This window comes from Scyliorhinus canicula, chromosome 4 (genome assembly GCF_902713615.1).
Source record: "Scyliorhinus canicula chromosome 4, sScyCan1.1, whole genome shotgun sequence".
Lineage (NCBI taxonomy): Eukaryota > Metazoa > Chordata > Chondrichthyes > Carcharhiniformes > Scyliorhinidae > Scyliorhinus > Scyliorhinus canicula.
In genome coordinates this window covers 210,720,461-210,864,639 of record NC_052149.1, presented here as the reverse complement: position 1 = coordinate 210,864,639, position 144,179 = coordinate 210,720,461, and positions in this window count along the sequence as shown.

Sequence of the window (144,179 nt, the reverse complement as noted above, 5' to 3'; positions counted from 1 at the left end):
CCTGGTGGGCTGGCGATTGAGCATGGCCATGCCCATCCCCTTGAAGATGCTGCTGGGGTATGGAGTTTCCAGAGGGACGGCCTGGGTGGGTTTCCACATGACCAGATTCCCTCTGGACATATACAAGATACAGTCAGCAGTCAGCAATCCCAGCAGCCAGGAGTCTGTAAGTTGCAGCCAGGGGCTTGGTTTCAATGAATTAATGCAGCAATTGGAGTCTCAGTCAAGGCATCACGATCACGAAGGTGACATCCTGAGTCCACACACTTGCCACCAAGTCATTCCCTGCTACTCCATGAGGTCCAGCAAGGCACCCTCCAACAAGCTCGAAGATTTTGGAGAATTTCTTACCTTCTTGCTCCCCCTCAATAGCCATGACACCTGAGTATTGCTTGTAAATAACGTGCACCAAATCACCCCTGCATAACTCTTGGCTGAGAGGTCTGGAGTATCATAGAGCGATGGAGTATCGGGCTTCCAGCCCATTAATTGCATTTAAATCCATGCAATTTCCGATTTCGGATGGCCTCACCGGCACGGGGCCCAGAGTATCAGAATGGGATTGGTGCCCGTTTTCAGCCCGATGCTCAATCCTCCTCCCGATCGGGAATCCTACTACCGACATCGAAAGCGGAGAATCCACCTCAGTACGTCTCTTCTGCTGTTGGTAATGGGCAAATTACATGATCCAGCCATCCCGAGCCTACAGAACTTACCCCAACCAGAGGACACCTGCACCGTGGACTTTGGAGCCCTCCCTGGATAGCTGCCCCTTTCCAGGCAGAGGCCTCACCAGTGATCTCCAATCCTCTGGATCACCAACCGTCTCCTTATGGTGAGGCAGGCAGCGCTGACAGCCTCTGCCACCACCTCCCAGGTGACCAACGTTAAATGTAATTATGCTACTGGACAACATTTGCTAAATAATCCTCAGTGTGCTAAGAATTACACTGACAATCAGTTTAAGATTATCAGTCAGGCTCTCAGTGTGGCGTATATACTGGAACTACATATATTAATACACGGGGCCATGTTCTCTGCAGACAGAAAGAACATGTGCACACATTGTGCCTGTTTCAGCTGAACAAAATAAGTGACAACTATTCGCTGTTCATTCCACAGGGCCATGATTTGACCAGTCACAGTCAAACTCCTGGTTTACATTTCAAACAATGCGTGGCATTGGTTTTATTGTGATTATTCTGCTGAGTGCAAGATGAAAGGCTTTGTCAAAATGTCTTCTTTCAGCAATAAATACAACTCTTCCAAAAAGGACATTTAAAGATGCTGATGATGTGTCTCACCTCACTGGGCAAAATACAAAAAATGCAAGCACGTCCACGGATCCGGCAATTCTCCGTCCGTATTTGCAGGTAAAGCCAGGGCGTAGCGCGGATGTGAGCACCCCAATGGGCGGAGCATTGGTGCTGAATTTTTGGTCTTAAGACTAGACACATGCTCCGGACATAGCCTCAAACCAGAGAATCCAGCCCAAAGTATGTCGTCCAGACTGAATAGCGTGCGATTTGTGTTCCGGTTGGGGGTACTATTCGGGAAACGAGTCAGGACATGCAAATGGCAAGCATTCTGCCAGCATGAATTGAGAGCAATTCCCGTCCCTGCAGAACTCCTAACCGCTGGGGCCAGAGTTAGCGCTAAAGAGCCTGGCAGCTGGAGCATTTTTTAAGCGCTCCACTTACCACACACTCACTGAACCTACCAAGATGGCTAATAGAAGACCTTCCCCCCAAGGTTGGGAATCCGAGGTAGACACACAGCTCCAAGCCAGTGAGGTGCAGAGGGACACACCTTTCCCCAGGGTGGGCTGCACACTCAATCCTGCCCTCCTGAACATCACCTGGGAGGTGGTGGCAGAGGCAGTCACCGCTGCCAGCCTCACCATAAGGAGACAGTTGGTGATCCAGAGAATTGGAGGTCACTGGTGAGGCCTCTGCCTTGAGAGGGGCAGCTATCCAGAGAGGGCTCCAAAGTCCACAGCGCAGGTGTCCCCTGGTTGGGGTAAGTCTGCAGATCCCCTGCTTCCTCTGCAGTGGGGCAACGCTTCTGAAGAGGGCTAAAACCTGGTGGGCCTTTGATTGAGCTTGGCTATACCTATCTCCTTGATACAACAGCTGGCGTATGATGTCTGAGACAGGCCACCCTGATCCTGAGGGAGACGCCCGGGTGCTGGACCTGGCACTAAGTCACCCCCTACTGCCCTGGCCCAAGCAGCTGCCCCCCCCCCACACTATTTTTGACAGTTTGTAGTGTTGGTTTAGCTTCCCGCTCCCCCTCTGCACCTAGGCCCCGCTTGTCAATACTTACACTAATTCGCGCACGCAAAACTTCCACCTAGGAAGGGCAGAGCATCACGAAATGGTGGAGCATCACCGTGTCCAAGCCGCTAATAATATTAAAATCCACGCAAATGATGGTTTTCCATCAGCCCGCCACCGTGGAAACTTTGATTTTTCAATTACGCAATTCAATTACGATTGTGATTCACGCTTCTGGCGTCGCGAAGCAGAGAATCCTGCCCTACATTTAGAAAGCAATTAGATAATTGATTGAAAAATAGAAATATTAAAAGAAAGTGAGCAGGACATTGGCTCATGTGGGGCAGAAGATCATCCCAGAGTTAATGGTGAAATGGTCTGTTTCTGAAATCTTCTACGGCTCATGTGCAACAAGTCTATTTAACAATGTAGCTTCAAAATAATGACTTCTTTTCACAAGCAGCTACTATTCAGGGCACATTTTCAATTGTCTGCTTGTTTGACATTTTTCGTTGCTTTTATCTAGAATAGTCAGTTTTATAAGTTGGAGGCTTGGGCTTGTTTAGAACAGGGTTATAGAGCTGGCTTTTAAAGCAGACCAAGGCAGGCCAGCAGCACAGGTTCAATTCCCATACCAGCCTCCCCAAACAGGCGGCAGAATGTGGTGACTAGGGGCTTTTCACAGTAACTTCATTTGAAACCTACTTGTGACAAAAAGCAATTTTCATTTCATTTCATTAAAGTAAATTTAATTATATTCAAGTCCATGATCTGTGGTACCCATCAATTTTTCAAGGGTTGCCCACCTTATAATTTAGGCCGATGAGGAATGGACTCACTCTGGTGAGCTAATTTGGCACATCAATCCAGGGCGGACAGTTCAGTCACAGGGTGATAGTCACATGGCAGTCCCACGTACTATGGAAAAAGAAAATATCAATTGATTAGGCAGATATGTGGGGGCGGAATTCTCCAAACTCCTGCCGGGTCGGAGAATCGCCGCCGGGGCCTCCGACGCTGGGACACCATTCTCCGATGCGTGGCAAAACGGGCGCCCGGCCGCTCGGAGAATCGCTGGAAACAGTCGCAGCGGCGATTCTCTGGATGTCACGCTGGCGCATTCTAACATGGTTTAAAGCAGCGTCAGCCAGTCGTGCTGGCTGACACTGCGGGAGGAGGTGGGTGACGGCGTGGAGAGGGCCCCGGGGGGTGGGGGTTGGGAGTGGTTGTTGACGGCGTTGGGGGTGGGGAGCCCAGGAGGGGGAGCGGCTAGGCCGTGTCTGCGGGCAGTTTGGGGAGGCTGCCGGGTGGGGGGAGGATGCGGGGGGGCGGGGCGGGCCACACATCTGGGGGCGTTGGGGGAGGGGGCCCACATATCCTGGGGTGGGGGTGGGGGGAGGGGCCCACACGTCTGGGGGTGTTGGGGAGGGCCCACACATCCAGGGGTGGGGGTGGGGGGTGGCCCATACATCCAGGGGTGGGGGGAGGGCCCACACATTCAGGGGTGGGGGGAGGGCCCACACATCTGGGGGTGATGGGGGGGGCCCACACATCCGGGGGTGGGGGTGGCCCACACACCCGGGGGTGGGGTGGGGTGGGGGCCCACACATCCTGGGGTGTTGGGGGGGCACAAATCCAGGGGTGTTGGGGGAGGGGCCCACACATCCGGAGGTGGGGGTGGGGATGGCCCACACATCCGAGGGTGGGGGTGGAGATGGTGCGGTGGGGGCGACAAAGGATGCGGGCGGCTACTGCCCGCCATAGCAGGGCGGATCCAATGGCCAGACTCCATGACGGTGGACACGCGGCTGTCCACCCAACTTGTTCGCTTTGCGGCGCAGGCGGCTCGGCCGTCCTGATGTGTGCCAGACACCCCCCCCCCAACCACCACCAAACTGCCGGCACCCACCAGCATGTATGTCCAGAGCGGCACACATGGGAGCCCACCGGTGCAGGCACTGCCACCAGTCAGTGGCCCTGGCAGAGGGGACGGCTGACAGGTCTCAGAGCCCCGAGGGGGCAGGGGTGAGGTGCGTGCTGGCAACTGGGCCAGGCATGTAGCCCCTGGCACCTGCTTGTGGAAGGGTGTATACCAATGCTGAAACCCTGTCTACTCCCACCCCTACAGATAGTACAATGTTTAGCCATCTTCCAGCGATGTTGGCCGCCAAGGCGGGGGTTGCTGCCCTGCATGAGGCCCAGAGGGAGCTGGAGCACGGGCGCGACAGGGAGGTGGCGGAGCCTGTTGTCGAGCAATGGGCTGCAGTGGGGCACATGCAATCCCCCCAAGCCGCAGGGGCACACGCCCGAGAGGCGCAGGAGGAGCACCACACCGTGCAGGAGCCACAGCAGGAGGATGACGAGGAGGAGGAGGCGGGTGTGCCACGGCCATGGAGGCCTCCAATGCGACAACGTGTGTACCGGCCCCGCATGTCATTCGGGGGCCTTTCGGACAGGGCGTGCAGGAGGAGACTCCGGCTGAGCCGGGAGACCTTCGCCCACATCTGCCACCTGATGGCACATCTGGCACCACGTGGGAACAGGGGTGGACATGCCCTCCCGGTGGCCAGCAAGGTGACGGTTGCCCCCAACGTCTTCACGACGGGGTCATTCCAGTTACCGAGTGGGGCCCTGTCCGGCAACTCCCAGCCATCGGTGCACAGGTGCATCCCGGCCATCACCGACGTACTGTACGATATCGCGGACTATATACAGTTCCCTGTGGACCGCGACCACCAGGATGCCCGCGCATCTGGTTTCGCCGCTGTTGCCCGGATACTCATGGTGCGGGGGCAATCGAAGGAGTTCACATCGCCATGAGGCCCACATCGGAGGAAAGGGTCATGCGTCTGAACAGGAAGGGTACATATTCAATGAACATGCAGGTGGCCAACGTGCAGGTGGTCTGTGACCACAGGATGCCGATCCTGCATATCTGCGCCAGGTACCCTGGCAGTGTGCATGGCTCCTTTATACTGTCCCAATCATCCATCCCCGCCATGTTTGAGGGACACCTCCCCGTTGCTGGGCAATTGGTTATCCGTTGTGATCGTGGCTGATGACGTCTATCCGGAGGCCACAGACTGACGTGAAGTGCCACTACAATGATGCCCATGCAGTGACCAGGTGTGTGGACGAGAGATGCTTTGGGCTGCTGGAGATGCACTTCAGGTGCCTGGACCGCTCTGGGGTCCCTCCAGTACCCGTCGGAGAGGGTCGGCCACATCGTTAAGGGGCCTTACGGTAGCATGGTGGTTAGCATCAATGCTTCACAGCTCCAGGGTCCCAGGTTCAATTCCCGGCTGGGTCACTGTCTGTGTGGAGTCTGCACGTCCTCCCCGTGTGTGCGTGGGTTTCCTCCGGGTGCTCCGGTTTCCTCCCACAGTCCAAAGATGTGCGGGTTAGGTGGATTGGCCATGATAAATTGCCCGTAGTGTAAGGTTAATGGGGGGGATTGTTGGGTTACGGGTATATGGGTTACGTGGGTTTAAGTAGGGTGATCATTGCTCGGCACAACATCGAGGGCCGAAGGGCCTGTTCTGTGCTGTACTGTTCTATTCTATAATCGCCGTGGTCTGCTGCACCAGAAGAGTGGCGATGTGCTAGAGGAGGAGGAGGGGAACGGTCAGGATGAGGGGAACTCATCTCCAGATGAGGGGGATGGCGAGGGGGAAGCAGATGCACGGGACATGGGGATGGATGGCAACAGGAGGCTGCCCAGCACCACCGGCTGGGCCAGAAGGCACGAGTGTCGCTGGGAGCTGCACATTTCGGCGACCATGGTGGGGGTTCAGCAGTGATGGGCATGGGCACAGACAGCAGAGTTCAGCACTACCGACTACCGTCACCTCCCCCAACATCGACCACCCTCATCTCCGCCACCACCGCCCACCCTGATAACGATCAATTACGCAAAGACGAGAGTAGGATGTAATCGAGGCTTTATTAAACTGAGATGTGTGGCCTCCTACAGCAGCTGACGAAATGGCTACGGTACGGGGGGAGCACACATATTTATACTCCGCCTAGTGGGCGGAGCCAGCAGGCAGGGATCTATGCCTGTACCTGTAGTACGGGGGCCTTACCGTAAAGCACCTATATCCACATCCTCTATATACAATACATACATCAGTGGTGACTGCCACATGGTGGTAGGCAGATTTCAGGTCCACTGTCGAGAAGACCTGGTACTATGCAATCTGATTGACCATATCAGATATGCGTGGGAGTGGGTACGCGTCGAGCTGCGTATACCGATTGATGCTCTGGCTGTAGTCAACGACCATCCTGTTTTTCTCCCCAGTTTTGACCACCACCACATGGGCGCTCCAGGGGCTGTTGCTGGCCTCGATGATGCCTTCCTGAAGCAGCCGCTGGACTTCAGACCTGATGAAAGTCCTATCCTGGGTGCTGTACCGTCTGCTCCTGATGGCGACGGGTTTGCAATCCGGGGTTTGGTTTGCAAAAAGGGAAAGTGGGTTGACCTTAAGGGTCGCGAGGCCGCACACAGTAAGGGATGGTTGGGGCCCGACAAATTTCAGGGTTAGGCTCTGGAGGTTGCACTGGAAGTCCAGGCCGAGTAGCAAGGCAGAGCAGAGGTTGGGGAGGATGTAGAGGCGGAGGCCGCTGGGCTCCACGCCCTGGACAGTGAGAGTAGTGATGCAGTACCCACGGAGTGGGACCCGGGGGCCAGGGAGATTCTCTGGTTAGCGGGGTGTACCATGAGGGAGCAGCGCCTTACCGTATCGGGGTGGATGAAGCTCTCAGTGCTCCCAGAGTCCAGCAGGCAGGAGATCTCATGTCCGTTGACCTTCACTTTAGTTGAAGCAGTCGCGAGGTTGTGTGGTCGAGACTGGTCAATCGTGACCGAGGCGCGACGTGGCTAGTCGTCGGCGGTTGCAGGCGATGAGTGGCCTGATGAGGTGCTCGACGGGCAGGGGTCCTGAGTCGGGCAAGATGGCGGCGCCCATGAGCTGGACGTGTCATGGGGGAGGCAAGGTGGCGGTGCCCTGGGGCTGCACGTGTCGTGAGGAAGGCAAGATGGCGGCGCCCGTTGGTCCTGGGAGGAACAAGATGGCGGCACCCACGGACTGCATGTGTTGCGAGTCGAGCAAGGTGGCGGCGTCCACTGGCCGCACGTGGGGGGTGCCGGGACAATAGCGGCGATTGATTAGGCCTGGCACACTGCAGCGAAATGTCCCTTCTTGTCACAGGCCTTGCAGAGGGCGCTGCGCGCTAAGCAGTGCTGTGTTTTGACTGAGCACAGAAGTAGCATTTGGGTCCCCCTGGGTTGGTTGGCTGCCGCGCGGCACAGGCGTGGGGTTGGCTGGGGACTGTCGCTGATGGGGTCCACGATGGGGCGGCTGTCTGTGGAGTCCACGATGCACAGGAGGGGTGGGCCGCGCGGTCGGGGGCATAGGCCTGAATGATGCGTGATGCGACCGTAAGAGAGAGTTTAGTTTTTTGGTCACCGCGAGGGCGAGCGTGGCCCCTTCTCAGAGGCGCTGGCGGATGTAGTCAGACCCTATGCCCGTAACGAATGCGTTTCTCATCAGCAAATTCAAGTGTTCCGTTTGCCGAAAGGACCTGGCAGTCACAGTCTCTAACTAGGGCGAGAAGGGCGCGCCAGAAATCTTCCACAGACTCACCGGGAAGTTGGCGCCGTGTGGAAAGGAGGTGTCTGGCGCAGATTTTGTTAATTCGCTGAGCGTAGCTTTCCTTCCGTAGCGCCATGGCCTCTGTGTAGGTCGGCGCGTCCTGGGCGAGTGGAAAGGCATTGGAGCTCAGCCGTGTGTAAAGGATCTGGAGCTTCTGTGTTTCTGGAATTGTGTCTGGCGCAGACCCAATGTACGCTTCGAAACAGGCTAGCCAATGTTCGAATCCCTGTTTGGTGTTGTCTGCTTGAGGATGCAGCTGCAGGCGATCCGGCTTAATGCAGAGGTCCATCTCTGAAAACTCAGTGTAATAAATTGATGCACTATCAATTACGCAAAGACGAGAGTAGGATGTAATCGAGGCTTTATTACACTGAGATTTGTTGCCTCCAACAGCAGCTGACGAAATGGCTACTGTACGGGGAGCACACATATTTATACTCCTACTGGGCGGAGCCAGCAGGCAGGGATCTAGGCCCGTACCTGTAGTACAGGGGCCTTACCGTAAAGCACCTATAATCAACATTCTCTATATACGATATACATATACATCAATGGTGACTACCACATAACCTCACCTCCCACATCACCACATCACCCGTATGCATACGACCCCCTCCATGACACATTCACGAACGGCACAACGGGATGGGGGCAAACGGTTGATGATGTAAGCGGGTCTGGTACAAGGCATGGAGGATGATGACAACCCGCTGTGCAATGGGCTCCGAGCCATACATCGTTCGACAATGTCTGACTCATGGCCACATCAAGCCCCTCCACCTGGGTGGACCCTGCACGCGGCCCAGAAACGGCATCCCATTTCCCTGGCGTATGGCTGGGGGTGGGTTGGTGTAGGAGAACCGTGGGGGTTGGGGGGAGGGGGGGGGTGCATGTCACATGCACCGGAGCTCAACTTCTATCGCAGCATCTCTCACACACTGGCGCACAGTCACCACCCGCATTGGATAGGGTAGAGAGGCAGCTCACATAGGTGTGGAATGTGTTTAATAACAGACGTCCTGTACATGTGCCCTCGCCTATTTAACTATTCTGTGACCTGCACCCGTGCCAACTTACTCATCAGTGTCTACCTTTCTGGCCTTATGGGCCCTATGAGTACCGATTGCTGCCAGAGTCCCTGCGGGCTGGCCGTCCAGGCGCTGGCCAGGGGGTGTCTGCCAGGTGCTCCGAGTCGGTCACCGCGTGGCCCTGCGACACACAATACATCATCATGGTTAGGCAGGCGGAAGGGGTGTGGGTCGCGGTACAGGGTGAGGGGGGAGTGCTGAGGAGACAGTGCTGAGGGGAAATGGCTGGGGGTAGGGTGCTGAGGGAAGAGGGCTGAGGGGAGAGTGCTGAGGGGAGAGTGCTGGGGGGAGAGTACTGGGGGTAGTGTGCTGAGGGAGAAGGGCTGAAGGAAGAGGGCTGAGGTGAGAATGCTGAGGGGAAATGGCTGGGGGTAGAGTGCTGATGGAAGAGGGCTGAGGGGAGAGTGCTGAAGGGAGAGTGCTGGGGGTAGTGTGCTGAGGGAGAAGGGCTGAAGGAAGAGTGCTGAGGGAAGAGTGCTGAGGGAAGAGTGCTGAGGGGAGAGTGCTGGGGGGAGAGTGCTGGGGGGAGAGTGCTGGGGGTAGTGTGCTGAGGGAGAAGGGCTGAGGGGAGAGTGCTGAGGGGAGAGTGCTGGGGGGAGAGTGCTGGGGGTAGTGTGCTGAGGGAGAAGGGGTGAAGGAAGAGGGCTGAGGGGAGAGTGCTGAGGGGAGAGTGCTGAGGGGAATGGGGCCATGCGGGGGGGGGGGGATCTCACTTGGTGTGGCACGCCCCCAATCTCTCAGAATGGGCAATCCCTCGGTCCTCGGGTGCACCAGTTATGTCCAGTGCCCTCTGCTCGTGCACGGTGGCGGGGGGGGGGGGATGACAGCATTGTTAGGCGGTCCGATGCATGCAGTTGGATCTACGTTGGCATGGGTGCACAGGGCACATGGCCAGCACAGCTTTCATGGGTGGCTGGAGCCATGCGGGTCAGGGCTGTGGTTGTACCTTCTCCCTCGGGAGGAGATGGGTGTTACACATGTGGGGGGGGGGGGGGGGGGTTGGGGGGTTGGTGCCATGGGCACATTGCTGGCTCCTCACCCTGGCTGCCCTCAGTAGGTCGTTGAGCTTTTTGCGACACTGCTCGCCAGTCCTGGGTGTCAACGCGATGGCACTGACGGCCGCGCCCACCTCCCTCCACAGATGCCGGGCCACGTTGGGTGGGACCCTCTGGCAGGGTCCAGGGTACAGATGCCCCCTCCTCTCCTCGAGGGCGTCCAGGAGCGTCTCCAGGTCATGGTCAGTGAACTGTGGCGCTGCTCGGCATGGCGCCATGTTGCTCCATCGACAGCCTGTGCGCTCATATTGCCTTCTGTGCGATACGGCACCGCACCGATTGTGTGGCTCCGATGCTGCTCCGAGGCCGTGCCCCCGCGCTTCCTGCCGCATCCCTGCTGGCACCCTTGTATGGCGCAGAATGGGGTCTCGGAACAGGCGCCGGCTGCGGATTGAAACACTCCCGTTTGACGTCAGCGCTGACACTCTGTCGTGGAAGCTGAGAATCACGCCCGCCTGCCTCATGTGCATCGATTCTATCCAAGTTGTCACTTTCGTGAATAGCTGTTAGAAAATGAAATGAAAGCTGGGGTTTAGTCCCCTGGCGGTTTGATGTGACGTGGTTGAATGCTTGTGATTATCTTTTGATGTTGTGGCGATGAGCATCTGATTGTCTGATGGCCCAGTGGGAATACAATACAGATTTCCTGACAATTTCAAGTGAGTGTACTCATCTGATACTTTGCATCCTTGCAAGGATATGCATGCAGGTTACCTTGCTGTCCAGGAAGGCTTTTCCTGCTCACATTCCAGCAGGTGTTTGCAAGCTTAAGGTTTTCATTCATGAATGCTCGGCCCAAGAGAAGGTCCTCAGCTTATCGTCTGCTGATCCTGAGCTGTTTTCTTGCCAGTTTTTGTCAGCAGTGGTTTGCACTGCCTTCCACTCTCAGGGGCAAGAGAAGGAGGCAGGTTCTAAGACTACCTCAGCTGGAACAGGAATTGAACGCGCACTGTTCCAATGATTCCGAACCCCACCTAGTAATCTAGCCAAGTGCTAGCTAACCAGCTCCACAGAGCATTAGGTGGCAGTCCAAATTTTAGTCCAAGTCCTGATCTAATGCATACCTTGATCACTCACTTATTGATCACCTGTCCTGAACAATATCTCTTTTAATAACATTTTGAAGCAATTAAGGTGACAGTTGACAAATAGGTTAACATCCTTCTTGTGTTGATACCTTTATAACCTACTTTTTAACAGAATATCAACATCCTCACTTATCTCTGCTGTATGAAAAACAACACACATGACAGGATCGGGTGAGGCAGCTGATTATCTTGCTGTAACATTGAGCGGTAAGATGAGGAAAAATGTCATTTTGTGGTAAGTTCCTGATCATGATTCAGTCCTTGAGTGGCAATCCAGAAGGCAGGATGGATGTGAACGCATTGGAGGGAGGGCAGGCGCATGGTTCCAGAGATGAGATGTTCAAAATCATGAGGCGACTGGAGGCGGAGTAGATAGGGAGAAACTGTTCCCGTTCAGAAAAGGATCAAAAACACCAGGGCCCAAACGATTTGTAACAGAAGCAAATGGGATGGGAGCAAAAATGTTGCCACACAGCAATTGGTCTGGAATGCAGTTCCTGGAAGTGTGGTGGAGGCAGGTTCAATCGAGGCAGGGGCAGAGGATAAAGGCAGAGGAATGACATTGAGTCACAATGCTCATTCAGAGCGCTGGTGCAGACCCGATGGGCCGAATGGCCTCTTCAATGTAACAATTCTGTGAGTATGTGAAATCTTTAAATATAACTGGAAGAATTGGGAAAGAACATAATGAGAGTGTGGAACAAAGGGGCATAACCTTAGAATATGAAGGTCAGCAAACCTGATCACAAGCCTCAGCTTCCACTACTGCACTGAGATGTTTGGAGTTTTCTGCTGCAGTGGCAGCTGAGAAAGGGGGCACCGGACAACACAATTGGGCTACAAGTACAATCATGGAATTGAATATCCCTTCCATGAAGGGAAGGAAGGAATCGAAGCTCTTTGTGATGCCCTGTACCATGTTGACGCTGTATTCTTCCATGCAATTGTGACAGTGACAGGAAGCTGTCTGTCAGACCTGCCAATGCACCAAGCATCATGTTGTGCATTGTTGTCTGCATTCTCCTCTAGTTCGCCCCACGTAAATCCTCATTCAATTTCCCTGTTACAGAGCTCACTGCAACCTCGCTAACCTGTGCTGGAAAATTAAGTGCCCTATTCTCCCCTGCCTGCAGCCTACTACGGCCGGTGACTCGCACATGCAGATCCTGAGGCTATATAGCCTCTGTGGTATGTGCAGTGCTTTGCATCTTAGTTAGTGGCTGTGACTCTCAGATCAAGTGACATTTTTTCATCACCGGGGTTTCTCCCTCTCTCTTCCTCCTTGCTGTGCTGTGGCTGGCTGGGGAACAGTTCTTGGATATCAGAAAGCATGACATCAGAAGGGTTTGGGTGAGAGAGAAAGCAAACATGTTCCATGCTTACAATAAATATTTGTGACACACAAGTGGCAGGCAATGGCCGCCTTCAAGAAGAGAGGAACTAACCATCTTCCCTTGACATTCAATGGCATCACCATCACTGAATCCTCACATCCGTTCAGCAGAAACTGAACTGAACTCACATGTCAATACTATGATGACAAGAGAAGAACAGAGTCTGGGGATTCTGGTAGAAAGTAGTTCACCTCCTGACTTCCCAAAGCCTGTCCAACATCTACAAGGCACAAGTTAAGAGTGTAATGGAAAACAGGCCACTTGCCCTGTTGAGTTCAGCTCCAACAACAGTCAAGAAGCTCAACACCATTCAGGAGAAAGCAGCCTGCATTGGCCCCCTAAGTATTCACCTTAAGTATTCACCCCCTCCACCATTGATGCAAAATGGCAGCAATGTGCACCAGCTACAAGATGTGCTGCAGCAACTCACCAAGACGTTTTCAACAGTACCTTTCAAACCCGTGACCTCTATCAGTTAGAAGGACAATGGCAGTAGTTGCATGGGAACACCACAACCTGTACGTTCCCCTCCAAGCCGCGCATAATATGGGTTCTTTATGATGCTGTAGTGCTGGCTCATTGATGAGATCTTGATGCTTGCGTTTTTAGATGTCAACACCTTTACTGGTAGGTTTTATCTATTTATAGTTCCAAGTAAGGTCTTGCATAGTGTTGCTCCCATCATGTAGGCTAACTGCTTACAGAGTGTTCTTCTAAACTGCTCTCTGGCCAGGGGCGGGATTCTCCGAACCCCCCACTGCTCTGCGAATCGCTAGGGGTCGGCGTGAATCCCGCCCCTGCTGTCCTCCGAATTCTCCGCCCCCTCAAAAATCGCCCCAGCGTGAATCGTGCCGCCCGCCTCGGGGAATGGCAGGGACAGGCGCGATGCAATGGGTCCCGGGGCCACCCAAATTCTCCGGGCCGTGATGGGCCAAAGTCCTGCCCGTTTAACGATGGTCCCGCCGGCGTAAATCAAGGTTGGTCCCAACCGCCGGGACCCAACTCCGTGTGCGGCTTCCGGGATCCTCGGGGGGGGGGGGATCTGGCCCCGGGGGGTGCCCACCGAACCGCGGGCGGGCCAGTGCCGTGGGGGCACTCTATTCCTCCGTGTCAGCCTTATTTTGATCCGCAATGGCCGACACGGAGATGAATCCCCCCTGCGCATGCATGGGGATGACACCTGCAGACGCTGGCGCTCCTGCGCATGTGCCAAGTCGCGCAGGCTGGCAGAGGCCCTTCGACGCCGGTTGGCGTGGCGCCAAGCTCCTTCCTGCCAGCCGGCAGGGCGCAAACCACTCCGGTGCCGGCTTAGCCCCCGAAGGTGTGGAGTGGTTCCCGCCAGGGTTTGTGCTGTTTTTTCCCAGCCCGACGATTTGCGCAGAATCTACATAGATTACACTGTGGGTAGTTCCACTCTCCAGTCCCATGCTAACCCATGATCTGCTGAACACCTTACATTATAGTGCATGTAGGCATATAGGACTGAGTCAGCATGGCTCTGTCAAAGGGAGGTCGTGTCTGACAAATCTGTTAGAGTTCTTTGAGGAGGTAACAAGAAAATTAGTCAAAGGAGAACCAGTGGATGTGATTTATTTAGATTTACAGACGGCCTTTGACAAGGTTCCCCATAGGAGACTGTTAAATAAGTTAAAAGCCCATGGTGTGTGTCATAATATACACCAGTATCTCATGGTGCAGACACACACTGGTGGACACACACAGGGACCAATCAACATGTACAAACACCGCAGCCAATCACCAGTTAGAATACACACACTATGAAGGCAGAGGGCACCACGGTTCCTGCTCATTCTGGGTGATGCCTCTGAGTGTAACAAGAACTCATCCAGCCCAGCACAGACTTACAACACGTGCTGAGAGAATTAACTGGTTCGGACAAGGTTTAGGTCTATAGTTTAAGTTAGCATCATTTAGACCCACAGTCATCGTGTGTTAGTTAGAAGTAGTTAATAAAATTGAGTTGAACCTTCATCAGTGTTGGAAGTGTCTGTTCATCTCTCAAGTCTACACTAGCCAACACTTCATGGTACTAGGAGTTTAGGGATGCTCGCACTTCTGAGACCTACCTTTCAGTGATCTGCCTTCCACCAGTCTTGCGCCATCCTACAGAATAGACTCCGTTCGCCCGCCACCGCCTCTCCGCATTGCCGGGAATCTGGGCTCAAACTGGAAACTTTTCGAACAGCGCTTCCAGCGCTCGAAGCCAGGGACCTGGAAGCTGCCTCGGACGCACGGAAGATTGCTCTCTTCCTCTTCACAGCCGGTGACCACGCTCTGCACATTTACAACTCGCTCACCTTCAATGAGGGGGAGGACAAATCAAAGTTCAAGACCATAGTTCTGAAGTTCGACAGCCACTGCGCGGTCGAGGTCAACGAGAGCTTCGCCAGAGACATGTTTCAGCAGCAAATTCAGGGTAAGGACGAGCCTTTCCAGTCCTTCATTACCCACCTCCGCGTCCTTGCGCAGTCCTGCAACTACGGGTCCACCTCTGGCTCCATGCTCCATGACCAGATTGTTTTTGGTGTTCAATCTGAGCCCCTGCGCCAGCAGCTACTAAAAGTAAAGCAGCTTACTCTCTCCATGGGCGATTGAGACCTGTGTACTTCATGAACATGCCTCCACGCGCTACTCCTGCATCCAGGCTTCTGAAACGGCGCGGCAAGCCCCTTACGAGGCAGAATGGGTCTAAATTATTAAATCTTTTCAGGCTCTGGATCTGAACGATGGCGGCCATTTTGCACGCTTTTTGCTGAGTCCCGCGCTTACACGTAGCGAGTGTGCGGATGTCAAGGACCGCTTTGCGCAGGTGCGCACTACGCTGGATCGCCCCGCGCATGCGCGGTTGCGCGATGAATGTTCCGACGCTCCGGCCTGCGGCAACTGCGGCTCCGCCCACTTAAAGGGGCAATTTCCCGCGAAGTCCCGACGCTGCCTGCAGTGTGGCAAACGAGGCCACTATGCTGCAATGTGCAGATCTTCCATGCCTGCTGTTTTTCCAAGGTCCACCCAGCCCCACAGAGACGTCAGGGCTATCCAGCCTGCCATCAATGAACCTACTCTAGACCTTGATTCCAACTGTGCCTGCAATGACCCACAGGTCCCGTTCCAAATCAGTGTCGTTACTACAAACAGGATGTCCCCCAAGCGTGGCACTGAACCTGTCCACGTCCACAGTGTCAGCCAGGATGATGAGTGGAGTGCCACCCTTACGGTCAACCAGAGTTCGTCGCCCACCTCAGAGACTGAACTTATGAACTCTGTACACATGAGGACTCTCTGAAATGTTTTTTTTTCCTATATCCTTTATTGTTGCATTTGTTATCCAGTGATTTGTAAATAGATTTGTTGGTTGTTCCAGTTCATGGTAGTCATCTGCACCAGGCACCTTCTTCTGTAAATAGTCTTGTTCCCTGTATATAGCTTTGTACATATGTCTTCGCACCTCACACGTAGCTAGGTACATTGTCCACACACCCACACTATTTATTATCACATGCCTATATCAACATTGTTTTTATAAAAGGGGGGATGTCATAATATTCACCAGTATATCATGGTGCAGACACACACTGATGGACAGACACAGGGACCAATCAACATGTACAAACACTGCAGCCAATCACCAGTTAGAATACACCCACTATAAAGGCAGAGGGCTCCACGGTTCCCGCTCATTCTGGGTGATGCTTCTGAGTGTAACAAGAACTCATCCAGCCCAGCACAGACTTATAACACGTGCTGAGAGAATCAACTGGTTCGGACAAGGCTTAGGTCTCTAGTTTAAGTTAGCATCATTTAGACCCACAGTCATCATGTGTTAGTTAGTTAGGAGTAGTTAATAAAATTGAGTTGAACCTTCATCAGTGTAGGAAGTGTCTGTTCATCTCTCAAATCTACACTAGCCAACACTTCAGTGTAAGATCCTGGCATGGATAGAGGATTGGCTGACTGGCAGAAGGCAGAGAGTGGGGATGAAGGGGTCTTTTTCAGGATGGCAGCCTCAGGGGTCTGTGGTGGGACCACAACCTTTCACAATTTACGTTAATGATCTGGAAGAAGGAACTGAAGGCACTGTTGAGAAGTTTGCAGATGATACAAAGATCTGCAGAGGGACAGGTAGTATTGAGGAAGCAAGGGGGCTGCAGAAAGATTTGGACAAGTTAGGAGAGTGGGCATTGAAGTGGCAAGTGAAATACAATGTGGAAAAGTGTGAAGTTATGCACTTTGGAAAGAGGAATTTTGGCATATACTATTTTCCAAATGGGGAAACGCTTAGGAAATCAGAAGCGCAAAGGGACTTGGGAGTCCTTGTTCACGGTTCTCTTAAGGTTTATGTGCAGGTTCAGTCGGCAGTTAAGAAGGCAAATGCAATGGTAGCATTCATGTCAAGAGGGCTAGACTCCAAGACCAGGGATGTACTTCTGAGGCTGTATAAGGCTCTGGTCAGACCCCGTTTGGAATATTGTGAGCAGTTTCAGGCCCCGTATCTAAGAAAGGATATGCTGGCCTTGGAAAGGGTCCAGAGGAGGTTCACAGAATGATCCCTGGCATGAAGATCTTGTCGTATGAGGAATGTTTGAGGACTCTGGGTCTGTACTCGTTGGAGTTTTGAAGGATGAGGGGGGATCTTACTGAAACTTACAGGATACTGCGTGGCCTGGATAGAGTGGATGTGGAGAGGAAATGAAAGTGAAATGAAATGAAAATCGCTTATTGTCACAAGTAGGCTTCAAATGAACACGGTCTTACACCTTGACATTCCTTTCACATCTTGGTCTGTCACGTGTGAAGGAATGGTAGTTATACTCAGTGGGCGGGATTCTCCGACCCTCCACCCCAAACTCGCGCTCAGCGCGGGGATGGAGAATTACCCAAAATTGGCCCCCACGCCGGCACGTGATTCTCCGGGGAATCGCTGCCATTTGCGCTCGTGCGATCGACGCGCCGCTGGTTGGGGGCCGTTGGAAAAGGCCCCCTGGCGATTCTCCGCGCTCGTCGGGCCGCGTGCCTGCCGTGTCCCGCTGGCATGATTCTAATATGGTTCCCCCCCTGGATTCGCAGCTGATGGGGTCTTTATGGTGGGGGGGGGGGGGGGGGGGGGGCGTGGAGATCGGACACCGGGGGTTGCCTCGACGATGGGCAGGCCCGCGATTGGGGGGCCACTGATCTGCGGCCCATCGTGATCCAGGAGCAACCTATCTTCCTCTGCGTAGGCCCGCTGTGTGGCTCCGCCATGTCGGCAGCGCCCGCGCGGTTTGTCCAGCAGGGCCCCGCCGGCAGCCAGAGCTGCAGGACGTATGCTGGTGGCCTGCTAGCCCCCTGGAGAATGGGGAATCACCCTGGACATTCGAGGAAAAAGTCCGGAGTGATTCTCGCCTGCTTTCCAGCGGACGTGGGGCCCAAAGGGATAATCCTGCCCAGTGTTTCTGGTGCTTAGGTCAGGTGATAAAGCTTCACTCTGCTAACATGATATTGAAATCTGAAGATAGCTTTTCATCCCTTTCCCTTCTTTTACCTTTTCCGCAGTTCTTGTTTTATAACTGAGGGCTCATCTTTGACAGACAGTAGCTCAATTTACAAAGGCCTTTTTACATAAATTGATATTTGGTTGATTTCCTTTCCAGCATTTTAAGTCAGCATCTTTTTCATCAACCATTGTATCATATTGGTACTTGTGCTTTTCCATTAGTGTGACCATGGCAGCAATCTGGTTCTGGCACATAATCTATCCCATGTCTGAATTGCTAATTCTGCTGTCAATTTCAATGTTTTTACCTCTTCATTTCATTTTTCATTGTCAAGTTTTATTCTGGAGGCTCTGAAAGTTTCTTCAAATCCCTCATTGGGACTTTACAGTTCCAAATTCAATTGTTCTATCTCAGCATTGTAAGCAGTGCACAGCTTAGTTTCTTCCATAAACTTCTTCTTCAAGTTGTTGTTCTCCTGATTCAATTGTTCATTAGATTTGTTCTTATTTTCCAGTTGCTTTTCGCGGATTTTCCGCCGGGCTCCATTGGTAGCGGAGTTTCCGTTGCAGCGAAGAATCCAGCATCCTATGACCACGCTGGGCACCATGGCCGTGATTCTCTGATCCCGTGCGAGAATCACCGGGAATCGCGCCACACCACTCCGACGCCGGGCCACCAATTCTCCGCCGACCGGAGAATCGGCACCAATCGCGTCCACATAGTCACCGCCGTGGCGGTCGGGGGCTGTTAAAAGCGGCCTCCGCGCTGATTGTCCGCACTCGACAGGCCGAGTGCCCGTCGAGTTCTGCCGAGTCCCGCCGGCATGGTTTAGGTATGGTGCCACCTGGCGGGACCTCGGAGTTCTGGCCAGGGAGGCCGTCCTGATGGAGGGGCGGGGGGGATGCGACTCTGGGGGGGGGGGGGGGGGGGGGGGCTCCACTGTGGCCAGGCCAGCGATCCGGGCCTACCGATCGGCGGGCGGGCTAATTCCGGGTGGGAGTGCCTGTTTTCCTCCGCACCGGCCTCCTGTAGGGCTCTGCGATGTTGCCCGGGGCTGCAGCGCGCATGTGCGGACCCGCGACGGCTGTTTAGTGCCGGCTTTCGAGCGCACAGCACTCCCGCGCCGTACTAGCCCCCAAAGAATGGGTGAATGCTTGGGCATGGAGGCCCGTTGATGCCGGCATCACTCGCGCCGGTTTACACGCTGGCGTCAACACTTGGCAGGGTATTTGGAGACTCCCGGCCCTTATTCACTGGGCCCGCGTGGCCAAGTATTGGTGCTGGTCCTGAAAAGCATGTATTTGATGCGGTGACCTCGCAGTGGGCCAAGGAGATAACTGTTTCAGGGAGTTCCCCCATAGTCCATCCGAGGACCACCCTCCCCCCCACAATGCAAGACCTGCCCCATGGGCCACTCTTTTGTCCCACATTAATCCTTACTCTGCTAAGAACCTTACAATATAATGCATGCAGGCACACATCGTCACACACACCATCCTGACTTGGAACTGTGTCATGGTTCCTTCACTGTAGCTGAGTCAAAGCCCTGGAATTCACTTCAGAACAGCACTGAGGAGGTTTCTACATCACATGGACTGTAATGGTCCAAGAAAATGATTCACCACTGCCTTCTCAAGGACACAGTAAGAAGTCTTACACCAGGTTCAAGTCTAACAGGTTTATTTGGAATCATTAGTTTTCGGAGCGTAGCTCCTTCATCAGGTGTTGTAAGACTTCTTACTGTGCCCATTCCAGTTCAACGCCGGCATCTCCACATCAGGGCGTCTCAAGGACATTTAGGGATGGACAATAAATACTGGCCTGGTCACATCTCATGAAAAATTCAAAAACAATCATCTGCAGTTTGCAAATCCTGCTATGAGCTCTCTTGCTGCTGGCTCCATGGTGCAGAGCACCATTTGACCCATCTGGCTCAGGTGTTGTAGGTATCCCTACCATCCAGAAGTTCCCTCTACAAATCCCCAACCACCCATGCCCCCCCCCCCCCCCCCCCCCCCCCCCCCCCGCCCCCGCAATCACCCTGCAGCTCTGCTGCTCCCGCCTTATATCAGCCGACGAGTCCTGCAAGAGGGAGGTCAGAATGTCAGAGATTGTGTTACAGAGCGTTTGAATAGTGTGACTGCCATGGATGCCTAGCTGGAGGCACATGGGAGGTGGATTCATGGCTTACATCAGTGGAAGGTGTGTGAGGCTGAGCGGAGTATGTGAACGTCCAACTTGAGTCCTGAGTGCTCGGAGTGGGTTGCTGGTGGGTGAGTGATGGTGTGGAGAAGAATGAGCAGTGTGTGATGCTGATAGGTTGGTTGGTTCGAAATATCGTATGAAGGCGCATTCACTGACCTTGAGCATCTGTGTGAGGTTATCAAAACTCTTCCTTTTAAGAGGGACAGTCTATCTTTAATACCTGGGCCTGTATTTTGTGCCCGCATTCAGCAGGCCCAGAAGCAGGCGTGAAACATGCTTCCAGCTGCAATTAGCCCCAGAACATGATTTCACATTGGCTAGCCAATTAATGGGAAGCGCTGCTGGCGAGGACAGACGGTGAACAAAAGGGATGCCACTTTTAAGGGAGATGCAGATCTGTAGAAATTAAATCCCAATGATAAAACACTACAAACAGTGTCTGGGCAGCACGTTTGAACCTCAGTCCCCAGACACCTTTTAAAATTTTATTTCAGCCCTAACAAGTTCATCCCACCCTGCATCAGGACTGGCCAGGTAAAATTACATTCAACTGGCCCCCTAATGGGCTTCATTGCCTGGGTGACTGCCAGCGGGCACACTCCCAACTCTCACATGCCTCTGCCCGCTGTCTTCTCGCGCAATTTCACGCAACCTAGAAGTCAGGCTATGGAGACTAGTTGGAACACATGCTCACTTTGCTTGCTGTTACAGCCCCTGTATGCAGCCAGCAAACAGGGTGTGTTGTGTGCACCACACGTTGGGCTGCATCTCTGTACTGAGGAGGTGGCATGACGTTTGTCTGCTGCCTCTCTCAACAGAAACTGCAGTAGACAAATTGCAAATTGAGACCTCCTGCCCCAAAATCAGGAGCAGATGATTTTTTTTTAGCTCGTAATATTTTCATTATGTTTATTATTTGGGTAAGGAACCTTGAAGCAGTTTTAAATGTATAAAAACACCTGCTGGGATTGTGATTTAAGCCGAAGGAAACATTAGCCACAGCACTATGAAAGCCTAAAGTTTAGCTGGAGAACGACTCTCGGTGTGTATAATATGCAATTTCCAGGAACTCTCAGAGACAACTGAGACTACAGACAAATTCTAATACATGTCAAAACATGAACATTATTATTAGGCAAAGTATCTTAAATGTTGGATTCCTTGCAGTCTCTAAATTCCTCATAGCAGGCAAATTAAAACCTGCTGACCCCACTATTAGGTAAAATATGTTGTTGCGTACTTGGAAATGCTTCCTATTTTGTGTGCTGCACTTCCAGTATTATTTTCTCATTGCTTCTAATCCTTGCATAGGTCAAGTGTGTCCTCCTCGAACTTTCCCTTACACAGCAATTTCATCATACATTTTGATGTGGAGATGCCGGCGTTGGACTGGGGTGAGCACAGTAAGAAGTCTTACAACACCAGGTTAAAGTCCAACAGGTTTGTTTCAAACACTAGCTTTCGGAGCAGTGCTCCGAAAGCTAGTGTTTGAAACAAACCTGTTGGACTTTAACCTGGTGTTGTAAGACCTCTTATCATAAATGTTGCAAGTCAAAGTACAAAGATACAGAGGTACGACCAGTAATTTTAGGCTTGTATGCACTGTTATTAATTGTTCCCCACCTCACATTCCTCATCATTAACATATGCATTTTTGGGTGGGGTCTGCATGTCCGTTTCTGCTAAAAAAACGTTGGGTGCGATTTCCTATGGTGTTGTGACCATCCCATTACGCTGGGTGGATAACGTGAGAGTCCAAAAACAGGTTTTGCACAGGGTCCGGAGGCACGTGCAATGCAACTGACCCGCGATGTTAAGTGTTTTCTGCAGAGAAAAAGAGCAAATGAGACCACTTAACTGCCTTTGGTCATAGATTCTACAGTGCAGAAGGAGGCCATTCGGCCCATCAAGTCTGCACCGGCCCTTGGAAAGAGCACCCTACTTAAGCCGATGCCTCCACCCTATCCCCGTAACCCAGTAACACCACCTAACCTTTTGGACACTAAGGGGCAATTTAGCATGGCCAATCCACCTAACCTGCACATCTTTGGACTGTGGGAGGAAACCGGAGCATCCAGAGGAAACCCACGTAGACACGGGGAGAAAGTGCAAATTCCACACAGACAGTCACCCAAGGCCAGAATTGAACCCGGGACCCTTGTGCTGTGAGGCAGCAGTGTATTAAAACCTGCCTGCCTACCATTGGCTGGGGACTAATGACAATCCCACAATCCTATGGGAGTATGAGCTTCCCCAATTAGTGGGGGGGGGGGGGGGGGAGAAATCATTATCAGACTCCCTGCATAAATAGAGCTGGCCAGTTTGGAACCAGCAGAGAGAGAGGAGTGAGCAGCAAGGGAAGCTTCTGCTGCTGTTGTGTATATATTTGTTATTGTTAATAAATCTTATTTCTTTGTATCCTGAAAACACGTGCTGGATTCTTCGTGGCCCTCACAAAACAGTGCTAACCACTGTGCCACCTTGCAGCCAAGATGTGTTCCAAGGGCTATGAATCATAGCTAGATGTTATTAAACATTGCGGTTAGTTTCACAGCTGGGCACTTGAGATCCATTCATGCGTGAAGGGAAATGAATTTAAGCAATTCAGACAGCTGACTGTGTACAAGCTGCTAGTCACACCCTAGTAAAACCAATTTCCATTGATGTGAATGAAAGCCTTGCAGATTAAAGATCTGAGGGGCGTAATCCCACCTGGTGTGATTTTCGCTTTCTGGGAATTTATATGTGCTGCTTTCTCTGTCTGAGCCAGCATGTATTGCACAGGTGAATTCTCAAGCAGTGACTTTTTTCACTGTCTCTGTCTGGAATACTCTCTAGCTTCCAAGCAGGGGTCTTTGTAATCGGCGGGGGTAGGGGGGGGCGGGGGGTGGTCTAGTAATGGGGGTTTTCTAATGAAGATCTCTCTTTTTGCAGGGTTGTCTGGTAGGGGGCTCTTTTGATGGGGGGATCTCTGGTGGGGGATTCTGTAATGGGGGTTGCTGGGGGGATTCTGTGATGGGGTCTCTGGTGGAGGGTTCTGCAATGGAGGTTTCTGGTAACGAGTTCTATAATAGGGGTCTCTGGTGGGACGTTCAGCAATAGAAGTTCCTGGTGAGGGGTTCTGTAATAGGGGTCTCTGTTGGGGTTCTCTGTGAAGGTGGTCTCTGGTGGGGTGTCTATAATGGGGGTTCTGGTGAAGAACTCTCTTCTGGGGGTCTCTGATGGGGGTCTCTGTAATGTGGATTGGCCGAGTCACCACGTACTGTGGAGAGGGGGTGATCCAGCAAATCCTGTGGTTGGGGGGGGGGGGGGACAGAACTGCATTGCAGGGAAGAAGGGGGCCCAGCCGCTGTACCCTCGCTATTGGGTCACCTGCTCAAAATGGTGTCCCAATAGCAGGAATCATGACTGAATCCCTTGCAATCTCCGCCATGCATAAATGTGCATAGCAAGAGATTGTGAATTCCCTCTGGATTCATGCTCCCAGCGCGAATGCAAATCAGCGGCAATTCATCTCCGGCGGAAGAACAATCCCAGACGGAGAATTCAACCCTTAGTCGTTCTTTGGGAGACTTCCGCGCCTTGTACCTTCTAAGTAAAATGGAACTTTCTTGATAATTTGAGAACACCATTTTATTTTACTCCTGGTTGCAACATCTACCTGCCCCATCTGCTTCAATCAGAGAGTGGACTCCATGCTGCAGCCGAAGATGCCTGAACATGGTCGAATATATTTTTGCAGCACTGAAACTATTCTTAAACACAAACTTGTTTTCAATTTATAAATACATTGAAAATTATGAAATTTAATTCACTGGTGGAAAATGTATTCAGGTTGCCCCCGTTGCACTTTAATGGACTTACAAATTCAATAGCTGACTCGTCTTGGGGAATACTCTACAAGTGCACAGTACATATTCTAGCCTATCTCAAATGCCTAACTGCAAGCACTTAAGTGAATTAAATATACGGGATATTAATATAGGTGCATCCAGAAGCTGTTAATTCTGCCTCAGTTTCCTTCTGTTCTTTTTTTATCTTCATCCACAGACCCGAACAGTAAATAAGTGGCAGATATGGATGTAACAAAATGGCTGCTCAGATCATCAAAAGAAAATGTCGTTTGAGATTGAGATTTGTCTTTTCCCAAATGATCTTGGCAGCCAGTTTAATAGTTTGGCAGCCTTATAGAAATGAGCATTAGTAGCAAATTTTTCATGTACCTATGTTTGGGCTAGGGTTTCTGTAGAATCACCCCAGGGAGTGCAATGTTGTTGATTGAGTATTGAAGTCAGATATCTTAGAAATGCAAGATTAACAAACCAAAAAGATATACTGCTTGCATCCGACACCTCGAGTCGTTATCTGTTTACCGTTTGCAATATGTTTTTGCAATTGATTCAAATTCAGCATTAAAAATTAAAACAGCTTCTCTTGCCAGAGCATCAGTTAACACTACTAATTCCAAGTGAATGCTACATTGGTAGTGAGTCCTCTGAACTGTAAAGGTTATTTGTGCGAGGAGCAGATGGTGATTTCTGCTGAGCACAGTTGAGCACTGTTTCATGTAACAACATTATAGGGAAAACGCTTAAATGTAAAGTGTACAAGATTTACGCAGTTTCAGATATATAAAAACAGTGCCGCTAGAGATGGGATCAATGCATTGTGAATACTTCATCCAAAACATTTTATAATGAATCTCAAAAATCTAAGAAAAGATCATCTGAAAGGGAAGAAGGCAGCAACTAATTATATTTTTAAAATATTTGTTTGTATGGATAATACCAGAGTTAAAATGCATCACTCGTGTAAAAACAAATTATTTTAACATATAATATATATGAAATGCATTATTTCCAGTAATCAACTGGAAAGTTATAGCCATTTCATATCCAGTGCATTTGCATTGATTCTCTATAGCAATATAAGGGAATGGTTGCACTGTGTGTATTAGTGGATAAAATCTCAGAGACCTGGACTAATTTTTATGATCCCATACCAAATGCTCAGTTTTGTTATGATCCTGGATGAGGCCTGTAACCTTTTTGTGAAAAAATAGAAACCAAATCCCAAGTATTTTCCAAAAGAATTAATCCACAAGATTCCACTGTTCAAACAAAATAATTCTTACTATACAAGAGTTAATCATAGCAAACACTGCTGTCTTAGCTAACCCCCGATATTCTGAAACTTTAATTATTTTTCACGTCCCTCCTAGAGCTCTGCAGAATCAGAAATTCAATGTTAAAGGTGCTTCTGTGTCTTTTGTTGGTTTCAGAAATGTTGAAAATTCTCAAATTATTCTGCGATTTGACAGTTCCAATCCATCTCCCATCAACCCCACATCAACAATGATCAGGAATCTAGGGCGGGACTCTCTGATCCTGAGGATAAGTGTTGACGCCATCAGAAACGCCGTCGCTTTTCTCAATGGCGTCAACATGGCCTCAGGGTCAGCAATTCTGGCCCCTACAGGGGGCCAGCACAGCACTGGAGCATCCCGGCATCAACTGGGCGCCACGGGGTCCGCGCAAGCGAAGTGGCACCGGCGCCAATGTTTACATGCGCAGTGGCTCCCTTCTCCGCACTGGCCCCGACGCAACATGGTGTTGGGCTAAAGGGGCTGGCGCAGAAGAAAGGAGGCCCCCTGCCCGAGAGGCCGGCCTGCCGATCGGGGGGGGGGGCCCATCGTGGGCCAGGCCACAATGAAGGATCCCCCCCGGGGTCAATCGCCCCCTCCCCCCCCCCCCTACAGGCTACCCCAGGACCCTTACACACCGAGGTCCCGCCGGCTGAGAGCAGATTAGAATGGTGCTGGTGGAACTCGGGTTTTTTGTAACGGCTGAGAATTGCCGGGGGGGGGGGGGGCTGCGTAGAACGGCCCCCGACCGACACCGCGCCGAATACGTGTGGACGGTGCTGGCGGGAATTGGCTTTTTCATGATGGTCGCTCGGCCCATCCTGGGCCGAGAACCACGCCGGCACCAATGGCGGCGATTCTCCGTTTTGCGGAGAATCGCGTCCCGGCTTCGGGGCATTGTGGCGCGATTCGCGCCGGTCATGGCGATTCTCCGGCCCGGCCCTGGACTGAGAGAATCCCCCCCCCCTAGTGTTACAACGGCTGAAGTGAGGAAAATATTTTTCACGTCCTGCTGCCAAGAATAAAAGCAGTAATTTTGAGTGGGGTGAAACGTTTTAAAACATTTTGTTGTTTTGAAGAGCTTTCGGACACCAAATAAATCACTGTGATTTTTCTTTGTTTTTATTCATTCATGGAATGTGAGCATTACTGCTGGGCCAGCATTTATTGCCCATACCTAATTGCCCTTGAATTGAGTGACCATTTCAGAATCAAGCACATTGTTGAGGGTCTGGTATCACATGTAGGCCAGACCAGGTAAGAATGGCAGATTTCCTTCCTTGAAGTACATTAGTGAACCAGATAGGTTTTGGTTTCATGGTCAGCATTAGAATTTTTAATTCCAGGAACTTATTGAAATTAAATTTCACCGTCTGCCATGGTGGGGTTTGAGCCCAGGTCTCCAGATCATTACACTGGGCCTCTAGATTACTCGTCCAGTTACAATACCACTAGGCCACTGCCTTGATTTTTAACATGCATCTAGGCTTAAGCAAATCAACCACCTTTTATGAAACTTGATTTTGATAATAATAACCTTTTATTGTCACAAGTATGAAGTTACTGTGAAAAGCCCATAGTCGACACATTCCATCGCCTGTTCGGGTAAGCTAGTACGGGAATTGAACCTGCACTGCTGACCTTGTTCTGCATCACAAACCAGCTGTCTAACCCATTGAGCTAAACCAGCCCATTGTTGGTTTCACAATATTTCAGTGGAAATTAAAAATTGAATGATCTCTCCAATGGGTGATTGATCTACTCCATCAGACTTGTGCTTGTTGGGAAGTTAAAGATTTTGGGCAATGAATCTAAAGAGAATGTGAATTATAATATATAGAACATACTATGGTGTTTCTTTTTTGGAAATGGGCCTTCTTACAAAATATCTTAGCACTAGCCATTTCTTGTCTTTTTTATTTTAATTGGCTTTGCAAAGTGAGAGGGTATGATGTATAATTCTGAAGCTTCAGGTAGTGGATCTGTCCTGTGTGCAGTCAGTAAAAACCCAGCAATAGGACTGCAGCTTATAGTTATAAGAACTAACATATTATCAAACACTGGAAGGAACATCATGTTCCTTGTGTGATTGGGACAATGGAAATTGTCAGAGCTTAATAATTATTATTAGGTTAGATTGATCTCTTGGAGATGTTTTTACCTTTGGGAATCAGAGAGGAATTTCAGAGTGTTATCTAACTTGTGTCTCCTTCATTGGATTGAAAGAGTTGTCTGGAATTTATTAAAGAATGCACTTTAGGCTCTGGATTAATGGGATAACTGGCATTTTATATCACATAGTTTCTTGCTCATTTCAACCATGTTTATAAAGCCTAGATTTGCACATTTTTAATATTGGACCAAAGTTTCAGAGGTTCAGCAGTTTTTGGTTGTTAATTCTATTTTCAAGCAATTGTTCTGATTCCAGAATTATAGATACTGGTCCATTACTCCATGTTTCTCTCCACCTCCTTTTTTAAATAATAGGGTTATATTAGCTATCTTCCAATCTGTAGGAACTGTTCCAGAGTCTATAGAATCTTGGTGGTCATCTGAGCTAGGACCATGGCTATTCACAATATATATCAATGATTTAGATGAGGGAACTAAATGTAAAATTTCCAAATTTGCAGATGACACAAAGCTGGGTGGGAGGGTGAGCTGTGAGGAGGATGCAGGGATGCTTCAGTGTGATTTGGACAAGTTGAGTGAGTGGGCAAATGCATGGCAGATGCAGTATAATGTGCATAAATGTGAGGTTATCCACTTTGCTAACAAAAATAGGACGGCAGATTATTATCTGAATGGCTATAGATTGAGAGAGGGGAATGTGCAATGAGACCTGGGTGTCCTTGTGCACCATTTGCTGAAAGAAAGCATTCAGATGTGACAGGTGGTGAGAAGGCAAAAATAAGTGAGAGGACTAACATACAGGAGCAGGGATTATGCAGCAATTATACAGGTCCATAGTGAGGCAGCACCTGGAATATTGTATACACTTTTGGTTCCCTTATCTGAGGAAGCATGTCATTGCTATGGAGGTAGTGCATCAAAGGCTTTCCTGACCGATTCCTGGATGACGTGACTGACATATGAGGCAAGATTGAGTCGGTTAGGATGATAGTTGCTGGAGTTTTGAAGTTTTGAAGATTGAGGGGCCTCTTATAGAAACTATATGTTTCTAACAGGACTAGACAGGGTAGATGCAAGAAGGGCATTCCCAATGACAGGCAAGTCCAGGGATCACAGCCTGAGGATATGGAGTAAACCATTTAATGCAGCCATTTTTGCGGCCAAAATATTCAGCGGAGTCAAGTTAAAATGCACTAAACGGTGCATTTAGCAGTGTATTTCTCAGTGACTGCAGCGCCACGAAACATCACAGTTGCCGTTATCTTTGGATTTGGGAGTGGTTCGTCTTCAGAAAAGGTTCCTCGTGGATTGGGGCGCCATTTTGTCCAGCATCCCCAATCTTCACCGACCTTTTTGGACCCCTTCTCTATTGACACCCCCTCACCCCCACCCCGCTACCTGGCAGGGCCCCCCCGGCTTGACCTCTGGCAGTACCAACCTGACACCGAGACAGCCTAGCACTACCAGGATGCCCGGGTGGCACTGTTAAGGTGACAGCTGCCTGGGTGTGAAAGGGAATGCCAGTGCGCCTCCCTTCCCTGTCCCCAACCAGCTGGGGTTCTCCAATGGCCTGGGAGACCCCCCCCCCCCCTCCCCTCCCCAGGTGCCGTTACGACTGGTCCACATTTGTGTGAACCAGCACTAAACGGCACCCTGACAAGGTCTTGCAGACACGGCCAGTGAGTTCTGGGCGTGGGGTGAATTCGGCATCTGGGTATTTACGCCCTCATTTAAATATTCAGACCTGGATCTCGCCTAACGAGGCCAAGATCCAAATCGTGCTGTGTGATGTGAGTCAGGTGACTTGCGCGAGGTTTTGCGCCCGGCACGGAGCATAGTTTGGGGCTCACGCTCAATTCACCAGTTGTGCCAAGATCCACGCCGCACAGTGGGAATGCTGAATCGCATCGTACATGTTTTCAAGAACATATAGATATAGCACTTGGGGCTAAAGGGATTAAAGGATATGGGGGAAAGCAGGTGACTGAGTTGTGTGATCAGCCGTGATCATAATAAAAGCAGAGCAGGCTCAAACAGCCAAATAGTCCACTCCTGCTCCTATTTTCGATGGTTCTATTAGCAATTTCTTCTCTTCTTTCCTGCATTTTCCATGATGCTTTCAGCCTTATGATGCTTGAAGTTCACAAGTTTTATTTGAAGATCATTTTTTGTTGAATTTTTATTTATAAGATTATCATTCAAGTTATCATGTTCAATTGTTCTACTTCCTATGAGCAAAGTAGGCAGCATGGCAGCACAATGGTGAGGACTACGGCCTCACAGCTCCAGGGACCTGGGTTCGATTCCGACCTTGGGTGACTGTGTGGAGTTTGCACATTCTCCACGTGTCTGTGCACGTTTCCTCCGGGTGCTCCAATTTCCTCCCACAGTCCAAAAACGTACAGCTTAAGTAGATTGGCCATTCTAAATTGCCCCTTGTGTCCAAAAGGTTAGATGGGGTTACTGTATGCTTTCAGGGGGTCATTTCGGACTCGATGGGCCGAATGGCCTCCTTCTGCACTGTAGGGATTCTATGAAATTCCATATATCTGCAACCTATGAAACATTCCAGTGTTCTGATTAATTCTCGCTTTTCCTTATCAAATGCCCCTTTCACACATGAAGGTTGATTCTCTACATTAATCAGTTTTTCCTTGGCAGTTTATAATTCCACTGTGCTATCTTCAAACATTCTGTAATTGCGCTCTGCTAATTGTCTCTGAGACTCCTCGTGCTCTTTTGTGAGAACTTCTAATTTCTCTTGCCATTCAAAGTTTTTGATTTTTATCTCTTCATATATCTCTCTGGAAATGTAATGTCTTTCAACATTTTCTTCCAAATGTTCAAACACTTTCTTTGGTTATATAGTCTCCTTCTTGTACCCCTTTGATTTCTCAAAGGGTTCAACAGAAGAGATACAAGACGGGATGAAGAGGTGACACAGAAAGGTTCATAAAGTGAGTTTGCTTTGCTTTTAAAGTCAAGCTAAAATCAATGAAGGTAATTAAGTCTGGGAAAGTACAGTTCTGAGGAAGTTTGGTCCGATAAGGGAAAGATAAAAGGGAGGGAACATATTTAAGGAGATATTGAAATGCGTGCACAGGACAGCTGGCTTATGGATTTCAGCCAACAGAAGGAATAGCTGTTTAACTCTCAACAACCAGAGTGTCTGTGAAGGCAGCCTGTTTTAAAAAGCGAGCTGCTGGTTTTTTCACGACAAAACCCCAAGTGACGTAAATGCATTGTGTGATAACAATTACTGGATTTTTAAAATATATTAAAGACTTTATGGTTTTGTGGAACCGTTTGGGAAAATATAGCTCTGAAGGTCGTTAAGATCGTTTGGAATTGTTTAAATTAGTGATGGGCGGGATTCTCCCCTACACGGTGGGGTGGGCCGTACCAACGCCAAGGAGTTGGCGTGAACCACTCCAGCATCGGGCCGCCCGGAATGTGCGGAATCTTCCACACATTCAGGGGCTAGGCCGGCGGCGGCGGGGTTGGTGCCACGCCAGCCGGCGAAGAAGGGGCTTGGCACTGCGCCAACCGGTGCCGAAGGGCCTCCGCTGGCCGGCGTGAGTTGCCGCATGCACGGGGGCACCAGCGTGTGCTGGCGTCATTCCAGCGTATGCGCAGGGGGGTTCTTCTCCGCGCCGGCCACGGCGGACCGTTAGACTGGCTGGCGCGGAGGGAAAGAGTGTCCCCACGGCACAGGCCCGCCCACGGATCGGTGGGCCTTGATCACGGGTCAGGCCACCGTTGGGGCACCTCCCCCCGGGGCCAGATCCCCCCATGCCCCCCCCCCCCGAAGACTCCGCAGGCCCCCCGCAGAGCCAGGTCCCGCCAGTACGGACCTGGTGTATTTTACGCCGGTGGGACCCACCAAAAACGGGTGGCCACTCGGCCCATTCCGGGTCGGAGAATCGGCGGGGGGGGCTGCTGCCAATGGCCCTCGACCAGTGCAGTGCGATTCCCGCCCCAGCCGAAAAACCGGCGGCAGAGAATCCGGCAGCCGGCGTCGGGACGGTGGGGCAGGATTCATGCCGCCGCCCGGCGATTCTCTGGCCCGGCGGGGGGGGTCGGAGAATCCCACCCACTGTTTATGGCCATTATCTTAGTCAAGCGTATTTAGTTTACTTTAATGTTATTTATTTTGTTTCATAATAAACATTTATTTTATTCAAGTCATCTTAAAGAGTCTGTGAAGTCATTCTCGGGGTTTCAAACCTTTCCTCATACTGTAGCATATTGCAAAATACAGTTGAAGTAAGTTGTTTCAAGTTTCCCTTCTGGAATTTGAAGAACTCATCATTTTGCCATTTCCTTAACACATTCATCCACTCTTTCACATTAATTTGGACTGATCCAAGGCCCAGATGAATCACATAATTGGGGATTTTGGAGTAAAAGATTCCTGAGATCCATGATCACTTTAGGTGCAGATGAAAATACAGAAGTTGAACAAGTTAACACACTGTTATACTTGATAGGCCTGATAGTGGACAAAAATATTGCTTGACAAGGAATCAACAAATCATAATTTAGTTTGAAAAAGCACTAAAATCATTTGACGTTTATTATAATCTAAGATGTAATGAAATACTTAAAAAGGCTACATTAATTAAGCATGCCCATCAGCCAAGAGAACCTCTCAACTTATTAATTAATGATTTGCACAGGATAGCTGACGGCTACGAATACGGAGACCTAAAATCTGAACTTAGCAGGAATAGAATAGTTGTCGAAATAGTGGACAACACATATTCAGGCATGTTGAAAATTGAGGAAGCTCTAAACCTTGAGAAATATATCCATATTGTTAGGCAGTCTGAATTCCATGTGCAGCATAGGTCCAAAGCCTGTCCACCATCTACAAGGCACAAGTCAGGGAGTGTTATGGAATCCTCTCCACTTGCCTGGATGAGTGCAGCTCCAACAACACTCAAGAAGCTCAACAACATCCAGGACATGACAGCCCGCTTGATTGCTCCCCCCTCCACGAACATTCAACTCCTCCACCGATGAGCAGTGGCAGCTATGTGTACCATCTACAAGATCCACTGCATGTTGCCAACTCACCAATGTTTTTAGTCTACACCTTCCAAACCCACTACCATCTAGAAGGGCAAGAGTAGCAGGTACCTGGAAACCCAACCACCTGGAGGTTTCCCTCCAAGTCACTCACCACCCTGACCTGGAAATATATTGCTGTTCCTTCGCCACCACTTACATTGGACAGGGGAGCCAGTGTCATGGGCCCAGCAGACAGAACTATGGCTGGTAACTCCCATGGCACATCTATATGGAGCAGGAAGCAGAAAACGCCCAGTGAAAGACACACTGCAGATGATACTGAGATGCAAGTATGAAAGAACCCGAGAGACCCTGATTGTGGTCCACAATTAGGATTGCTCACTACTAAGATGCAAAGCCCATGTCGAACTTAACCTTCTACAAAAAATCAACGAGGACAACTAACAAGGTCCTGGCTCCAAGTATCGACGAGTTGGAAGCATACTCATGAGGAGACACCTGCCAGCAGCCACAAGCAAACTCCAATAGATTCACCAAGAACAAAAGCATAATGAGGGGAGTGCCCATATTGTCATTAATGCCAACAAGGGTGGCCACAACAGAGTGCAAATGGTGGCACAATGAAAGCTTGGTTCAGACAACAGAAACATTTTATGGTCGTGGATGATCTCCTTGTTTACAATGAGCAGCTGGTCATCCGACTTTCCCTTCAGCCGGATCCCTTCAAGAAATACACCAGGGCTATCTGGGCATCACCACATGCAAGACATGGGCCCAATGCACTGTCTGGTGACCGGAAATTTCCAGGGAGACTGAGGACACCATAGAAAACTATCAGGTGTGTGTACGGCATGAGCAGTATCTCAGCCCCATACAGGGGAGGTGGTGACGTGGTGATATAGTCACTGGACTAGTAATCCAGAGACCAAAAGCACTCTGAGAGCCCAGGTTCAAATCTCGCGCAGATGGTGAGATTTTAATTCAATAAAAATATGGAATTTTAAAAAGTCTAGTGATGACCACGAAACCATTGTCGATTGCCATAAAATCCCATCTGGTTCACTAATGTCCTTTAGGGAAGGAAATCTACCATCCTTACCTGGTCTGGCCCATATGTGACTCCAGACCCACAACAATGTGGTTGACTCTTAACTGCACCACAAGGGCAATTAAGGATGGGCACTAAATGCTGGCACAGCCTGCAATGCTCAAGTCCCATGAATGAATAAAAAAAACGTTCCCTATTAAGCCATGGGAGAGTCATGGGTAACGACCTATTTGTCTTGAACAACAAATCATTCCTTATAGTGGTGGATTAGTTTTCCAAATGGATTGAAGTGAAGCAACTATATACAACTACCACAGAGGCAGTAATTAAGGCACTGAAAGAGACGATCATGAGACATGACATCCAGCATGAGACCGTTACTGATAACGGCCCACAATTTTCAAAGAGTACTTCGTGCATTCGCCACCACACTTAGCTTCCATCACCATACCAGCTCCCCAAGTTACCCACAATCAAATGGGGAAGGCGAAAGAGGGGTCTGCTCGCAGACAAATCCACCCATTGACAATGCGGCCTGGCCCCATCCAAATTCCTGACGCACAGGAAACTTCTCACATAACTTCTAATCCTGCAGAAGAAACTAATAGTGATTTGGTAACTAAGACTACCAGGGCATCCAAGACAATGAACAGTCCTGCAGGCAGAAGTGGATTTCCACCTGCAGCAAAAGATATCACACCGGACACTTGCCACAACTATGTAAGGATAACCAGATCCAGATTAAAGACCCTGAGTGAGAGGGCACGATCATCATGAAGTGTGATGACCAATCTTGGTGGCTGGCACATCAGAGGGTCAAGTATAAGAATCTGGCATATATCAGGTTAACACTAGACTGCATACAGTATTGTCCAGATAGTTCTTGTAGTTATTAAAGATATACAGTTAACCTACTTAAGAGTATGAAGACTGCATTAAGACCTACCCAACAGTATCTGACACCCGACAACAAGTGGCAAGCTAAATGCCTTGGTCAACATGACACAAGAGAATATAAAACATATTATGATGTTTCTTTTTTTGGAGATGGTTTTTTTGCATAACATGTCCTAACCGTAGCCTTTTTTCCCCTTTTGTATTTGAATTGACGAGTGGATATGCACACAGTAGACATCCGGCATAAACCTAACAATAGGACTGCAGTTTATGGCAATAAGGACTGGCATATTATCAAATACTGGAGGGAACACAATGTTGCTTGTGTAATTGGGACAATTGAAATTGTCAGAGAGTAATAATAATAATAATTAGGTTAGATTGATCGCTTGGAGTTTGTTTTTCCTTTGGGAGCCAAGAGAATTTCAGAGCTTTATCTAATGTGTGTCTGTCTTCATCAGATTGGAAGAGTTGTCCAGAGTTCATTAAAGAGGACACTTTGGAAGGCTCAGGCAGAATAGCATTTTCATGTCCCATAGTTTCTTTTTCACTTCAACCATGTCATCTCTGAATCTGATGGATTACCTTGTGAATTTCTGCTGAAACATAGACCAGGATTTTCCGATCCTGTCCAGCACGATTACTGCCACGGGCAGGTCCAAAATTCCAAGCCATGATAAATAATTTTAAAATGGCCATTCTGGAGTTCACAGAATCGCAGAATTATTATAGTGTGAAAGGAGACCATTGTGTCTGCCCTGGCTCTCCGAATCAGCAATTCACACAGTGCCATTCTCCGGCCGTCTCCCCATAACCCTGAACATTCTTTTCGGTAGGAAGTCACTTGTTGGAATTTTGGCCGGGATGCCCCCTTAACTCGGGTAGAAACAGGCTCACTGTCCAGTTAAGAGTAGTGGCTGGACTCTCATAGAACATAGAAAATACAGCACAGAACAGGCCTTTCGGCCCACGATGTTGTGCCGAACTTTTGTCCTAGATTAAGAACAAATCAATCTACACCCCAGCATTCTACCGTAATCCATGTATCTATCCAATAGCCGCTTGAAGGTCACTAATGTTTCCAACTCAACTACTTCCACAGGCAGTGCATTCCATGCCCCCACTACTCTCTGGCAAAAGAACCTACCTCTGACATCCCCTCTATATCTTCCACCATTCACCTTAAATTTATGTCCCCTTGTAATGGTTTGTTCCACTCGAGGAAAAAGTCTCTGACTGTCTACTCTATCTATTCCCCTGATCATCTTATAAACCTCTATCAAGACGCCCCTCACCCTTCTCCGTTCTAATGAGAAAAGGCCTAGCACCATCAACCTTTCCTCGTAAGACCTACTCTCCATTCCAGGCAACATCCTGGTACATCTTCTTTGCACCTTTTCCAAGGCTTCCACATCCTTCCTCAAATGAGGTGACCAGAACTGCACACAGTACTCCAAATGTGGCCTCTCCAAGGTTTTGTACAGCTGCATCCTCACCTCACGGCTCTTAAATTCAATCCCTCTGCTAATGAATGCTAGCACACCATAGGCCTTCTGCACAGCTCTACACACTTATATATATGCGAAGAATTTCAACATTTCTAATTGTTGGGTATGCATTTCAGCCCCTACTAACTCAGGAGAAGGTATTCCCTTCTTAACTATCCCCTTTAATGTTTCAGAAACAGCAGAATGGTACATCTATCAGAGTGTCCCTTGCTCTTTAGTGGTCTGTTCTGGAGCATACTCATGTGAAAAAGGAAGGTACAAGATTTATTTGAAGAAATTTATTAACTTATGGAAATCTGCAGGCTATCGACTAAACACCTTTTCAGGATGGCACCAACTTAAATATAACCCTCATAAAAATTAATATATTAGCCTCCCGACTAATATTAAACAAAATGGATCAATATGCCTCATTAGTAATCACTCTAAAGGGATGAAAATGGGCAATAGTGTTTGTCCTAATTCTTTGGATGTTAACACAGCTTATAAATGTACGCAAAATTTATTACAAAGAATTAAACGGTCCTCAACAATAACAGGCATACATAACATCACAAATAATAAAACATTATCAGATCACTAGTACTTAGAAGATATTTACTTATCCTCTGCTTATAATGGGACTTATTTTATTTGTAATGACAAAGCATATTCCTGGCTCCCAAAACACTGGTCAGGATCTTGCTATTTACGATACATAGTACCTGCCATCCGTCATCTTCCTCATCTCCCTTATGTTTCAGAACCAACCACTCGAAGAAATAAACGTGCCTTAGCATTACGAGATGCAATTTATGCTATCGTTGTTCCTTTCGATTGGGAAGTGGCCAATGAATTGAATAAAATAACAACCATCATACAAAACGTAGCCAATTACACCGTCACTGCCCTGGATAAAATCTCTGACGAAATGAAAGCAATTCGATCTGTGGCTTACAAAATCGAATGGCACTTGACTATGTGCTAGCTGAAAAAGCTGATACAGTAGATATACCATTTTCATCTGATTGGTGCGGACTGTTGCACTTTCATTCCAGATAACTCACAGGAATTTAAAGATCTGGCATCACATGTCGAAAAGGAAATCAAGAAACTTGATCCACCCCCAGATATCTCTATCTGGGAGAATATTTGCGGGTGGCTGGGACACACTGGAATGTCCACAGTAAGAATATGTTTTTTTCCAGTTTACCAGGATTCATCATTTACATAACATACCAGTATATTGTGTGCATTAAACAAGTATTCACTAAATGCAAGGGCCCAACTGTCAGAATGATTTACACTAACCCCACTGCACCACCATTAGATGAAATAGAAATGCAATATTATTGTTGAAATGTTACTGATCAATCCATTATTTACTGTATTATTAACATATTACTAATAGATTAATACTGAATCAGTAGAATCAAATTCGATTCATTAATTAATTGTTATTTTATAATAATGATTCTTTAAGAATTATAATAATTTTTGCTGAAATGCTTGCAATGCAATGCTTGCCCACTCTATTGTTTAAAACTGCAATGACCATACGAATGAGTTCTTCATTGCACTTTTACCTATCCTATCGCCTAATTTACCTATTATAGTGTTTATCTTATTGCGATACATCTCACTTGATCTTTCGATTTATCAAAAGCACGGACTGATAGGAATCGACTATTTCCTGACAGATCTGATAGGTAAAAGGAGGCTATTTAGTGTAAATATTAAGTTTTAATACCCATTTTAAATTAAGGATTTCAGCACACATAACTTTAGGTCATGATAAAACACATAGCTTCAACAGAGGCACAAAAAGCCTGACACATGCATGAACTAATTGGAGATTAAAACAACATTTTTACTAAGCAAGATGATAAAGCTATTGTTCTAATAAACATATTTTCAAGACAGTTTGGCATTAAGAAATGAGCTGTACCAGTAATCTGATCAAGGACGAAGCAGGCGCCATAGCAACATGAAGGCACCATTATTCATAATGTGGATAAAGCAGAGAACCAACAGAAACTAGTCTTGATAATAACACAGAATCGCATTCCATAACATACACAAATATTCAAACATGAAACATTCAGAACTTATGTTGCACATTAAGGATTGACAGCTAACCATCGAATCAAATACATTTGATTCGAACTCAAACTAATTAGGACAACATAGAGGTGTAGATAGATGGCTCAAGACAGATAAGATTTTCTATAAACATGATGGTCCGTACGGCCATCTTTATTCTGGGATCATCCTATACTTTGACCTAACTATTCGCTATCTCTATTTTTCATATTTTCACTTTTCCACTCTAACTCTTGAAGTAAATGCAAGCTGTTTTGCCGTAAACAAGAAACCATTTCTGTATTATTTTGAAAGTGAAATTGTTTATAAGTTACTTCTCTTTAAGTCGTTTTGCTAGCCGGACTTTATTGAGAATAGATTTAAGTTTCTCTCAATTGTAATCAAATAGAGGCAATAAAGATTCTTGTTTGCATCTGAGAAGTTTAACTCAAATTTCTACTGGGTTGTACTGTCACAAGACCTCACTAATTCTGCATGGTAGATCTCATCACCCAGGAAGTGTTAGGAAGTAAAAATCAAGTCAATACCAGGGTAATTACCCAAAAGGCACCCCAATCACACCCCTGACCATCTGACTTCCCTCATGGCTTGATGTATAAACCTCCCCCAACCTAATCAGGCGGCTGCAGCACCGAGAAACACTCCCTATTCAACGGTACTTTACTATTATTTTGGCCCAGGGAGTTCATCTCCAGTAAGGCCGCACTTGAGTCATTTTCTGCTGGCTCACCATCAGGAAAGGCTCCTCTCAGATCGGGTCACATTTTGGAAGGTTGCGCCGATCATTCCCCCCTTTCATCAACCTCCTCCCATTTTTGACTTCTCCTCACCCCAACCTCAGGGAGGTCCTGGGGAACACCATTTCACCCCACCCCTCCAACCTGATAAGGCCTCCCTGCTCCCCCCCCCCCCCCCAACCTGGTCCCTTGGCAGTGCCAACCTGAAACTTGGGCACACTGGAACTGTCAGTATCCCTGCCAGGCTGGGTGCCAGTGGGAGTGCCACAATGCCATTCTGCCCGGTCCCTGACCACCCAGGGTCTCTAATAACCTGGGAGGTACTCCAAGGCGGCATTATGACTAGTCCACGTTTATGGAAACCAGTACTAAACAGCGCCCTGGCGAGGTCTCCCAGGTACGTCCGTTAGGCTCCGGGCACCGGGAGAATCCTGCAAAATATATTTAATTGAGCTTAATGGCTCACTTAAATATGCAGATCGGGATCGTGCCCAGTGAGGGGAGATCCAGATCGCAACAGCTCGATGATCTGGAGAGTGGAAGATTTGGCATGCTGGTTTTGTTTTTGTAGAATTCCCATGCCCACACTTCAATCGGGTCGTATCAGGTCAAAAGGGTAGTTGAGTGATTGAGGGGGTTAATCGAGATAGGTTGATTCAGTCAGGCCATGACCAAAGTCACTGTCACACCACACGTTAAAAATTGAAGAAGATCAGGAATTGCCACTTACTCAGTATTTTCTAGAGCATCGTGGAGGTGTGCAATTCAACAGGTGGAAATCACAGTCACCAAAATCCTTCATATTATCTTTGTATCAATCTTTCATGTCAATTTTCTCTTATTCTGTCTTTGTTTCTGAAATCTAATATGAAATCAGATTAGCAAGGTTGTATTTACAATTACTTATTTTCAATGTAATACCTACTTTACATTTCTAAAACACGCGTTCATTCTTTTTGTTTGGACAGATTTAAGGTATTGAATTTCACTGCAACATAATTAATGGTCTGCAATATAAATAAAATATAAGGGCAGTATTGCTTGAAGGAATGACCTGCTACTTCAGAGGATGTATGAAGATATTTATAAAGACAGCCAGGGAGAGAGCTTGTGATTAAGAGTAATGGAGAGGTCTATTTTACTACAACTGCTGACCTCAGTGTCACTTCAGTAGTGATATTTAAAGAACACACAGAGGGAAATAGGAAAAAATAAATCTAACGCTTGTTCTGAAAGAGCCAGTCAAACTAGAACGGGATCTAAATTGGATGGCCCCCAAAACAGGCACAGGATTGCGATGCACATTCTTTCTGATGCAGGCAGCATGCCAAGTTCATGCTGCCTGTTAATTTGCACGATTGCTGCCTGCAGCTAGGATTAAATATGCGATGTATAGTGGGAGCCTGGAGTTTGGACAAGGGAGCATCACTTAATAAAGTTATGAATATCTGTCGTACTTAAAGCCCACCTGTATCATTTAAAGCAGTCATTTTCAAAGTCGCGGTCGCGACCCGCAGTCGCGGACGGGTGTCTGGAGGGTCGCGGAGCCATGCATTGCGACGTTCCCGATCGTGGGAAGTAGTGCCCAGATCCAGCGAAAAAGACCGCCTTCTCTTCACATCAGCGCGCTGACCCAGAGAGTTTTTTAAAATTATCCTGCCTGAAACGACGGCAGAGAGCAAGTTTATGCTGACGTCATGTGTTTCAGGTGCAAAAGAGATTCCGCCACCTTGCAGTTGCCAGCAATGCTGATGTGAACTCCAGGGCCTCTGATGAACAACCCATGAAGAAGAAGCTGAAATCAGGTAAAAAGCAGCATATAAAGTTGATCACTTGAGGTATGGGTTATTAATTGTGCCACTGCAAATCAGGACTTAAAGTTCATGTATGTTGTACACAATGGAGTAGTGGCAAATTAAAGTTTACCACTCTCAAAACTTCAAAGACTCGCATGGCGTGTTTGAGGACAAACCTCTATTTTTTTCAATGGATGAAGTGAGATCTTAATTCATCAGCTGAAGTAATTATCTTAAATGTAGCATCGAATAACAAAGCAAGTGAGATCATGAGGACTGGGAAGGTTCACCTGTCACATTAAAGGTAAGTGAAAATGTTGGGGCACGAAGGTCGGTCAGCGTAGGGCACGAAGGTCAGTTGGTGTGGGGTGCGAAGGTCGGTCGGTGTAGGGCACGAAAGGTCGGTCGGTGTGGGACACGAAGGTCGGTCGGTGATGGGTGCGAAGGACGGTCGGTGTGGGGCACGAAGGTCGGTCGGTGATGGATGCGAAGGTCGGTCGGTGTGGGGCACGATGGTCAGTCGGTGTGGCGTGCGAAGGTCAGTCGGTGTGGGGCACAAATGTCGGTCAGTGTGGGGTGCGAAGGTCGGACGGTGTGGGGCACGAAGGCCGGTCAGTGTGGGGCACAAAGGTCGGTCAGTGTGGGGCACAAAGGCCGGTCAGTGTGGGGCATGAAGGTCGGTCGGTGTGGGGTGCGAAGGTCAGTCGATGTGGGGTGCGAAGGTCGGTCGGTGTGGGGCACGAAGGCCGGTCAGTGTGGGGCACGAAGGCCGGTCGGTGTGGGGCACGAAGGCCGTTCAGTGTGGGGCACGAAGGCCGTTCAGTGTGGGGCACGAAGGCCGGTCAGTGTGGGGTGCAAAGGTCGGTCGGTGTGGGGCACGAAGGTCGGTCGGTGTGGGGTGCAAAGGTCGGTCGGTGTGGGGCACGAAGGCCGGTCAGTGTGGGGCACGAAGGTCGGTCGGTGTGGGGCACGAAGGCCGGTCAGTGTGGGGCACGAAGGTCGGTCAGTGTGGGGCACGAAGGCCGGTCAGTGTGGGGCACGAAGGTCGGTCGGTGTGGGACACGAAGGTCGGTCGGTGATGGGTGCGAAGGTCGGTCGGTGTGGTGCACGAAGGCCGGTCAGTGTGGGGCACGAAGGCCGGTCAGTGTGGGGCACGAAGGCCGGTCAGTGTGGGGCACGAAGGCCGGTCGGTGTGGGGCACGAAGGCCGGTCAGTGGGGGGCACGAAAGTCGGTCGGTGTGAGGCACGAAGGCCGGTCAGTGTGGGGCACGATGGTCAGTCGGTGTGGCGTGCGAAGGTCAGTCGGTGTGGGGCACAAATGTCGGTCGGTGTGGGGCACAAAGGTCAGTTGGTGTGGGGCACGAAGGCCGATCAGTGTGGGGCACGAAGGTCGGTCGGTGTAGGGCACGAAGGTCGGTCGGTGTGGGGCACGAAGGCCGGTCAGTGTGGGGCGCGAAGGACGGTCGGTGTGGGGCACGAAGGCCGGTCAGTGTTGGGCACGAAGGTCGGTCGGTGTGGGGCACGAAGGTCGGTCAGTGTGGGGCACGAAGGCCGGTCAGTGTGGGGCATGAAGGTCGGTCGGTGTGGGGTGCGAAGGTCAGTCGATGTGGGGTGCGAAGGTCGGTCGGTGTGGGGCACGAAGGCCGGTCAGTGTGGGGCACGAAGGCCGGTCGGTGTGGGGCACGAAGGCCGTTCAGTGTGGGGCACGAAGGTCGGTCGGTGTGGGGCACGAAGGCCGGTCAGTGTGGGGTGCGAAGGTCGGTCGGTGTGGGGCACGAAGGCCGGTCAGTGTGGGGCACAAAGGCCGGTCATTGTGGGGTGCGAAGGTCGGTCGGTGTGGGGCACGAAGGCCGGTCAGTGTGGGGCACAAAGGTTGGTCGGTGTGGGGCACGAAGGCCGTTCAGTGTGGGGCACGAAGGCCGGTCAGTGTGGGGTGCAAAGGTCGGTCGGTGTGGGGCACGAAGGTCGGTCGGTGTGGGGTGCAAAGGTCGGTCGGTGTGGGGCACGAAGGCCGGTCAGTGTGGGGCACGAAGGTCGGTCGGTGTGGGGCACGAAGGCCGGTCAGTGTGGGGTGTGAAGGCCGGTCGGTGTGGGGCACGAAGGTCGGTTGGTGTGGGGTGCGGAGGTTGGTCAGTGTGGAGCATGAAGGTCGGTCGGTGTGGAGTGCGAAGGTCAGTCGATGTGGGGTGCGAAGGTCAGTCGATGTGAGGTGCGAAGGTCGGTCGATATGGGGTGCGAAGGTCGGTCGTTATGGGGTGCGAAGTTCAGTCGATGTGGGGTGCGAAGTTCAGTCGATGTGGGGTGCGAAGGTCGGTTGGTGTGGGGTGCGAACGTCGGTCGGTGTGGTGTGCGAAGGTCGGTCGGTGTGGCTTACGAAGCTCGGCCAGCGTGGGTCAGAAAGGTCGGCTGGCATAGGTCACGAATGACAGCTGGTTGGTAAAAATGGGTCCTGGGCAAAAAAGTTTGAAAAACACTGGTTTAATGGGACATTTTTTTCTGGTTGGAACAGATGCTGAAACTCTTTGTGACAAAGACTTTGAGCTGAAAAAAGTCCCATGGTGAAAGCATCTCCAAGATTCGTTGAGCACCTTGGCGCAGGAGATGGAGAGCAGAAGGGATGTCCCACCAGAAAATAGGGCACCGGTTTGACTGCCAGGAGCCTAGCACCAAGTGCCCTGAATGTCCATGTCACAAAAGGTTCAATGATCTCACATGAGTGGTTCAGTTCAGTGAATGTACTTTCTAATGCTGTAACCCACCAACTGTACCATTAACCTAATAAACTGTTGAATACACAACACCATCCATCTCTAACCTTGCCACAATCTCCACCAACCACAGCTCATACCTTCATTCTTTCATCCCATCTTCACACATTGAGAATACTGCAAGGCTCACACCCACATCATGTAGCTTGCACCACACTACCAGATAATCAATCATGACAGCCACATCACCCAAATACACTGCTTTACCCTCATTGAGAAAATTCCCTCTGGATAATTTGTCACATAACTAAGAGCAGCGGAAGCTACTCTGTGAAATACATGCATGGCTGTTTGTCATTATGCCAGTGGAGGAGACGGTGCTCACCCTCATTGGAGTGGCCATGACTGAGTCCATGACCTGCAATTGGGCGGGAAAGGTGATGGTATTCTTATAGCTAATACTTATTCTCACACCTGACTTCCTCTCAGCCCTGACTTACAAGCTTTGGATGGTGTAAGCATGCACCTCTTTCTTCTCCCACTTCTCCCCTCCACCTCCATTAACTTCCTCTTACTGCAACCCTACCCTTGTGCCTTTCTCCTTTTGGATCCCCAAGAACTGTAACCTGACCAGGCAGTCGAAGAGTAAGAGGTGGATGAATATGATGACCCAAGAAATGCCATCACTCACTCTCACGATTTGTTTCTGATTCTGCTTTAGCCGTGACGGCATCACAGGTTAGTCTCTGTATTTCATGAACATTTATATGGGAGGTGCTCGCTAAATCAGGCATGACCTGCTGAGGTGTTATTCCTGATAATGAAATCTGGAAATAATCTTAATGTGGATTTTAATTACTTCAAGTGACGGCGCTATGATTATTTCCTTTAGCCACTTGTTCCATTGTGTGATTGTCCTTGGCAAGAATGTTGAAACATTTTCTTGGAAACAAATAGTCATAGTAGCTTGTGTGGATGATTGCCTCATGTTTTGTCATTGACTGAGGGCATCAGCTCCTTGTTTCCGTCAATTCCCACCAGTCCATTCCATAATTTATAGAATGTGGTCAGTCAATTGCTCCTTCCTTTGCTGTCGTGATTCCCATTCCAAATTATTGCCTAGATGCTGACAATGTGTTTGCTTTCGAAGATAGGACCGAGGTGGGACCTGCAAGTGGAAAGACACTGGGACCTGAGTGGTGTACAGTCAGAGGGTCACGGTAAACCCAGAGGTCGAAATTGCTCACATGTTCTGCTGCAGAGGATTCAGATAAGCCCTTTTGATGGAGAGGTCCACAAAAGAAGGCTGCTGCATATGTTTAGTGAAATGTTTGATGCATTAGCAGGTCTGTCAGAAAATCTGCTGTCGCTGTCAAGGAGCATGGAGGATTCTGAAACAAACTTGGCACAGGCTTTACATAGAGCAGGGAGCTCATCGTTTCTAGAAAGGAAAAGGTGACTAACACCATTAGCAAACTTGTGACCATAAGAAGCGTCTGATGTTTCATCTCTCATTGCAGTACAAGAAGAAACCACTCAGTTTATGGGTGATGCAGCACAAGCTCAGATTGAAGTCATGCATGGTCAGCCTGTTGCCACGGAAACTCAGATTGCTTTTTTTGGAAACTCAGATTGCTCCCACGTCAGCTCGGATGGTGCCATTATTGCTGCAGCTTCTTGTGTTCAAAGGGGCTCCCAGGCTGTCACAAAAGGCCAGAAATCTATGCTCCGGTGTCTTCATAGGGTTGTTGAGGTACTGTCTGCAGAGTGACACTGGCTTCCTGGAGTATGGGCCTGATGTCGTCTTTCAGTGTGACAGCAGTTGTCATCCCACAACTCCCCCTCTCTCAGCTCCCATCCAATTGTCAGCCAGCCAGCCCAGACTGTGTTGTCAAGAGACCATGGGCTGAAGACGGGTCTTTGAAGGGCAGAGCTGTTTGAGATCATTCTGCGAGGGCATCTGCAGGCTCCCCCACTGAAAATCAGCAAGCCTCCACCAACTAGGCCACAGCCACTGGAGGAGCACAATGTGGGGGCACTGGGTCAGGCAAAGGTACGCAGAAGGAAGTACATAGGGGTGATTAGTTTGTGTGAAATATGGTACTGCTTGAATTGTAAATTTGCCTTGGAGTGGATATTGGTGGGGCTGGAAGATCCCACTGGCGAGAATGGCCAGAAAATCACCCCATGTTCAGTAACAGGCAGAAGGTAAGATGGAGACTGTTGTTGAATGAGGAACTGTGGATGCATTTACTGGTATCACAATCGTCTGGGTCGATCATGGACAATCTGACTGGAAAGGGGCTATTTTCCCATCTTTCTCCACCTCCTGCTTCACAGTAGATAGCTATATAGCTGGTGGCAAGGGCTGTGATCTCATGATGATGAGGTTGTGCAGCATGAGCATTGGCACATACTCTGCTAAGTACTACTGGCAGCTGTGAAACTGACCATAGCCATGAACCTTCATATGTTGGGGTTAGTCCAGACTATGGCAAAGTATTTTGTTGTAAGTATGTTGCATGGGTGTGTACAGGTTGCACACCGGAGTGATGGGCACATTGACCTGTGTGGTACAATGCACATGGTCACATACCAGCTGGATGTTAAGTGGGGGGATTCCATTGTATGGCGATGTGTGTGAACGTTCACTTGCTGTCCCTGCAAAGTGACATGCATGGAGGTATGACACTCTACACCATGGGGAAGCTGGCAATCTTCACAAAGCCATATGCTCTCTCTCTCTGGCTGCTTCTCTCTGGCAAGATGGAATGATATGTATTCATCTCTCTTGGAATACAGAGTCTCAATGGGCTCCTTAAGCAATGGTGGATGGCAAACTGGGAGATGTTGTAGATATTCCCAGCTCCAGCCTGGAAAGACACCAACACAGAAAAGCTCATCATTACATTCACTCGCAATGTTGCCCTTGCCTTGCCCTGATGCTGCACTTGTGGGTGCTGCATGTGAAAAATGAAAATTGCTTATTGTCACGAGTAGGCTTCAATGAAGTTACTGTGAAAAGCCCCTAGTCGCCACATTCCGGCGCCTGTCTGGGGAGGCTGGTACGGGAATCGAACCGTGCTGCTGGCCTCCCTTGGTCTGCTTTCAAAGCCAGCGATTTAGCCGAGTGAGCTAAACCAGATTTACTGAAGTGCAGACTGGAAATTCAGGCCAGAGAATTGCTCCCTAAACACTCTCGCAGTTAAGGCCTCTTCTCAAGTGTCATCCTCCTCCCTCCTTCTCTGCCTTGTTCCAGTAGTTTGTCCTTCTCTATGCTGCCCATGTTCATTCTCGCATGGAAGAGCGGAAAGCGAGGTGCAAGAAAAGTACTGCACCTCTACTTGGGAGCAAATGGCCTTTGCAAAAACAGATAGCAGAATTAAATTGGTAAGTGAGCTGTGCATGATACGAAAATAGGTGTTAAAGCAGGCAGCGAAGAAGAAATAAAGATTTTACTGACGGATGATACAGGAGGTTGTTGTGTAGTCACCCAGGAGTTACACCAGAATTTTTCTGTCTAATATTTCCTGGGTAACTATTCAGTTTAGTACCAGAGAACTGTCCAAATTCTCTAACACCAGCTCAGAGTTGAAGGCATTTTCAGAGGGTCCCAGGGATCACAGGAATTTCCGATCAGAAGGTCAAATTTCCCAGACAATTCCCACCGCGTCAACACGTTGGGACATCCGTGGGGTCCCAATGTGCATCTTGTGGGGTACGTCCGGTTTCCAACAATCTGATAGCCAAAGGACCTGGGCCATTTTTTTTCCTTCTTTCATGGGATGTGCGCATTGCTGATAAGGCCATAATTTGTTGTCAATCCCTCATTGCCTGCTAATGTAATGGTGAGCTGCCTTCTTGAACTGTTACAGATCGTGGTTGTCCCATTTATCTGCTGCCTTTGTCCTTCGAGGCAGTAGAGACCGTGGGTCTGTAAGGTGCTGTTGAAGGCGGCTTGGTGTGTTACTACACTTGTTATATGTTCATAAGATATAGGAGCAGAGTTAGGCCATTCGGTCCATCGAGTCTGCTCCACCATTCTATCATGGCTGATATGTTCCTCATCTGCTATCTACAATGTTACAGACCAAGAGCTGGATTGCAAAATCAGCCAGAGCATCTCCTCCCAAGAACACATGACCTAGAAGTAGGAGTCGGCAATTTAGCCTCCCGAGCCTAACACCCTGAATGTGATCATGGCTGATCCCATCGTGGCCTCAACTCCATTGTCCATCATATTCTCCATAACCCTTCAACCCATTACCAATTAAAGATCTGTCTAATTCCTCCTTAGATTTACTCACTGTCCCTGCATTCACCGCTCATGGGGGTAGTGAATTCCACAGATTCACAACCCTTTGGGAGAAGTAGTTTTTCCTCAAATCTGTATTAAATTTGCTACCTCTTATTCTCAGATTATGACCTCTCTTTTTATAATGCTCCACAAGAGGATGCATCAGCTCCCTGTCTACTTTATCCATCCCTTTTAGCATCTTGTGTACCTCATTTAGATCGTCCCTCATTTTTCTAAACTCTAGAGATTATAGGCCTAAACTATTCAATCTCTCCTCATACAACAACCCCCTCATCTCTGGATTCAATCGAGTGAACTTCCTCTGAACTGCCTCCAATGCCACTACATCTTTTCTCAAATAAGGGGACTAAAACTGTGCACAATACTCCAGATATGGTCTTACCAATGTTTGTATAGTTGCAACAACACTTCCTTACATTTATACTCAATTCTTTTAGCTGTAAATGCCAACATTCCATTTGCTTTCCTTATTATCTGCTGCGTCTGCATGCTCGCTTTCTGTGACTCATGCAGGAGGTCAGGTCCCTCTGCATCGGAGCACCCCATTTCGATGATAAGTTGCCTTTCCATTTTTTCGACCAGAATGCATGACCTCACACTTATCCACATTAAACTCCATCTGCCACATTTTGGCCCACTCTCCTAACCTATCTATACCCATTTGTAAGGTTCTTATTTCCTATTTGCAACTTACTGTCCTACCTATTTTTGTGCCATCTGCAAATTTGGCTATAGAACCTTCTATCCCTTATCCAAGCCGTTAATATAGATTGTAAATAGCTGGGGCACAAGGGCCGGACCCTGTGGCACCCCAGTAGTTACAACTTGCCATCCAGAAAAAAGAACCATTTATCCCAACTCTCTGTCCATGTCCATCAGCGAGTCTTCTAACGAAGCTCATAAATTACACCTAATCCCATGTGATCTCACCTTGTGAATTAACCTTCTGTGCGGTACCTTATCAAACACCTTCTGGAAGTCCAGATACACTAAATCTAAAGGATGCCCATTATCCACTTTGCTTGTTAATTCTTCGAAGAACTGAAGCAAATTAGTCAAACATGATTTGCCCTTTATAAAAACCATGCTGACTATGATGGATTGCGCTTTGGCTTTCCAAATGTCCTGATGTTACACCCTTGATAACTAATTCTAATAATTTTCCAACAACAGATGGAAAACTAACTGGTCTATAATTTCCCACATTCTCACTCCCTCCCTTTTTCAATAAGGATGTTATGTTGGCATTTTCTAATCCACTGGAACCTTTCCCATGTCCATGGAATTTTGGAATATCATAACCAATGGATCCACTACCTCTGCTCCAATTCCTTTAACACTCTAGGGTGTTGGCCATCAGACTCTGGGGACTTGTCTTGCCTCAATCCCAAGAGTTTGTTGAGTACACGGTACACACTTCTGCAACTGTGCATTGATGTTGGAGGTAGTGAATTGTCAAAGTGGTGGATGGGGTGCTAATCAAGCAGACTGCTTTTTCCTGGATGGTGTTGAACATCGTGAGTATTGTTGGAGCTGCACTCATTCAGAAAAGTGGCGAGTGCTCCGTTACATTCCTGACTTCTGCCTTGTAGATGGTGGACAGGCTTTGCAGTGGTCAGGAGGTGAATTACTGGGTGCAGGATTTCTAACCTCTGACCTGCTCTTGTGGCCACAGTATTTGTACGGCCAATCTAATTAAGTTTCTGGTCATTAGTAACCCCTAAGAAATTGATGGTGGGGGATTCAGCAATGATAATGCCACAAGGTGAGATCACTCAAGGATTAATGTTAGATTCTCTCTTGTTGGAGATGATCATTGCCCGGCACTTGTCTGGCACAAATGCGACTTACACTTATCAGCTCAAGCCTGAATGGTATCCAGATCTTTCTGCATATGGACACAGATTGTTTCAGACAGTTACGACATTGAAGGTTACTGCAGCATGGGTCATCATACTGAGCAGTATATATTTACCTGAGTTATTGAACATTATCAAAACAAAGAAAGGGTTTGCAAAGTCAGAACACCTCCCAGATCTTTGGGACACCTTGGGACAAATCGGTAACAACCATTGTTCCATTATTGTAGTCTTGCCTTTGAGTCAGGAGGTTGCGGGTTCAAGTCTCACTCACTCATTCCAGAGACTTGAGCTCAACAATCTGGGCTAACACTTTAGTGCTGCACTGTCTTTCAGGCTAACCTGATACCCCGTCTGCTTTCTTAGCTGGACATGATCAGTCAATGGCATTATTTCGAAGAAGATGAGTTCTCCCAGTTTTTTTGACAATATTTGTCACCGACATCATGAAACTCTCTGTCCCTGTCCATCAGCGAGTCTTCTAACGAAGCTAATAAGTTACCCCTAATCCCTTGTGGTCCCCCCTCCCCCAACCCCCGTCCCCCTTCCCCCTCTCCCTCCCTCCCTCCCCCCTCCCCCTCCCCCCTCCCTCCCCCTCCCCCTGTTATGGAAGTGATTTATTGTCAGCTAAAATTTCTCACAAACAGCAGGCATCACTTCAAAAGTGACGGATTGTTGTGAGGTACCTCAGACCATTATGAGGATATGAAACTTTTAAAATCTAAATGATTGAATAGTCCATGGAGGTACGTCTCCAATTCAATTGTATTGGCATATATAGAATACAATGGGTCAAACACGAACGGTGTGAAACTAAAAAGAAATGCTTGCATTTGTGTAGCGCCTTCTACATTGTCAAAATGTCCCAAAGCACTTCAGGGCCAATTATCTTTGCAATGTAATTACTGCTTCTGTGCCGAAAAAGGCAGCAGGCCAATTTACACACAAACAGCGGAGGAGATAAGTGACCGTGCAGTTAATCTTTACTAATGGTTCTGCTTGAGGGATACAAATTGGACGGGTCACCAGAAGATCTCCTATGCTTGTTTACAAATTGTGCCGGAAGGCCTTTTAAGAGCCCCGGTTTAACATTGAATCTGAAGGGACAATACGCACAGCAGGTTATAATCATCCTACCTGCAGTTATCTTACCGTCTGCTTAGCACTTAGGGTGGAATAATTATTTTGGTGCTCACTGCATGTTTGCCGTAATTATTTTTGGACAGATAATTAATCATAACTGTAATATAGTATCGCAAGGATTGCGTATATGGCTAGTGTGCCACAAGAAAATGAAACCAATGAGTCCAAAGTGAACAGACTAAAATAAACCTTCCAAGAATATTTGAATGCAAGCTTAATATGCCCCTTCTGATAGAAATGGACTTGATCGCTGAGTTATTTATGTTCTCCTAATGTTACAAAGCTCGATAACTATAAACCACAGTTTCCAGTGAGTTGTGCACTACTCAAGGCAGGACAGTTTAGTGCTTTCAGATGAACCTGTCTGTGAAATGTCCTGTGAAATATGCTTGCTCCATAGTTCCTAAATAAGATGAGTTTAGCCAGCACAACATAAATCTGACCACAACTTGGTGCAGAGACCATAAGTGACTGCTGGAGCAGGGTTTTGCCTCTGAGGTCAGGAACTATTTCTGGGACCCAACCCCAAACCTAGAGGGAAAGTAGTCACAGCTCATGGTTTTCTCTGATGTCTACTGCTAATTGGCTGGAGGTCAGGTTTTGCTGTCAATTGGGAGGGTGAGTGCAGAATTGGGGCGGGTCCTGTAAAGTGCAGCGGCAATAATAAATACGACGGCAGCCATTTGTGTGACAGCCATTTTGATTTACCATGGAAATCTGAAGTCAGCAGAGGGAGAAGCCTGGCACCGAGAAGGGACCTGACAGACCTCGAGCTGCTGCACAGAAGGCAAAGCAGGTCGAGGATCACTGAGAGGGCACTGGGGAGAGGGGGGGGGGGAGTAAGGGGGAGTTGGGGGGAAAGTGGGGGGAGGGGTTGAGAGAGTAGGGTGACACCATCGGAGAATTGGGCCAATTGGGGACACGTGTATCGAATTTAAAAAAGTTGATCAATATGATGCCTCTGGCACTTTCTTCCGCAATGCGGGTCGAGCAGCAATCCCAAGCCCAGCTCCCTGGACATGGAGATCCTGGGTGCTTCTTCTGCCCGTACCCCCTGTGATGATATGCACAAAGCAATTCTGTCGATAATATTATACTCAACCTCTGACCAACAGGTGGCAGTGTGAACCCACCATGTGACGCTGTGTCTGGGGAGTTAGGAGTAAGTTGTGATGGAGGATAGACTTATTTTGCAGTAGCTCTATAATAATTAGATTTTGTAGTTTATTATTTTATTTATCCCAGTTATCTTTATCACCCAGTTGTTTCATAATAAATTATTTAAACTAGATTTTCTTATCGGCCAGTCTATAGAATATGACACCCTGCATCCCATCCCCCCCTCGCCACACCACATGCAGGTGATGGATATGAGCGAGCACTCAGCAACCAGGCAGGGGTCAGACTATGGCATAGATTGAGGAGCATCGGCGCTCAGCTCTCAGCAGGTTATCATCACCCCCTGTCCTTGACAGTCGCCCTCTGACAGTGCTGACACAGTCACATCACCCTGGAGTGCAGTTACACAGACCCTGTGAGGGTGGGACAGGGTGGGGGGTGTGAAGGGGAAGGGGGGAATGGAGGGGAGGGGGAAGGCTGATGGATGGTTAATGGGGGGGGTGGAGATGGGGGGAATGACGGACGAGGCCACATCCTATTTGAAGTGGGAGAGGATGAGAGCCGTCCTGGCTTCCTGGGCTTGCTGGACCTTCGTTGCTGCCACCTGTTCCGGATCCACTGACTTGTCGTGAAGGTCATTCCTGGGCTTGTCCTCCAGCCCCTCCTGGTCCGGCGCCACCTCACCCTCCTCTTCGGAGATGGCCACATGTTCCTCCCCCTCCACCTCCCGCGTGTCACCCCTCTGCCATGCCAGGCTGTGGAGGACAAGCAGTCTACAACCAACCAACCAAGCAGACATACTGCAGTTCACCACCAGAGTGGCCGAGGCATCAGAACTGTATCTTGAGGAGTCCGATGTACCGCTCAATGGCAGCCAGGATGGCTGCCTGGTCCTTACTGTATGAGGTTTCCACATCAGTCCCCAGCCTCCATACTGTCATCATTAGCCATGTCCTCAGTGGGTACCCCTTATTCCCCAAGAGTCAAATGACCAACCTGGGATGGTTCTCAAAGAGGCCAAAAATATCCAACTGCCCCAAGATGTAGCTGTTGTGCACACACATGCATGATATTCATGTGGGGGTCCATCACGAGCTGGACGTTCAAGGAGTGGAAACCATGTTTGTTGATGTAGGGCACTCCCAGATAGCCCGGTGAGCGCAAGGCAACATGCGTGCCATCTATTAGCCCCTGGACCTGGGACATCTATTCGATGGCAGAGAAGCTTGCTGCCCAGACATCTTGTTGGACCTGGTCCATGTCAAAGTTTGTACAGTTTGCTATCCGGACAAACCTGTGGACTGTATCTTCTGAGATGCCACACAAGTCCCACTCAAGCTCTGGAATGGTTCTGAGGTGTAGAAGTTCAGCGCTGCAGTGACCTTTCCGACCACCGAAAGCGGGTATTCTCCTCCTCCACGTGATGCCAAGTCTGCAAGGACATGGCACAGGTGCTGCATTGTCCCCTTGTTGAGGCGAACCCTCCTGCAGCACACACTGTTTGTCATCTGTTCAAATGATCAGCGACGCCTGTACACCTTGGGCCATTGCCGGCCTCCCCCTCTGGGTCCCTCCCAGGCCTGATGGGTGGCCGGATCCTCAGCGGGTGGGGTGGGGCCCTGCACATGAGCTGTCATCATGGGTCTGTGTCGATGCTGCCGCCGTCGCCTCCTCCGGCGCCTGGCCTGCCAGCAGCACCACGACGGTTTCTTCTGCAGCATCCAAAATATCATCCATTGCGTGTAATATCTGTAGGGAATTGGGAGAAGGTTGGGAGGTGTCCTCTACCCCCGGATCCTCCATTCCCCCATTGCTCTCCCTGCCGCCACCGTAACAGCCTTCAGCCACACATCCAGAGCCCTCAGAGGTCAGTGGGAGTTCTGGGTGGTCGGTGGGGCAAGCGGGCTGGAGTTGCCCCAGGAACGGAACACACAATGCGGGGGGGGGGGTGACATTGCGGACTGGTGGGCGCTGAGACACCCATCTCCACCTCCACCCCAGGCGAGGTCATGGCCGGCCACCCCGCCTGCTCCGCAACACCCCAACCCCGATTGTGGACCATCCCGACCGAGGCTGGCCCCCCAGCAGTTCTTCCGCCCTCCCCCTGCGAGCACCAGGGCAGTAACCTCAGCAGCCCCTGGGCTCATTGCCCAGGAGCAAAGAGGGCTACTCACCTCCTCGGGTCCCCAGAGCTGCTTTTCCGTCAGCTTCACGTTTTTAAAAAGGAGTACTAATTGGCGCCCGCTTGACCACTTGCCGGGGAGATCATTAGATCACAGGAGGCCGTTAGATTGGGCCTCGCTCCGCTTATTTATATGGAGATTGAGCTTAAGTGGTGATTATTGGTTTCTCACCACTTTACGGCGGGCTCTTAATTTTGCCAACTGGGGCGGGCCGGTTAGATCACAAACAGATCGGCGCCTGGCCTGGTTCTTGATTTTGGCCTCTCCCGTGACTTAACGCCCTTGTTGCACTCTCACAGCGTGGCCATTAACCTGCACCCTATATTTATCCAAAGGGTTTATGATCCTTATTCTATCTTCTCATTAAACAGCAACTAACATTCCTTACCTTGAATTCGCCAATAAAATATTTTATGGACTATTCGTCTTCATGCCATTACCAAAAAAATTTTACCCATCAAATTACATTATTTTAAGCAGATTTCCCCTTCTTCCCTCATCCAATGCCTAACGCTATGAAAAATTGAGCACTGGCCAAGTCCAAACCATTGCATAGTATTGTAATCGACTATCATAGTTCAAGTTATATAGAGGAGTCTTTTGGATGGTTCTTTAATATAAACGGAGACATAAAGCATAACAGTTATATTGTGAATCGTTTCACAGAGAGTTTCTCTGTTAAATTAGGAGCTATAAACCTTGAGGGTTATAGCAAATACAGTGAATGCCAAATGCACCCGCAGTTCTCTGTTTGCAGTCCTGGAGCAGACAAAAAATAATAACCTATTCTGTCATACGCTCTCTACTTACTAATGATTATTTTGCTGCTTCTTCTCGATCTGTAAGTACACTTTCTCTGATCGATTAAATGTATTTCTGAATCGCAATATGCTATACTGCAACAGGCTAACAACTTTTAATAGCAAAGATGCTCTCAGCAATCTATTCCAGAATTAATTGTGCATGACCATTTTGTATGGGGCAGGAGGTTGGTGGGGCGGGGGTGAAGTCAGAGTGGTGAGTGAGTGCCTTTGCTTCCTTTGATATTTTAATGGGACACTACCTTATCGATTCTAGCTGAATAATACAATGCTTTGGCTGCCAGTCAAAAGCTGATATGTTTTTTTTTAACCATTCGGATGGCACGGTGGCTCAGTGGTTAGCACTGCTGCTTCACTGTGTCAGAGATCGGGGTTCGATTCCGACCTCAGGTGACTGTCTATGTAGAGTTTGCACATTCTTCCCATGTTTGCGTGGGTTTCCCCCTGGGTGCATTGGTGTCTTCTCACAATCCAAAAGATGTGCAGGTTAGATGGATTGGCTATTGTAAATCGTCCTTAGGTGGGATTATGGGATAGGGTGGGGGATTAGGCCTCAGGTGGGTTGCCCTCTCTGAGGGTCAGTGCGAACCTGATGGGTCGAATGGCCTCCTTCTGCACGGTAGGGATTCTGTGATTTGTATAATTCCTCATGGGGAACAAACCATAAGTTAGCAATCCTCCTGCAATTAAAGCTTTTTCTTTTGGATTCTCCAGACTGAGTGCTGCTGTGAAAGGACTTGACTATCAAATGGGGCTGAAGTTCAAATCCAGCCACACTGACAAGATAATCATTTCATTTTTATTTTTAACTTTAATAGTTCCGGGTGAAACGGATTTGAAGCAATTACAAAGGAGTTAGGTGAAAATGGGTCGACCAAACAAAACCTGTGCCATAATTTGTCATTTTAAAACATGATGTTACATTTTCAGTCTCATTTGGAAGAGAAAATAATGGAGTGGTAGTTGGAAATATTAATTTATTAATAATAGCTTATTGTTACATGTAGGCTTCAATGAAGTTACTGTGAAAAGCCCCTAGTCGCCACATTCTGGCACCTGTTTGGGGAGGCCGGTAAGGGAATTGAACCTGCGCTGCTGGCATTGCTCTGCCTTACAAGCCAGCTGTTTAGCTCACTGTGCTAAACCAGCCCCTTACACTGATGCAGTAGATCTTTCCTGTGGTGGGTTTCGTATAAATGGCATGTTGGACAATCCGTCCTTTGATCAAGCAAAAACAGATTTTCGAACATGCTATTGTTACTTCCAGTTCACAGAATTATTATTACTTTAGCTTCATAGCATCATTTCTTTAGTTTAAATGAAACCGAGGAAAACAGAATCAGCGGCTGCTTTTGTCATTGCCTCCCCTTTCGTTTCTATCACATTTTATTCAGAAGCTTCAGTCCTGAGCTGCAGGCAGTCGTTCCACTGCTAAATGCAGACACATTGCAGGTCTTTTGGATGTGTCGGTGCTCAGTTCTCATTTCAATGTATCTCTTTACAGTAAAGCAGTTTTCTGTCAACTTTGATGAGCATAAAATGGATTGCGAGATTACCTTCTCACTTTGTAGCCTCCCAGCACCTTGAAGGTGTTGCGCATGTTTGCAATAAAACTCGTCGCCATTTCCCTTTTAGTGCATTTGTCATGGACTTTTCGATACACGAGACATGAGTAAATTACTTTTGTAATTTGTGAATGGCATTCCCTTGGGCCAATCAGCTGAGTATGCTTGGTGAAGGAGCAACAAGGTGAGAATGGGGCAGGGAACTACGGGTTCTCAGGAAAGAAGCTGGCCTTGGTACATAATTATATGGTTTGGGCATATCGAACACCAACCCTAGGTTGCTCCACCGCAGGAAATATCCACGGCAGATAACTAAAAGCTTGTTTAAAGGAATAGCTATAAATGAGCATCAGAAAGAGAGGCAGAGAAATAGGAATGTTATGGTAACATGGAGAGGCAAGATAACGGGGCGATTTCAAAATAAGGGTGAGAATTGTAAATCAAACCAATATTGGTCATCAAGCTCAAGGCTGCTGAGTGAATGGGTCTTGGTGCAACGGAAACGCCATAGACACCCAGGAAAATAGGATAAATCCAAGAACTGTCTTTGTGATAAGTTACTTCAGTAAGTTACTGTTTCTCTTCTGCCTTCACGAACCATCCTCACCTAATGCATCCTCAGCATACTCTCTCTCTAAATCCCCTGAGAAACTACATCAGTCTTGATGCTTGCAATGATAGGACTGAGTGCAGCAGGATGCTTATGGGATGTTGACCTCTTGAACATTGTCTTGTTATGCTCTTGGTATAGCATAAGCGGCTTCCTTGATGCGCACTCTGACAAAGGAAGGTTCAGACGTGGAGATAACTTCAACACGCTTATTGAACTATTTACAATTCTCCTACTCAGGTTCGCCACTACTGTTAATCCTTCGATAGCTACACAGACTGACAAACCAGTTCTGCTACAATCCACGTGGTGGGTGTGATATTGAATCAACCCTGTGTCTGTACTCACTGAGTGCCTCCACTGGAAAGAGGAAGATCATGTGTGCTGTGTCCTTTATATATGGGTTGGTGCAATGCCCCCCTGTGGTAGTGTCGCCTCTGTGTGTACCGTGAACGCCCATTGGTCGTGTCCTATCTTACTGGCCTATTGGTTGAGTGTCTGTGTCATGTCTCTGGTGCTCCCTCTAATGTCTAGCTAGTCTACGTGTACTTACATTAACCCTTGTGTATCTACAATGATGCATATCACCACATCCCCCTTTTTTCGTGTTACATATTTTCTGTACACTTAAAGAAAATTGAACAAAAAAAACAGGTAGATAAGCGATGCTCTGTATAAGTTATGAGAACAGTCATTAAACAATAAGTCCAACTCATATGTATGATTCCAAAACCCATCAATTATCATGGTTGAATGTCTTTCTTATTGTGTTGGTGAGTTGGCGATTTTGACGGTCCTTGTGAACGCAATCAGTGACCCTGTGCATCAGGAACCAAGAAGTGGTCAAATCACTTTGCTGTCTGATTTGGAGTATTTTTTTCTTCCGATGCTTGTGACAGCGATGTTGGATGGCATCTGTCCTGAAAGCCAGGGTGCCTGTTGGTAGTGCAGCACACGTGAATTGGGAAGATGCATCGTCCTGCCATGGTATGTCATTGTGCTGAGCTGAGCAGTAACAGTGTCCCTCACGGGCAGAGTTTTACCATGTCGTACCAGTCGTAGTTCCATTGGTGTAGTGCTTGCTGTCGACGATGTTGTCTTTGGTATGCGTCGTGTCGTTGTCTTTGATATAGTTTTCATAAGTTGTGAAGTTGTGTTGGATGGTTCTGTTGTTGTGTTCGCTGCGCTCAAGGACCACACTCTGTGGATAATACGAGTCCTTCACACAGTTACTCGTGTCAGTGTGCGTTGTGGCATCTGCTGTTTTCTTGAGCGTGCTGTGACTGAGTTTGCGGCGCTCCCTGTCTGGAGTCATGTCCGGCTTACTTGAATCAACTTTGGCTTGTTGATTCTCCCCATCTTGAGTCTGGTCTGTTTCACCTGAGTCAGTGTTCGCTTGTCGATGCTCCCCGTCTGGAGTGATTGCGGGTTCACTGGAGTCAGCTGAGATTTCTTGATGCTCCCTGTCCGGAGTCGTGCAGGTCCACTCGAGTCAGCTGAGGTTTCTTGATGCTCCACGTCAGGAGTCAAAACATTCAGGAATGCATTTGCTTGTGGAGAGACTCGAGCGAATGAGGTTTGAAGTAACATGGTGTCACCGGAGTCACCAGTGGCCTCACTGTGATTGTCGAGTGCCTCTGTTCACACTAGCTGAGGCCTGTCACATTGCACATCTTGTATGGGAAGTGGGATGTCATCGCCACTTGTCTCACATACAGTGGATCGAGACTCAGTAGCTTCTTGTTGTTCACATGAGCTGGGTAGACTGTCAGTCTTGTTCTTGTGGCTCAAACAATGTGGGTGGACTATCATAGTCGCGTTGTTGTTCACTGGAGCGTGGTAGACTGTCATCGTCTACTGCTGGTTGCTCAGAGGAGGTTGCTAGATCCTCATGGTCTTGTTCATGCAAGGACTGCGCTTTGGAGTCTTGCGTTGCTTCTATTGTGGAGGCCGTCCATGTGCTCGCTGTGGAGGCTTGTGTCACTCGAGTCACTTCTTGTACATGCAAGGACTGCGGTGTGGAGTCTTTCATTACTTCTGTCCACTCCTATGTAGAGGCTGAGACCCTTTGTTGTGCGTGGAACACTCTCTGTGTGGAGTCGGGAACCCTTCACGGTGCATGGACCACTCTCTGTGTGGTAGCAGGCTGCTCTCTGTCGGCTTGTACCGCTCTCTGTCTCTCGGTGTCAGGGCACAGCATAATCCTACAAGTATTAGGATTCCCCGACAATCACCAGGCGGGAATGTTCCCTTCTAGTCGGGGAACACTTCAGCAGTCAAGGGCATTCAGCCTCTGATCTCCGGGTAAGCATTCTCCAAGGCGGTCTTCAGGACACGCGACAACGCAGAATTGCCGAGCAAAAACTTATAGCTAAGTTCCGCACGCATGAGTGCGGCCTCAACCGGGACCTGGGATTCATGTCGCTTTACATCCACTCCCCACCATCTGGCCTGGACTTGCAAAATTCCACAAACTGTTCTGGTTTGAGACAATTCACACCTCTTTAACCTGGGGTTACCCCTCTCTCTGGATCTGTAATGAATAAATTCTCGCATTCCAACCATTGCTGACTTTGTCTATATAAATGCTTCTGGACCATACCTCTTCAGTCACCTGAAGAAGGAGCTGCGCTCCGAAAGCTCGTGTTTGAAACAAACCTGTTGGACTTTAACCTGGTGTTGTAAGACTTCTTACTGTGTTCACTCCAGTCCAACGCCGGCATCTCCACATCATTATAATTAGACCTTGTTTCCAAATTCCTCCATGGCCTTGCTCCTCGCTATGTTTGTAAGCTCCAGCCCCACAACCATCCTAGGTATTTGCAATCCTCCTATTTTGACCTTTTGTGCATCCCGTTTACAGCATTGCCTTGGGCTTCCAAAGCTCTAAATTCTGAAATTATGTTCCTAAACATCTTTGCCTCTGCCTCCTCCTTTAAGATGCCTCTTACAACCTGGAATGCGCAGCCAGAAAGGATGGTAAAGCAGATTCAGCAGGGAAATTGAAACTTGAAAAGGAAACGATGCCAGAGCTGGGAGAGCAGGAGTTTGTGCCTAATTGGTTAGCTCTTTTACAGCTCTTTTACAGGGCCAGTGTTGGTACCGTGAGCTGAATGATTTCCTCCTGTGCTGCACGATTGTACTTAGTTTGTGATGCCAACCCAATTCAACTACTATGTTCAATCAGTTTTTAATTTTCTAGGTATTAACGTGGTTTACACTGGTTACCATAGCAAATGTTTTTGAGTCAAGTGATGACCCACGGCACCATGCCAATGAAATTCTGAAGAATGTTTGGGCTGTGAGATAACAAATCTGAGATGTACAAAATTATGAGGTACATCGCCTTTCATCATGCTTTTGGTTATTAAAAACAACTTGGTAGTAGGCAATTAATTAAAAATTGGGCTAAGCCATTGCATAACCATGCCTACAACTGCAAGTTCCTCTGTTTACTGACTGAATAAAATATCTGACCCAAGCCTTTACCAAATGAGAATATTACTTTAGTGCCAAAAGACGTGCTGTTAGATTAATTGGATATTCTGAATTCTCCCTCTGTGTACCCGAACACGCACCGGAAAGTGGCAACTAGGGCCTTTTCACAGTAACTTCATTGTAGTGTTAATGTATTGTGACAATAAGGATTATTATTATGATTATTATGTAAACAAAGTTACATAGGACCACATAGAATATACAACACAGAATGGCATAACCAATTTGGCCCAAGGAATGTACATCAGTGTTTAAGCTTCACTCCAGTCTCCTCCTATCTTTTCACATCTAAATCCAGCATCTTAACTATCTACTCCCTTCTCCATCCAATATTTCTGTAGCTCCCCATTCAATGCATCTTCACAGCAGCTTGCTCTACACACTTTTATGGAGTTTGCACTACATTCCTGGTGATCGTATGGTGAATACGAACATACTTGCGAACTTACGAATTTGGAGCAGGAGTAGGCCACTCGGCCCTTCGAACTTGCCCTGCTATTCATAACATAAGAACATAAGAACATAAGAACTAGGAGCAGGAGTAGGCCATTTGGCCCCTCGAGCCTTCTCCACCATTCAATGAGATCATGGCTGATCTTTTGTGGACTCAGCTTCACTTTCCGGCCTGAACACCATAACCATTAATCCCTTTATTCTTCAAAAAACTATCTATCTTTACCCTTAAAAATGTTTAATGAAGGAGCCTCAACTGCTTCACTGGGCAAGGAATTCCATAGATTCACAACCCTTTGGGTGAAGAAGTTCCTCCTAAACTCAGTCCTAAATCTACTTCCCTTTATTTTGAGGCTATGTCCACTATTTCTGCTTTCACCCGCCAGTGGAAACAACCTGCCCGCATCTATCCTATCTATTCCCTTCATAATTTTAAATGTTTCTATAAGATCCCCCCTCATCCTTCTAAATTCCAACGAGTACAGTCCCAGTCTACTCAACCTCTCCTCATAATCCAACCCCTTCAGCTCTGGAATTAACCTAGTGAATCTCCTCTGCACACCCTCCAGTGCCAGTATGTCCTTTCTCAAGTAAGGAGACCAAAACTGAACACAATACTCCAGCTGTGGCCTCACTAACACCTTATACAATAGCAACATAACCTCCCTAATCTTAAACTCCATCCTTCTAGCAATGAAGGACAAAATTCCATTTGCCTTCTTACTCACCTGTTGCACCTGTAAACCAACTTTCTGTGACTCATGCACTAGCACACCCAGGACTCTCTGAACAGCGGCATGCTTTAATATTTTATCGTTTAAATAATAATCCCGTTTGCTGTTATTCCTACCAAAATGGATAACCTCACATTTGTCAACATTGTATTCCATCTGCCAGACCTTAGCCCATTACCTTAACCTATCCAAATCCCTCTGCAGACTTCCAGTATCCTCTACACTTTTCGCTTTACCACTCATCTTAGTGTCATCTGCAAACTTGGACACATTGCCCTTGGTCCCCAACTCCAAATCATCTATGTAAATTGTGAACAATTGTGGGCCCAACACAGATCCCTGAGGGACACCACTAGCTACTGATTGCCAACCAGAGAAACACCCATTAATCACCACTCTTTGCTTTCTATTAATTAACCAATCCTCTATCCATGCTACTACTTTACCCTTAATGCCATGCATCTTTATCTTATGCAGCAACCTTTTGTGTGGCACCTTGTCAAAGGCTTTCTGGAAATCCAGATATACCACATCCATTGGCTCCCTATTATCTACCGCACTGGTAATGTCCTCAAAAAATTCCACTAAATTAGTTAGGCACGACCTGCCCTTTATGAACCCATGCTGCGTCTGCCCAATGGGACAATTTCCATGCAGATGCCTCGCTATTTCTTCCTTGATGATAGATTCCAGCATCTTCCCTACTACCGAAGTTAAGCTCACTGGCCTATAATTTCCTGCTCTCTGCCTACCTCCTTTTTTAAACAGTGGTGTCACGTTTGCTCAATAAGATCATGGCTGATTGTAACCTCAACTCCACATTCCTGCCTACCGATAACCTTTCAACCCCTTGTTAATCAAGAATATATCGAGCACCACTTCAAAAATATTCAAAGATTCTGCTTCCACTGCCTTTTGAGGAAGAGAGTTCCAGAGACTCATGACCCTCTGAGAGAAAAGATTTCTCCTAATTTCTGTTTTAAATGAACGATCCCTTATTTTGAAACCTTAGCCCGGAGTTCTAGATTCCCTGTCAAGAGGAAACATACTCTTCATATCCACCCTGCCAATACCCCTCAGGACCTTCAATGTTTCGATCAAGTCACCTCTTACTCTTCTAAATTCTAGTGGATACGAATCTCACCTCTCCAAACTTTCCTCATGAGACACCCCACCCATTTCTGGTATTAATCTAGTAAACCTTCCCTGAACTGCTTTTACATCTTCCTTTAAAGACCAATGCTGTACACAATACTCCAGATATGGTCGCACCAATACCTGTACAACTGAAGCATAACCTCCCTACTTTGGTAATCAATTGCAATCACAATAAATGATAACATTCTATTAGCTTTCCTAATCACTTGCTGTACCAGTATACCAGCATTTTCTAATTCGTGCTCTAGGACACCCAGATCCCTCTGCAACTCAGAGCTCTGCAATCTTGTCCGCTTTGGATAATATGCTTCTTTTTATTCTTCCTGCCTAAACTGGCAATTTCACATTTGTCCACATTATATAATAATAATCTTTATTATCACAGGCTTACATTCTGATAAAATAATAATAATCTTTATTGTCACAAGTAGGCTTACATTAACACTGCAATGACGTTACTGTGAAAAGCCCCTAGCCGTCACATTCCGGCACCTGTTTGGATACACAGAGGGAAGATTCAGTCTGTCCAATTGACCTAATGGCGCGTCTTTCGAGACTTGTGGGAGGAAACTGGAGCACCCGGAGGAAACCCACGCAGACACAGTGGAGACTATGCACAGAATGACCCAAGCAGGAACCTGGCGCTGTGAAGCAACAGTGCTAACCACCTTGTTGTCCAATGCGAGATTTGTGAGATTTTTGCCCATTCACTTAACCTACCCATGTCCTTTTGTAACCTCCTTATGTCCTCTTCGCAATCTACTTTCGAACCTATCTTTGTGTCGACAGCAAGTGCAGCAACCAGACCCTTCAGTCCCTTCCACTAAATCATTTATATAAATTGTAACAATAGATGAAAATTACTCTGAAAATCCTCCCAAACACCCGTAGTCTTGAGAATTAGGTACTGGTCCTTGTGCACATTTTATTGAAATATGAGCGTTACATGTGGCTTGAAACCTACTTGACACCTACTATCCAAATGATTATTCCTTTGATTTTTCTCATCAAATATTTCATCTAGTTTTTCTCCAAGTCCAATCCGGCAGGAATTTAAGTAGAAAAGAAATTATTCTCTATTCTGTCGTACTAGTGTTTTTCTAATCCTCTTTATAGCTTGTATTGGGTATTAAGTTATAAAAAGTATTAGGCTAGAACTTGGCCTGCTTTTTTTCCCCCTTGCCGTGCCAAGTCTGCGTGCGCCCAGATGCATGCATGTTTCCTCAGGGTCGTACGCCTGTAGAAAAGAAAGCACAGAAATAAATTACAATCTGAACAAGTCACAAGCCAGCCATTTCTGACTGTGGCTCTCCGATGATTGACACTCAGGTTGAGGTGACTCCACAGAGCAGAAATGATTGCTTGTTGCTGAGCTTCGTCATGGCTGGTGGTAAATTAATGATGAGTAGGATCTGATAATGCAGACGGAGAGTGATTACTGCAGAGACTCCTGAGCGCAGAGAATAATCTAAAAATAAAAGAGCAAAATAGCAGTCTTATCAGCCATTGGCTGCAGCCATTTCTAATTGAACGGTACATGACATTAATTGGATTTTTCACTTCTTTGGGAGTCACTTCTCACTTGCTGCCTAATCACCGATATTTCAGCCAGGCAAACAGTTCGTAACCGCTGTTTGTTGTCATCTCTCAGTGCACATTAGTTTGATGCTATCTGTCTCAGTTTGCCTTAAAGGCAAATATGACATGAATAATAAGAATGTATTTATATTTATGCAAGCGTTTTGTTTTTCTCTATTTCATGAAAATCTATTACTCCAGGCACTGTGAAAAAAACATTTTTATGTTGAGATAGGAGAGGGAAGAGGAAAAGGGAAAGAGGGAAGGGGATGAAGATGGAGAAACCGGAGGGGAGGAGAGGAGGAAGGTGTCAGGAAGATTGGTTAAGGGAGGAATGGAAGGCAGGAGGGAGGGGAGAAAGAGGGAAAGGGAAGGAGGCGGAACGGGAAGGGAAGATGGAAATGGGAGAGCAAAGATCAGGATGTAACCTTAACTGGGAATGTGGAAGCCAAGAACTTTCATTGGTGTCAGAGGGACAATTCCTCCTCCTTCCACCACAGCTAGATTGCATTTGGGGAATAATGTTGAGTTGTCCTTTCCTCCTGAGGTACTGAAGATGCTCTTCCCTTCCCTCGCTGCAGAAGCTGATGCACCTTACAAGGGCTAGAATTACTGCTGTGAGGTTTGGATTTGGATCATGGTTGGATTGGCTTGCCAGTCAGTAATAGTAACATTTCAATGATTGGGTAGTCTATCTGTCGCAAGTGTTTCCGTAAAATTGATGAATAGAGAATTGCAGGAAGAAAAGCAATATACATGCTGCGACATTCAGGACATTGGAGAACAAAGAACAAAGAATAATATAGCACAGGAACATGCCCTTTGATCCCCCAAGCCTGTACCGGTCGTGATACCAACCTTTGCCAAAACCCTCAGCACTTCCTTGTGCCATATCCTTCTATAGCCATCCTACCCATGTGTTTGTCAAGATGTCTTTTGAACGCCGTTAATGTATCTGCTGCCACAACCTCTCCTGGCAATGTGTTCCAGGCACTCACCACCCTCTGTGTAAAAAACCTGCCTTGCACATCTCCTCTAAACTTTGCCCCATGGACCTTAAACCTATTCTCCCTGTTGACTGACCCCTCTACCCAGGGAAAGAGTGCCTGCCCATTAACTCTACCAATCCCCTCATAATGTTATAGACCTCTATCAGGTCACCTTTCTCCATCCGTCTCTCCAATGAAAACATTCCGAGTCTATTCAGCCTCTCCACAGAGCTAACATTATCCAGGCAACATCTTGGTAAACCTCCTCTGCACCCTCTCCAAAGCCTCCACATCCTACTGGTAATGTGGTGAACAGAATTGTGCGCAGTATTCCAATTTCGACCTTAGCAAGGTTCTATATAACTGTAACATGACTTGCCAGTTTTTATACTCGATGCCCCATCCAATGAAGGCAAGCATTCCGTATGCTTTCTTGACTACCTTGTCTACTTGTGTTGCCATCTTCAAAGATCTGTGGACCTGCACGCCGAGATCTCTCTAACTTTCTATATTCCTAAGAGTTTTGCCATTTATGGTATATTTCCCCTCTGTGTTAGGCCTACCAAAATGCATTACCTCACATTTGTCCAGATTAAACTCCATTTGCCATTTCTCTGCCCAAGTCTCCAACCTATCTATGTTCTGCTGTATTCTCTGACAATCCTCAACACTATCTGCTGCTTCACCAACCTTGGTGTCATCCGCAAACTTACTAATCAGACCAACTACTTTTTCCTCCAAATCGTTTATGTACACGACAAACAACAGAGGCCCAAGCACCAATCCCTGTGGTCACAATCTTCCATTCAGAAAAACACCCTTCTACTGCTACCCTTTGCCTTCTGTGACCGAGCCAGTTCTGTATCCATCTTACCACCTCACCTCTGATCCTGTGTGACTTCACCTTTTGTACCAGTCTGCCATGAGGAACCTTATCAAAGGCTTCACTGAAGTCCATGCAAACAACATCCATCGGCCTCCCCTCATCAATCGTTTTTGTCACCTCCTCGAAAAATTCTATCAAGTTAGTGAGGCACGACCTCCCCTTCACAATACCATGCTGTCTATCTCTAATGAGTCCATTTGTTTTCAAGTGGGTATATATCCTGTCCCTGAGAATTCTCTCCAATAATTTACCTACTACCGACGTGAGGTATACCAGCCTATTGTTTCCAGGATTATCCCTGCTACCTTTCTTAAAAGGCGGTACTACATTAGCTATTCTCCAGTCCTCTGGGATCTCACCTGTAGTCAATGAGGATACAAAGCTGTCAGTCAAGGCCCCAGAAGTTTCCTCCCTTGCTTCTCTCATTATTCTGGTAAATCCTATCTGGCTCAGGAAACGTGTCTCCTTTAGCGTCGTTTAAAAGACCCAATACCTCCTCCTTTTTGATGTTAACATGATCCAGACTGTCCACACACCCTACCTAAGAATCATCTTCCACAAAGTCCCATTCTTTGGTGAAAATGCAAAGTAGTCATTTAGCACATTGCCCATTTCCTCTGGCTCAACACATAGATTCCCTCCACTGTCCTTAAGTGGTCCAATCCTTTCTCTGTCCACCCTCTTGCTTTTTACATATGAATAAAAAGCTTTGGGATTCACCTTAATCCTACTTGCCAAGGATTTTTCAGAGCTCCTCCTAGCCCTCCTAATTTCCTGCTTCAGTACCTTCCTACTTTCTTTATACTCCTCAAGGGTTTCGACTGCCTTCTAGACTGTACAAAAGTCTTCTTTTTCTTTTTGACGAGGTTCATACTATCCCTCGTTATGCAAGGCTCCCTAAACTTCCCATACATATCCTTTGTTCTCTCAGGAAAGTGACTTTCCTGAATCCTAATCAACTATCGCTTGAAAGGCTCCCACATGTCTGATGTTGATTTACCGTCCAACAGTAGCACCCAATCCAAATTCTTCAATTCCTGTCCAATGTTATCGTAATTTGCCTTTCTCCAGTTTAGCACCTTAACGCGAGGGTTACACTCATCCCTGTCCAAAACTACCCTAAAACTTACGGAATTATGGTCACTAGTCCCAAAATATTCCCCTTCTGAAACCTCAACGACCTGTCCAGGCTCATTCCCCAATTCCAGATCCAGTACTACACCTTTCCTAATGGGACTATCTACATATTGCATCAAGAAGCCTTCCTGGATACACCTTACAAACTCTGCCCCATCCAAACCACTAGCACTAAGTGATTCACAGTCAATATAGGGGAAATTAAAATCCCCTACCGTGTAGATGTAGAAAATATTGTCAGGAGGTGGGGGATTTAAAGGGAGTGATACTTGGAAAGCAGAGTGGAAAGATACACATTCACAAGCTTCATTCGTGAACATAAAAGGTATTTATTAAGAAGAATTGTACAGCAACCACCTGGCAGTAGCTGCCCTTAAAGGGATAATCACCACATTCCTCCCCTGAAATCCTTTATAAATATTCAATTACTTATTGACTCAGTCCTAAATATTCACTAAATATAATGTAAAAGTTTTGAACAATCATTAGTCGAGTCTTTGAGTGGGTTTTCTGTTTCTTTTAGAGTGGTGTAACTGTTGGCTGAGATAGTCCCACAGGATTGACGTTAACAGGAACTGCAATAACTTCTGGCACAGGTGATTTATCATTACTTGCTTGCACAGAGACACCAGTTATTTTGATAACAGGTTGATCAGGCACTTTGGTGTTTACAGGTTCAAGAACATTTATTTTTGACAACACTGACTGCTGGAGTGTCTCTCTACTACTCAAGTGGTCCATGTGTTTACGAACGATCCATCCCTCCATATCCACTTGATATGAAAGGGGTCTGGTCTTCGAGATCATAACTCCGGCCAGCATTGCAGGGTGCCTGGCTGCAATGCCAAGGTACCCAGGTGCCAGGAGAGTGCCAGGGTGCTACTCTGCCCTGTCCCCAACAACCCAGGGGGTCTACAATCACCGCTCGCCCCCCTCCCCCCCAGGTGCCGTCGCAACTGATCCACATTTGTGTGGACCAGAACTAACGGTGCCCTGGCGAGTTCTCCCAGGCAGAGCCGGTGAGTCCCGGGTGCTGGGTGAATATGGGACGGAATTCTCCAACCCTCCGCAGGGTTGGGGAATCGCCCAGGGCCGGCGTAAATCCCGCTCCCGCCATGGCCAGAATTCTCCGCCACCCGGGAATTGGCAGGAGCGGGAATCACGTCCCGCTGGTCGGCGTGCGCCCCGCGCCGATTCTCCGGCCTGCGATGGGCCGAAGTCCTGCCGCTGACTAGCCAATCCCACCGACGTGGTTTAAACCACCTCTGTGCCGGCGGAATTGGTGGCGCGAGCGGGCCCCCGGGGTCCTGAGGGGGGCGTCAGGCGATCAGACCCCGGGGGGTGCCCCCACGGTGGCCTGGCCCGCGATCGGGGCCCACCGATCGGCCGGCGGGCCAGTGCCGTGGGGGCACTCTTTTTCCACGGCCTCCACCATGGTGGAGGCGGAAGAGACCCCCCTACCGCACATGCGCCGGTGGTGACGTCAGCGGCCGCTGACGCTCCGGCGCATGCGCGGACTCACGCCGGCTGGTGAAGGCCTTTCGGCCAGCCCCGACGCCGGCTGGCATAGTGCCAAAGGCAGTTGGCGCCAGTCGCCAGTGGTTGGTGCCACTCCGCTACGCCGGGACCCCCTGCCCTGCCGGGTAGGGGAGAATTTCGCCCATGGTGTCTGGTTATTTAAATGAGCCAGGCTGAGCGAGTCGGGTGACTCTCGTGAGGTTTCACGCCTGGCGCAGAGCCCGATTTAGGGCTCGCATACAATTTATCTGTTGCGCCCGGATCTGCGCCATTAGGAAGGATGATCACCCCTGTTCGATACTCAGCCAAGTTGAGAGAAGGGGGATGTGTGGTGGGGCGGCTGCGGAAATTTAAAGCCCATAAAAATCAAATAACTCAGCATTCACTCCAGATGTAAATACAAGGCTGATTTGTCTCTTCAGTCTGCACTTAGGCATTAAGTCGGAAGTACACCCCTAAAATATACCCTGAATGTAATGACTTGAATCTCTATTTGTGGAAAGGGACAGGACTGCTTTTCGGGGCCATATAAAAATAATGTGGGATTCTGCTGCATAATAATTCCCCTTCATAATTACAATCCAGATCCTACCGTCTCACCCCATAAGCAGTAACAGCCAACACAGCCCGATGTTGGCAAGCTCAATGGGCTGAGCTGCCTTAAGGTGGGGCATAGAAATCGCGACTACGCTTTCACCACAGCTATTGTTAATCATCCAATGCTCTCCCATCAGTTTTCCACTGGAATTTCAATATCAGTCTCAATCGATGTTGAGCTATCTGTTAACAATCAAATACAATTGCAAGAAAAGGCAGAATAAGCATGAAATTGTGATGCTTCTTTCAAAAAGGCAGAGCATTCTACAGGGGCAATGATATTTCTGGTGGATTGGTGTAGCTCGTTTCCATATGTCACCATCAATTTTGACTATTGCCTCACAGTCACAACTGTGTGAACAGCTCTTCAATCTCCACGGCACACTGATTTTCTATCACTTCTTTTTTTTAAAATTCAGAGTACTCAATTCATTTTTTCCAATTAAGGGACAATTTAGCGTGGCCAATTCACCTACCCTGCACATCTTTGGGTTGTGGAGGCGAAACCCACGCAAACACGGGGAGAATGTGCAAACTCCACACGGACAGTGACCCAGAGCCGGGATCGAACCTGAGACATCAGCGGCGTGAGGCAGCAATGGATTTTCTATCACTTCCTGAGGTATGAAACCTCACTTATCATCAAATCATTCCTGTTTTCAGCTAAAAGGCAGATGTCTGAAAGGTTCGGAATGGCAGAAAAGCCGCTGAAAATGGTACCAATTCGATTGGCGTACTCCAAAGACACACCTTCCATGTTTCTGGATATTGTGGACAGATTTTCCATTAGAAGAGACATCATGGCACGGTGGCACAGTGGCTAACACTGCTCCTCACAGCGCCAGGGACCCGGGTTCAATTCTGACCTTGGGTGACAGTGTGCAATTTGCACGTTTTCCCCATGTATGCGTGGCTTTCCTGTGGGTGCTCCGGTTTGCTCCCACAGTCCAAAGATGTGCTGGATTAGGTGGATTGTCCCTCAGTGTCCAGTAGGTCAGGTGAGGTTACGGCGATAGAGCAAGGAATGGGCCTAGGTACAGGGCTCTTTCGGAGGGTCGGTGCAGACTCGATGGGCTGAATGGCCTCCTTCTGCACCGCAGGGATTCTATGATCTGTACAATATATTTGCCCAAGTGTACGCTGCCGTATTGTATTTAGATCCATTTGATATACTTACCGCCATTTGTGCTTTTTGCAACAGTGTGCCCGGCAAAGTCACACGTTCCGATAAACCAAACCTCTCGTGGACCGTGGGAGGACGATGCATTTAAAAACAGAGTGTATTTCGCTAGCAATAAAGGAAATGCAAAGTATTGAAATCAAATTATCTTGTTTGTGCTGCGGCTTTATATGTTTCCAGCCATTATTGTTCCTTTATCTTAAACTATTAAAGGAGTCATTGAAAAATGGTTCCCACGGGATGTCATTATAGACAAGTTCCACCGCATGTTTTATCTTTTTGAGGAAGATTTGAAAAGGGAAAAAAAGATAAAAAGCCATTCTCAACCTGAACTTCAACAAGATTATTTTAAGCCAGTCACTCTTTTCATTGCTTATTGTATTTCTAAGTGTGTAGATTTTGATAAGCCATTATCAGTTAAGCCATTTGGTCCATCAGGATTGAAGTGAAGAATTTCAGTTTTTCTCCAGTCTGAATTTATAGCTGATTGTTACCATTAAGATTTGTTAATATTTAAGTTGGAAACTCCATCGTCAGGTGTCTGAGTTATGGGTAATGACTGAAGAAACCTGGCTCATCAGCCCAGAAAGGAGGGGCAGAATTTCACATGCTGGAGTTCCCACCCCCAGCGCAAATGCTGGTGGTGAACCTGCCCCAATGCCGAGAGTTGTCACACATCCATTTAAAGCTTGGCAGAGCATTCACTGGCTCACTGCGAGACTTCCGCACCCATCCCACTTCCAAGGTCTGCCAGTCAATAAAAATGGCCGGTAGCTCTCCAGTCCCAGCAGTGCGCCCAGGAGCATTGTCACTGCATCAAGTCCCTGATGGAGCATGATGGGGGGGGGGGGGGGGGGGGGGGGGGTGTAAGTTGGAAAGGGGAGTTTTAACAGGACCAGTTCAAGAGGCCCAAGTGAGGGAGGTGAGAGGAGCTGGGGATAGGGTACATAAAAAGGAGGGGAGGGGGTCTGAGTTGGGCTGGAGTGAAAACCTGGGGGGGCTTTTGAAGATTTTGAGGGACCTCTGATGAGCCCAAGAAGGCTATAAAGGACCCAACCCCTCACTTTCCTGCCAATAACCTTTAGAGTTTCAAACTTGGAGCCGACTGTGGATAAATTTCAGGGGGTTGGATAGAGGCCCTTTCGTGGCTCAATTGACCCAAGGGTGGTGCGGGCCACAAAATGAAACCCGATTGACATTAGGTGGGAACCAGCTGCGGCTGGTGAAGCTTTGATCAGTTGCATAGGAATAAAATTGCAGATTCAAATTCGTAAATTATTATGTTCAGACCGGCGATAGAAAAGACTTCTTCATGCAAAGGCAGTGTGATCATGCAAAATGGCAATAGCAATCTCTGCAAAATTTCATTCCTGTGACGCATTGGGGGAAAAAGATAGTCAACATTTCTAAACAGGAGTGAAAGATTAGATTACTTCCATTGAAATCAGATGAAATATGGAGAGATTTTGCTCGTGAAAATATCAATGAGTTAACTGGCAATTTTTCCAATTCTTCTTTAACACCTAGTGATGCACATGGATGACAAAGGATAATTACGTTTTGATGTGCATTTATCATGTGTAATAAGCCAAAAAGCAAACCTCATTAAAATTCATTGCTGTAGCTGGTGTGCCTGCATGCAGATATTGTTCTCAAATACAGTTGTGGATTTTTAAGAATCTGAATAGGCTACCGACCTGCTTCAGTTTTAAATTATATTTTTAATCAGAAGAAAGTTATGTGGGACTCTCTAAATATTTAAAATTTTTTGAATCAAATACACTTTTAATAAAATATGAAATTTTGCATAATTGAAAAGTGTTGTACTCCATGTCAGATACCACTCTCACTAACATTGGAGTTCAGTGCAGTGTAAATCTTTGACAGAGGATATAGAAAAGTTGCTTGTACGCAAAAAGCTGACCTTCACGTTTATGTCAGGAACCTATGGACTGTTACAGCAACGTTTGTCACAATCCACAATATGTGTAGAATGTTTGGAATGTTATTAGTGGATCTTTACCCACTGCTTTTTCATAAATATAAATTTACTATTAATGATATTGTCATCTATTACTTTTATCATTAAGCTAAGAGATTGAAAGTTAAGCAGCACCTCATGGAGTGGAAGTTCAAGTAAATGCCATAAATGTGCCTGTTGTAAGAGGAGGCAGTGGCATAGTGGCATTGTCACTGGACTCCTAATCCAGAGACCAAGGGTAATGCTCTGGGGGCCCCTGTTCAAATCTCACAATGGCATGTGGTGAAATTTGAGTCGGGTAAAAATCTGGGGCGGAATTCTCCGACCTCCCGCCGGGTCGGAGAGACGCCGCGGCGCCGGGATGCCATTCACTGATGCATGGTAAAACGGGCGCCCGCGCATGGCACCCGGCCGCTCGGCGAAAACGGTCGCTGCGGTGATTCTCCGCTAGAGCAGGGATTCTCCGGGCCGGATGGGCTGAAGGCCCGCCGGCGTGACCGGATGTCATACCGGCGCCATTCTAGAGAATAGAACATACAGTGCAGAACAAGGCCATTTGGCCCATCCGGGTCGGTCACCGCGTGGCCCTGCGACACACAATACATCATCATGGTTAGGCAGGTGGAAGGGGTGTGGGTCATGGTACAGGGTGAGGGGGGAGTGCTGAAGGGGACAGTGCTGAAGGGAAACGGCTGGGGGTAGGGTGCTGAGGGAAGAGAGCTGAGGGGAGAGTGCTGAGGGGAGAGTGCTGAAGAGAAACGGCTGGGGGTAGGGTGCTGAGGGAAGAGAGCTGAGGGGAGAGTGCTGAGGGGAGAGTGCTGAAGAGAAACGGCTGGGGGTAGGGTGCTGAGTGGAGAGTTCTGAGGGGAAAGGGCTGTGAAGAGTGCTGGGGGTAGTGTGCTGAGGGAAGAGGGCTGAGGAGAGAGGGGAATGGGGGGGGGGGATCTCACTTGGTGGCATGCCCCTGATCTCAGCATGGGCAATCTCCTGGTCCTCGGGTGCACCAGCTATGTCCAGTGCCCTCTGCTCATGCACGGTGACGGGCCGCATGTCAGGTTCACCCCCTCCAGTTCAGGCACGTTCTCGATGGTTATGGGCGCTCTTCTCCTGGGAGGGGAAATGACAGCACTGTTAGGCGGTCCGTGCATGCAGTTGGATGTATGTTGGCATGGATGCACATGGCACACAGCTAACGCGGCTTGCATGGGTAGCTGCAGCCATGCGGGTCACGGCTGTGGTTGTACACATGTGGGGGGGGGGTAGGGGGGTTGGTGCCATGGGCACATTGCTGGCTCCTCACCCTGGCTGCCCTCAGTAGGTCGTTGAGCTTTTTGCGACACTGCTCGCTAGTCCTGGGTGTCAACACGATGGCACTGACGGCCGCGCCCACCTCCCTCCACAGATGCCGGGCCACGTTTGGTGGGACCCTCTGGCCGGGTCCAGGATACAGACGCCCACTCCTCTCCTCGAGGGCGTCCAGGAGCGTCTCCTGGTCATGGTTGGTGAACCGTGGCGCTGCTCGGCGTGGTGCCATGTTGCTCCATCGACAGCCTGTGCGCTCGTGTCGCCTTATGTGTGACGCGCCGCCGCCGCGCCGAATGTGTGGTGCAGCATCTCTGATGCTGGTCCGAGGCCCTGCACCCACGCTTCCCGCCGTGCCCCTGCTGGCCCCCTTGTACGGGCCCCGGAACATGTGCCGACCGTGGAGTGAAACAATCCCGTTTTGGCGCCGGAGCCAACACTCTGCCGTCGGAGCGGAGAATTGCGCACCTGATGTCCACTTGAGATGTAGATTGGGCATGATTTAACTTGCAGAAGAGGCTTGGTGGACAGAATGACGCACTAATGCATCCATTAACTAACCAGTCGAGAGCCGTTGGAACAGGCCCCCGCGGCGATTCTGCACGGTCGACCGGCCGAACTCCCGCTAGCGTGGTTTACATGTGGTACCACCCGGCGGGTGCTGGGACCCGCGGCTCCAGTGGTGGTCCTGGTGGGGAGCGGGGGGTATATCTGACTCCGGGGGGCGGGGGGGGGGGGGGGGGCCTCAGCGGTGGCCAGGCCCACAATCGGGGACAACTGATCGGCGGGCATCGTGATCTGGGAGGGACATACCTTCCTCCACGCGGGCCCGCTGTGTAGCTCCGCCATGTCGGCTCCGGCAGGTGGGGCCGCCGCACTCATGCGCGGACTCGTTTACGGCCGCTGTGCGCATGCGCGGCAGCGCAGTGTGGCTAGCAGGGCCCTGCCGACAGCGAGAGCTGAGGAACGCACTCCATGGCTCTGCTAGCCCCCTGGAAAATGGAGAATCACCCCGGACCTTCGAGGAAAACGTCCGGAGGATTCTCGCCCATTTTACGGCAGACGTATGGACTTAGTCCCCAGAAGGAAGAATCTTGCCCCCTTAGTGTGGAAAAGAGCTTGCTAATCTCCCGAGAGAAGAGGGGGAATATCACAAGTTTGTTACAAAGACTCAAATGGCCAGGAGAATGTCTGCAAGAGAAAGTTTCTCTGGATGGTTACAGTAATAGAAAGTCCATGGCCTTCAGCTCTGCCTGCCTCCTAATCTGGTGTCATCCTGCTTTCATCTCATCTGCTTTACTTCAGTCGATGATGGTAAAACCTTTGACCGATTGTACAGCAGGATTGCAGATAAAAGATTCAGACAAGGAAATTTCTGTACTTCTGCGATATTGTCCATGGTGACTCTAGAGGAAACATGACTGTAGTTGTACATCTGCTCTCCGACAGTAGATCCTGAGTTCAGGAACATCAAGACCCAGAGCACCAGTGATTAGTTAATAGATGCATTAGTGTGCCATTCTGCCCACCAAGCCTCTTCTGCCAGATAAATCATGTCCAATCTGCATCTCAACTCCATTCACCCAGTTTGGTTGCACAGCCCCTTAAAATTTTTCCTTAACAAAAATCTATTAATCTTAGTTTTGAAAATGTTATTTGACATAACTTCAACAACATATTATCACTATCCATTGCGTAAAGAAATGCTTCCTGACGTTCTTGGGAGATGATGGCATAGTGGTAATGTATTCCGGAGTTAGAACATAGAACGATACAGCGCAGTACAGGCCCTTCGGCCCTCAATGTTGCACCGACATGGAAAAAAACTAAAGGCCATCTAACCTACACTATGCCCTTATCATCCATATGCTTATCCAATAAACTTTTAAATGACCTCAATGTTGGCGAGTTCACTACTGTTGCAGGTAGGGCATTCCACGGCCTCACCACTCTTTGCGTAAAAAACCCACCTCTGACCTCTGTCCTATATCTATTACCCCTCAATTTAAGGCTATGTTCCCTCGTGATAGCCACCTCCATCCGCGGGAGAAGGCTCTCGCTGTCCACCCTATCTAACCCTCTGATCATTTTGTATGCCTCTATTAGGTCACCTCTTAACCTTCTTCTCTCTAACGAAAACAACCTCAAGTCCATCAGCCTTTCCTCATAAGATTTTCCCTCCATACCAGGCAACATCCTGGTAAATCTCCTCTGCACCCGTTCCAAAGCTTAAGTTCCAGGCTACTTTTCTGGGGACACAAATTCAAATGCCCCCACAATAGCTGCTGAAATTTAAATTCAATTAAAAAGTCTGGAGTAGGGGCAGCACGGTGGCTCAGTGGGTTAGCCCTGTAGCCTCACGGCGCTGAGGTCCCAGGTTCAATCCCGGCTCTGGGTCACTGTCCGTGTGGAGTTTGCACATTCTCCCCGTGTTTGCGTGGGTTTCGCCCCCACAACCCAAAGATGTGCAGGGTAGGTGGATTGGCCACACTAAATTGCCCCTTAATTGGAAAAAATGAATTGGGTACTCTAAATTTATTTTAAAAAAGTCTGGAGTATAAAGTTAGACTCAATAACAGTGACCATCATTAATGATAGTGACCATCACTAATGATAGTGACCATCATTAATGGTTGTGAAAACCCATCTGGTTCCTTTTGGGAAGGAAATCTGCCGTCCTCACTTCGTCTTAACTTTCCCCTGAAATGGCCTCAGCTATAATATAATGATAATATTTATTGTCACAAGTAGGCTTACATTAACACTGCAATGATGTTACTGTGAAAAGTCCCTAGTCGCCACATTCCGGCACCTGTTCGGGGACACAGAGGGAGAATTCAGAATGTCCACATTATCCAACAGCACGTCTTTGGGAACTTGTGAGAGGAAACCGGAGCACCCGGAGGAAACCCACGCAGTCACAGGGAGAACGTGCAGACTCCGCATAGACAGTGACCCAAGCCGGGAATTGAAGCTGGGACCCTGGAGCTGTGAAGCAACAGTGTTAACCACTGTGCTACTGTGCTGCCCTAAGCAATTCAGTTCAAGGACAATTCAGGATGCGCAACAAATGCGGGCCTTGCCAGTGATGAAAGAATTTTAAAAATCCCTCAACAGCCTAGCATCATTTTAAGTTGATGATGACACCCTGCTCTACATCGCAATCACCTCACTTGATTTGTCACACTGTATGTCTGACATTCATTACTGGATGCAGAAATTTCCTCTAATTAAATATTGGGAAGAGCAAAGAAGTTGGCCTGAATCTTCTGCTCAAGGTTGAAATCTCTTTTTCTGATCCTGAACAGACAAAACAAATCTCCCTCCGATTTTTCAGGGCCGTCTTCCCCAGGAGAATCCGGCAGAACTGATCCAATACAGCAATCTTTGGAGAGAGCAATGGAAAGAATCCACGCAAGAACCAAATCCTCTTTTCACAGAACTAGCTGCTCTGTTCTGTAAGTAAGAGTTTAAAGGTCCCAAAGCTTCAGAGAGAAGGCAAGTGTGTAAGGAAATAGAGTGGTAGTATGTAAGAAGTAGTGTGGGTAAGAGGATAGTGTGGGTAAGGAACATATGTAAGGGGATAGGGTTGGTAAAGGGATAGGACAGGTAAGTTAAATAGTTAAGGGAGCAGTATGCAGGGTGATAGTTGCGCAGGCATGTGAGGTGGTAGTGTGGCAGGTGGGTGAGGTGGTAGTGTGTTAGATGGGTAGAGTGGCACATGGGGGAGGTGGTGGGGGAGGCAAGTGGGGAGGTGAGTCAGGGCTCGTCAGGTCAGGTCGAAATAATTTGGGTGGTAGAGCCTAATCAGGTTGGGTCTGTTGAGTAAAGGGGCAAAACCAGAAGCATATATGATGCTGATGTAATAATGATGATGCGAGATCACATGACTGAGAAGTAAGAGAGAACTGGAAGGAGAAGAAGCCTCAATCTGATGCAATGGTCCAAATGTGTAAATACTTGTTGTAAATTAAGATGAATGGTTTTGAGAAACTACAGACTGGAGCCACATGCTTTGGGAGAATAGGCAATCTCCAAAACCCATGTCTAGACCGAGGCTTCACAATGAGACAGGGCCGTGGAGAGTCAGGGGGTTAAGAGAAGGCAGTCAGGTTGGGTTGGGGCAAGTCGGGGGGTTTAAGAGACGAGTGATTGGGGAGTCAGTTGAATAGTTACTCAGGAGATAGTCTCTGGGCAGGATTTACGAACAACCCACTGCATGTTTCACCGAGGCGGCTCACCATTGGGATCTTTTGCTCCGGCAATTGTCATCAGGGTTTCACGTTGAATGCATCCCTCAGTGCCGGGAACCCTGCGGCAGGGCCATCAGCAGGACCAGAAGATCCTACTGGTGTGAATAGCTGGAAAATTCCAGTCCAAGTTTCTTCCTGTCGTAACATTCCTTGGTTAAATGCTGTGGAAGTGCCCAAAATCTCTGGCTCTGACTCAGAGTTGGAGACATTTTCAAATGGTCCCGGGGAGCAGGAGAATTTCCCATTGGAAGTTTAACCTTGCCGGGCAATTCCCATAGAGTCCTTAAGTTGGGGGTTTGGAGGGATCCCATAGTGCATCTTCTGGAGTGCGTTCTGTCTCAAACCACCTGGTGGTTGGAAGATCTGGGACATTGTCCTCAATTCCACCAAAAACAACATTCCCTACTTTACCTCTTTTCCTGATCGCAGTTTGATCCTGAAACAGACCATTCATCATCTTGATATCCTATTTGGCCCTGAGATGGCCTTCCAACCATGTATTTGCTTCATCACCAAGACCACCAACTGGCATCTACTCTGTAAAGCTGCTTGTTTGTGCCCCTACCATCTTATTTGTTGCTGAAAACTCTCACCCATGTATTTGGCTTCATTATATAATCTCCTGGCAGCCTCCCACCTACCAACCTTCAGAAACTTGACCTGCTGTACCCCGTACAAAGTCCTGTTCACCATCACCCCTGAGCTCACTCAGCTTAACTGGCTCTCCTTAATTTGAAACATCTCGTCATAATAATTTCCTCCTGCCCTGCGCCCCTTAAGGATGTTTATGCTTTGCCAATTCTGACCTTTTCATCACCGCTTCACCCGGAATGCCGGAATTCCCTTCCTAAATCTCACTAGTTCTTTCTCCCCTCCTTTAAACTGCTCCTTACCTCCTTGTCCAAGCTTTCACACAATTTTCCTAATATCCCATGTGGCTCGATATTGCATTTTGGTTGATGTTGCTCCTGTGAATCGTTTTCCTAAGTTCTCGGTGATACATAAAAGTAAATTATTGTTGCAGTCGTAGGGTTATGATAACTTGGCCTGAACGCCCTCACAAAGGAACTCCTTTCTTTACCCAATAACATCCTTACATTGTCTTAAACACACAATTAGATTGCCCTTTAAGTTTTCTTTGTCATCCTTAAACAATGGAATCATGCCGGAATATAAGAGCATTGTGGGAGCCTTTGGAGCAGAAAAATTGTAATAATAGATTGAACTGGACAATCAGTGTTCAGATAGTGTGGTGATTGCAAGGACAAAATAATACAGCAGAATTCCAGTGAACGTGGCATTTAACTGCATTTTTCTGTGTTAGTAATTACACATTATTTGAATACTAATGAGGTATTTCACCTTACAATCCACATAAGCCACACGTCTATTTCTAACAGCTCACAGTTATGTAGGTGTTATCAATTATAAAATGTTCCCTGGGAAAAGCAGCAGGGTGACAAAATGCAAAACTATGCACTTGCTAATTCTTGATATACAACCTAAATACCTGGTAAGCAATTGTCTTGACAAACAGGGCATTAGTAACCTTATTGATGCATCTGCACTGCTGAATGGCTAGTAGAAGCAATATCTCCTGCAGCCGCCAAAATCCTCCAGTGGCCAAAAGTTAAATGCTGTAAGTATACCCATGGCACTGAAGGAGTGGTGTAGGCTTGAGACTCTGGCTTGAAGTGCCAGAACTCTTATACTGTACTAACAAGCTGATAAACAGAAGCAGTTTTATGAAACCTCCACGGAGAGATCCAGGAGTGTTCATCTTTGTCTGCAAACTGACTCACGTGAGTTGCTCTGAGTCAACAACTTCCATCTTGGATGATGTCCTACCTCCGTCACATCCAACAGTCCTCTCTGTTAGTCAAGGTGTAATATTGAAAATTCACTTCTTATGCTCCAGTCTCCTATAGGTAGGAATCTCCCACTCCCCCTGACCTCCACCCCCCAGTGATGGGTTTAATGGTGGGCGGGGAGGAACAATGCAGCAGGAACTGAAAGAAAAAAATTGGTGTCCTTCAGGTTGTTTGCAAGGGTTCTCAGCAGCACCCTCCAGAACAGTGAGCCCATGCGTATAGAAGAATAAAAATCACAAAGGTAGGTTATTAGCACTGCTTTCCGATGCCCACAATGCCTCTCCTGGCAGCATCTGAGCTCTGTGGGCAATGGCATCACCTGCAGACTAGATGGACTAGATAGAGAGCATACATGTCGGAGCAGGTAATTCATTTGTTTTACTCCAAAACACAAAATAATCTGCACTCACTTTTGCAGTTACTTTGCATTTTCATTTACAGGAGACCAGATGAATAGGAAAACATGTTGGGGAAGAATAAACATTTTACGTTTCTCGATTTGAAGGTTATAGAGGTATCGACGGCTTGAGATGAAAGAGCCTTGTTTCTGCAAATTAGAAATAGCTTATTATTATAAAGCTGATGAATTATTTTTGAAGGACAGGGAATATTTGTGCAGAACATTTCTTCATGGGATTTAATAACCCATTATTTGGTGATTGTGCAGGGATTTTAAAATGATTACAGAGATAGAGGATGCGGAAACAACAGTAAATAAGAAGACAAAGAAAACCTATTTGTGTCTCATGCATAACTACTTGTCTCCTAGCAAGTCCTGTGGAAAGTAAGACTCTCAGCAGCTCTTGAGAAGTTCTTTTTGTGTCTCGACATGAGCTACCAAATTATAGCTGCAAATATGTTAGGCCAGGGAGAGAAATCATGGATCCTGATGCTTCACCTGTTTCCAGACCCCTTATTCCTCTCCCTGCCCTGAAACCCCACATTAACCCTCCTCCTCAATCATCCATGATATTTTTTCCCTTTCAAGATTTACACATCAAATAATCACAGAAAGGACAAAGTAAAATGATGATGCCCATTTTTAGCATCTGGGGCGGGATTCTTCGGAAACCTCCGCACCTTCAGGGGCTAGGGCCTCCGCCAGCCAGCGCGAGTTGGCGCATGCGCAGGAGCACCAGCGAGTGCTGGCATCATCCCAGCCCATGCGCAGGGGGGGTTCATCTCTGCGCGGCCATCGCGGACCGGTACACCAGCCGGCGTGGAAGAACAGAGTGCCCCCATGGCACAGGCCCACCCGCGGATCGGTGGGCCCCGATCATGGGCCAGGCCACCGTGGGTGCGCCCCCCGGGGCCAGATCCCCCCACCCCACCCCGAGGTCCCCGGAGGCCGCCCGCAGAGCCAGGTCCCGCCGGTAAGTACCCCAGTATGCCGGTGGGACCGGCCTAAGCGGGCGGCCGCTCGGACCATCGCGAGCGGGGGAATTCGCGCGGCCCCGGGGCCCATAGCGTTGCGTCGGCTCTCGCCATTCTCCAAGGCGGGCGGCGCGATTCACGTCAGTGAGCTTTTGGGGATCCAAAGAATTTGACAGCCGGCAGGGGCAGGATTCACGCCGACCCCCGGCGATTCTCTGACCCGGCGGGGGGTCAGAGAATCCCGCCCCTGATAACTAATATCGTCCAACGTAAATGCAGCAGAGACATTAATATTAAAATCAGCAATGATATACTGTTGTGTTAGTTTGTGTGCATCCTATAGGTGATCCAACTATGACTATTAAACAAACCAAAGTACAAATTTTAGTTTAACAGCATTGACAAGAAAATAGCCTCTCAGTTATTTATTGATTTTGGTGACTGCCTCAGTCCTCTTAACATGTTCTGCACATTACACCATATGGACATGTTGACAGTGAATTAATATCTGGGGGAAAAGATTTAATGCTTGCAACCCAGATAAACCACAGAGGATATTTTTAATTCTGTGAAAATAAAGGATTTTCTTCAGCCTGGGTAGGGAAAGCTCTTGTTCAGAAACTGGCGGAAAGTACTGGCCTTCCAGCACACAACCTCTTGTGATACCACATGAAATTGTTCAATATAATTCTTTCAGATAAAAGGTGTAATCGGCTTTTATTTTATCAGTAATTTCACAGGGTAGAAAGATCAAATGACTCCTGTGCAGCAAAGTGGAATGATTGAACAAGATAGGTCACCACTGTCAGTAAGAAGCATTGGAGCCCTCAGGTATCTCTGTGCAGCATAATTTTTAAGAGAGCAGACTGAATGGTACCCAATTGTATCTCTGTTTTCCTGATCAGCAGATCAGAAGTTTCTGCTGATTTCTGCTTCTTACTGCAATATCTTTTCAATATCAACCATGCAACACAACTTTATCACAATAGTTCAATGTAAAAGAAAACTCATAAATAACCTAGATAGAGTCGGGTAATAGGCAAGTAGACAAAGGGACAACATTGAAGTCAATGGAAAAGGTACTTGGGGGTCACATGCAATGGAAAACAGGTTACTGATTCACTATGTTCTCCTGTCCTTTCAATATGACATTAGCAACAAAATAAACAGAACTTCAGCCATGATTCCACCCTTTATTTTCAAGATAATTATGGATAAAAGTCACTGAACCAAGTTCATCTCATCCATGCCAGAATGATATACAAACATGTATCAGGAGCAGGGGCAGGCTATTCCATCCCTCAAGCTTGCTTGTCATTTGATAACATTATTCCCTCTGATTTCAACAGGGGCTGGGGATTGCGATAGTTGGGGTGGAGTTCTTGCAGTTCAATGACTCACAGTTGTCCAGATACAATGTATAGGTGAATATTTATTTCCAAATCTTCAGACACTCACCAAGCCAGATAAAGTAATCAATACCAAGCCCTTCCTTGAGCCGAAGTTTATACACAGTTCGGCATACAGCAAGTCCCTCTATTCTCCGAGGCAGACTTCTGGACTTTACACAATGCCAGGCCCTCCAATCTCCAAGGTAGCCTCGTCTCATTCACTCAATGGGCTTCTCCTTTAGCTGGACTCAGTATTCTGCTTATCTAGCCTGATCAGGCTGCACAGTTGATCCTTGTTGCACCAACTCCTCATCAGTCTGCTATGAGACTTCCTGTGGCCATCTTGGTAGGGAAAGCTCTTGTTCAAAAACTGGAGAAAAGTGCTGTCCTTCCAGCACACAACCCCTGGTGACACCACATGAAATTATATGGTGGCGACAACTCAAAAGTACTTTATTGGCTGTAAAGTAATTTGGGGCATTGTGAAAGCTGATGTGTAAATTACAAACTAATACTGCATTATATCATTGTTGCTCTCAATATTAATGACCTATACTGCATATATAACTGATGATATTTGTAACCAGATGCCAAATATGGTGTTATTATTTTACGAGGGTCTATAAAACCATGAGTGAAGCATAAGAAGGCCATTTGTCTTTCTGTGATTGTTTGGTGAATTGATTAGTGAAACTGGAAAGAGGGAAAAAATATCATGCATGATTGAGGCAGAGGGTTAAAGTGCAAGGCTGGGGAAGAGCAGATTAAGAGGCCCGAGCGGGATAAGCATCAGCGACTATTATTTATCTATCTGGCCCTGACACTGGGAAACAGGATTTTAAAAATCAGTGGGTGGGATTTTCCCATCCCCCAGCCGCGTGTTTCTTGGCGGTGTGCCGTTTGATGGCGCTGAGATTCTATCTTCCTGCCACTCGCTAATGGAATTTTCCATTGAAATCGTCCCATGCCATTGGAAAACCCACAGGTGGGGTTGCACTGCCAGCGGGAAAAGTGAATTGCAAAGGCCGGAGAAATCCAGCCAGTACCTTCAGCCTGACAGATCTGCTTGTTCAAAGCTGCGTGGTCAGGTCTGTACTTTCAGTGTGGACGATGAGAAAACCCACCATCTGCACCCCACTCCTCTCAGGCTCACCAACCTGCTCCCAACCACTTCCCCATTAATACCGAATCCACCATGAATGAAAGCCAACTGCTAAATTTGAGTTAACAAATGAAGATAAAGACTTAAGTACTTCAGGCAAATAAGTAACAGTTAACAGAACTACAGTGAATTAGATTCAAACATATTAAAAAGTAGCACAGTTGTTAGTACTGTTGCTTCACAGCTCAAAGGTCCCTGGTTCGATTCCCGGCTTGGGTCACTGTCTGCATGTTCTCCCCGTGTCTGCGTGAGTTTCCTCCGGGTGCTCTGGTTTCCTCCCACAGTTCAAAGATGTGCAGGTTAGTTGGATTGGCCATGCTAAACTGCCCTTAGGTGGGGTTACTGGGTTACGGGGATAGGGTGGAGGGTGGGCGGTAGGGTGCTCTTTCCAAGGGCTGGTGCAGAATTATGGAATCATAGAACTTAAAGTGCAGGAGGCCATTCAGCCCATCGAGACTGCATGGCCCTTGGAAAGAGCACCCGACTTAAGCCCCACACCTCCACCCTATCCCCTTTATCCCAGTAATCCAACCTAACCTTTTTGGATATTAAAGGCAGTTTAGCATGGCCAATCCACCTAACCTGCACATCGTTGGACTGTGGGAGGAAACCAGAGCACCCGGAGGAAACCCACGCAGACACGGGGAGAACGTTCAGACTCCACACAGACAGGGAATCGAATCTGGGACCCTGGAGCTGTGAAGCAACTGTGCTAACGACTATGTTACCGTGCTGGCCTCCTTCTGCTCTGTAAATTCTATGATTCTATAATTTTATTTCTTGAGGTGAGGTGCAGAAAAAAAGGTCTGGGCTGTGCAATTTGTGATGGGTGGAGGAGGGAAGGATTGCATGTGGGTGTGGGGGAGGGGGCGGGGGGGGGGGTGGAATGGGAAGATGAAATGGGGGTGGATAGGAACTTCCTCTTCTCCAGGCCTTTTCCAAGGCACCTTATTGCAAGGAGGAACTTCACTATGGTGGGTTGCTGCAGTGTTTACAGGCTGCAGTGGTGTAGGAGGATAAGAGAGCTGCTTTGCTTCACTGTTTCTTATTTTGGCAATGCTGAAAGCAACTGTTTTGTTGTCCCCTTCTTTTCCAGAATCAATGGCCCTCGGAATACTGGGCACTGCATTTCGAAGGAAACATTGCTCATACATTGTTTTCCTCGACCATATCAAATACTGGGCGCGATCCAATGGGAGAAAAAGAGTCCATTCTGGCTGGGTTAGAGGGATTGTTCCCAGCACTTGCAGTGTTGGGTACCACCCCGTTATCTAACGACACTTTTTTCAGGCATCAATGGGGAACGTCTTGCCGAGGCCACTCTCAGTCTCATTTCCTGCACTAAGAAGTTCCAAAGAGATCAGGGCGCCATTATTAAATAATGCTCTGATCTCTTAAACCTCCGACAAGACCCCTGGACCCCCCCCCCCAACTCATCTGTTGGGGGTTCTCGAGCAACCGGACCCCATCTCACACAATCTGTCACACTCAGCTACTGAGTGATTCAAAAGAAGTAGAAGTGAATTCATTGACGCTGAAGCAAGTACATACCAGCAGAGATGCAAAGACCAGGAAGAAACTGTGACCACTCTGGAATGCTAAATTATTTTAGGCTCAGAACTTCCTGAACTGACAGTTGAGCAGTCTTTGGTTAACTGCTAGCATGAAATAATTGGGATTTTTTTCTAAATTCGCCCTGTTTGTTCATTGTAAAAAAGGGTGTCAAAACTTTACATTAATCAAGCTTCTCTTTGATTGTGCCAATTCTCAATTTGCATCTAATCTTAACTAAACAGCTGTTGCCCATATTAATTATCTAAGAGCATAATAATAATGTCTATTCTCCATATAATTAAACTAATTTTTCAGTATTCCAAAACTTTAAAACACAATACCACATATAATCAGTGCACCATCAAACCTGTAATTCTGCAAGATTCATTTATGACATTTATTGTCATCACCTGTACAGATGGTAGCAGTTTATATTACAATTTCTAAAAATGCATCAGTAAAGGTAAATGTAAAAGGGATTTGAAAAGCAAATGGATCATTTGGCTCTTCGTCAATTTTTTCTTGGCCATGAATATCTTCAAATAAATAAAAATAAAGTAACTCAATTTTAATGTCAATTGATTTGGATTGCGTTTATGGGCAAGCACCTCCTTCAGTTAGTGCTTGACCATTTTATCACCTTTCCTTAGTTGTGATGAGGCAACTTTGCTGTGTATCTCCCATTATCAGTTCCAGACAAATCAGAGCATTTTTGATTGCCAAAACCTGACTACTCCAATAATCTTCATCTTCTTCACTTAAATAGCTATCATATACTTGAGGAAAGATTGGTGGATTACAGAATGGTGGTTCCTGCCAGCCTAGAAGTGCCACTTGGGTGCCACACTGGCAGTGCCAAGGTGGCACCCAGGTGGCATGTTACGGTGACTGGCTGGCACCGGGAGTGTCAGGTCCCACCTTGCCCAATGTGGTTGATTCTTAACTGGACCTTCCAGGGCAATTAGGGATGGGCAATAAATGTTGGCCTAGCCAGTGATGCCTATGTCCCATGAACGAATAAAAAAAAGACCCGATCACACTGGGCCCCACCGCACCTGGGAGACCCCCAAATGTCTACGCCTGGTCCATGTTTATGGAGACCAATGCTAAACGGTGCCTGGCCAGGTTTTCCAAGGCGAGGCAGTTAGGTCCCGTGCCTTGGGTAACTCCGGCGTAGACATATTTAAATGAGGCTAACTACTCACTTGAATATGCAAATCTGATTCCCGTCCATTGTGGGTGTGAACCAGATTGCGACGCCTCACGAGATCTCATTAGATCTCACAAGGCTAACCACGTTTTGTAAACCTCGCGAGAGGCCTCTCACGAGATTTAACAGCCTCGTTGCATCCCGAGTCGGGCACGATGAGGCCGTTAAATCATGCCCATTGCGTTTAATACTGCACTTCATTTACAAATGAAGTTTCAGAAATTTCGATAAATCTGACATGACTTTCAAACTAATTCTTATGATCTTTAGTCTTAAGATCGAACCAGTTCAAGTGTTTGAGAAAAAAGATGTCGGGCGGGATTCTCTGTTCCACTGAACCTGTTTTCTGGTGCGGCGTGCCCCCTCCAGCAGCAGGATTCTCCACCCTGGCAGCCGGCCAATTGAGTTTCCCGTTGTGGACACCACCATGCAATCGGAAAATCCGCAGGCGTGAGTGCGCTGCTGGTGAAGCGGAGGACCCCGCCAACGGAGAATCCAGCCCATCATGTAGCCTCAGTATGTGAATTGTGGATGATACTACCCAGCATTCCTATGCTCCCATAATCTCTCACCCATCTTTGCAATAGTCTCTCCCTCTGACTACTACTGCTGCAGCATGATGATTGGCTAACGAAAAATAAAGAGCATTTCTTTTCTATTTTCCAGCTATCTATATGAATGTGGTAGTTTCTCGATAGGAATCATTCATGGGATTGTTCTAAGGTTCAATTCAACGTTGACAAAGAACATTTATATAGCACGTTCATGACACCTGGATGTGCCAAATGCTTAATAGCCAATAGAGTAGTAGTCAGCAGCAGTCAATCTCCACAGAGCAAGGTCTCACAAACAGCAATGTGACTTTGACCAGATCATCCGTTTTTAAGTGATGTTCATTGAGGGAGACATATTGGCCGGGACAAAGCGCAAAACATTTATTTACACGCTCTATTAAATTTTCCATAAAACTTTGCTCTGCGCTCTGAGCACTTTATGGTCTCTGAGGTCAGGCGCTCCCAGAAAATTTGCCCGTTCATTCAGTGCTCCATTTTTCAATTAGCTTTGATAGCCCCAGTCACAGAACCACCAGAGGGCGCTGCTAGCCATTTTCACCAGTCTGTAATTCAGCCTTCTGTTCAACATTATGACTCATTTAGTTCAAACTGCAGACATATGCTGCTCTGTATCAGTGTGCTTTGAATAAACTATTAACTGCTTCCTCTATATTATGCACCTTGTAATGCCTCACTGCTATTTGTTAACGGCTGATTAATGGGGCAGTTAAGATATTTCCATTCACTTTTCCCCCTTACCCTTCAGATTGCCAATTTTCTCTGTATAGCATTTTGAGGTTGCTCTGGGCTGAACCATCCCATATGCAAGTCTGTAAAATAATCACAAATGATTCTCATCTTACTCACAAGAGTCCAATCTCCAACTGAGTACATAACCTAGGCTGACATCCCAGTAGCAGTGTTGCAGGCGCCACTACTGGGATGAGACACTGACCTGCAATTCTATCAATCAGTTTCAGTTGTCAAAAAAACAATTGAAGAAGTGCAGAGGGATCGCCCAGTATCCTGGCTATATTCCTCCCTCAACTAACATCTTCCGAAAGCGGAACAGTGGCAAAGTGGTTCGCACTGCTGCCTCATAGCGCCAGGGACTCGGGTTCAACTCCGACCTTGGGTGGTTGTGTGGAGTTTGCACGTTCTCCCTATGTCTGCCTGGGTTTCCTCTGGGTGCTCTGGTTTCCTCCCACAGTCCAACATGTGCAGGTTAGATGAATTGGCCATGCTAAAATTGCCCCTTAGTGCCAAAAACTTAGGTGAAGTTACAGGGGTAGGGCGGGGTCGTGACCCTAAGTAGGGTGCTCTTTCGAAGGGGTTGATGCACACTTGATGGGCTAAATGGCCTCCTTCAGCACTGTAGGGATTCTATGATTCTAAAACAGGTTAACCACTGTTGATTATGTTGTGTGCAAAATGGAGTGACACTTCCAAGTAATCATTGCTTGTGAAGTGCTTTGGGTCATTTGTTTTTTTTATAATTCTTTCATGGCATGTGGGCATCACTGGCTGTACCAGTATTTTTGACCATTCCTTATTGTCCTTGATTTGAGTGGCTTGCTCAGCCATTTTACGGGAATTTAGGAGTGAAACAAACACATTGCTATCGGTCTGGAGCCACATGTAGGCCAGACCAGGTAAGGCCACATGAGTGAACACAAGGGGTTTTCAACAGCAATCATTGTTAATTGGCATGGTAACTATTACTAGGACGAGCTATCAATTCCACATTTGTCAACTGAATTTAATTCCTGCCTCCCCAGGGCTCCAGTCTGATTACAAACGCAGTCATATTACCACAGCGCCACCATCTTCCTATACTCTGAGAGATAGCCTCGGAGTCACATAACTGCAAGTTCTTTCTTCACACTGTCTCTCCTTAATAATTTACACCATGAATTTCCTTTCATCGTATACACCAACAACAGCAAGAGGATACCACAGCTATGAACATTAAACTATGAGGGCAAGTTGCAGGGAATTATAATCCATTGGGTATAAAAGTTTAGTGGGTGATCTATTCATAAAATCACTACCATGCAGAAGGAGGCCATTCAGTCCATCGAGTCTGCACCGATCTCGGAAAGAGCACCTTGCTCCCCCACCCTATTCCCACAACCCCACCTAACCTGGTCATCTTTGGACACTAAATGGCAATTCAGCATGACTAATCCATTTAATCCAAAGACCTTTGGGCTGAGGGAGGAAATCGGAGTATCCAGAGGAAAGCCACGCAGCCATGGGGAGAACGTGCAAACTCCACACATTCCAATCGAATGATCGAACAAGCTTAAGGAGCTGAATGGCCTCCTCCTGTCCCTATACGAGTATTTGTGAGTCACAAATTAATATTAATTGTACATCGATTGGATGGAAGCATGTTTATTTTTAAATTCTTTTAAAAATAAGTTTAGAGTACAAGTTGTGCCCAGGCCCTGGAGTGGGACTTAAACTGACAATGTTCTGACTCAGAGATGCAAGCAGTATCAACTAAACATTAACTGACACAGCAGACAGAAAATCTAATCATCTGGGGCATATATACGTACCTGAGTAATTAAAAATTCTGATCTTAAGCTAGTCAAACTTAAATAATGGATTAACTGAAGAGTCAGTGGGAGTTGATGGAACTTGTCGTTGTTCTCCTGGTAGCTTTAGAATGCAGCTCTCTGTACTTAATGTAACATGAAATTTGACCGTAACCTGCAATGTTTCTTGCCCTAAAAATAGCTTGGAGTCATTTCTTTATTGCGTCAGTTGTTTGACATACATTGGTTTTGAAATGTAACCCTCTGAACCCTTTCTTCGGAACAGGTCTTCCTATAAATAACCAGTGTGTCCAGCACTGGCTGTCTTTTATGTAACTGAGACCAATTCAGGGCCAATGGTCAATTTGTAATGAAGTTTCAAAGTGAATCTATCGCAATGCCAAATAGCACAGCACTGGAAAGCAGACCAGATAGAAATACACAGCAGTACAAGACAACTCAATGTCTAGTCAGTATCAATTGCAAAATAATTGACGCTGCACCTTGAATCCATCTACAATATCACATCAACTGTGTCACTCACCAGTGATTCTGACTTGAAAGAGGCACTGGATAGGAAACTGTAAAGCATTTCATCTGGCAGATTAATGATTGCTGCACCCTTCAAAATGCTGCGTTTTCAGCATTGAAGATTTCAAGTTTCCTGGCAAAGACAACCCAATAACTGGTAGCTCCCATACAGAATACTCAGGTCCATTAAACAATGTATCAAATGTAACAATATGTATATAGCCAGGTTAGTAAAGGGTTAATAATTACATCTATGTGTAAATCAAAGACGAGAGGGCGTTACTAATTCTCTGGGCGTGATTCTCCGCACTCACGCCGGTTCGGAGAATAGCGGGCCGCGCAAATTTTCACGGCGATGCAGGTCCGACGCCCTCCCGCTATTCTCCGAACCCCGCACAAACTACACGTCGGGATTCCCGGCAAAGGCCTCGAAAGTGCCCCCAACACGACCAGAATCGCGACTTATTGGCCCCCCGCTATTCTCCGGCCCGAATGGGCCGAAGTCCCGACGGCATCACACAATGTTTTCACGCCGGCCAACACACCTGCTTTTCAACTTCGTCAACCACTCGTGCTGGCTGACGAGAGCTTCGAGGAGGTGAGCGCACCCAGCGCGGCCCTAGGGTTGCTGGCGCCCCGGGCAAGCTGAACTTCAGCGCCCTTGGGGGGGGGGGGGGGGTGGGGGGGGGGGGCCAAGGCGGGGGGCGGGGCCAAGGGGGGGCTGAGGGGGGGCGGGGGCGGGGCCGAGGGGGGGCGGACGGAGGGAGGACGGAGGGGGGGCCGGAGGGGGGGGGGGGGGGGCGGCCGGAGGGGGGGGGGGCGGCCGGAGGGGGGGGGGGCGCCGGAGGGGGGGGGCGCCGGAGGGGGGGAGGGGCAGCCGGAGGGGGGGGCGGAGGGGGCCGCCCTGGGGGAGGGCGGCCACCGCGCATGCGCTGGTTGGTACCGGCCCATCTGCGCATGCCCGGGACCCGAGTCTCTGGCGCCCCCTAGCACATGGCGCCCCGGGCGACTGCCCGAGTTGCCGGTACCTTGGGCCGGCCCTGAGCGCACCGCTCAGCGCAGTGGGGGAGACGGAAGGGGGAGTGGGGGAGACTGAGGGGGGAGTGGGGGAGACTGAGGGGGGGAGTGGGGGAGACGGAGGGGGGAGTGGGGGAGATGGAGGGGGGGAGTGGGGGTGGGGGGGGGGTAGGGAGAGAGTGACCTGTCCAACCCCGGTTACAAAATGTCTGCCACCATGCCATGGCGTGCCGGTCACGAGTACACGCCCGCTGGTTGCCCTGTGGCTTACGGCCACAGGCCACTGACACACCAGTGAAGAGGACGTAGTTAACTGCCATTGGATGCAGAAAGTGACCAGGGGTTAGGCTGACCGCGTGTCAGCAGCGCGACCAGGCCACCGGGACACACAGGTATCCCGTGGCAGGCGGCTGCCGAGGTGTCGACTAACGTTCGTCTAACATGTCCCGTTTCTCTGCCCCCCCACCACCCTTCTGTAGGTTAGCACAATGTTTGCGAACAGAACGGCTATGTTCTGCGCAGTGGTTGGGGCCGCTGCACTGCATTTGGAGATGCAGCTGCATCCACAGCCACAACCAGCAGTGGATGCAGGGCCAGCTGCAGCAGCAGAGGGAAGGGCCGAGGAGTTGCCAGTTGTCGAGCAGCATGGGGGGGAGGAGGGGGAGGAGGAGAGAGTGAGGGTGCAGCCACGGCACCAGAGGCGACGACCAAGGCCGAGGGTGTACCGTGCCCGGATCTCTTTCCTAACAATGACGGACATCACCTGCAGGAGGAGACTTCAGCTGAGTAGGCGGACGGTGATACATAGAACATAGAACAGTACAGCACAGAACAGGCCCTTCGGCCCTCAATGTTGTGCCGAGCCATGATCACCCTACTCAAACCCACGTATCCACCCTATACCCATAACCCAACTTTTATTAGGACACTACGGGCAATTTAGCATGGCCAATCCACCTAACCCGCACATCTTTGGACTGTGGGAGGAAACCGGAGCACCCGGAGGAAACCCACGCACACAGGGGGAGGACGTGCAGACTCCGCACAGACAGTGACCCAGCCGGGAATCGAACCTGGGACACTGGAGCTGTGAAGCATTTATGCTAACCACCATGCTACCCTGCTGCCCCTACTGTCATATCTGTCATCTCGTGGCGCACCTCGCCCCACGTGGAACGGGGGGAGGACACGCGATCCCGGTTGCCATCAAGGTGACGGTCGCTCTGAACGTCTATGCGACCGGCTCCTTCCAGTCTCCGAGCGGGGACCTCTCCGGGATCTCCCAGTCATCGGTGCACAGGTGTATCCGGGATGTGACCGACGCCCTCTACGCCATCGCGGACCGCTACATCACATTTCCCGAGGACCGAGCAACTCAAGACTCACAAGCTCGTTGATTTGCCAGCGTGGCCGGGATACCAATGGTGCAGGGGGCAATCGATTGTGTTCACGTCCCCATGCGCCCGCCTGCAGGGGACTGGGACGTGTTCACAAACAGGAAGGGGACATACTCCATGAATATCCAGGTGGTATGCGACCCCCACATGAGGATCATGAACGTCTGTGCAAGGTTCCCAGGGTGTGTGCATGACTCCTACATACTGGCGCAGTCGTTCATCCCTGCGATGTTTGAGGGGCGTCCCCCCCGGTTGAGGGGCTGGTTGCTAGGCGACAAGGGTTATCCGCTGAGGTCTTGGCTGATGATGCCTATACGGAGGCCTCAGACCAATGCGGAAACCCGATACAACGAGGCCCATGCAGCAACCAGGGGTGTGGTGGAGCGCTGCCTTGGCCTCCTGAAGATGAGATTCAGGTGCCTGGACCGCTCCGGAGGGGCCCTGCAGTACCAGCCCGACAAGGTCGCTCGCATTGTTGTGGTCTGCTGTGCGCTGCACAATATCGCAATGCAGAGGGGAGATGCCCTGCTGCAGGAGGCGGAGGGCGAAGCAAGTGGCAGTGGTGCCAGCACAGAGGAGGAGGAGGAGGAGGAGGAGGAGGAGGAGAGGGAGGAGGAGGAGGAGGCTGGTGGAGTGGCGGGTGCAGCACGCAGACACGACCCTGGTGCTGGTGATGTCCATGAGGCGGCACAACGGAACCGGCGAGGACGGCGGGCACGCGACGCCTTGGTAGCAGCACAGTTCACGCGTCATATGCGACGTCCCCGCTGAACACCAAACCACCACCTGCATCGCTAGTTGTGCAGAGGGTCAACACACAACTGCCACCACCACAACACCCCCCCCCCCTCTCAGTGTACACTGCTGCACTTCAACATCACCCTTACCACTGGGTCCAGACGGTATGGCACAACATTGATGGCTGTGTCAGCGGGTGTGATCAGTGCCATGTGGAATGATGACAGCCCGTTCTGCGAAGAGCTGTGAGCTCAGAATCATTAGAGAGAGTCTGACCCATGGCAATAGCTGAACTATCCACCTTGGTGGCTGCTGAGATCGTCACGGACACTCCATCAAGTGCCCGCGTGGGCTAGCTGTGGGAGGGGGTGGGGGGGAAGGGACTGCACACCCGGCACCGAAGTTTCATCGCTCGTCAACCCCAGTGACACTCGGTCACCATCACGATTCCTGTGGCTGTGGAACAATCACACGGTATTACAAGTAAGGTGGAACAGTGCGTTTACTGTGAACAAATATTTACAGGTGCCCTAGCCCTTCACCCATGCCAACTTACTCAGTGTCTCTCTTTGTTGCCTTACGGGCCCTACCACTACGTCTAAGTAACTCCCCAGATGATACAGCAGGAGTGGAGGAAGACTGCTGCGAATCGCCCCCTTCGACTCGTTTCTCCTTCGGCAAGCATTTCCTGGGGTGACCCGGCCTTGATGGGCCAGGCTGCTCTGCGGGCGTCTCGGGTGATGTTGTGCCACCCTGCTCTGCCTGCTGCCCACCCGATGCACCAGGGATGGGACGGGGGGAGGCCGAGAGTTCCGGGACGTCCCGTGATGGAGTTAATGGGACGGGCCCCAAAACCTCCTCCTCCCTCGGGAAGCCCGGTGGCCACCGGCCCTCACTTTGGAACAGAGGTTCGAGTGGGGAGGTGCCCCGTCGCGCCACTGACACCTGGCGCTGCCAGTCCTGGAGGCCTGCAACGGTATCCACCAGGATCCGAAGGTTTGCAGACACGGAGTCCAGGGAGTTAGACATTCCCGCCAGGGACTGTGCGACCTCAACCTGTGAGTGCACGACGCCATCCAGCACATGTGTCAGGCGGTTGCTGCTCTCCGCGACTGACTGCTGGGACTGTGCCAACGACTGCTGCGACTGGGCCATGGCGTGCTGTGACTGGGCCATGACCTGCTGAGACTCGGCCAAGGCCCGCAGTGTGCCGGCAATGTCGTTTTGGCTCTGGCGAATTGCTGCCTGTGAGAGGGCAACCCTGTCCAGGGCCGAGGATGACGCCTGCACATTAAGCCCAACGCCTTCCATAACCTGACCCATTGCCTCCACCGCGGATGCCACCCGTGCGGTGTCGGCCTGGGTTGCTGCCATGAGCGGCACCACTCCCTGCTCGTGGACGTGGTTCGACTCCTCTAACAGCGTCTGCAGAGTCTGGAAGACAGCCCTCATCCCGTCATTGTTTCCCTGGGTTTCTTGATGCATTGGCTGTGCGGGTGGGTTGAGAAACTCCAGGAACTCGGAAAACGTCTGGGAGCCAGCCGCATGCTGGGCCTGGCCTGCCCTCCGCCAGTCCGGGCCCTCGGCTGCTCCGACCTCCACCTGCTGTACCTGCTCAGCTGTGATATGCGACCCAGACTGTGACCCATGAGCCTCATCGCTAAATAGCCCAGCCGGGATGAGTGTCTCTGGGATGGTGGATGGTGTGGGAGATAGCTGTGCCGCAAGCTCGAGGTCGTCTTGGGTTGATGCCTGCTCTATGTCATTGGCCCGCTGAGAGGCCGCAGGGCGTTCGCGGGCCATTTCTCTCTCTTGCTCTCTCGCCGCCCTCTGGGCGTCCTGCTCCACAGATTCGGTTGGGGAGGATGGGACTCCTCGCTGATCTGGCACCCTCTGTTGTGCGGCCCTGGGTGAGGTGGGGCAGATGCCTGTGTCCGCCTGGAGGCAGACAGCCCTGGTCGTTCGGCATCACATCCTAGGGAAGAGAATGAAACAGGTTATTTAGATTCGCTCGGCCGGGCACTGGACGGTTCCATTGGGCAGGGTGTGAAGGGACAGAGGATGGGGGAGGTGTCCCAGTGGGCAGGGTGTGAAGGGACAGAGGATGGGGAAGGTGTCCCAGTGGGCAGGGTGTGAAGGGACAGAGGATGGGGGAGGTGTCCCAGTGGGCAGGGTGTGAAGGGACAGAGGATGGGGGAGGTGTCCAAGTGGGCAGGGTGTGTGAAGGGACAGAGAATGGGGGAGGTGTCCAAGTGGGCAGGGTGTGTGAAGGGACAGAGGATGGGGGAGGTGTCCAAGTGGGCAGGGTGTGTGAAGGGACAGAGGATGGGGGAGGTGTCCAAGTGGGCAGGGTGTGTGAAGGGACAGAGGATGGGGGAGATGTCCAAGTGGGCAGGGTGTGTGAAGGGACAGAGGATGGGGGAGGTGTCCAAGTGGGCAGGGTGTGTGAAGGGACAGAGGATGGAGGGGGGGGGGGGGGGGGTGTTGTTTGTCATGCAGGGTTGTCTCACTTGTTGCAGCTCCGCCAACCTCACATTGCGCGATCTCCCGGGTGTCAGACCCCCAACAAGTTCCAGTGCCCTCTGCTAAAACGTGGTGAGGGGGCGCAGGATGGGCGAACCCCCTCCAGTCTTGTTCCGCTCACGGGTGTTGTGAGCGGTCTTGTCCTGTTGGGGGAGGGTACATAGGTATATCATTACAATACGGCAGGTATCAGCAGTCCATTCAGATACTGGCACAGTTTGGGGGTCAAGTTGTAATAAGACCATTGCATCTCTCCACGGGGGCCAGAGTGCTGGGTCTGTGACTACTTTGTGAACCACCCTCAACTCACTCTGCTCCAATCCCCCTCCACCCCCCGTGCCGGGGGGGGGGGGGGGGGGGAGGTGGGTGATTAAGTTAAGGGGGGAGGGATGGTTGTGACCCGGGGGCACCCTCTTGGCACTTACCCTGGCAGCCCTGGTGAGGTCGTGCATCTTCTTGCGACATTGGTCTGCAGAGCGAGGGGTCTGCCCCACAGCACTGACGGCAGCAGCCACCTCACGCCAGGCCTGGCGCATCGCGCTGGCAGGGTGGCGATGCCCTCTACGCGGGCAGATGATGCCCCTCCTCTGCTCGATTGATTCGAGCAGCATCTACACGTCAGCCTCAACGAATCGCGGGTCTGCTCTCCCGAGCTCCGACATCCTTGCCTAGTTTCTGTGCTCGCCCGCGCCCTTTTACAGCGTCGGGCGGTATCACGTGGGCATGTTCATAGCGTCGCCGCGTTCCGGCGTCATCGCGCACGTGATTGACGCGGCCCCGATCCTAGCCCATTTCCCGGACGCGAATACCTCGGGAAATTGGCCGTGTCGGGCCGTCGCAAAAGTCGGCCGTTTTCACGGCCAACTTTGCGATTTTCCGCGGGTGCGGAGAATCGCGCCCTCTGTATTTCAGCCAGCCTCTCAGGGACTTCTGGGAGAAACTTGGTGAGAAGCACAAGGAGAAGCTGAGAGCAGATTGAATGTTAACTAGAGATAGATAGCATGAGGTCAAATCTGAGTGTAGTTAGTGACTAAATAGAATATTGAATAATTTAATACAGATGCAATATCATTTATTATCATCTATAGCTCAGTAGAGTGTTCTCACTTCATTTAATTAGTAGAGTAATAATAAATTAGCTTTGTTTCAATCTTTTGATTGGTATATTCTTTGTCAACTCTACATCAGGTCATTCTGTAAGAAAAGACAAAGAATACAACATATTACCAATCATGGTAATAAAACAGAAAACATTAAACAATGACCAAACAAACATTATTGCACTGAACCCCCTCAATGTTCTGAGACAGAAGGGGAGAAGAAACCTTGAGATGATACCAGAAATGAAAAGTGTTTTCTCTCAGTGAAATATGCTGTGCTGATGCTGAATTATCACATATAAATGTTTGTTTAGGTAACCCACTCAGAGCACAAATATTTTAAAAATGCAAAGTACATCTCCCTCAATTTGCAAAAAAATACATGAGATTTTTCCATTCGCTGCTTGCAGCTCATCACCATGACAATAGCTCACTGTTGATGGAGCTGAGAGTGAGAAAGCTTTACCAATAATAATAGAATAAAAAATGGAAAATGCTGGAAAGATTCAGCAGGCCAGTCAACACCTGTGGGGGATCTATGAACCTCTGTTGGAAAATGTTATAAATGAACAGCTTAAAAAGAGGGACATTGGACATAATGTGAAAAATGGCCTGTGATGTTGCTTCCATATGCAAGTATAAAATTTTTCACATAAAAATGCATAGAATAATAAATAATTCATGCAAACCACACCACCCTCCTCTCGACTCCCATAAAATCTCATAAATGTTGTTCCAACAGTTTTCTTCCTTTCCCACAAACACTAAGTTGGATCTCTTCATCTATTGAACATCCGAGGCCCCATGGCCTCAGTCACAATCCTCCTACCCTCATATTTCATAATCCCCGATTGGCCAGTTTATTGCTTATCCTCAAAGGTCTGATGCAGTGATCCTAATGTGTAGTTACAAACTGCATGTGCATAACATCCCTACTCCCAAGTAGTTGGTAATTCCAGCAGATATTCCCGTGTAATCCTTTCATGCTTCATCTGAACCAATGCCGATTTTCCAAAGTCTTGTTCAGAAGCGCTGCCAGCCACCATTATTTCTTCTAACAATGTTAATTCTTACCCAGTATGCTGATCCCAGACCATTGACGAGGATACTGGACCAAAACCCCAATATTTTATTAATTTATATGACTGTGCGGAAAGAATACTTTGCTCCAGGAGAGATTGCATGAGAATATAGGGATTTAGTATTTTTAATGCAAAGCTTTATTAACACCCAAAAATAGCTTCCAATAACCCCTGAAACAATACTACTCAATTCCCAATTAAACAACAAGAAAAAAAAAACATACAGCACTCAATCCATCCAAGAGCCCAATGGCACAGAGTAATACTCTCCAGAACAGATGTTGCCCCTGTTAGAACCCTTGCAGACTCTGACTGGATTTCTTCAAAAAGCTGTTCAAACGGGGTTGTTTCGACTTCCCCTGGTTCTCTGACAAGTCTACACTGCTTTAAATACTATTAATCTTTTTTTAACCATCCTACTGTGAGAGCAAAATACTTTACTTGTGGTCTAAATGGTAGCCAGATCAGAACCCAATTCAAAATATTTCTCAAAATGTCTGAATACCTTAGCACCAGCCAGCAATAACATCATCTCCCCAAGATGAAAACATATTAACTCCCCAGGGACTCTCCCTAGTCTTACAACAGTGCATTATTCCAGGCTTTTAAGATGGTCAATTTCATCTCTAGCTCCTAAAAGCTTTCTGGTCTTGCAGAACAAGATTCATTTAAAAAACATAACTACTTCTCTACCCGGCAATGATATTGGCTAGAATTCACCAGGCAATGCGATTCAACGTTCCCGCTGGCAGCGTAGCCCCGCCACTGGGTTTTGGGGCAGTGTGAGGGGGATTACAATGGAAAATTCCAATGACAATTGGCTGGAAGATAGAATCCCGCCACCAGTGATCGATGCGCCGCTGAGAAACACATAGCTGGGGAAGCAAAGAATCCCGTTCATCATCTCCCCAAAGTGAAAACAAATTAACTCCCCAAACTGAAAAAATATTCACTCCCCAGGAACTTGCCCTAGTCAAACAGCAGTGCATTAGCTTCAGCTTTTACAATAGTCAATTTCACCTCGGGCTTCTAAAAGCTTTCTGGTCTTGCAAAATAAGATTCTTTTCAGGAACATGACTACTACAGTCAAACGCACTCTAACCCAGGCTTTTAATCCTTAAAATGCCAAATGTTTATAATCCAATATATGTAAAATCCTGCATTTGTCACACCAGGAGCGGGATTCTCCGTTTCTGAGACTGAGTGTTGACGTCGACACATAATTCGTGGACTTTCACGACGTCAAAACTGGTGCCGAACCTGGATTGATTCAGCGACTGTGGAGGGGCTAGCACCATCGCCAATCTATTCCAATGAAAAATGGTGCAGAATTCACCAGGCCCGTGATTGACACTCAGGAGGCTGACAAGCTGCAGCCACATATACACATTACAATCCCCACACACACTCATCCCAACAAGATGGCACTGGTTGTGCTGAGCGTGTTCAGCCAACCCCAGGCAACTTGCAACAATGGCACCGAGGAGATCGGCCCCTAGATTCGGGGATGCTGACCTTGGGAGGCTCGTAGATGCGGTGGAGGGCAGCAGGGATGTCCTGGACGCGGTGAAGGGCAGCAGGGCTGTCCTGTTCTCCTGAGGGTCTCAGAGGGTGAACCACAGGGCAGCCAGTGCTGCCTGGGATAAGGTAGCGGCAGCAGTGGACGATGTCAGCACCATAAGAGGTGTCCATGGCATTGCGCGGTCGGTGCAGGCCATGGCTGAGGGTCGCGGGAGTATGTCCGCCTCACTGGGGGATGTCACCCAGTCCCAGGCCGACCTTGATGGGGTCCTGCGGGACATGTCCTGCTCTCAGATGGGAATGGCCGAGGCACTGCGAAGCCTGTCCCAGTTGCCGGTGTGCATGGCTGAGGTACTGCAGAGCATGGCCCGGTCAAAGGGGAATGTGTCCCAGTCACTGAGGAGCATCGCTGAGGGTGTTGAACGATGGCGCGGACAATGGGGAACTGCCAGGTCTGTAGAGCTAGATGATGCAGGGGCAGCCAAGGGTTAAACCAGCTGCCCCTCCATTCAAAGGTGAACCTCAGGGTCCTATGGGCATCAACCGGGAGGAGGGGGCACTGGGTGACAACCCAGACCCATCCCATGGGGCGGAGACAGTGGCCACCAGCACTCCTGAGTTCTACCCCTCCGATGAGGCCACGTCTCAGGGTCAGCACACGGGACAGGGCAGCACGGCTGTGCATGTGCCGTCGACAAGTGAGCCAGGGCCCTCCAACCCCAGAGGACACCTGCCAGGGGCATCGAAGGCCACAGGACCAGGTAAGCAGCTGGCTGCCTCCACCTCCGATGAGCATTCTTGGGACATAGTGGTAGAGCTGGAGGGCCAGGCACGTTGGTCATCATTGAGGGCACTGGGGTTGGGGGTAGGGGTTAGGTAGGGTCTGAGGGGTTAAGGTAGGGAGCCGGGGGTGTTGGGGGACAGCACTATCAGAAATGGGGTATTGGACATCACGTTAAACAGCTTTTTTCACAAATGTTACATTGTCTCTGTCACTTTCTTCTGCAATGCGAGCTGACCCCCAGACCCTTTGCTTGTCTCTCCAGGCAATGCCCCCCACTCCCCGTGGCACGCACATCCTCTGTCCGTGGTCATCTCCTGGGAGCTGTGTCCCATCCCCTGGGTATTCAGATCCTGCGTGTGTGGTGTCGTCCCCCAAACAGTGTCCAGGCATCAAGGTGCAATCCGAATACTGGGCAATGACTCCCACATGCTACATGGCCTGCCTACCCAGTTGAACCCACTTGGCATGTATCCTTTTCGCGATTGCCTTCAGCCACGCAGCCAGAGGCCTTAGCAGTCGGTGGGCGTTATGGGAGATCCATGGGGCAGACGGGCAGGGACAGGGGTGCCCCCGGAATGGGGTTGGGAGCCAAGCGTTGCCATGGTGGTGCTGCTCAATTTCCCCCCTCCAAAAGAGTCTCCCCCCCACTCTCCCATGGCAGCCCATTGCTGCGGAGGATCCCCCGCCCCACGCCGAGCGGGGGCCAAGCCCAGCGCTCCCTGTCTCTTCGCCTGTGAGCAAAAATTGCTGCTCACCTCCTCGGCTCCCCACAGAAGCTCTTCTGTCAGATTCACGTTTTTCAAAGGAGTACTAATCGGCGCCAGCCTGGGCACTTACTGGGGAGGCCGCTGAATGACAGGAGGCTGTTGGATGACGGGTGGCTCTCATTAATTGTTGGAAATGGGTATTTTGTGGTGATAATTGGTTTCTCACCACGCTATGATGAGATTCTGAATTCGCCTGCGGGAGCCAGCCGGTTGCATCGCAAACTGTTTGATGCCTGGTGCGGTTCCCGCTTTTAGCCTCTCCCCTATTCACCGGCCTCATTACCCTTGAGAGGATCAGGCCCTTTGTCAGCCCATGGCATCCTCATCACTGGAGAAGAGTGGCTGCAATGAGAGGTCTGAGCATTGATTGGGGCATGGCCCTGCCAGTAGCAGCACATCTTCACTGGGTCATCAGCGCGGGAGGTGGCAGAGACATAGCGGTGTCTCTCTCACACTGATGAAGCACCAAGTGTGTGTGGGAGTTCCCTGAGTGATGTTAATTTACAAGTGCTACATTGAAGTGGTGACCTAACTAGTGCCTCTGTTCCCCTCTGCTCACTAGGTGCTGACAGTTTCTTAATCTTCCTCAGCCTCCCACTATGTCTAGGTATAGCCCCAAGATCCACAACTGAGGTTGAGGCAACTTGCTGCCTTCTACGTCCTGTTGCCTGAGGTGACCTTGGTTGATCCAGGCCCTTGAGTGTTCTGGCCTACTTTCAGGCAGTAAGGGTGTTGCAGTACTGGGCTCCACAGGTATGTCGTGAGGGAGGTGTCAGATGGGCTGAACACCCTCAGGGTCTCCTGGATGGTATGCCCCGAGCTGCACTCCTGCTAATTTACTCCCTTCCCTGTTGTGTTGCTATTTGGGATAGAGGAGCATCTGGAGTGAGGTCCAGAAGCCCCATCTTCTGGCGCAGACACTCATGGATTCCCTCTAGTACCTGCACCATGCTGTTGAAGCCCTGCACCATGGATCTCATGCCCTCAATCATGGAGGCCATGAGCTGAGTCATGGAGTGGACATCCCCAACCATGGAATGCGCATCCTGCACCAAGGTCTCCACTGTGATTCCATCCTCGCAGTGCTGGCCTCATTGTGTTGGAGTGACAGCACCATCTCCTCAGACACAAATCGATGGGACTGCCAAGTGAGTGCGTCTTTGCAGTCCGGAGATGGATGCTATCACCCGTTCCTCATCTTTGCAAGGAATCCCTCTGTTGGATCTCTAGGACATCCCTGTTTCTACCTGCTGTGTATCATCAGTTGTGAGGTGCTCGTTGGTGTGTGACCCAGAAGCTTGCCTACTACTTAATCGCACCGAGATGTGTGAGTGCCTGCACTGGTAGAGGGTGCGGGTGACAGATGTGACACCTTTTCAATGGTGACATCTGAGAAATCTCCCCCAGAGCTTCCCAGGTCTGTGGGTTCTCACTTTTCCTCACTGCCCCCACTTTGGCATCAGCACAGGTGTGGTCCTGCTCCTCCTCAGCCAGTTCAACGACTCTTTTCTCAGCAGGCTGTTCAAATTTCACTTTCCCGCAAAAGTACTGAGAGGAGTGCAAAAGATCCAGGGGATGGAGGTAAACACATTAGGATGCACCCTCTCCCAATGAGCAACCGCCCCCCCCGCCCCCCACCAAAGACGGAATCCCTGCCCTGGACCAAGTACCATAGTGACCAGGTCTGTTGGCCACCGGGCCAAAGCATCCCGATGGAATACCCCAGAGTCTGTAGAGGGAGAGCCCAAGTGTTGTGGGGCATGTGGATGCAGGAGCCACAGGGAACGCAAGTTAACCAGCAACCCTGAAGCCCGCCAGAGGTAGGCGCCAACCGAGGGCTCGCACTTTACACCTGGAGCAGCCAGAGGACGAGTACATGCACCTCGAGTGGCCGCGATGAAGATAACCATCCAAATTAATGCACATTCATTCAACATGGAACTCGACATGGGAGCTGCGGTTTCAGTTATTGGGAAGCAGACCTTCGATAGGATAAAGACAGGTGTACAGCAGTTAGATCTGCGGAACATTTAGCTACGATTAATGACACACACCAGCAAACTGCTAGCCATTGCTGGAACCACAATGACCCTGGTGGTCTACGGGCAACACTTGCTGCGACTTCCGCTGATAAGCCTGCGAGGCCCCAATTGGCTAAAACACCTACATTTGGACCGACAGCAAATTTTACAAATGGGATTCGGGGGCCAATAGAAAGTGCGATTTACTAACTGAGATTTTCTAACCAGGACTGGGGAAAATAAAAGTGGCCATGACAAGAATTCAGGTTGACTCAGATGCACAACCAAGGTACTTCTGGGCTCGCCCAGTCACTTAAGCTTTGTTGAGGCTTAAGTTTGAACTCAGCTGACTAGTTGAGGCTGAACTCAGCTGACTAGAAGGCCTTGGAACCATTAGACCAGTATGCTTTGCCAATTGGGAGGCACCAGTGATCCTCATACTCAAGTAGGATAAAATGGTCAGACTGTGCTGAGACTATAGGTTGATGGTCAACAGGGCCCCATCGAGGAACTACACAAAATTAGCCGGTGGACACTCATTTACGATGCTTGATATTAGCCATTCGTACTTGCAGTTAGAATTGGACTCTGCTTTCCATAAGAACATCACGATGAACACCCATAGAAGCCTGTACGAATACACCAGACTACACTTTGAAGTGCTGTCAGCTTGTGTCATAGTCCAGAGGGTAATGTAAAACATATTGAGAAGTTTGCTGTGAGTGGCAGTGTATCTGGGCGACATATTAGTCACAGGGAAAACTGAACAAGAGCATTCAAGTAATTTGGATGAGGTTCTCTGTCATTTCTCAGAGATGGATGTTCGCCTGCAGAGAGAAAATGCGTATTCCATAAGAGGAAGATTGTCGACCTAGGTTACCGAGTGGACCGTGAGTAGTTGCACCTAGTTGCAGAAAAGTACGGGAAATTCAACAAGCTCCCATGCCTGAAAACAGCACGGAGTTGTGGTCTTTTTTAGGATTGATGAACTATTGCGGAAAGTTCAATCCGGGCCTGGTGACCATGTTAGCTCCCCGACACCTCCTTTTGAAAAAGAACCAGGAACGGGCATGGAAAAAGCAACAGGAAGAAGCATTCACACAAGTAAAGAGACAATTGACTTCCTAGTCACCATATTCCGGCGCCTGTTCAGGGAGGCTGGTACGGGAATTGAACCGTGGCCATGCTCAACTTTATGGATTCAATGCTGGCTACAGTGTCACAAATCTGTGAGTGGACACACACCAACCCAGTCCTTTCGAAAGTGTAGCACATAGTCCTGTATGGGGATCAGCATAGAAGACTGCCCAACAAGTGCCAGGCATTCTCGAATTTAACGTAGAGGACAGCATACTTTTGTGTGGGGGTGTGCATCGTCGTCCCAGACAAGGGCCAAGATGTCATTCTGAGGGATCTGTGCAAAATGAAAATGTTTGCCCATGGCTACATTTGATGGCTGGGTTTGGACGTAGAGATAGGGAGGGAAACCCAGCAATGCAGCATATGGCAAGAACGACAAAAGCTTCTGCCAGCCACGCCCATTCATCTGTGGGAATCACTCAAGCCACCGTGGGTGCGGTTCCACGCCAGCTTTGACAGCACCTTTCAAGGGTCGATGTTCTGACTTCTGATATATGCCCACTCTATGACAGAATATGTCCACAATATGTCAGGGCGGCATGATGGCACAGTGGTCAGCACTGCTACCTCACAGCGCCAGGGTCCCAGGTTTTATTCCGACCTCAGGTGGCTCCCTGTATGGGGTTTGTACATTCTCCCCATATTGGTGTGGGTTTCCTCCGGGTGCTCCAGTTTCCTCTCACAGTCGAAAGATGTGCAGGTTAGGTGGATTGACAATGCGAAATTGTCCCTTAGGATGAGGCTGCAGGAACAGGATGGGGCATTGTGCCTAGGTTGGGTGGTTTTTCAAAGGATCGGTGCAGACTCGATGGGCCGAATAGCCTCCTTCTGCATTGTAGAGATTCCATGATTCTATGTCGTCAACCACCTTGAGGACAACCATTGTGGATTTGCACCTGGTTTCAGTACACACGGTATCCCAGAAATGTTAGTTATTGACAATGAAACGCCTTTCACAAGTGAAGAATTCTTGGGGTTCCAGAAGAATAACAGCACATCCGTATGATCCAATATCACTTGGCTTCCAATAGGCTGGCAGAAAGGGTGGTTCAGACATTCAAATGAGGGGTGAAAAAACAGCCCTCGAGGTCCTTGGGCACGAGACTCGCCGGCTTCTTGTTCTGCTATCGGACCACCCTGTATGCCACGATTGGGGTAGCACCGTCTGAATTGCCAATGGGCTGAAGGCTTCGAACCCGTCTTAGTTTGACTTTCCCTGATATTGGTGGGAAAGTGCGCCACAGCCAGGAGCAGCAAGGGTGTTGCCCGGTTAGATAAAAACTGCCCAGACAGTTTGCACCAGGTGATGCAGTCTGTTAGAAACTTTGCCTTGTGGTTTTCAGGGACCATCGTCTGTCAGACAGGGCTGGTATCTTGTCCATCGTCTGTCAGACAGGGCTGATATCTTGTCCATCGTCTGTCAGACAGGGCTGGTGCCTCATGTCCAGGCACAAGGTCGCGTTATGAGAAATAACCTCGATCACATAAGGTCCGGAAGACCAGTCTTATGAAAGATTCCTCAAGAAAGGAAATTACAGTCAAAGCAGATCCAATGCCAGTAGAGGCCACAGCATTTCCCCAAGAGGGTCAGGATGTAGCAAGCGGTGTGGCAGCCTTAGACAGTGCATACATCACGACGTTCTGACGGATACGGCGTTTGCCCTCCAGATACAACCACCTGATCCAGCTCTGTAAGTGCAGGAAGAACAGCCAAGGGGGAGGAGAATCCAGCCCCCTCCTACTCGGCAGTCATCAGAAGGGTCTTCGGACTCTGTTGGGTTGGGGGGGGGGGGGGTGAGACCTACGGGGTTGGAGCAATCAGACCCCCGTGAAACTCGCTGAATACAAGCTCCCCCACTCAGGGGGTGGGAGCCCGAGGACATTCATGATTGAGGTTCATATAAAGTCGGCCAGGTATGGATCCGACAGAGCAGACCCGGCTGGGATCTGATGTATATTGTAAATATAATTGCTTTGCATTAAACCAAGTTTTCTTTTGACCAATTTAGTTCAGACTCATTTGCGGCTTACCAAATCCTCACACCCTCCCCTCACAATGCCAAATCCCCATAGCTGCCCTCTCAACTCCACCAGGATTAGGTTCCTGGACACTTGAGAGTCTCATCCAACATTGCCCCAGCATACCCCCATATCTTGCATGAGATGACAGGGCTATTAAGTGGATCCATGGGACATTGCCTTTGACAATGTGCCACATAGGAGACTGTTAAATAAGTTAAAAGCCCATGGTTGTCAGGGTAAGATCCTGGCTTGAATAGAGGATTGGCTGACTGGCAGAAGGCAGAGAGTGGGGATAAAGGGGTCTTTTTCAGGATGGCAGCCGGTGACTAGTGGTGTGCCCCAGGGATCTGTGCTGGGACCACAACTTTTCACAATATACATTAATGATCTGGAAGAAGGTACTGAAGGCACTGTTGCTAAGTTTGCAGATGATACAAAAATTGGTGGAGGGACAGGTAGTATTGAGGAAGCAAGGGGGTTGCAGAAAGACTTGGACAAGCTAGGAGAGTGGGCAATGAAGGGGCACATGAAATACAATGTGGAAAAGTGTGAGATTATGCACTTTGGAAGGAGGAATTTGGGCATAGACTATTTTCTAAATGGGGAAATGCTTTGGAAAGCAGAAGCACAAAGGGAACTTGGGAGTCCTTGTTCACGATTCTCTTAAGGTTAATGTGCAGGTTCAGTCGGCAGTTAAGAAGGCTAATGCAATGTTAGCATTCATGTCAAGAGGGCTAGAATACAAGACCAGGAATGTACTTCTGAGACTGCATAAGGCTCTGGTCAGACCCCATTTGGAGTATTGTGAGCAGTTTTGGGCCCCGTATCTAAGGAAGGATGTGTTGGCCTTGGAAAGGGTCCAGAGGAGGTTCACAAGAATGATCCCTGGAATGAAGAACTTGTCGTATGAGGAAAGTTTGAGGACTCTGGGTCTGTACTCGTTGATTTTTAGAAGGATGAGAGGGAATCTTAATGAAACTTACAAGATACTGCGAGGCCTGGAGAGTATGTTTCCACTTGTAGGAAAAACTAGAACCAAAGGACACCATCTCAGACTAAAGGGACGATCCATTAAAACAGAGATGAGGAGGAATTTGTTTAGCCAGAGGGTGGTGAATCTGTGGAACTGTTTGCCACAGAAGGCTGTGGAGGCCAAATCACTGAGTGTCATTCACCTGAGGAAGGAGCAGTGCTCCGAAAGCTAGTGTTTGAAACAAACCTGTTGGACTTTAACCTGGTGTTGTAAGACTTCTTACTGTGTCTTTAAGACAGAGATAGACAGGTTCTTGATTAATAAGGGGATAACAGTCTACCGTGGTATGGTATTGCTGCGTGCAGCATCCTCCACCCCAGATCCCCGGGTTTAGGGGGCGGGGTGTGCTTTGGGACTCCAATCAATGGTACTACTGCTTAGCCCTTCAGATTCTACTGGCACAATTGACAAGCCAATGAAGGGTAAGCTAGCAAAACAGGAAAATTGCAGACAAGGCAAGCTGATTAGATTGAAGCTTGCAATTAGCATGACATGCACATACCTAGAGGGTACCCACATTTCCCCATTTCACAGTTCAGCACAGTAATTCCTGACAGTCTATCTTCTCAGACAAGTGGAATTGAAATTCCATACAGCTTAACGTCTTTACCCTCAGAGTGTGGGGTTCTACTCACACTGCAATTGTACCTCCCCAAGTGAGAGGGTCTTCATTCTCCATGAGGAAAGGATGCAACCCATTCCTGAGACCCCACTCTTCCCTTGAAGACTGGCCTTTCAAGGAACCCCATCCAAGAACCTCACAGTCGTCCCAACTGCTGACCCTCAGTATTCACCTACACCCACCCACTTTCCAGCTCCCACTAAGGATGGTCACTCCCTCAGCAGAAAGTTGAGCACAAGCCCAGCAAGGAGAAAATAGGAAGTGATGTCGGCTTGCCAACCTCCAGAACCCCTTAAAGCAAGAGGCACCCCAAAATGAATGGAAGTTAAGGCCTGCTAATGACTCCCCCGCCCCTCTCCGCCCAAGATTGAGAGACTGAACCTCAGTCCCTGTCCCAAGTGGAACTTATCTGTAACCCCCCCGCACCCCCCCACCCCCACGTCCTCTCCAGTGGACCCTCAGCATTGAAGATCCTGGAGAAACATGACTGCTTGAGCATTCACCTCCGATATCGCCCTTGAAGGTAATGCTGCCAGGTTCTCGTTTATGAAGGACGGTTGTAAATTACAACAGCATGACGTCAAGCTGGCACATGGTAAATATTTCATGATGGGGGTAGGTCCTGAGTGAATGCTCGCTAATGACATGCTAATGTATTAAAATGAGGTTCCAGGGCTTCTGCATTGTAATTCGCACTACTCCACCAGAGTGGTGGGGGGGGCTGAAAATCGTAAATCCCTATCACGCCGGAGAGAATTACGTTTTTTGATTCTCACTGTATTTAATCATAATAATAATAATCGCTTATTGTCACAAGTAGGCTTAAATGAAGTTACTGTGAAAAGCCCCTCGTCGCCACATTCTGGCGCCTGTTTAGAGAGGCCGGATTTTGAGCCTGCGCTGCCTTTCGCACTGATGGCTTAGTGTGAGTTCAAAGTAACTCCCAGAATGTTCGTTTGAGGTATAATTGACCTGTCACTATCAACAATTCATCACCACCAACAGTGCAAATTGTCTAAATATAACATAATATACATAGAAATTTGTATATTTGTGGATACATATGCAGGTTATGTATTAATCTTTAATTATGTCCATCTCTGTACATGTGAGTATGAGTGAAGGATTTACATTGTTGCTTTATATAACACACACATAAACCATTCTTCATAAAAGGGTTTATTAGCACAGAGGGAATCTGACCCAATGGATGCAAGTGTATGTGCATTTAAAATAGACACAATTCATTTGTTGGTTATCTGGATGTAGAGGTGTGTGCTCCAATATATGTATTCTTCAGCTGATGCAACGATATCTGCTTGTGCATGTATACATGTCAGTATGATCTTGTTTGGTAATATACCACTAAAATACTCTTGTACCATTTAAAACCCACCAGCCTTTGGCATGTCACTCTCCAGTTTGTAATGCAGATGACATGGCTTCTGTCTGATTTGTATTGTCATCACTGCCAGCTTTTCAATGTGAATGTTATAACTCCACTTCAACAAGAATATTCTTGGAATAGCAACAGAGATTTTTAATTCATTAAAATGGAATTTAATTACTCACTAATCAATTGCAACCCACAAATTATTGAGACAGGAGAACTGTAACCTCAATGACAGAGACTGGAAAAAGCCTGCATTTCGAATCTGGATTCGAAGTGAAGTATACGCAATGGGTCTAAGTATGCTTGAATTATGATAAAAGGTGCTTTATGCTTGAATCAGGATTATGCTTAGATCAGGATTTCTCCAATCTGATGACCAAATGGCTCGTTTTCAAACCTTCATCAAAGCTCGTTTAATAATTTATTCGGCTATTTAATAAAGACAAATGCAAACACTGGCCTAGATTTTTGTCCTTGGTGCAAATCCAAGATATGGGTGCCATTGGAATTTGTTCTGCATTTCATTCTGTTCCTGGTTATAGCTACTACCTATTAAAACATGCAGCGAGGGCCTTAAATTAAATGGTAAGGGGGCAGGGATTATGTGACAGGAGATGTAATGGGCCATAACTCCTGTGTGGTGGTACACACTGTCGAATTGTCACTTTCCTCCTAGTTAGTCACATTAAAATGCAGCCGTATCTTTCATCTTTCTTGCCTGACCTTCTGACTCCACCTGGGTGAGAATAATGCAGCGGGTTCCTGAGGCCTCCTGCCAAAGGTAGCAGGATCGGGGGAAAACTAAAGAGCAGTCCAGGTGAAAACAGTGAAAAAACATTGTTTATTCACTTACCTGTCCCTTATGCCTGCTGCCTCAGATGGAAGTGCAAAAAGCAGCAGCCATTACGTCATGGAAAGGCAAAATACATCACAAGGCTTTAAGCCCACAGGTGGCATGGCAGAACAATGGTTCACAGAGACCCAGGTTTGATTCCCGGCTTGGGTCACTGACTGTGCGGAGTCTGCACGTTCTCCCCTTGTCTGCGTGGGTTTCCTCCAGGTTCTCCAGTTTCCTCCCACAAGTCCCATAAAGTCTGCTTGTTAGGCGAATTGAACATTATGAATTCTCCCTCAGTGTACCTGAACATGCGCCCTTACAGGCGTGTTAATGTAAGCCTACTTGTGACAATAATTAAGATTATTATTAGCTAACCACAATGTTTATAATAATCAAGCTATGATTGACAGGTTGTCCCCACATCTAAAGCTGTTACCTGCTTTCTGCTGGGATAAAGAGGAAGTGAAAGCCTCCCCTGCTGTTTATAAATATTATGATTCCCCTGACAATTACAGCCTACTAGAAGCTATTTTTCTTTGAAAGTGATTTGAAGCCTTGCAGATCGAAGGATCTGAGGGGTTTTAAAGCCCTGTGATGTGTTTTGGCTTTCTATGAAGTAACAGTTGCTACTTTCAACACTTCTGTCTGAGGCAGCAGGTTTAAGGAACAGGTGCGTGAAAAAGCAGCATTTTTTTCCCTGAATCTACCTGGACTACTCTTTAGCTTCCAGGTAGGGGTGGCTGAAGGGGGGAGAAGTGTCTGATAGGATGAGGGGGGACAGGGAGTCCTCTGATTGACTTTGAGGACATCTACATCACACACATAAGTGTCAGGACTACACTTAAAAATACTTGCACCAATCCACGCCCCACGCGAATCCCGGCCGAGAGAGCTGGAGGCATGGTGAATCGGGCGTCCAGCCTGTTAATTGGCTGCAAATGGGTTCAAATGACCCATTGGCATCCTCCCACCAGCACGAGGTGTGTAGCTCACTGCCGCTTCCAGCAGGGGACAGGAGCATTACCTTTCGCGCGATTCTCTGCCACATCTAGAACTCCGGTACCGGTAGCAGGTGATGGAAAATCCACCCCATACTCCACTTAAGGTAGAATAACAAGGCGATTAATTATATATTACAATTTTACCTTAAAAATGAACTTCTGTAATAATGTGAGAAAATCTGTATCTCAAACACTTTACATTCTGTTCCTCTGACTTTATAAAAAATGATACACATGGAAAATTAGAAAAAATCAATTTAAATCATCCCACTTTGAATGGTGGACAGAAATTGCTTAATTCATGGCATTGCTTTTTTGCTGACTTATTCCAGCCAACCAGATGTTCATGATGGTGCTAGTCAATCAAAAGTTAGGAATGTGGCAATCTGTTCGGGGAATGGTATTTAATTAGAAACCAGAGGTCCAGAAATTAAGCTTCTCTGTGATTATAACTTATTCAATGTCAAGGAAGGTTTGGCTTCATTTAGGAAGAAGAAAGGAATATCATTTATATGGTGAGGTACCTCATCAAGTATTAGGATGTCCTAAAGTAATTTGCAGCCAATAGCAGTCACTTGTCACCATTAGCATTCACACCGCTTTGGTTGTTGAAGAATCAATACCATCATATTAATGTCAGAAACTGGATCACAAGTAATTATAATTACAGATGAGTAAAACTATTTGACCCATTTTAGTTCATCCACCCATATAGGAAGACTCTAAATGCCTCCTCATGTTTCAGTATTGAATTGTGTCTTAAACGATTTCAGGATATTATTCTTTTCACTATCCTATCCAGAAGAGTGATCTATTGATCTTTCTGTGTGAATAACCTCTTAGTAGGAATATAGCAACATAGAAACATGAATAGGCCATTCAGCCCCTTGAGTCTGCTCCGCAAACAAATTATGGTTGATCTGGTTCTTAGCTCCATCTGCCAACTTGATTCTGTCATCCTTAATAATGTGAGCTTATAAAAAGCTACAAACCTCAGTTTTGACATTTTCAGTTCTTCGCCAGCCTCAAGAGCTTTTTCATGATGATTTCCAGATTTCTACTGTCCTTTGTTCAAAGAAGAACTTCCTAATTTCATCCATAACTAGCCGGGTTCTCATTTTTATGTTGTGTCCCATTGTCCTGGTCTCTCCCATCAGGAAATAGTTCATCATCTACCTGACCAACTTCTTCAATCATCACAAACACGTCAATTAGATCCACACCTTAGTCAAGGAAATTCAAGCCTTACCCTCAACTTGCTACTACTAGTTTGAACCGGCTTCTTTCTATCTTACATGTTTCAATAAGTTAATCTCTCGGGTGTTTCCTCTCAAAGCTAAAAGAAAAGTGTGCCCTGCATATTAAACACACAATTAGTGGTTCACATCCTGGATGTGGAAAAACTTAAAATCACAACCCAATGAATCCACCTTACTGAATCTCATCTATGCTCTCCGACTTTACTGGGTATGAAGTGAGATTCCATCACTGGCCTTACATACAGAAGCTGGTGGAAGTAAGCATTCTGCAATGGTTTTATCATTCAGACAACAATAATATTCCTGAAGTAAATCAAACAGGGAGTCTCTGCCCTCCAGCCCATACAAAAAAAAAACCAGTTGGAACACATGCTGTGAAATGGAAACAAACAAAATACATTGCAATGCTGAAAGTATTCAGGACATTTAAATAGAAAAGGCAAGATTTGTTTGTAAGACCTTTGTCAGTACAAGTTTACCTCTGTTTGGGCCATCAATTGTCCAGGAGTATCCTGGATCTTCAATAGAGCCATATAATTCCCACAGTACAGTAAGAGGCCTATTGTGTCTGAACAGACAAGGCCAATTAGCCATTGCTTTACTGTGGTTTAATTTCACACTTTCCTATTTTTCTCCAGTTGAATCAGAATAACTACAAATACTCCCACACCACTAAATGGAGGGGAAGCAATCAGTAAATAGCATGACAAGTGATTGGGAGAGAGGGGGCAGCAGATGCGAGATGGAGCACTGATGATAGAAGAACAATAACTGGGAGTGCTTCTGTTGGCTCCATTGCAGCATCAAAGACTGGTCCTGCCCTCACTCAGACATCTCCTGATCACCCCTCTCTCCTTATGATGTCTTCCCTCTGTTGCACTGTCCTCCTCTGTTTCTTCACCATCCCTCTGCCCCTCCCAATTGCTGCCTCCCAACATCTACCATTTGTTGCCTTGCCACTTCCAGGTCCTATCTAAGGTCAATACAATAGCTGAAAAGGAATAACCTTCATCAATGAACTTCCTAAGAGTACCCAAGCATCGATCAAGAAACAAAGATTTCACATGGCTGCAGGTTAAAAACATGGGGAAGGAAACCTCCTGCTGATTACCACATACCGGTCACCATCAGCTGATGAATCAGTACTCTTCCTTGTTGAACACCACTTGGAGGAAGCACTGAGGGTGACAAGGGTGCAGCATATGCTCAGGGTGGGGGACTTGAATGTCCATTACCAAGAGTGGCTCGGTAGTACCACCACAAACCGAGCTGGCCAGATTCTAAAGGACATAGCTGCTAGACTAGGATTTCAGCAGGTGGTGAAAATGAAATGAAATGAAATGAAAATCTTATTGTCGCAAGTCGGCTTCAGGTGAAGTTACTGTGAAAAGCCCCTGGTCGCCACATTCCGGCGCCTGTTTGGCAAGGCTGGTACGGGAATTGAATCGTGCGGCTGGCCGACCTTGGTCTGCTTTAAAAGCCAGCTCTTTAGCCCTGTGCAAAACCAGCCCCAGTGAGGGAACCAACAAGAGGAAAAAATATACTTGACCTCATCCTCACCAATCTGCCTGCTGTGGATGCATCTGTCCATAACAGTATCAGTAGAAGTGACTACCGCACAGTCCTTGTGGAGACAAAGTCCCGTCTTCACATTGAGGACACCTTCCATTGTGTTGTGTGGCACTACCACCTTGCTAAATGGGATAGACTTTGAATATATGTAGCAACTCAAGACTGGGCACCCATGAGGCACTGTTGACGATCAGCAGTAACTGTTCCTTAGACAGCACCTTCCAAACCCACGTCCACTACCATCTAGAAGGACGAGAGCAGCCTATACCTAGGAAACCCACCACCTGGAGGTTCCCCTCCAAGTCATTCACCATCCTAACTTGGAAATATATCGTCGTTCCTTCACTGTCGCTGGGACAACATCTTGGAATTCCCTCCCTCACAGCACAGTGGGTGTATCCACACCTCAAGGACTGCGGCGGTTCAAGAAGGCAACTCATACCCACCTTCTGAAGGGCAACTAAGGATGGGCAATAAATACTGGTCTGACCAGCGATGTCCACATCCCATAAATGAATGAAACAAACCTCAAACAAACAAATAAATCAAGAAATGAATTAATTAAATGAACAAATCAGCTAAGATTGGTGATTAGCTTACAGACAGAAAACGGAGAATTGGAATATAACTCGATCATTTTCAGAATGGCAATGTTACTTGCACAACTGATGTTAAATACAAGAGTATTCAAAATCCCAGAAGGGAAGCTCAACTGTATTTTTCAATTTGGTATAATGTGGGGAAAGATGTGAAGACCAATGAAGGATATCCCAGACATTTTTGAGATGATTTTAAACAAAATAAATGTTTATTAAACAATAAAACATGGAACAGGAAAGTCAACTCAAATACATTCAATTACATTAATGGCAATTGTTAGGGATAAAAATAAAGCTGTTTGGCTACAGCGTATTTCACTCCCTCTCTCTCTCTAGTGAAAACCAGATGGAGATTTTTGGAGATTAAAACAAGGCCTTTATTTCAAGCTATAGAAAGGGCTCATGTGCTCCAACTAGTCTCACGCACCCATCAGCCCTGATTCAAGCATTACACAGACAGTTATACCCTTGGGCTCGGTTACAAGCAATTAGCATCTACCAATCAAAGGTTTACAATTGTTATTGCTTATCTATGTCCAATCACCACTGACGATGATGATCATGCATAGTAAATGAGTGCAATTGACCAATTGTAACATGTGCACGTCCACTTGATTACAATATCCAATCAGTGCAATGTCACATCTAATGTTGTCTAACAGTTATTTATTTTGGGTCTATGTTATCTGGCTTGTGTATATTAATTAACCTCCCATGTCGGGTACTCCTGTTTAATGGATTTCCTCAAGATATGAATGCTCGAATAGACAAACCTCCCTCCCATTATCCCTGGACAACGTGGCACATGAGCAAATGCTACAAGATCCCATATTGTTATTGCAGTCTTTGAGAGCCAACACCTGAGCAGTGCCTCCCTGAGAACTAACCACTGGTAGTTTGTGTCCTTGAGTGTTTCTTCACAACTAGCAGTGTGTGTACCTTTCAACCAAACTGAAGGTTTTAACTCTATCAGTAACAGGTGAAGATGATCAAAACATATGTCTAGGTCTTTAAACTTAAATCCGACATAACTTATAACCCCCCCCCCCCCCCCCCCCCCCCCCCCCACCCCCCCCACCCCCAGCTTTACCTATATACCGTTCTATAAATTTAACCAGTTCCAAATCCCACTATTTTCCTAACTTCAGAGCTAAACATCCCCACATAACATCCCTTAGGTTTTAAAACTTTGGGCAAAATGTATCAATAGTTACCACACCAAGCCCTTCTATCTTTGAGTTGCTCTGACTTAGTTTGAACAATAGGTTTCTCAATCAGGTGTTTCTCCAAGCCTAGCTTGCTGAGAGTTGAAACAACTTCTTGCTGGTCGAGTCTGTTCTCAAAAACAGCTGGCTTGCATAGAGTGAACATCTCCCGATATAATGTTTTTCCTTTTTGATCTTCCTTTATTGGAAGTAACCTTCTCAGAAGTCACTCCTAGTACAGTAATTTTGTGGGTTAACATTTTAGAATGTAATTATGAAATTGACATCTCATCACTTTCTTTGAACTTCTAACATACCAGTGGCACCTTTGACATTCTATCCTCCATTGTGACAAACTTACTTTAGGGCAACATCTGTTTACAGTTTGCCTAGGCTTCTCAATATATCAATTTACTAGTTCCACAAACCCAGCCAACCTGTCTCTACTGTAAGGGTCCTTCCTGTTTGTTTCTGTTTATTACCTTATTTCCCCTATCTTTTATGTTTTTGCCATTACATTTTTGATCCATGGATGATTCAGGCAACCTGTATATTTAATAAAAGCAGAGGCAAGCAGTGGCATCTGTCTTTAATTCAAGCAGAAGATTTCAGCAGCAGGGCAGATCACTGTGCTGTCTGTGATGGTTTATGCTGGAGTTGTAGACTGACTGGCACCAATGCAGAGATTGGGTGGGACTCAGTTAGATTGATTTGGCTGGTGGCCAGTGAATTGGCCCAAAAGAACATGTTCTGCAGGTAACAAGTGGTGATTGGATAGGATCCCACTGGAATGTTTTTTAAAGCACCAGGGTTGTATTTAGTTTCAGTTTTGATCTTGACAGCCCAAGAAAGTACATGTTCTATCCCCTCCTCTCTGTTTTTCTCCAGAAAGTCTGTGTTTCTAAACTGGCAGCGAGCCTGGATGAATCTATGTAAAAGCAGAGTCCAGAACTGACCAACTCTCGCTCCTGAAAGACAAAGGCAGAACCAACCAACTCTCTCTACAGAAAGATAGAGGCCTGAATGTGAATCTCAAGCTGAATGCCCACTTTGATGAGAAATAAGGGGCGAAATTCTCCAACCCCCCGCAGGGTCGGAGAATCGCCCAGGGCTGACGAAAATCCCGCCCCCACCAAGGCAGAAATTCTCGGCCACCCGGGAATTGGCGGGGGCGGGAAACACCACCCGCCAATCGTCGAGCCCCCTGCAGCGATTCTACGGCCTGTGAGGGCCCGAAGTCCTGCCGCTGGGAGGCCTCTCCCGCCACCGTGGTTTGAACCACCTCTGGTGGCGGAGGGATCGGCGGTGCGAGCGGGCCCCCGGGGTCCTGGGGGGGCGCGGGGCAATTGGACCCCAGGGGTGCCCCCACGGTGGCCAGGCCCGCGATCGGGGCCCACTGATCGGCGGGCGGGTCAGTGCTGTGGGGCACTCTTTTTCTTCCGCCGCCGCCACGGCCTCCACCATGGCGGAGGCAGAAGAGAATCCCCCAGCGCGCATGCGCCGGTGATGACATCAGCGGCAGCTGACGCACCGGCCCATGCGCGAACCGGCGAAGGCCTTTTGGCCAGCCCCGGCGCCAGGCGGTGGGCGTCAAAGGTCGCTGGAGCTGGTTTGGGTGCCAGTCGGTGTGATGCCAATCGCTCCGACACGGGCCTAGCCCCTCAATGTGAGGGCTTGGCCCCTAAAGGTGCGGAGCATTCCGCACTTTTGGGGAGGCCCGACGCCGGAGTGGTTGGCGCCACTCCACTACGCCGGGACCCCCCGCCCCACCGGTTAGGGGAGAATGCCGCCCAAGGTGTTTGTCCAGAAAGCCTGCTGCCTCTGAATACTGCATTTTCTAAACAGGGGGAACCCTGAATGAATGACTCTATAGAGAAGACCATTACTGATTTAGATGAGATAATTTAATCAGCAAGCTTACTGTGAAGAAAGTGTGCTCAAGGAACACCATCCAAAGCAAAGACTTTTATATTTTGTCTTTCATCCCTATTATTTTTCACACCTTTCCCCCTTATATTTGCCTGTCTTGTATCTGTTTGGGTAGGGGTGGGATAGTTAAAGGGGCTGGTATATACTAGCTTGTTGTTATCCAGTTGTATTTACTGCATATTTCATTATAGTTCTTGTTATAAATAAACCATGTTTAAACTTATAAATCTGGTGACTGTAATTATTGCGCAGCCAAGGACCAAAGGAAAATTTAAAGAATTATAAGGCAGCATGGTGGTACAGTGGATAGCACTGGTGCCTCATGGCACCAAGGGCCTGGGTTCGACTCTGGGTCACTGTCCGTGTGGAGTTTACACATTCTCCCAATGTCGGCATGGGTCTCTCCCCCACAACCCAAAGGTGTGGAGGGTAGGTGGATTGGCCACGCTAAATTGCCCCTCAATTGGAAAAAAAAATATTGGTTAATTCACTTGTGCTGTGACTCTGGAATGAGTGAGGCTGGAATTGACCATGCACTCGCCCAGGGTGTCATAACACTACTACAGTTTTCATTGTTAATTAATTTTTTGTTTGAAACATGCAACCACCAGAACACATTCCTAATTACGGGATTTCCTTGCTTTTCAATTTATCAAAATTTCTTAATTTAGAGTGTAATTGGAGCAGTTTAGCAATGATCAGGGACCTCTATTTACAGTACATATGAATGATTTAGGTGGTTGGAAAGAAAGCAATGTATCCAAGTTTTTGATAATACAAAACTAAGTGGAAGAGTAAGCTGTGAGGAGGACACAAAGACAGGTTATATGATTAGGCAAATTGGTAGATGGAATGTAATATGGGGAAGAATGAAATTATCCACTCTGGTAGGAAGAATGGAAAAGCAGAATATTTTGTAAAATGTGAAAGATTGATAAATGTTGGTAAGCAGAGGGAATTGGATATCCTTCCACTGGATCACAGGCAATACACATTCAACTAAAGTAAAACATTAGGAAAGCAAATGATGTTTTAGCATTTATTACAAGAAGGTTGAAGTATACGATTAAGGAAGCCTTGTTGTAATTGTGAAAGTCTTTGGTGAGACCACACCTAGACTTGAGTACTGTGTACAGTTTAACCATATTACCTAAGGAGGCTGTATTTGCCTTTGAAGAGGGGTTCTAAAGAAAGGTCACTGAATTGATTCTGGGATGCAAGGGCTGGCATAAAAGGAGAGATTACATAGAATGGGTCTACGTTTGCTGGAGTTTAGAAGAATGAGAAGTGATCTCATTAAAATATATGACATTCTCGGAGGGATTGGCAGAATGGAATCTGAGGAGCTGCTTCTCTGGGCGAAGACTCAAGAAGTCAGGATCGTAGTCTCAGGTTAAGCATCCAGCCATTTAGGTCTGAGCTGGGAGCAAATATCTTCACACAGCGATTAGGAGCCTTTGAAATTCTCTACCCCAGAGGACTGTGGGAGCTCGGTTGATGGCACTCAAGAACAAAGGGATTGGGCAGAAAGGTGGAGTGGAAGTAAAAGTTCAACTTACACCTTATTGATGTCAGAACAGGATCGAGGAACTGTATGGCTTATTCTTGCTTCATTTCGTATGTCCTTATGAAGGGATATGGGTTGTGTGCAGTAAGGACATTCAATCTGAAAAATGTTGATAAATATGGAATACAATTAACAAAGTTGGATAATGAGTGGAACAATTGATTCTATGAGGCTGGAATGAGTGTGAATGAGGAAAAATGCGAGTGAAAAATAAGGAGGAAAAATGTAAGCGAAAAAGATGTGCAGAGATGTTATGAGAGGCAGGTTAGGCCAGGGACCAGAAAAGACACTTGCTACTATGATAGACAGACAACAGTTGATATTGAATATAATGGCCCAATTCTCAGCTCTGACAGTGAATTTCTAGAGTTTACAAGCAGAAATAATTCTGGGTCAGGGCACCTCAGATTGATTGGATATGATAGACAGTATTTGTACAACAGATATCAGAATAGCAAGCGTGGTTCAACCAAGATACAGGATCAACTTTAATAGAATGGCAAAAGAAAATGAGATGTGAAGCCATCCGTCCAAACATAGCAGCTATATGCAACGGAAAAGGCAGTTATTTCAGCAGAGGGCAGCAGAGGGCAGCAGAGCAGAGCTACTGATCAGCTGTTCTGGGGAAATTTGCATACGTGCAGTGCAGTCAGCCTAATTTGAAGGTGGTTTGTGGAGGGGCTGTTGTCAAGTGACAGGTAAGCTCTTCCTTTCTTTTTCTTTTTCTTGTTTTTTTTAAATCTAGAGGTGATGTCAGGGAAGGAAGTACAATGCTCCTCCTGCAGAATGTTTGAGGTGAGGGACGCCATCAGTGTCCCTGCTGATTTCATCTGTGGGAAGTGCACCCAACTCCAGCTCCTCAAAAACCGTGTTAGGGATCTGGAGCTTGAGCTGGATGAACTTCGGATCATTCGGGAGGCAGAGGGGGTCATAGATAGGAGCTTCAGGGAAGTAGTTACACCAAAGACTGGAGATAGATGGGTAACTGTAAGAGGGACTGGGAAGAAGCAGTCAGTGCAGGGACCCCCTGCGGTCGTTCCCCTGAGTAACAAGTACACCGTTTTGGATATTTGTGGGGGGGACGACTTACCAGGGGTAAGCCATGGGGTACGGGCCTCTGGCACGGAGTCTGTCCCTGTTGCTCAGAAGGGAAGGGGGAAAGGAGTAGAACATTAGTAATTGGGGACTCAATAGTCAGGGGCACAGATAGGAGATTTTGTGGGAGCGAGAGAGACTCACGTTTGGTATGTTGCCTCCCAGGTGCAAGGGTACGTGATGTCTCGGATCGTGTTTTCCGGGTCCTTAAGGGGGAGGGGGAGCAGCCCCAAGTCGTAGTCCACATTGGCACTAATGACATAGGTAGGAAAGGGGACAAGGATGTCAGGCAGGCCTTTAGGGAGCTAGGATGGAAGCTCAGAGCGAGAACAAACAGAGTTGTTATCTCTGGGTTGTTGCCTGTGCCACGTGATAGTGAGATGAGGAATAGGGAGAGAGCAATTAAACACTTGGCTACAGGGATGGTGCAGGCGGGAGGGATTCAGATTTCTGGATAACTGGGGCTCTTTCTGGGGAAGGTGGGACCTCTATAGACAGGAAGGTCTACATCTGAACCTGAGGGGCACCAATATCCTGGGGGGGAGATTTGTTAGTGCTCTTTGGGGGGTTTAAACTAATTCAGCAGGGGCATGGGAACCTGGATTGTAGTTTTGGGGTACGGGAGATTGAGAGTATAGAGGTCAGGAGCACAGATTTGACATCGCAGGAGGGTGCCAGTGTTCAGGTAGGTGGTTTGAAGTGTGTCTACTTCAATGCCAGGAGTATACGAAATAAGGTAGGGGAACTGGCAGCATGGGTTGGTACCTGGGACTTCGATGTTGTGGCCATTTCAGAGACATGGATAGAGCAGGGACAGGAATGGTTGTTGCAGGTTCCGGGGTTTAGGTGTTTTAGTAAGCTCAGAAAAGGGGGCAAAAGAGGGGGAGGTGTGGCGCTGCTAGTCAAGGACAGTATTACGGTGGCGGAAAGGATGCTAGATGGGGACTCTTCTTCCGAGGTAATATGGGCTGAGGTTAGAAACAGGAAAGGAGAGGTCACCCTGTTGGGAGTTTTCTATAGGCCACCTAATAGTTCTCGGGATGTAGAGGAAAGGATGGCGAAGATGATTCTGGAAAAGAGCGAAAGTAACAGGGTAGTTGTTATGGGAGACTTTAACTTTCCAAATATTGACTGGAAAAGATATAGTTCGAGTACATTAGATGGGTCATTCTTTGTACAATGTGTGCAGGAGGGTTTCCTGACACAATATGTTGACAGGCCAACAAGAGGCGAGGCCACATTGGATTTGGTTTTGGGTAATGAACCAGGCCAGGTGTTAGATCTGGAGGTAGGTGAGCACTTTGGAAACAGTGACCACAATTGTGTGACCTTTACGTTAGTGATGGAAAGGGATAAGTATACCCCGCAGGGCAAGAGTTTTAGCTGGGGGAAGGGCAATTATGATGCCATTAGACATGACTTAGGATGTGTAGGTTGGAAAAGTAGGCTGCAAGGGTTGGGCACACTGGATATGTGGAGCTTGTTCAAGGAACAGCTATTGCATGTTCTTGATAAGTACGTACCAGTCAGGCAGGGAGGAAGGGGACGAGCGAGGGAACCGTGGTTTACCAAAGAAGTGGAATCTCTTGTTAAGAGGAAGAAGGAGGCCTATGTGAAGATGAGGCGTGAAGTTTCAGTTGGGGCACTTGATAGTTACAAAGAAGCGAGGAAGGATCTAAAGAGAGAGCTAAGACGAGCAAGGAGGGGACATGAGAAGTCTTTGGCAGGTAGGATCAAGGAAAACCCAAAAGCTTTCTATAGGTATGTCAGGAATAAAAGAATGACTAGGGTAAGAGTAGGGCCAGTCAAGGACAGTGGTGGGAAGTTGTGTGTGGAGGCTGAGGAGATAAGCGAGATACTAAATGAATACTTTTCGTCAGTATTCACTCAGGAAAAAGATAATATTGTGGAGGAGAATGCTGAGACCCAGGCTATTAGAATAGATGGCATTGAGGTGCGTAGGGAAGAAGTGTTGGCAATTCTGGACAAGGTGAAAATAGATAAGTCCCTGGGGCCTGATGGGATTTATCCTAGGATTCTCTGGGAAGCCAGGGAAGAGATTGCTGAGCCTTTGGCTTTGATTTTTAGGTCATCATTGGCTACAGGAATAGTGCCAGAGGACTGGAGGATAGCAAATGTGGTCCCTTTGTTCAAGAAGGGGAGTAGAGATAACCCCGGTAACTATAGGCTGGTGAGCCTAACGTCTGTGGTGGGTAAAGTCTTGGAGAAGATTATAAAAGATACGATTTATAATCATCTAGATAGGAATAATATGATTAGGGATAGTCAGCATGGTTTTGTGAAGGGTAGGTCATGCCTCACAAACCTTATCGAGTTCTTTGAGAAGGTGACTGAACAGGTAGACGAAGGTAGAGCAGTTGATGTGGTGTATATGGATTTCAGTAAAGCGTTTGATAACGTTCCCCATGGTCGGCTATTGCAGAAAATACGGAGGCTGGGGATTGAGGGTGATTTAGAGATGTGGATCAGAAATTGGCTAGTTGAAAGAAGACAGAGAGTGGTAGTTGATGGGAAATGTTCAGAATGGAGTTCAGTTATGAGTGGCGTACCACAAGGATCTGTTCTGGGGCCGTTGCTGTTTGTCATTTTTATAAATGACCTAGAGGAGGGCGCAGAAGGATGGGTGAGTAAATTTGCAGACGACACTAAAGTTGGTGGAGTTGTAGACAGTGCGGAAGGATGTTGCAGGTTACAGAGGGACATAGATAAGCTGCAGAGCTGGGCTGAGAGGTGGCAAATGGAGTTTAATGTGGAGAAGTGTGAGGTGATTCACTTTGGAAAGAATAACAGGAATGCGGAATATTTGGCTAATGGTAAAATTCTTGGTAGTGTGGATGAGCAGAGGGATCTCGGTGTCCATGTACATAGATCCCTGAAAGTTGCCACCCAGGTTGATAGGGTTGTGAAGAAGGTCTATGGTGTGTTGGCCTTTATTGATAGAGGGATTGAGTTCCGGAGCCATGAGGTCATGTTGCAGTTGTACAAAACTCTAGTACGGCCGCATTTGGAGTATTGCGTACAGTTCTGGTCGCCTCATTATAGGAAGGATGTGGAAGCTTTGGAACGGGTGCAGAGGAGATTTACCAGGATGTTGCCTGGTATGGAGGGAAAATCTTATGAGGAAAGGCTGATGGACTTGAGGTTGTTTTCGTTAGAGAGAAGAAGGTTAAGAGGTGACTTAATAGAGGCATACAAAATGATCAGAGGGTTAGGTAGGGTGGACAGCGAGAGCCTTCTCCCGCGGATGGAGGTGGCTAGTACGAGGGGACATAGCCTTAAATTGAGGGGTAATAGATATAGGACAGAGGTCAGAGGTGGGTTTTTTACGCAAAGAGTGGTGAGGCCGTGGAATGCCCTACCTGCAACAGTAGTGAACTCGCCAACATTGAGGGCATTTAAAAGTTTATTGGATAAGCATATGGATGATAAGGGCATAGTGTAGGTTAGAGGCCTTTAGTTTTTTTCCATGTCGGTGCAACATCGAGGGCTGAAGGGCCTGTACTGCGCTGTATCGTTCTATGTTCTATGTTCACCGACAGGATCTAAAGAACAAATAGAACAGTTCAAAAGCAGCAAATATTTCTCAAAGACCATCCCAGGTAGTTAACTTGAAATTCCAAAGAAGGCTAAGATTGTGAGACACTGTGATGTGTACAGAGAGGGAGGTGAGAGTGCATCACCAGAGGAGCCTGTTACCATTCAGTCAGATGCATCTGTGGTGCGTTCCCACAGGGCTCGAATCTTTCTTTTTTTCTAATATGCCTTGAGAAGGGGAAAATGGAAACTTTTTGCTATATTCTTGTTACAGTTATCCATAAAAATTACATAGCCTCAACTCCGTGCCAATATACCATCAGTCTGGCTGAAGATAAGTAGTGTGACAAATGATCGCTTCAACTCCAGGAGCGTGTACAATTATTCAATGCAGTTTTTCCCATCACATAAACAGTTCTATCTGTATTGGCTGTTTACTTAATCTCTGCAGATGGTTTTAAAAGCTGGATCTGCTCATGCGAAGCTCCCTTTAGTACAGTCAATACAGATGGACTACTGCAAAGGAAACCAAGCAGTTCTATCTGAAATTATGAAGTGGAATCAACCCAACAGGCTGTCATCAGATTGGAGATTCCCAGCTGTAGCTTGGGCAGCTGGTGATGATCTTATGCTGCATCAACTTATACTGATATGTGACAGTAATTAAGCCTATTCATATCTCACAGCAGTGATTCAAATGGGTAACCGTCTGTTATGGTTTCAGGCTGGAGATTATGCACCAAGCAGCCTTAATGTATCTGTTTGTATGTAAACAAACACATTTCTCAAAATTTCCAAGTTAAGTTTTGAACACCATTTCAACATAAACACAGATTTGGGTCATATTTTACATTATATGTGGGTTTGCACCATCTCAACGTAAGTGCAAATTTAGTTTGGCGGCACAGTGGTTAGCACTGCTGCCTCACAGCTCAAGGGGCCCGGATTCAATTCCGGCCTTGGGTGACTGTGTGGAGTTTGCACTTTCTCCCCGTGTCTGTGTGGGTTTCCTCCAGGCGCTCCAGTTTTCTCCCAAAATCCAAAGATATGCAAGATACGTTGATTGGCCATGCTAAATTGCCCCTTAGTGTCTAGGGTTATGTAGGTAGGCGGGGTTACAGTGGTAAACCTTTACCAATCCTTGATACATGCCAAGAGTTAATACGGAAATGGCAATGTCAATGGGCAAGTTATTACTTTATTCACTCAATGTAGACTACAAGTAGTAAAATACTGCGGGTGTTTGAAAATAAAAAACTAAACAAACTGGAAACTGAGCAAAAGAGTCAATATTGCCGAAGAGAGAAAGTTAAGGTTAATGTTCCAGGTCAATTAACTTTATTCAGAACCCCATGAGAAGATTTGAGCCGACTTTTAAAGTGGAAATACATGTATAGTTAAGTCAAACAAGAATGGGCCATTGGTGAATTGTTCTTTTATTAATATATAGTTATTGTTAATGTATTTATGTTATACCTGCCTTTTGAAGATTTCCAAACACGAGGACACACAAATGTTTATGACGATGTAATGTGAATGAAAATGACCCCAAAACTCCACAGGCCAGTGAACTCAACGCTGATGCTGAGATCAAACCTGCTGTAAAGCATTGTGTTTAAAGGTCCAGTCAATTTGAGAAACCAGGGAGAAGGTAAGTGGGTTGGATTGGGGACAGGGGGTGGTTTGGAAGGGGCGTTGGTTTTAGGGGGCTTTTTGAGTTGGCGGGGGGAGGTGTCAGTTGGGCAGGGGGCAGTCGGTTGGTTGGGGGAGGGGTCGGTTGGCTGGGGTGGTGTGGTGGTAGAGTGGTCAGACGGGAGTGGGGTCTGAATGGTCAGTAGGGACATCGGATGGTCAATCGGGGGATTTGGGTGGTATGTGTGGGGTCAAATGGGTCGGGTAATCAATGAAGATGGATTGAGGGGAGGCAGGTCGGTCAGTCCCGTTGGGGAGGGGTGTGCAGAGGGTACTGTGTGGGATTCAGAGAGTCATGTGAGGTATCAGGTGGGGATTAGTGCTGGTTTTTCAGATGGTGTTGACGGATTCCACAATAATGACAATCTGGAGCTCGGAGGTTATGAGCCATTATCACTATTACTTGACTGCAAGTTGAAACCAAATGTATCAATATTGTACTCCTCATTAGTAAGACCATGTAAGGATCAATCCCCCTGATTTGGTTTGTACACCAATTTACATTGGTCCCTAAACCAATCTTGCCAAAGTTAATTAACACCAATATTTCCTGAGGATCCCACTGGCATGTTCTGGAATGCAAGTCTAAAACAATCTCAAAAATGTACATCTGGAAGGGTTTCTCTTTTTGATGAATTAATTTTGCTGCCACAAAAAAACCCCAAAGATATAGAAAATAGTTAATAAGAAGGACATTTTTAAAAAACTTAAATAAAATTACAATAAAGCACCAGGAATAGTGGCCAGGATTCTCTGAAATCCCGGCCAAGTGTTGATGCTGGTGTCAAAACCGGCGCAAGTGACTCCGGCGTCAACTGGCCTCCAGGCCCAGGCCTACCCATTCCTAGGGGGCTATTACGGCGCCGGAGTGGTGTCAGCGCATGCGCGCCACGGCCAACGCGGGTCCCCGCATGCGCTTGGGTTGCCATCTCCGTGCCGGCTCCCGGCTAACATGGCGGACCCCTACGGGGACACGGCGCGGAGGAACATAGCCCCCCCCCAGAATTAGCCCGTCCGCCGATCGGTCGGCCCTGATCTGGGCACCATGGAGGCCCCCCCGGAGTCAGATCCCTCACCAGGACGGCCCCCGCAGCATCAACGCCGAGGTCCCACCGGGTAGGACCATACGTAACCCACACTGGCAGGACTCGGCCGATCTCGGCAGTCACTCGGCCCGTCGAGGTGTGGAGAATCACCGGGGGAGCCACTTTCAACGGCCCCCGACTGGCACAGCAACGACCCCGCGGTCACGATTGCCACCGATTCTCCGGCGTGGGATTGGAGAATCCCGGCCAGTGACTTCAGGTTTTATTCCACCTAAACATTTGTGGCTAAAACCTGCATACTCAGAACCACATTTGTTGCTCTTTTGAACTGAGGCAGAGCTAAGTTAGTGAGCCGAGTGGGGGATTTCAGTTTGATGTAACTCACCCAAGGCGCAAATGACTGAGGTCATTAGTGTGGATTTGGTGGAATAGCATCATGGGCTGGATTCTCCCCTACCCGGCGTGACGGAGGGTCCCGGCGTAGGGGAGTGGCGCCAACCACTCAGGGGTCGGGCCTCCCCAAAGGTGCGGAGAATTCCCCACCTTTGGGGGCCAGCCCCGCGCCGGAGCGGTTGCCACCAGAAGACTGGCGCAAAAAGCCGGCGCCCCCGGCAGCGGGGCTGGCCGAAAGGCTTTCGCCGGTCGGCGCATGCGCCGGCAGTGACGTCACCAACGGCGCATGCGCGATGTGGGTTTCTCTTCCGCTTCCGCCATGGCGGAGGCTGTGGCGGCCGCGGAAGAGAAATAGTGCACCCAGGGCACTGGCCCGGAGTCTGAGCGGGGGGCCCCGATCGCGGGCCTGGCGACCGTGGGGGCATCCCCCGGGGTCCAATCGCCCCGCGCCCCCCCCCCCCCCCCCCCGGACCCCGGGAGCCTGCTCACGCTGCCGATCCCGCCGTTACAGAGGTGGTTCAAACCTCGGCGGCGGGAGAGGCCTCCCAGCGGCGGGACTTCAGCCCATACGGGCCGGAGAATCACCGCAGGGGCCTCGCCGATTGGAGTGGCGAGATTCCTGTCGCCGCCACTTCTTGGGTGGCGGAGAATCTCGGCCACGGCGGGGGGCCGGATTTTCGGCGGCCCCAGGCGATTCTCCGACCCTGCTGGGGGTCGGAGAATTTCGCCCCATAAATGCGTATCTTCTGGTAGAAGCTTACATTTTTACACTGTAGACAATTACAAAGAAATTCCTAGTCCTTAGAATTAACTACACTTGAATTTCACATATGCTCATCTTTATTCCAAACTTGGCTGTTCTCAATCTCATTACCTGGATTCTACTATTTGTGAGCTGACCCAGACTTTATGTTTCATTTTATTATTATTTTTAAATGTTTCCAATGAAAGGGCAATTTAACGTGACCAATACACCTACCCTGCACATCTTTGGGTTGTGGGGGTGAGTCCCATGCAGACACAGGGAGAAAACCAAACTTCACATGGACAGTGACCCGGGACCGTGATCGAAGCCGGGTCCTTGGTGCCGTGAGGCAGCAGTGCTAACCACTGCGCCAAGACTTGACTTTTTAAATCAGAGGTAAATTAGTTTGGGAAGGAATTTGGTGGTGGGAGCTTTCCAGAGATATAAATATGAACCATTGGGTGCTTTAAATAACTTTGTAAAATTAATTGCACAGATAATGGAAAGGAATGGACCTTGCAACTGGGGTTTAGTTGCATTTAATCAAATGAAATGCATGGCTGTTCTGAATTCATTTTGAATCTCTAAATAATGCGATGTCCCTCTGGGAGAAGCAGAGAATTAATCACTATATGATTCACTGTGCAACAGAATTAATAAACAAAGACAATTGCTGAAGTAAACCTGATTTACACAACTCTGAGTTGTCTTGGGGTCAATGCTATCATTTCAGAAGAGAGCTAAATGATTGGAAACGTATAGGAATTTAACAAAATCCTCTGATCATTGCTACAGAGGTGGGTGGATAGGTCATTTCACAGTTGAACGCATTCACAAACTCTTTGCTTCCGGCCTCAGTCCCAGTCGCAAAGCAGTAGAATGGGGTGACCAATTTGAGTTGATTAAACACATATGTCAATTGATTGTGGTTTGTAAAGTTCAGAATTTCTTTTAGTGTACCCTTTAATTTGGCTTGCACAACAAATTGGGAGAAATGTTAAACTACCCCACCTGTTGGGAATTGATGTAAAGTTAAAATAGCAGTGCAAATACATGATGTTCCAGTCCGACTCAATTATCCTCCCCCACCATCTTAGGCTACAGGGGTACTGACACAGACAGGCAAGTCATACATAGAATTATGTAAATAGAATTTACAGTGCAGAAGGAGGTCATTCAGCCCATTGAGTCTTCACCGGCTCTTGGAAAGAGCACCCTACTTAAGCCCACGCTTCCACCCTCTCCCCGTAACCCAGTAACCCCACCTAACCTTTGGACACTGAGGACAATTTATCATGGTCAATCCACCTAACCTTTTTGGACACTAAGGGCAATTTAGATTGGCTGATCCAGCTAACCTGCACATCTTTGGACTGTGGGAGGAAACCGGAGCTCCCGGAGGAAACCCACGCAGTCATGGGGAGAACATGTAGACTCCACACAGACAGTGACCCAAGCCGGGAATTGAACTTGGGACCCTGGAGCTGTGAAGCAACTGTGCTAAGCACTGTGCCACCGTACTGCCCAAGTCATTAATACAGGCTACTTCAAGGGCCATGGTATGATGCAGATCCCAAAGGTATTTCAATAATATGGCACAGGAGAAGAGGTGGTTCTCTTCGGGTTTTTCAACAGAAACAAGGAAGTTAGAGAAAAATGCACCAATAAACCAAGAGGATTTCGTTTCATATCCTACATATGTCCAAATTCTTGATCTGCAATGTTGAACCGGAGAAATTGAATAGGAATTTTCTATTTTGCTTCTACCTGTCACTTTTGCAGTTTGTGTCAGTGGTTTTACCATTCAAGAGAGTGTTGACACCATACCATGCTGCCAAAGCTGTTGTTGGAAGTTGTCCCTAATCTAATAAACAAAAACATAAGCACTTTGAGAATTGGAGCATGTATGACCTTTAAGCAGTTCAACTCATCTGAAATATTAGTTTACGGGTTTCACCATTCATTGGATTAAATAAAGCCAAGATACACAGAATGAACCAAATCCTCCTCTTGCCGGAGAAAAAACTAACCCGCAAACTTTTGTAGCTCACAAAATGCACAGCTAACCTATATGTGACTTTGAATGCTAATTTTGTGTTTTCATGCTGGGGTTGAGCTCACAGTGCGGTTTGCGAGCTGCACTGAAGAGCATGAGGACTATATGTTTAGAGTTGAGTCAGTTAGAAGGGCCACCTTGGTTTTAAACCTCACTCACCCCTCCATCCACTCCATGCAACCTCTATGCACCCTTTTCATGTATCCTCCATGGCTATCCACCAAGAATGCACCACGTACAGTCCTCATCTTACAGTATCAACTGCAAAATATTTTACATTCTTGGGAAAATAAAATAAATGAACCTCTCACTATTTCATAAAAGCCTCCATATCATTGATTATGAAAAAATATATACACTGCCATTGAAAATAAAATTTCAATACTTGTGTCAAGAAATGGGAAGCCACATCAAAGGAGCAATCTGTTATTACAATTTCTTGAAAATAATCTTCATTATCAGGTGAACAGAACATACACTGTAGATAAACTGATTGGCACTTACAAAGTTTCAAGCCAAGCATTGCTAATGACCACAGCTGTCCAAACATTAGACATCTCTGGGAAGGAAAGAACAGAATGTGCTCAATTCAATTTCAAAATTATAAATCAATATAAGAGAATGGTTACTTTTTTTGTCAAGTGTCAAAACCAGAATCTAATGGAGATGCGGTTAAATTATTTTCAAGTGCCATTCACGCACCAAAATGCACTTTCACATCCAAATTCAGCCCAAAATGTTTTTGAGCGGTTGACAGAGAAAGAAACAACACAATGCCAATTTCCATGGGTAGAGATGTTGCCTACATTGTTCCTATTCAATCAAACTCTCTTTCTAAGTGAGGAAAGCTGAGGAGCACATGGTCTATTTCTCACGCATATGCCCAGTGCTAATTACTTAAAGCATGGCAAATTACACTGTGAAATAGACCTCAAGAAAGTATTTGCTTCAAGATAACATTCTGTCATCATTGTTCCAAGACATTCTTGGTGACTTGTTTCAACTATGTGGCGATTATTGTGAAGAAACTTGAACATGCCTGCAAGGTCGGGAGCTCCAATGCCCGACAAACCTTGGGCTTCCCGCGTATGCGCTGACATGGAACTGCTGTTTAGATATTTCATGTTCTTCAGGACAGGACATGCGTGCCTGAGCATGGAAAAAATAACGGAGCAAAAAACCCAGGTCAGTTGACTGGTTGCGAAGCGTCATGGTATGTAAATGTCCCAGGGAGAGGTACAGCGAGAGGTCCCGAACCAGCAAAGGCAACAGGGCGAGGCCCAAGGACGTGTCTTAGGAACAGAGATAAGAGTCAGGGGACAGAAACAGGTCCCAGTTGAATAAATAAAAGGGGAACCGTCTCCAATTAAAGAAAGGGCTGTGGGGGGCAGATATTATGGGAAGAGATCTCAAGAGAATCCCTAAAGATCTGAGATGGCTGCTGAAGTTTGGTGGCTCTGCTTTATAGGCTGTTACACTAACATTACCTCTTTTGGAGCAATGGTGTTCTACTTAGAATGGTCAAACAGTTGAATTGTGCTTGTGTGTTGATGTTTGAGTGTATTTAGGAATCCTACTGAATCTCGGAAGGGGAGATTGAAACCCTGCGAGTGGTTCGTTGTTGAGGCCGTTCGAATTGGAGCAACCTTTGGAGAGAATTCCGAGGCAAGATCGCTGAAGATGAAGATTGGAAAGCTCCTTGAAAAAGATGGAGTTCCAGTGAGATTGGTTGATCCACAGCGTGACTAATGCTGAGTGGGTTGTTGAGAATCTGTTTTGGTCACATCTGTCATTTATTGTGCATTATGTTGTGTTCGGCCACGGTTGGCTTGTTAATTCACATGTATCTCATGCTAACCCTGAATGTTAGAGTGTAAGATAGACACTGTCAATAATTTTATCTTATTGACCTTGTATAGTGAAGTTATTTTTCTTTGTTCAAGCAAGCGTCAAGGCCCGGCGGCCGCGTTTCCCGCAACACCGCTCCTCGCCCCCCCGGGGGAGGGAGAAAAGGGGACGCGGAGTGGCCTCCAACGCCGGAGTGAAACACTCCGGGTTTCACTCCGGCATCAGCCGTTGCGGAGAATCACGCCCTTTGTCTATTTTAAACAAAATTGATGCCAAACTGGATGTCACCAATAACTTGGGGTCCAGCTCAAGATCATAACTGTAATACATGAATCATGCATTTTATAATCTCAGTAAGTATCAGAACAACATCACCCACTAAATTCGACATTGCTGCAATAAACCTAAAATCACCCTTGGAATGAACAACTTTATTAAGTAAAAGGAAACCAAAATCTTTAATCATATGAGATTAATCCAAATCCTAAACCTGTTTTATATGTTTTTTAATTCTCTTCCTAAGTGATGCACTAAAGCCGACTTTTGTTTATTTCCTTGGCTAGTTATTCCTGGAACACATTGCCAGTCTGTCACTAAAGGCTTATAATCAGAGAGGCACCACTCCACATCAAGCATGGATGACCAGCAGTCTCTCCCACTCTTGGTGTCAGCCATTGGTATGTTGAAACTAATTTGCAGGTTGACACTCAACCCATTTGGCCGCATTATGAATGCACCTTCTTTGGCATCAAGTCCTGGGGTGGGAAGCATAGCCAGAGCTTCTGGTTCAGGGACACTAGCCACTGTACCCCACAAGACCATATGTATGTACACACACTCATAGTACCTTACAGGTCGGATCCAAAAGAGAATCTTTATCGATGCTAGAAGTAATTAGTCACAGTAGATCACAGCATATAAAGTTATCTTTGAAGTCTTGAAAGTCCTTCCAAAATGGGGGATGACTGATGCGGCGAGTGTAAACTGTAAAGCACCAGTGTTGGTGTCGGTGGCCATCATTTTGAAAAGCGAAAAAGACAGGAGGAAATCAAATTTGGTCAATGGGCAAGCTTTTTTGAATTAATTCGTTCCACGAGTATGCCTTTAACCAGAATCAGAAACATTTTTAGAATGAAAATGACTTATTGTCACGAGTAGGCTTCAATGAAGTTACTGTGAAAAGCCCCTAGTTGCCACATTCTGGCGCCTGTTCGGGGAGGCTGTTACGGGAATCGAACCGTACTGCTGACTTGCCTATGTCTGCTTTCAAAGCCAGCGATTTAGCTCAGTGAGCTAAACACCCTTTCGTCCATTGGTAGAAATGTTTCTGACTGAAATTTGACGGGCGCGATTCTCCGCTCTCACGCCGGTTCGGAGAATAGTGGGCCACGCCGATTTTCACGCCGATGCTGGTCCAACGCCCTCCCTCTATTCTCCGAACCCCGCACAAACTACACGTCGGCATTCCCGGCAAAGGCCTCAACAGACCCCCAGACATGACCAGAAGCCCGACTTTTTGGCCCCCCGCTATTCTCCTGCCCGGATGGGCCGAAGTCCCGACGTCATCACGCAATGTTTTCACGCCGCCCAACATACCTGCTTTTCAAGTTCGTCAACTAGTCGTGCTGGCTAACGAGAGCTTCGAGGAGGTGAGCGCACCGCTGGACTCCCATGGAGTCTGGCCACAACGGGGAAGGCATCTCCGAGAACAGGAGGGGGTCCAGAGCGGGGGGGGGGGAGACGGAGGGAGGGAGTGTGGGAGACTGAGGGGGGAAGTGGGAGACGGAGGGGGGAAGTGGAAGGCGGAGGGGGGGGGAGTGTGGGAGACGGAGGGGGGAAGTGGGAGACTGAGGGGGGAAGTGGGAGATGGAGGGGGGAGTGTGGGAGACTGAGGGGGTGGAGTGTGGGAGACTGAGGGGGGAACTGGGAGACGGAGGGGGGAAGTGGGAGATGGAGGGGGGGGAGTGTGGGAGACGGAGGGGGGGAGTGTGGGAGACTGAGGGGGGAAGTGGGAGACGGAGGGGGGAAGTGGGAGACGGAGGGGGGAGTGTGGGAGACGGAGGGGGGAAGTGGGAGACGGATGGGGGAGTGGGAGACTGAGGGGGGGAGTGAGAGTGGGGGGGTAGGGAGAGAGTGAGCGAGAGACTCGTCCAACCCCGGTTACAAAATGTCTGCCACCATGCCATGGCGTGCCAGTCACGAGCACACGGCCGCTGGTTGCCCTGCGGCTTACGGCCACAGGCCACTGATGCACCGGTGAGGAGGACATAGTTAACTGCCCATTGGATGCAGAAAGTGACCAGGGGTTAGGCTGCCCGCGTGTCAGCAGCGCGACCAGGCCACTGGGACACACAGGTATCCCGTGGCAGGCGGCTGCCGAGGTGTCGACTAACGTTCGTCCAACATGTCCCGTTTCTCTGCCCCAACCACCCTTCTGTAGGTTAGCACAATGTCTGTGAACAGACCGGCTATGTTCTGCGCAGTGGTTGGGGCCGCTGCACTGCATTTGGAGATGGAGCAGCATCCACAGCCACAACCCGCAGTGGATGCAGGGCCAGCTGCAGCAGGAGAGGGAAGGGCCGAGGAGTTGCCAGTCGTCGAGCAGAATGGGGGGGAGGAGGAGGAGGAGGGGGAGGAGGAGAGAGTGAGGGTGCAGCCACGGCGCCAGAGGCGACGACCAAGGCCGAGGGTGTACCGTGCCCGGATCTCTTTCCTAACAATGACGGACATCACCTGCAGGAGGAGACTCCGGCTGAGTAGGCAGACGGTGATACATATCTGTCACCTCGTGGCGCACCTCGCCCCACGTGGAACGGGGGAGGACACGCGATCCCGGTTGCCATCAAGGTGACGGTTGCTCTTAACTTCAATGCGACCGGCTGCTTCCAGTCTCCGAGCGGGGACCTCTCCGGGATTTCCCAGTCATCGGTGCACAGGTGCATCCGGGATGTGACCGACGCCCTCTATGCCATCGCCGATCGCTACATCACCTTTCCCGAGGACCGAGCAACTCAAGATTCACGAGCTCATGGATTTGCCAGCGTGGCCGGGATACCGATGGTGCAGGGTGCAATCGATTGTGTTCACGTCCCCATGCGTCCGCCTGCAGGGGAAAGGGAGGTCTTCACAAACAGGAGGGGGACATACTCCATGAATATCCAGGTGGTATGCGACCCCCACATGAGGTTCATGAACGTCTGTGCAAGGTTCCCAGGGAGTGTGCATGACTCCTACATACTGGCACAGTCGTACATCCCTGCGATGTTTGAGGGACGTCCCCCCCGGCTGAGGGGCTGGTTGCTGGGCGACAGGGGTTATCCGCTGAGGTCTTGGCTGATGACGCCTCTACGGAGGCCTCAGACCAATGCGGAAACCCGATACAGCGAGGCCCATGCAGCAACCAGGGGTGTGGTGGAGCGCTGCCTTGGCCTCCTGAAGATGAGATTCAGGTGCGTGGACCGCTCCGGAGGGGCCCTGCAGTACCAGGCCGACAGGGTCGCTCGCATTGTAGTGGTCTGCTGTGCGCTGCACAACATCGCGATGCAGAGGGGAGATGACCTGCTGCAGGAGGCGGTGGGAGAAGCCAGTGGCAGTGGTGCCAGCACAGAGGAAGAGGAGGAGAGGGAGGAGGAGGAGAGGGAGGAGGGGGAGGAGGAGGAGGAGGCTGGTGGAGTGGCGGGCACAGCACGCAGACACAACCCAGGTGCTGGTGATGCCCAGGAGGCGGCACGACGGACCCGGCGAGGATGGCGGGCACGCGACGCCTTGGTGGCAGCACGGTTCACGCATCACATGCGACGTCCCCGCTGAACACCAAACCACCACCTGCATCGGCAGTCGCACAGAGGGTCAACACACAACTGCCGCCACCACAACCCCCCCCACCCACACCCCCTCTCCGTGTACACTGCTCCACTTTGACATCACCCTTACCACTGGGTCCAGACGGTATGGCACAACATTGATGGCTGTGTCAGCGGGTGTGATCAGTGCCATGTGGAATGATGACAGCCCGCTATGCGATGAGCTGTGAGCTCAGAATCGTTAGAGAGAGTCTGACCCATGGCAATAGCTGAACCATCCACCTTGGTGGCCGCTGAGTTCGTCACGGACACTCCATCATGTGCCCGCGTGGGGTAGCTGTGGGAGGGGGTGGGGGGAGGGGAAGGGACTGCACACCCGGCACTGAAGTTTCACCTCTCGTCAACCCCAGTGACACTCGGTCACCATCACGATTCCTGTAGCTGTGGAACAATCACACGGTATTACAAGTAAGGTGTAGCAGTGCGTTTAATTTTAACAATAATTTACAGATGCCCTAGCCCCTACAACTAAACTGTGCCCTTCACCCATACCAAATTACTCTGTGTCTCTCTTTGTTGCCTTACCGGCCCTACCACTACGTCTCACTGATTCCCCAGATGATACAGCAGGAGTGGAGGAGGACTGCTGTGAATCGCCCCCTTTGACTTATTTCTCCTTTGGCAAGCGTTTCCTGGGGCGACCCGGCCTTGATGGGCCAGGCTGCTCTGCGGGCGACGTTGTGCCACCCTGCTCTGCCCGTTGTCCACCCGATGCACCAGGGATGGGACGGGAGGAGGCCGAGAATTCCGGGACGTCCCGTGATGGAGTTAATGGGACGGGCCCCGAAACCTCCTCCTCCCTCGGGGAGCCCGGTGGCCCCCGGACCTCACTGTGGGACAGAGGTGCGAGCAGGGAGGTGGCCCGTCGCGCCACCGATACCTGGCGCTGCCAGTCCTGGAGGCCTCCAACGGTATCCACAGGATCCGAAGGTTTGCAGAGACGGAGTCCAGGGAGTTAGACATTCCCGCCAGGGACTGTGCGCTCGCAACCAGTGAGTGCACGACGCCATCCAGCACGTGTGTCAGGCGGTTGATGCTCTCCGCGACTGACCGCTAGGAATGTGCCAACGACTGCTGTGACTGTGCCATGGCGTGCTGCGACTGGGCCATGACCTGCAGAGACTTGGCCAAGGCCCGCAGCGCTCCGGCAATGTCGTGTTGGCTCTGGTGCATTGCTGCCTGTGATAGGGCAACCCTGTCCAGGGCCGAGGATGACGCGTGCACATTAAGCCCAACGCCTTGCATAACCTGACCCATTGCCTCCACCGCGCATGCCACCTGTGCAGTGTCGGCCTGGGTTGCTGCCATGAGCGGCACCACTCCCTGCTCCTTGACGCGGTTCAACTCCTCTAACTGCTCTGCAGATGCTGGAAGACAGCCCTCATCCCGTCATTGTGTCCCTGGGTTTCTTGATGCATCGGCTGTGCGGGTGGGTTGAGAAACTCCAGGAACTCGGAAAACGTCTGGAAGCCAGCTGGATGCTGGGCCTGGCCTGCCCCCGCCAGTCCGGGCCTTCGGCTGCTCCGACCTCCACCTGCTGTACCTGCTCAGCTGCGATGTGCGACCCAGACTGTGATCTAGGAGCCTCATCACTAAATAGGCCAACCGGGGTGAGTGTCTCTGGGATGGTGGATGGTGTGGGAGATAGTTGTGCCGCAAGCTCGAGGTCGTCTTGGGTGGACGCCTCCTCTATGTCATCGGCCCACTGAGAGGCCGCAGGGCGTTCGCAGGCCATTTCTCTCTCTTGCTCTCTCGCCGCCCTCTGGGCGTCCTGCTCCACAGATTCGGTGAGGGGAGATGGGACTCCCCGCTGATCGGGCACCCTCTGTCGTGCGGCCCTGGGTGCGGTGGGGGCAGATGCCTGTCTCCGCCTAGAGGCAGACGGCCCTGGTTGTTCGCCATCACGTCCTAGGGAAGAGAATGAAACGGGTTATTTAGAGACGCTCGGCCGGGCGCTGGACGGTCCCAATGGGCAGGGTGTGAAGGGACAGAGGATGGGGGAGGTGTCCCAGTGGGCAGGGTGTGAAGGGACAGAGGATGGGGGAGGTGTCCCAGTGGGCAGGGTGTGAAGGGACAGAGGATGGGGGAGGTGTCCCAGTGGGCAGGGTGTGAAGGGACAGAGGATGGGGGAGGTGTCCAAGTGGGCAGGGTGTGAAGGGACAGAGGCTGGGGGAGGTGTCCAAGTGGGCAGGGGTGAAGGGACAGAGGATGGGGGAGGTGTCCCAGTGGGCAGGGTGTGAAGGGACAGAGGATGGGGGAGGTGTCCCAGTTGGCAGGGTGTGAAGGGACAGAGATTGGGGGAGGTGTCCCAATGGGCAGGGTGTGAAGGGACAGAGGATGGGGTAGGTGTCCCAGTGGGCAGGGTGTGAAGGGACGGAGGATGGGGGAGATGTCCCAGTGGGCAGGGTGTGAAGGGACAGAGGATGGGGAAGGTGTCCAAGTGGGCAGGGTGTGAAGGGACAGAGGATGGGGGAGGTGTGCCAGTGGGCAGAGTGTGAAGGGACAGAGGATGGGGGAGGTGTCCAAGTGGGCAGAGTGTGTGAAGGGACAGAGGATGGGGGAGGTGTCCAAGTAGGCAGGGTGTGTGAAGGGACAGAGGATGGGGGAGGTGTCCAAGTGGGCAGGGTGTGAAGGGACAGAGGATGGGGGAGGTGTCCCAGTGGGCAGGGTGTGAAGGGACAGAGGATGGGGGAGGTGTCCAAGTGGGCAGGGTGTGTGAAGGGACAGAGGATGGGGGAGGGGGGGGGGGGGGGGCATTTGTCATGCAGGGTTGTCTCACTTGTTGCAGCTCCGCCAACCTCGCATTGCGCGACCTCCCGGGTGGCAGAACCCCCAACAAGGTCCAGTGCCCTCTGCTCAAATGAGTGTTGTGAGCGGTGTTGTCCTGTTGGGGGAGGCGGCATAGGTAGATCATTATAATACAGCAGGTATCACCAGGCCGTTCAGATACTGGCACAGGTTGGGGGTCAAGTTGTAACAAGACCATTGCATCTCTCCAGGGGGGCCAGAGTGCTGGGTCTGTGACTACTTAGTGAACCACCCTCCACTCACTCTGCCCCAATCCCACTCCACCCCCCCGTGCTGGGGGTGGGTGGGAGGTGTGTGATTAAGTAAAGGGGGGAGGGATGGTTGTGACCCGGGGGCACCCTCTTGGCACTTACCCTGGCAGCCCTGGTGAGGTCGTGCAGCTTTTTATGGCACTGCTCCCCAGAGCGAGGGGTCTGCCCCACAGCACTCACGGCAGCAGCCACCTCTCACCAGGCCTGGCGCACCATGCTTGTAGGGTGGCGATGCCTTCTTCTCAGGCAGATGATGCCCCTCCTCTGCTCCACCTCATCGAAGAGCGTTTCTATGTCGGCCTCAGCAAACCTCGGCGCTGCCCTCCGTGGCTCCGACATGTTTCCCGTCCCGTTCCTGTGCTCGCCCGCGCCTTTTTACGACGTTGGGCGGCGTCACGTGGCTGTGTTCGTGGCGTCGCCGCGTTCCGACGTCATCTGGAACGTAATTGCTGTGGCCCCGTTCCTTGCCCATCTCCCGTGCGTGAATACCTCGGAAACGGGGCCGTGTCGGGCCGTCGGCAAATTCGGCTGTTTTCACGGCCAACTTCACGATTTTCCGCGGGTGTGGAGAATTGCGCCCGACATTCTTGCATTTGTCCTCATGAATTTTAATGGCATTCGTTCTTCTGCATGTGCCTATGCATCAGTGAAACATCTCTATCTCTTGAAGAGCCAGTACGCTAGTTCACTATATAGACAGGGATAGTTTAACTTCCAATACTTAGTTTATGTTGAAGTAGCTGATCTTAGTTGGGGCAGCAGCTGAAAGGCTGCAGTTGGCTGCAGTATTGATTGGTGCTTTTGCTCCTGCTTGCTGTCTAGTAACCTCTAGAAGATGGAATGGGCCCATGATTAATTCATCTGAAAAATGGGTAGCCAACAATGAAAATAAGAGGGTGCTCCCTTTGAATACCCAAGGCACAACATCCTCCGGGTGCTCTGGTTTCCTCCCACAAGTCCCGAAAGACATGCTGTTAAGTGAATTGAACATTCTGAATTCTCCCTCAGTACACCCGAACAGGCGCGGGAATGTGGCGACTAGGGGATTTTAACAGTAACTTCATTACGGTGTTAATGTAAGCCTACTTGTGACACTAATAAAGATTATTATTATTATTATTCCTGTTGGGCACACAGCATGCTCGCCTGAGACAGGCAGGTTGCTTGCACCTGAATGCCAAAGTTTGGTCCTGTTTGCACAGGTGGGAGGAGTATGCAACATGCATTTTCCATCATTTATATTAGGCCGCCTACATTTTGGTGCCGGGGAGGCCCCACAAAAATACCATGGCACACTGCTAGTTAAACTCTCCTTTTTAACGCAGACTTGATTTGCAGCCACCCCTATATGTGGCAAGCAAGTTTCTGCAGTAATGTAGTGCTCAGTGACTTGCCTGAATGATGCTTTTGGTCAAATTCTGCTGGGCCTTCTAACAACTTAGGAATGATGGATGGAAGTTTAAAATTGGCCGCAAAGTTCTGATGCGTTATTCAATGAATTAAAGGTTGAGGCTTTGAGCAAATGAATATAATTAATTAGGCAAGGAGCAAGGTTACTTTCGATTCTCAATGCTCAAGTGGTGAAAGTTCTTCTTATTTGGGATACATGCTGTTGGTCTCCAGCTGATAGTAATTATTTGGCCCTTCTGCATCAATTAATAATGCAAAACAAAAAGTGTGGTAAGATCAGCCCAATTGAGGAATACATTAGTGATTCTGCAATGCAGTCTATTTTTAATGCAGCATCGGGCGATTGCAGATATTCCGAAGGAGTAGTCCTGTTCTGACCTTGTGACATTCAAAACCAATTGAGGGCGACTAAATATTCTACTCTCCGTGAGTATTTTACTCCCATGCAGAAGCTTTGTCAGAATTTCAGTGCCAGCCTGAACTCTTGCTGTTCAATGTAATGCACTTACATGTTTAATTCAGTTTTGTGCAGTGAATTGCTAACAAAATTGCTTTGAAACTCAATTTTAATAAATAGTTTTCCGCACAAACTGAATTAAGCACTGCATTTGAAGTGTTTGTAGTAATTATGAAGCATCGTTTACAAATGTTATTTACATGCTGAGATCACCTTCACTCAACTCGCATCTGGGAATTAAGAACTGTTGTCAGCCTGTTACAGTGCCAAATCCCAGGAGATTGTCTTGCTAAGGCACTCTTAATGCAGAGGTAACTACTTCAGAGTGTGATCATAAAATTATAAAATAATGAAACATGAATAATGAAAACATGCTTTAATAAGCTTAGATGCCTGTTAAGTTATGCTGTTTGATTAACATAAGTTGCTACTGACCATAGACGACGTTGAAAGACACTCCAGTCCTTGAAGTAAGTTGAAAGGATTTATTCAGTAACAACTAGATAAATGAGTTTGACATTCTGCTGATCTAACTCTAGTAACTCAATGATAATGACTAACTGTACAACTGGGATCTAGGCCACATGTGGTGACCCAGCCTGAGATCTAAATTATTCTGGTGCTAATCCTACAGTCCCTGCCAGGAGTGAGAGGGAGGGTCTAGTATGTGTCTGGTTTTATAATGAGTTGTGTAATGTTCTCTAGTGGTCGTGCCACAGCCAGGTGTTCTGATTAACCCCTTAGTTTCTTGTCAGTCTACATATCATTAAATGCCCAAAACTGAACCACATTTTTGAGAGATTTTGTTTCTGTTTATTCAATATTGCTATGGCTGGTGTTATTCTGATCTTCCATTCTTAATCAGCCTCGGCGTCTTTGGCTTCCTTACAGCTCAATGGGTTGAAATCGGAAGCCATCACACTGTCTGCGACTTGAACTTATTTTCTCAATGCATCCATCACAACCATTCCTCCAACCCGGACTCCTCGCCTCATACAACCTTCCTCCCACCTTCAGTCCACCAATTTTCTAATGCTCAATCAAGTTTGACATCACTGATCATTAATGATTTAGCCCATCTTCCCCACTGCTCATTTAATCTTGCTGCATTTGTAGGTCTTTACTCGGCATCTTAATAAAAAAAAATCATCCTCATATGCAGTGAATCTCATAGAAATGGGCAGTACGGTAGCATAGTGGTTAGCACAGTTGCTTCACAGCTCCAGGGTCCGAGGTTCGATTCCCAGCTTGGATTACTGCCTGTGCGGAGTTTGCACATTCTCCCCATGTCTGCGTGGGTTTCCTCTGGGTACTCCAAAGAGGTGCAGGTTAGGTGGATTGGCCATGCTAAATTGCTCTTAGTGTCCAGAAAAAAAAGGTTGGGTGGGGTTACTGTGTTACAGCGATAGGGTGAAGGTGTCGGATTGGGTAGGGTGCTCTTTCCAAGGGCCGGTGCTGACTCGATGGGCCAAACGCACTCCTTCTACACTGTAAATTCTACGATTCTATGATATAATTCTATGAAATTGAATATCAAGTCACAAACTCTCTGAAGTAAAGGTAAACTGTCAATATACTTTCTCTCTGTTATTTTGATGATTTCGTACCACCAAAATATTAGAGGACACAGAATGGCATAGAAAAGGCATGCAATATTTCAAACCAAAGCTTCATGAAATGTCCTGCCTGAACCCTATGAGAGGCAGAGGCTGGCTGGGTAGATAGAGTAGGGTGTCAGATAGCAGGCAGCTGCTACCAGAGGCTTGATAGATCAGCTCAGATACGTGTTTGGGCAGGGAGAGAATTTTGGGGGGCATAGCTGATGGAGATGGGGAGATGCTTATGGTTTCTTGGCAGGACCCTGAGGAGGACTCCAGTTCCTTCTGGCACCACAAGAAAACAAGAAATGACTTGCCTTTGGGGGCCTTTTCTGGTCTCACTCTGCTCCCACTGGGTTGATTACAATGGCTTCCCAACATAGGCCTCCAGTTAAAATGGTACTTTGGTTGGATTGCCATTTTTGGACCCACTCCTTCAAAAAAATATTCCTTCGGCTTCTGGTAAGTGTTGTCTCCTGAACAGAGTAGGTTAAGGTCAGGATTGGAGCAGGTAAGACCCACAGGACATTTAATTGCCAAGTCATCTAGTTTCCACCTAGAGGACAGAGTTAAAATCAACCCAACTGCCTCCCTACACCCAACTAATTATCAGTCATCTCATTACATTCCCACCAATACCATGCCAGTTGACTTTTTATGCTACTTTTCTATGAGGCGCCTGATCAAATGTCTGACTTGAATATGATTATATTGTGTCTACATTGTCCTCATTTTCTTCTTTAGTTGCTTTATTTTTAAAATCTGTTATTGTTCTAATGATAATTGCTTTTTCTAAACTATGTTAACACTTTTGATAAAGTTTCCCATGGCAGGTTGATGGAAAAAGTGAAGTCGTATGGGGTTCAGGGTGTACTAGCTAGATGGTTAAAGAACTGGCTGGGCAACAGGAGACAGAGAGTAGTGGTGGAAGGGATTGTCTCAAAATGGAGAAAGGTGACTAGTGATGTTCCACAGGGATCCGTGCTCGGACCACTGTTGTTTGTGATATACATAAATGATCTGGAGGAAGGTACAGGTGGTCTGATTAGCAAGTTTGCAGATGATACTAAGATTGGTGGAGTTGTAGATAGCGAGGAGGACTGTCAGAGAATACAGCAAAATATAGATAGATTGGAGAGTTGGGCAGAGAAATGGCAGATGGAGTTCAATCCAGGCAAATGCGAGGTGATGCATTTTGGAAGGTCTAATTCAAGAGCGGACTATACGGTCAATGGAAGAGTCCTGGGGAAAATTGATGTACAGAGAGATCAGGGAGTTCAGGTCCATTGTACCCTGAAGGTGGCCACACAGGTCGATAGAGTGGTCAAGAAGGCATACGGCATGCTTGCCTTCATTAGACGGGGTATTGAGTACAAGAGTCGGCAGGTCAGGTTACAGTTGTATATGACTTTGGTTAGGTCACATTTGGAATACTGCGTGCAGTTCTGGTCGCCACATTACCAGAAGGATGTGGATGCTTTAGAGAGGGTGCAGAGGAGGTTCACCAGGATGTTACCTGGTATGGAGGGTGCTAGCTATGAAGAAAGGTTGAGTAGATTAGGATTGTTTTCATTGGAAAGACGGAGGTTGAAGGGGGACCTGATTGAGGTCTACAAAATTATGAGAGGTATGGATAGGGTGGATAGCAACAAGCTTTTTCCAAGAGTGGGGGTGTCAATTACAATGGGTCATGATTTCAAGGTGAGAGGGGGAAAGTTTAAGGAAGATGTGCGTGGGAAGTTTTTTACGCCGAGGGTTGTGGGTGCCTGGAATGCTTTGCCAGCGGAGGTGGTGGAAGCAGGCACGATGGCATCATTTA